This window comes from Ipomoea nil, unplaced genomic scaffold (genome assembly GCF_001879475.1).
Source record: "Ipomoea nil cultivar Tokyo-kokei standard unplaced genomic scaffold, Asagao_1.1 scaffold3192, whole genome shotgun sequence".
NCBI lineage: Eukaryota > Viridiplantae > Streptophyta > Magnoliopsida > Solanales > Convolvulaceae > Ipomoea > Ipomoea nil.
In genome coordinates this window covers 1027418-1171596 of record NW_017619620.1, presented here as the reverse complement: position 1 = coordinate 1171596, position 144179 = coordinate 1027418, and the positions used below count along the sequence as shown (strand labels likewise).

Genomic DNA, 144179 nt, shown 5'->3' with positions numbered 1-144179 from the left:
ATGCTTGGTTTGCAACTTAGCAAATTCTATTCATTCTATAAACAAAATGTACTCCATTTCACCTTGATCAAGTATTCCCAATCTAGTCATGCTTTCATAATAAAACATATTCTCAAATGATCATGCTTCTTTACTCAACAAAAACATCATCAGAACACTTAGTCAGATAACTCATCATACACAGTGAACTAGCAAACATATACTCTGTGTAGCAAATCTCCACTAAAACCTTCATAACATACTCATTTTAGATCCAAATTCAACGAAATCAAAGCCAAAACGTGCATCAAGACGGTCCCGAAGAGCCGAGCCACAAGGGCCTGTAACACTCGGCCCGAAACAACACTTAGCGGAGCCACAAGGGCCCGGCCACTGCACAGATTCTCCTCAGAACCAAAGTCAGGGACCTGGGTCGGGACTCCTCCTGATCCGCCTCTTGCATCCCGTCACTCCATCGGGACTAGGCGGCGGCCCTGCTCTAGGGTTGTGCCCTAGTCTCGTTCCACCACGGCTCCAGCCGGCGGCCCTCCTGATGAGCCGCGGCTAGGGCCGTGACTCTGATCTGGTGCACACTGTGTTGTGCACCAGAAGGTTTTTCATCTGCTAAAAACAATCCAAACAAGTCTAAAACAATCTCAACAACTCACAAACAAATACTAAATCACTTCTAAGCATAAAGACAACAAAATCTCATAGTTGCTACTCATTTCTACTCAAAGCTAAGGCTTCACAGAGCTAAATTTTAAAGAGGAATCCATGGGGTTATACCTCTTGTAGCCTTTCTTCTAGCTTGGATCTCTTCTTCCACTCTATCTAGCTTGGGCCTCCTTCACCACCTATACTTCCCATACATCATACAACCTTAGCATAGAGTCCCAAAGATTAAAAGAAACTAGAAATGAAATGAAAGCTTGGATTGAAGAAGGAGATGAACTTACTGTGATGTTGTTTTCTCCCCCTTTCTTAGCAGACAAAATGTGTGGAGAGGCAAAGAAAGAGATCAGGGAATCAAGATGGAATAATGATGTTTATATAGGGTTCAAAACCCTAGGTTGATCATTAATGATTGGTTGAGGGCAAAGAAGTAATTTCATAAGCTGGAAGATGAATGAGGAAAGGGATTTAGATGTCTAGTGGTCCACCGTGCAACATGAACCATAGGCTAGAAATGCTATTTTAAATACTTCGGGGTTGAAAATGAATTTTCTCAAACAGCTATTTAGATAAACCCTTGTTTAAAAATCTTTTCAAATACTCCCGGTCTCACTCAGATAAATCTCTCGATTAAAATCTTGGTACGCGAAGTACCCGAAATTTAGGAATTCTCGAAATAGAATAAATTTTTGGTGTCGAATAAATTCAAAATGTGACGAAAATATTTTATTCAAGCACCGATTGATCGGGAAATTTTTTTAATGGAGTGAAAAAAACTGTTTTGAAATTTCTTAATACCGAATTATAAAATGAAATTTTGGGTTCTTACAGTACCACGACCAACAGATGTGCTGCTTCACTAAGCATTGGTGGGATTATTCTTTTTTCACTTTTCATTCAAGAAAATATACTAATGAGTTTCTTCCACACTTTCTCGTGCAATAAGTACGCAAATTATCTTATAAGGCATCTCGATATCATGCATATGATGTTTTTTTCCCTGTTATTTTCTCAAAAGATAAATTACTTAGCTTTAATATCCTCGTGTTTAACTGGAAAAAAGAGTAGCTTTAATATCCAATACGTACTTCTGCTTATTGCAGGTTGTCATGCCAAAACTGGGCTGGAGATGGCTACTTGCCTTTTCTTCCGTACCCTCTTCATTGCTTCTTTTGTTCTACGGTTTCACAATTGAATCACCGAGGTTTTTATGCGCAAAGGGGAGACGAGAAGAAGCATTACTTATCCTGGAGAAAAAATATCGAGAATTAATGGAGCAAAACTGCCACCTGGAATGCTTGTTTCTGAATGAGAAGTTGTGGTGGAAGGTAATGGCTCTGCATCAGAAGATAGACATTTGTTGTCACCAAACTTAAACTACGTCGTTTCAAAGGTCTGAGACTGAATTGATATGCTGAAAAGACCCAAATACCCCCTCTGATCTCAAACGGGAAGAGCGACGAAGGATTAAAATATTTTTTGTCACAATAAGAGTGTCTACAAATTGTCTGGTTTTTTTTATGGAGGACTAAAATTGTCCGTGCCACTATAAGTGTAAGACAAAAAATGTTTTTTACTATAAATTAATTAAGCACAGTGTCAAACACTGTTTATTCTTAAACAAAAATCTCAACCCTGTTAATATAGTGCACGTATTAAAGCTAAGGGTGAAATAATTCAATCAAGGGACTTAGTGGTTGTTACAACATGCAAACCAGTCAACACTAAGGATATGATAGAGTTTTATTTTATTATATAATATATAATAATGCAAGCAAACATTAACGGAGTACACATAGTTCCAAAAGCATTTCAGCAAGGCACACTCCTTGCATTTGGATGAATTGGAAACTGAGCATTCTTTAGCATTCGCTATATCTAGACCTTACACAAGACACAACATAGATTTTAAATAAGAAAATTTAGAAAGTGGAGACGTTGACGACTTTTGGCTTTCGGCTTTTGGCTACAAGCTTTGTAAGAAGTTTGGTATTCTCCTTATTTATGTAATGAAAAGAGCGTTCTAACACTAATTCACTTAAATATGTAATCGATAGTTAGGAATAACTATCAAGTGATTCGCACGAGACACCAGAAGACCAAATTGTTCAGTCATGTCCAACTCTTCATATGGCATACTATTTGGAAATTCCCAATCAAAACAGTGTAGTAGTTGTGCCACTACTAATCGAACCAAAGTTATTCCAAGCTGCAAACCTGGACAAATTCTTCTACCCGAGCCAAAAGGAATGAGTTCAAAATGTCGCCCCCGATAATCAATATTGCTCCCTTCAAACCTCTCAGGGATGAATTTTTCAGGATTAGTCCACACATTTGGATCATGTGTAATCGCCCAAACATTTATGATGATTCGTGATTTTTTTGGTATGTGAAAACCCTCAATCATGCAATCTTCCCTTGCCTCATTAGGGATTAATGGTGCCACAGGATGAAGTCTAAGGGATTCTTTTACTACCATTTCTAAATATTTTAAATCCTCCAAATCCGATTCCTCCACCATCCTGTCCAAACCTATCTTACTTTTCAATTCTTCTTGAACTTTCTTCATTATTTCTGGGTGTCTCAAAAGTTCTGACATTATCCACTCGATCAATATTGTTATAGCCTCTGATGCTCCAAACAAATCCTACACATATGCAATTTTTAATAGTTATAGATGAAATAAGATTGTTTACAAATACGTACTGTATTTGAAATGAAATTAAAATAAAAATAAATAACTAATTACCGACAAAGTAGGTTTGATGTGTTCACGATTGAATTGAAATTCAGCTTCTCCGGACTTCATGATGGACAACATAGTATCTACAAAGTCCTTTGTCTGATCACTGCTTCCACTTTGTCCACTTTGTTCATGGTCATCAAGAATCCTCTCAAAGAACTTATCATAAGTTTTGGCAAGAGCCTTCATTCGTCTTGTGAGTCCTTGAAGGTCAAGCGTACTAAGAAAAGGAAAATAATCCCCAAGATTTACTTTACCAAATAGGTCCATTTCTTCTTTCAACACACCCCTGAATCCCCTCTCATCAAGGTCTTTCATCTCGTACTTCTTCCCAAACACCATCCTGCAACTGATGTCAGCAATTAGTTCAGAAACTTTAGAACTCAAATCAACAGCCACACGATCCAAAGCCGCTTGCTTGAGTGATTCAATGAGATAACACAACTCTTCTCTTCTCATGGCTTGAAATGAATTGATCTTAAGATTACTAAGCAACTCTAGTGTGCACAACTTGCGCATGTTGCGCCAATAAGGCCCGTATGGGCAAGAGCTCAAATTCATTTGACCATAAGAGATATACTTAGCTGCTTCTTGAGGTGGTCTGCTTGCAAAAACAAGGTCATGTGTCTTGAGGAAGAGCTCGGCAGCCTGAGGGGATGAAGCAACGATCATGTTAGCCAATCCGAACCGCAAATGCATGATGGGACCGTACTGTTTGGCTAGCTTGTTCAAATCGTGATGGGGATTTTGACCAAGCAAGTGAAGGTGTCCCAAAATGGGAAGCCCTCTTGGACCTGGTGGCCATTTCTTGCCATTCATCTTCTTTACAAGGCCATGAATGAGAGACACAGACACAAGCACAGCAAGCGTTGTCCAAACCCATGCTATATCCATCCTTTTTTGTTTAGTGTTTCAATTTTCAATGCATGTATAATGGGAAGAACATTGCTTAATTATATAGAGGGCTACAAGTAGTCGATCTGCAACAACGCACGATGTACGAGGAAAAAGTTTTAATAATGACTTGCATGTGCGATTTCTCTTAATTAATTAGCCAATGATGTACATTATATATGTTGCACATTTTTTTGAATAATTTGGAATCTTATCTGTTGGTGCCAATAGGATGATCACGGTTCCGACTGAACAGTTGTAAAAATCAAATTAAATAATGGAGAGATCATAGGATAATGGCTCTAACTTAATATTATTTATAACACTCTCCTTGGACATTATCTAACCATATTCATGCCTAGTAGAAAAAATCCCGTGTAAAAATTCTAATCGAGAAAAATAGAACACAAAGTATGTGAAAACATGTGTTACACCGGTTGTACGTCTCTTTAAAAACTTTAGTTTAACAAATTTAGTAGGAAAAAACTAAGCTAAAGAAAAAAAAATACAACCATAACCCCAACATAAACTTCATGATTCATGTAAAAATTAAAATGATACTTTCCCTGAAGATAACATTCTTCAAATCCTATACATTAAATTTCCTAAATGTAGACAGGGATTTTAGTTTGTTAACAAATATGTTCAACGGTAAATGAGGTGAATATACTTTATAATAATTTTTGACTCTTCTAGAGCTCACGTGTGTTGAATCATGCCACTATATATGTGTCTTGTCAAAAATTCATAATATACCCACTTATTATTATTATTATTATTATTATTATTATTATTATTATTATTATTATTTTTGAAAGTTATATCCACTTATTGTTGGTGCAACACAATCTTTAATTTATTGTCCCCTTATAAAATAATGGAGTAATATATAGTACAACCAGTTTTGGACTTGATATCATAGGGATACAATAATAATAGCTATTACCCAAGTAGCCCATTATATATTGACTTGTCTAAGTAGCCAATCAAAATCATATATTGATTAAATAGTGTGTAAATTCCTTTGAAATACTCAATCTTCAAGTCGAGAGAATACTTGCTTTCCCAAGCATTTTTACTTCAAAATCTCTGTCTTTAGACATGAGCTAACATCATCAAACTCTTTATATATTTCATTGATGTTTATATTATCAATACTGATTGATATGATAAACAAATATCGTTATTAGGAACTCTTTATTTAGCACATAATGATACATATTATTCCTTCATCATGAGGATAATAACTCCATCGGCAACTTTTAAAGAGTACATAATGACACATATTATATACATATATTCCTTCTTTAGGGAGAAAAATACTCGGTCAATTATCAATTGTTTTAGGTCATATAAAAACCATAATACTTTTCATGTTGCGATTTTCATAATTTCTTATTTTGAGCACCTTTAAATCCATCACGGATTTTTCAAATATATTGTCCAATGGCCTATCAGTATGCCGTCATGACATCCATCATACACTGTCCAATGACTCATAAATATGTGGCTATGACATTTATCAATTGCATATTATTCACTACCAATGATATTAATCAGCGGAACTTAATGACTTATGTTATGGGAGAATTTATCATATCAATTATGAGTATCTGTGTAAACCCATATGCTCTAAGCATCGCTTTATATCAAAACATATCATTATTCTCTTTCGTACATACCAACACCTATTCAATGGTGTGCACACATAATATAGAGAATACAATAGCGAACTGAGTTATATATGCCTTCATTGCTCCTTTATATACTAAATAATCGTGGTACTTCTCGTGCTTAATTAGCTTTGGATCTAGATTGAACAATTATAAAGGCAATTGTGTTGTCGACAACATTTTCATAAATTTCTTCTATATTCATAATATTTATGGCAACTTCCAAATCAACCAAATTATAGCCATTTCACAAAAATATTCATATTTGGTCGATCATTCAGCATCCTAGTATTATAATTATTTGGTGCACCACAAGGTATTTCGTCTTCTTCATGAAATGTCTTTAAGACATAATTAATCAATAGATATATCAATAACTATATATTTGGCAGATATTAATAATCTACTAAACCTTATTAATAATCTACTGGACCTTTAGTTCAGTCAATCTAATATGTGTATTTTTAAGGATTTCTCGAGATTCAAATTTTAAAATCAAAATAATTTTGGTTCATATTTCCACCTAATGACGTGAAATGATATTCATAAATTATGCAGTCAGCATATCACATGATCCTCATATCATGGGCTCTATATATTTATATAACAGATGGAGGTTTATAAACAACATATATACGTAGTTTTATTTGATAACCTGTAGAGATACGCAATAATTGTGTTATAATAAAATAGACTGCATATTTATAAAACACGAACTTGGGAAATGTTAAATTTTGCACCACGTACTACATGTAAGGGAGAATATTTATAATAAGCAGTATGCCAAATTTTGTTAAAATAGATAATTTGGAAATTTTCATTTACACATAGCTTCATAAAATAGTCATGTGAATAGGGAGACTACTATTTGACATTTATATTACTTCAAATTTGACTCATCATATTTAGCCTAAAATGAACTAATCGCTCATGTCATAATTTAAAATAATTTGTCTTTCTATAGCAACATCTTAATGTACTCAAAAATATATGCAATCAAATAACATATATGTTCAAATTAATTAAGGGAGTATACATATTATAATGCCACTAAAACAGTATGGAGACTAAAATCTATGGCAATCAAAAGTCAGACTGTGATTCCACACAATCTCATAAATTATCGAAATAGTTTTAATTAACATTAAAGCAATTAAAATGGAAGCCACTTCACTTCTAAAAGGTAATAGATGTCATCATTCTTTTTCCAAAAGATTGAATCCTAACCCTAAGGGTCCCCCATCCCGGTCCGACAGAGCATTTGGAAGGAATAACTGTCATCATTCTTACCGTAGTGTTTGGCTAGCTTGTTCAAATCGTGATGGGGATTTTTACCAAGCAAGTGAAGGTGTCCCAAAAGGGGAAGCCCACTTGGACCTGGTGCCAATTTCTTGCCTTTCATCTTCTTTACAAGGCCATGAATGAGAGACAGCCACAAGCACAGCAAGCGTTGTCAAAAGCCGTGCCATATCTATCCTTTTTTGTTTAGTTTTTCAATTTTCAATGCATGTACAATAGTAATTCATTTTATCAACATTGCTTAATTATATAGAGGGCTACAAGTCGATCTGCAAGTCTGCAACAACGCACGATGTACAAGGAAAAAGTTTTAATAATGACTTGCATGTGGGATTTCTATTAATTAATTAGGCAATGATGTACATTATGTTTGACATATTTTGAATAATTTGGAATCTGATCTATTGGTGCCAATAGGATGATCACGGTTCCGACTGAACAGTTGTAAAAATCAAATTAAATAATGGAGAAAGGGGATAGTGGAGCGATGATAGGATAATGGCTATAAGTTAATATTTGTAACACTTTCCTTGGACATTATCTAATCATATCCATGTCTAGTAGAAAAAACTCAGTAGAAAAAAATCTAATCGAGGAAAAAAATATACAAAGTATGTTGAAACTTAGAGCAAAGAGCTCAGATGAGAGAGAAATTAAACTTGTAGGAGGCATTTGGAAGGAAGGAGAAAAACAGAGAACTGAATTCATTGAACCAATCACAAGGTGGTGCTTGGAGTATATATAGTAGAAAGATTAGGCGGCAATAGCCGTTACATCTGTTGCAACTAAACTTAGATGAGAAAAGTCTAATCTACCCCTGACTTGGCTACTGCCTCATGAGCAATATTGTCTAATACCCCCTCGTAAGCTGGCGTATGCAAGTCTTGCGTGCCCAGCTTAGACTTGAAGCTCTAAAATAGCGGAGCAGAGAGAGTTTTAGTATATCCATCGGCTACTTGATTTGAAGATGAGATACACAAAAGTTTGATAAACTTTTGAGATAATTTCTCACGAACGATGTGACAATCAATATCAATGTGCTTGGTGCGTTCCTGGAACATGGGATTTTCGCCTATTGCGATGGCGGATTGATTGCCACAAAATATTGTTGCTAGTTTATCTATCTTGACCTGTAAATCATGGAGAAGGTAAGTGTGACACTGGACTTCGCACAGTGTGGAAGCCAAAGCACAGTATTCTGCTTCTGAAGACGACTTTGAAACCGTAGCTTGCTTCTTGGCTTTCCACGAAATCAATGCTCCTCCTAGAAACACACAGCAGTAACCAGTAATGGATTTCTGAGTTTCATAACATGTAGCCCAATCTGAGTCGCAGAAGACTAGGAGTTGCAGAACTATATTACTGGTATAGAAAAAGCCTTGCCCAGTGGAGGCTTTGATGTATTGTAGAACTCTATGAGGTGCTGCCAAATGTTTGTTCATAGTACAATCGATGAATTGACTTAACTGTTGGATGGCGAAGGTAATGTTTGGTCTCGTGGCTGTAAGGTATAACAGCCTGCCTACCAAACTTGTGTATCTACTGGGATTGTCAATGGCGATTCCATCATCATGAGCTAAAGTTGAACCTTGTGCCATCGGTGTGCATGCAGGCTTGCAGCTAAGGAAGCCGGCCTCATCTAATATTTCCAGCGCATACTTCCGTTGACATATGTTTAATCCTTCAGCTGAATATTTTGCTTCGATGGCCAGAAAATAGCTCAAGCTGCCAAGGTCTTTAATCCTGAAGGTACTATCAAGAAATTTCTTGAGCTCTCGAATCAAGTCTATTTGTGCACTGGATACGATGATATCATCGACATATACTAATAATGCAATGAAATCAATACCAGCTCCTTTGGTGAATAAGGATGGATCAGACTTTGATTGAGTGAAGCCAAGACTTAGTAATGCTGCATTCAGTTTTGAGTTCTATTGCATGCTTGCTTGTTTCAGGCCATACAACGATCTCAACAATCTGCAAGCTTGATTTGGTTTTGCAGTTTGGAAGCCGGGAGGTAACTCCATGTACACTTCTTCATTCAAGTCACCGTGCAAGAAGGCATTGTTGACATCCATTTTGTGGATATTACAGCCTTTAGATGGAGCCACGCTTAAGAAGGTTCGGATTGTGGTTATTCTTGCCACCGGTGAAAATGTTTCAGGATAGTCCACACTGAGTTTTTTTGTATAGCTTTTGGCTATGAGCCTGGCCTTGTACCTCTCCCTCGTACCATCTGCTTTTAGCTTAGTTTTGTACACCCACTTGCAGCCAATAGGTGTCTTTCCCGGGGTAAGGTTGGTTAACTCCCAAGTGTTATTTTCTTGTGAAGCTACAATCTCTGCATTCATTGCCTCTCTCCAACAAGCATGTTTGTTGGCCTGGTTGTAGGTCTTGGGTTCATATATAGCAGTGACAGCCATAGAAAAAGCTTTATGAACAAAGGTAAGACCATTGTAAGATACTACCTTGGATAGAGCATGGGGAGTTGTCCTTGTGACAACCCAAAATTTTCTTTTATAAATTCGTTTTTAACTCTATAAAAAAATTTTGAGATAAATTTGGTGTTTGAATAAATTATTTTGGGTACGTTTTAAATGAATTCAGCACCGGAACTTATTTTAATTCAAAAATCCTAAATTTTTGGGTACATTGCGTGCCAAGTTTTGAACTGAGAATTCTATCGGAGTGAAAACGGAAGAAATCTGAGAAGCTTAAAACAAGTGTTCACACATTTAAAATAAAAGAATTATAGACATCTAATTCTAAATTAATTAAATGCATATTATTATTTTTTGTTGTAGCTACTACTTTATTTAATTTAATAAGAGTATTAAAGTGACGTACATACTTTTCATTAACAATAATGAAATCATTGATTTTTTATTTTTAATTTACATTCGTTGTTGAGACAAATTGTTTTGAGAGTTTGTCAATGACAATTGTTACAATTCCTGTCAATAGAGGATGATAATAAATAATTCAAAATATATAGTTACAGTAGATATTGTTATAATGATATAGTAAAAATTAACTTACAAATTTCTTTAGAAGTTTTTATGCATTAATAAAATTATGATGTGTAAACTTGTTCAATTGAAGCCAGTGGAATCTCAACATTGTCGATTCGTTAGAAAATGATCCTACCGTTTTAGAGTCCAGGTGTAATTGTATTTATGATTAACAACTTTGTAGTTAGGTTGCGCAGGCCTGACAATGATGTAAGAACAATTTTGTCCTATAAAAAAATAATAGTATAATATTTGTAAAGTAATATATAATTGTACCATTATAAAAATACATACAAAAGATATTAATACCATAACGAACTAAATCATACAAATAATGCAAAAGTATAATTGAAATATTAAGTTTTGTTCTGATCTAAGTAATCAAAAGATGATTAATTAAACGAAAAAAAAAAAAACTTAACCTAAATTTGTGTTTTTTAATGCATAAAAATCAAATGATTTTTAAAGTTCTTGATATATAATGGTACCCGGGTTGGACTTCCATTTGGAAGGTTGTGAGTTCGAGCCTCAGTGGAAGCGTTATTGGTGGCTCTTTGTGTTTCAGTAGGTTGAGAAAGTATATGAACAGATACTACATTGTAATAGAGCTAGTAGCATTCAAAAAGAAAATCAAATGATTTTCAAAGTTCTTGATATATAATCTTTGATGCTTAACTTTGAATGTTTTGTGTAATTTTGCATTTCCTCATTTTTAATCGAATTAACCAGATTCAACGACTGATGAAATGGACTGACTGATTCAGCGATTATATCAGTCAGTTAAATAGATTATTGAAACGTTTGTAGAAAGAGACACAAAAACACAAAGTAACACACAAGATGTTTACCCAGTTCGATACGGTGTGTATCTACATCTGGGGGACGATCACAAAGGCGTCTGATCCACTAACTCATAATCCAATGTACAAAGGTAGAGAAACAACAATCTCAACCAAGTGCCCCACACAAGGTACGTACCCAGTCTACACAGGTTTAGTGGATTGTCGAAGTTGGAGAGCCATGCATACAAAAGTCCAATGAAGTCCCTTCACTTGGAGAGCTAAATCTGATCAGTCCACTTCCGTGACGCTGTTCAATGTTGTTTCCACAACTGTGTGATCTTAACGTCCTTTCGTTTAAGCAGTAATATTTCTTCTCATGTTCTTCATCTTAATCACCAAGAACAAGTTGCATTGAGGTGAGGCATGATAATCAAAGATATAATCTCTCTTGCTAGTTCGGAGTGTTTCTTTCTTCTTAAAAGCGTAACCCTAATTCTTGTCGAATAAGAGTTCTTATAGTTCCATAGTAAGAACACTCTCCATAGATATCTCTGATTGTAGATGGTAGGACGATATATGAAGAATGTAATCTTAAAGATTCGGTCCATACCTTTCCAAGACAGATACGCTGATCTTCTTTCCAAATCTGACTTCTTAAACCGCGTACTGCATAAAGGAAACAGCTTCCTAAAATAGATCTTCAGTGTCAGTCCCTCTGTTGTTGTATCTGATCAATCAGTCCTCTGTTGTTGTATCTGATCAATCAGTCCTCTGTAGAACAAACCGACACTAAGCTAATCCTATCTTAGTTTGCCATAATAATATTGCCAATTTGTTAGGAATAAATCGTAATAGATTTTGATATGCCATATTGTAAATCGTAGATCCCCAATTTTGTTTTGTTAGACTAGTCGATTCATAGACCAAGAAAGGGAAAAATAAATTCATTAGTTGAGGAAATGGATGAAGAAGATATAAAGCCTAAAATCAAGAATTTGCCTAGTGAAAATGGAAAACAGAAGAGGAAGATGTATGCGTATGAAGTTATGAAGACTATCATCCTAAGAAGAAATCCCTCAACAAATCCCAAAGAAGAAAGAACGTGACTTGAAGTTTGCATGAAGCTATCTTGAAGATCAAGCATCTATGACTAAAAGGTTATATGGACGAGTTGGTAGAAGCTTGAAATATTATATGCAAGTTCATAGGTTCAAATCTCATATCCCACATATTTTAAAGAAGTTAAATTAAAATCAATCAGATGAAGAATGGGCGATGGTTTGGCCGAAAGGGAGTCAATTTCCAAATTGATGCAATGCAATTTCAATTGAAGGGGTCGTATAAATTGGAGATATAAATAGCAAGGGATGAGATTGCAAGTCCAAATCAATAAGGATGAGATTTCAATTGACAAATCAAGGAAGGGATGAAGGGATGAGATTTCACATCCAAATATAATAAGGGATGAAGTTTCCCAAGTCAATTAAGAAGATGAAGTTAGGGATGAGATTTCACATCCAAATAACTTCCAAATATAGTAAGGGATGAAGTTCCCAAGTCAATTAAGAAGATGAAAAAGGGATGAAGTTCCCAAGTCAATTAAGAAGATGAAGTCTGGAAGTAGTAGACTAACCCAGACACATGAAGTACAGAGGAATTACAAGAAAGAGTTGCAGAAGCAAAAATACTAGTCTAAACTAGTATGGGATTAAATTTAGAATTATATTTTGAAGATAAAAATCCCAAGAGGCGTGATGTACACCAGATGAAGATTTATGGGACGCCATTTTTGCGAAACCTCAAGCTCAACTTGCAGAGAATCTCTGACATATCTTCAACGTTATCTCATCCTCTGAAAAGGCTATACAACTAGATGAAATTCAAAAATGAGAACGTTTCTTTCCAACGGACGGATTCTCATTACCAGCTATAAATAGATGAAGATTGAAGCAGTGGAAAGCAGAAGCAAATAGCAAGAAGCAAGAATACAAAGAGCAAAGAACAGAGCTAAACAGAGCATACAAAATTCAAAGAAAGCTTTCCATCTCAAGAGCTAAAATTGATATATTCTTTGTGAGAAAAATACTCAGAGTGATACAGAGCTTACAAAAGAAATATCCAAGAGTGTTAGAATATTCATCAACTACAAGAGACTCAGTGCACCATTGAAGATCATCTACAGAGTCTCAAAGTTGGAAGCAAGGCAAAACATGTTTTGGAGCAAAACAAGGGAAAATAGGAAAGTAACACGGAGTTGTGAAATCCTGGATTGTCACATGGAGTTGTGAGATCCGAAGCAGCAGTGTCGGAAGACATTGGGCGTGATTAGTGCGGGCTTTGTGATCAAAGCACTAGATCACGGAAGGATACGTTTCTACCGGAGCGTAGAAGACGAGCGGAAAGTAACGCAGAGTCGTGAAATCCTGGGAAAGTAACGCGGCGACGTGAAACCCGAAGTAGCAGTGTTGGTGGCACTGGGCGTGATTAGTGTGGGCTTGGTGATCAAAGCACTAGATCATGGAATTCATAGTATCTTGGAACCAAGAAGTGGTGGATATAGTGAATTGCTCTTGGAAATAAGAGCAAGTGGAGTAGGAGGATTACACCACCTCCGAACCACTATAAATTGCCTTGTGTTCTTTACTGCTTTCTTTACTTACTGCTCTTGCTTGCTTCTCACGAGAATAATCATGACACAATCTACACACACACCGTATCGTTTATTATTTTCACTGTGCACCGGACTCTAACAATCTAGTTAAGAGTCTTGGTTTCTCTGTTGCCTGTGCAATTGTTGTATTGTGCTAAAAGGTTTGAAAGTCTATTCACCCCCCCCCACCCCCCCTCTACACTTTCACCTTTACCTCCTTTGGGACCAACAATTGGTATCAGAGCCTGTAGCCTATTTGAGTCAAATTTGTTTCAAAGTAAGTTGCCTCTTTGGGTCAAACTTGTTTCTGACTGCTAGGCAGATCCATCTTACCCAGTGTGTGTAAATTGGATTATTTATCTCTCGCATCCACCGAGAAGATGAATAAAGATTTAGCTCAAAATCTATTATTCTCGCTTGATAAATTTGATGATTGGAAAGTTCGTATGCAGGTTCATCTATCAGCTTTACATGATGAAATGTGGGAAGTTATCTCTAATTGCCCGATCGAAATATTGAAAGTAAATACGGCTTTTCTTCTATCACCGGATGCTCAACAATTCGTATCAAAGCAGAAACCGGAATGGACGTCGGATGATAGAAAGAGGAACAATCTTGACAATATTGCCAAAGATATTTTGTTCAAAGTCATTGATGATACAATATTTCCAAAAGTTCGAAAATGTACAATTGCAAAAGAAATTTGGGATACTCTCATCAAGATCGGAGAAGGAGATGAACAAGAGAAAGATAATAAGCTCACTATTGTTATGAAGAAGTTCGAGGACTTCAAGATGCTCTCAAACGAGTCCATTGTTGATATGGAAGCTCGAATGATCAAAATCCTTGGAGAAATTAATGACCTTGGCAAAAATATTAGCCAAAAGGAAATTAATCTCAAAATCCTACGAGGCTTACCATCTACATGGGACATGAAGGTTACGGCTATGCGAGATCACTGAGATCTAAGAATATTGTCAACCAACAAACTATTTAGTGATCTTAAAGCATATGAGTTTGAAATGAAGGCCAAAGATGATGAAGTTCATGAAATTCGAAATCTAGCTCTAATGGCCGAACAACCATCAACCTCCAGGTCAATAGATAACATTGATTTTATAACTGACGAACAATTTGCTCTTTTTTTAAGAAATTCAAAAGGTTCATGCGAAAAGGAGACAACAAAAATTCTGCTTGTGGAAAATTCGTCTCTCGCACGACACAAGAAGAAAAAGTTGAAGAAAACAACAATTTATGCTACAATTGCTGCAAACCCGGACATTTCAAAATAAATTGTCCGTATCCGATCGTTAGCAAGTATCAAGGCATAAATGTTGAAACTACACCGAATAAATCCTTAAGCAAAGATCGAAGGTTCAAGCGCGACAAAAGAAAAGCTCTCGTTAGCAACGAACCAAATGAAAATGATGAGTCGAATGGATTGTCATCAAGTGATGAAAGTTCAAGTTCGGAAGATGACACGGCTCTAGTATGTAAGTCAATTGAGTTGAGTTCAAGTGAAGATTGCTTTATGGCTCTTGGAGCAGAGGAAGAAGAGGTAACATCTAATTCTTTCAATTCTGTTAATTCCTCTTTTTCTCGTGAATCTATTGACAACCTAATGCGAGATTGTCAAGAGATTATGCTCACTCATCCTCAACTCAAGGAGCGCAATAATATTCTAATTCTTGAAAAGGGAGAAATGAATAAAAAAATTGCAAGATGTTTTACTTGAAGTGAGTAACTTGAAGAGTGAAAATATTCAACTTCAAGAAGAGTGTAAAGCTAGAGAGGTTAGAGAACATAACCTTCGGGCTACAATTGCTACATTTACTAATTCGTCCAAAATTATGGATAAAATGGTAAACATGCAAAAGCCATCAGGAGATAGAACCGGACTTGGTTATGACTCCACATGTTCTCAAACCCCTCCGAAACTAACTAATCTTACTACTCCTTTAACCAATAAAGTGCAAGTGGTAAAATTTGTTAAAAGTCAGTATAGCACAATGAGACAAGGACTTGGCTATCATGAGAAAGCAAAGTTGAATGTTGATAGGCCGAAACAGCTCAATAATACGGCAAAGCAACAAAAATTCTTCAAGCAAAGATATGCCAAAGAGTCAAGTGCAAAAAGAATTTTTAGAAAAGAGTGAAGCTTTTCTAGAAATAGAGATGGAAGATTTTATTCCACTCAAAAGGATTGGTTGTGTAAATCTTGTTTTAATACTTCTTATAGACCAAAGCAACAATCCTCTTCCCAGGTGCCTAAGTTTAAAAATGTTTTTCAAAACCCGGTGCCAAAAATGTTTTCAAAAGTTAATTATGATTATCGTGTTTTCAATGGTTTCAAACCGCCTTATCTTAATTCAATAGGATCTAGGTGGGTTTGGTTACTAAAAATTACTAACAGCAAAGGACCCAAGCAAGTATGGGTACCTAAAACCAACTAATCTTTTTTGTAGGATGTTTGGTACATTGAGAGTGGTTGCTCATGCCACATGACTTGAAATAAATCATATCTAGTGAATTTCAAGAAAATTGATGGACCAAAAGTTATATTAGGAGGAAATCAAAATTATGGAACTACAAAAGGAGTTGGTACAATTGAAAGAAATTGTTTAAAGATCGAAGATGTTTCATTTGTTGAAGGCCTGATATTCAATTTGTTGAGCACTAGTCAATTTTGTGATAAAGGCTATCTTATGGAATTTTCCAAAGATAATTGTCTAATAAAAAATGAGCTCACAAATGAAGTTGTGCTCACTAGAAAAAGGAGAAAGAATATGTATGTTGTTGATTGGAGCACAAGCAAGGAGTCAATATGTTTAATGGCCAGAAATTCGAATGAAGCAAATTGGGAATGACACAGAAAGCTCAACCATTTAAACATCAAGACTATCAATTAACTTGCAAAGAAAAATCTATTTGAAGGAATACCAAGTATTGTCTTCAAAAAGGACCAAGTGTGTGATGCATGCCAACGCGAAAAGCAAATCAAATCATCATTCAAGTCCAAAACACACGAATCAACATCAAGACCGCTAAGCTTGTAACACCCCCCCCCCCAAACACGACCTAAACAAAAGGCCTTAACACCTGCATATCATACAACAAAACTAGCACAGCGGAAGATAAAACGAAAACTGGATAAAAGAAATCCAAATGGGGTGTTATGCCACGTCTACCAAACACGGTAAACGCTACGGCGATCAATCTGCAAGTGTATAGATCTATCCCAAAAGGTAACAGTCTAACACTACAATGGCACACAGGCCACCAAACAAAGGTAAAGATACTAGACTACCGGCCACTAACATCGCGCTCGTCTAGACATCACCTGAAAGACACAAAGATAAACATTGGGACGACGCCCGGTCAGCGATAATTCTGGTAACTCACCAATACTTGTTAAGTATCATACATAGGTAGGATATATATACAAAAATCATTTCGAAACGGAATACATATATATAAGTGTAAAACCGAGAGTAACACCAACTCAAGACTCAACACTCATCAATAAACACCACGGGAACACATCCCAAGACCACAACGGATAACGACACCACAAGGATAAAGACACGAAAAACGGCAACACATGCCTAGGCATCACATGCCTTTGTGACTACACACGTCACAAGAGAGAATACACAACCACGGCTATACAAGCCCTCGTGACATCACCCGCCACGAGTTGATATGCCTTCCTTATGCCCTGTTCCAACCTTATGGCTACCCCCAACCTTATATCTAGTTCCAACCTTTACCTCCAGGACCCCTATACATACAGTCCAACCTTATTCCCCCGGGAATCGTCATTCCCACTCCAACAGTCCTCCAACAAAACCATTGATTCATAGTACACGAGGTACCGTACACGCACATGGCACGCATGAGCGGATAACACCTGTTATCCCCCAAAAACGTGAACCTTTCACAAAGGCACAGCTCCATAATCACGCCACGGCCACCACGAGGACCGCTGCAATACCTTGGTGACTAGTGTCCCATACCACTAATCGTGCAATCCTGGTAAAGCCACACATGCACCACAACTCAATAAGAGTCAAACAACGGATCACAACGAAGGTATGAAACATACTCAATCAAGGAACGGGTCACAGCCCAACAACATCAACGATGAATAACGCAAGTTATCATGAACCAAACGGAAGGTACAAACAACACACACGCTAGCATTTAGACAACAAACTAGCATGCTTATCAACGGGGAAACTCAAGATAGTTCCGAGGAACACACAGGACACCTCACGGTCCAACGAAACACAATGTTGAACACTTAGCATGAATCAAGACACCAAAGTCCTACATGGATACCTACCATATAGTTCTAGACATACGAAACATAAAGAAGACGCTCAAATAGTTCCACAAAAGAACATCGGGAAGTCAAAAGACCAAATACCGAGTCAAACGAATCACGGGGAACAAATCCCATTCAGACTCCACTGTGTTCCCCGCGGGTGGACCCACGGGTAGGCCCCTACCCGTGGTTCTGCCCGCGGGTACACTACCCACTAGCCTATGTACCTGCGGGTGGGCGGCGGGTAGGGCTCTCCCCGCGATTCCGCCCGCGGGTACATACTCCTGTGCAAAATAATCCCTTCGGGGATTTTCTTCTCCAAACACAAATTCAAGTCCAAAACATGCCAAATCTCACCCAACACAACAAAATGACTTGAATCATGGAAAATGCCATGCAATGGCACAAAGGAAGCCTAAACACAAGCTCTATATATGCAATATCACAAGACAAATGCATAAACCCTCACATTTCATAGCAAAACACAAGTAGAACCCAAGAAATCACATATAGGTAAGCAAAATAAGTTTTAGTAGAGTATGGGTTACCTCTTGTAGACCAAAAGACTTCACTTTACACCTTTACAAGCTCCTTAGAAGGCTTACTTTCCAAACCCACTTCAAGATCAAACCAAAAGATCATAAAGATCCTACCTTTAAGAAAAAGACAACTAAGATGGGACCAAAAACACAAGATAGACTTAGATCTTACCCTCCTAGATGCCCAAATAGGTGAAAGGTTGAATCTTGGAAACAAATCTTGGAATCTTGACAAGGGTCTCAATTGTAAGGAATGAAATGAAGAAGTCTTCTAGGTTAGGTTACAATACTAACTCTCGGTGAAAAGTCAAGAATACCCTTACTAAGCTTTAGAAAGTGTAAGGGATAAGGGAACTCCCCTCAAAGCTCAAGGTACAACACAACTTAAAGATTGACTAGTCAAATACTTGTCCTTGAGTATTAAAAATCAGGATTTTAGGAATTAATTCCTCAAATGAAATAGGATTAATTACTCAATTAATCCATGGATTGAATGTGGATTTTTGGGGTGTCACATCCTCTACCCCTTCAAAGAAGCTTCGTCCCCGAAGCTTGGGTACGACGAATTAGAAACAAACGGTAATAGGAAACAACGTTGTGACAAGAGGTTCAAGAATGAATCCTTTGGTCAAAAATCAAAGGTTCTACAAGGATTTCGAACAAAAGAAAGGCATAACATTTCAAGAGTTGGCAAGAACTTAGCAAGGAGTAGATTGAGCATCACGAACTCTAGTCTTAACACAAACATCAACTTCTAGCCAAACACTAAGAACAAGACCACCAACACAAAACGCCCACTTATAGATACCTAACAAACTAAGCCACAAGCAAAACACAGAGACAAACACGCAAAGAAAACACCCAACGAGGAAAACGAGGTACCTTCTACAAACAACTCTGGGTAACACTCCCGCATAGACGACTCCAGCTCCCAAGTAGCTTCCTCAACCCCATGATGTGTCCACCAAACCTTCACCATCTTAACGGATCTCCTACGTGTGTCCCGAGTCTTGAAGTCCAAAATTCTGAGCGACCTTTCTTCGTAAGACAAATCTTCATCAATCGGTATTACTTCTGGTGGTAAAACATGAGCCGGGTCGTGAACATATCTCTTGAGTTGCGATACGTGGAACACGTTGTGCACTCTTTCTAACTCCATAGGCAACGCCAAACGGTAGGCCAAACTTCTAACCCTCTCCAGGATTTCATACGGGCCTATAAACCTAGGGCTTAACTTCCCTTTCCTTCCAAACCGCATTACTCCCCGGGTGGGAGATACTTTCAACCAAACTTTATCCCCAGCCGAGAACTCCACTTGTCTTCTAGCCAAATCAGCATAGGACTTTTGACGATTTTGAGCCGCTTTCATCCTTTCCTGAATCTGTTTAAATTTCTCGGATGTGTCAAGCAAGTATTGAGGTCCCAACACTATCGGATTGACAAGATCCTCCCAACATAGTGGACTGTGACACTTCTGTCCATAGAGAGCTTCATATGGTGCCATGCGAATGCTCGAATGACAACTGTTGTTGCAAGAAAACTCGATCAAATCCAAATGGTCCTCCCAAGACCCTTGAAAATCTAGCATACAAGCTCTCAACATATCTTCGATAGTCCTTTCTGTTGCCCATCGGTGGCTGGGTGGAAAGCAGTACTGAGACTTAGTTTGGTTCCAAGAGCTGCTTGCAAGGATTTCCAAAATTGAGACAAGAACCTTGGATCCCTATCGGAGACAATATCCCTCGGAACTCCATGATACTTTACCACTTGGTTGACATAAGCCAACTGTGTCATTGTCCAAGTCTCCTTCATTGTGATAAGGCGGGCAGTCTTAGTCAAACGATCAACTATCACCCAGATTTTGTCCTTACCCGAACGGGTTGTCGGTAGTCCTCCCACAAAATCCATAAATATAGAATCCCACGTTCCTTGCGGAACTTCTAATGGTTGCACCAACCCCTTTACCTTACAACGTTCCACTTTCACCTTTTGGCAGTTAAGGCATTTCCCAACAAATTCTGCAACTTCCTTCTTCATGTTAGGCCACCAAAAGAAGCCTTTTACATCCTTGCATAACTTGTCACCTCCAAGGTGGACCGAACCAGTTCCACCAGAACTTGTTCTGCAACCTACTCCACCACTGGTGAATCCTCGCATCCATCCACCTGTGGACTATACAAGGTTCTTCAATGCAACGTACTCGTCCTCAAGCTCAAACATGCACAGCGAAGACTCAGGACCAGGGTACTGCCCATCTCCTCCACACACTGACTCGGACAACAGTGAAGATGAATGTTGCTCCACAAATCGCAGTTGATGTGGTTGTATTGTCAAGAATGTCTATGTGATCCTTTTTGTACTCCTGACTAAAGGAGTAATAAATAAAAATTGTCTGGTTGTCTGTGTTTGGAACAAATTGTGATTCCTACCCCATTAAAAAGGGCCATAAAATGAACAAACTTCCTCATCACGTCTTATGGTCAAAAGTCAAAAATTGGACCCTACAAGGGATGAAGTAAGGGACCAAATTGATGGTGAAATTAGACCATCAATTGGGGGGGGGGGGAATATTTGTATGATGCGCATGTGCATGATAACAACCCTATGATGTCACTTCAAAACACCTCTCTGGAAGCTAATTTAAATACAGAGATTATTTCAAGAACAGAGGTTATTGAAGAAGAATTTGAAAATCATCTTGAAGAAGCCGAATCACCAGAAGAAAATTTGCAACTCTTTGAAAACCCAGTTCTTGGTGATTCACGAAGAAATTTGTTCAAAAGTCTACACTCTCTGAACATGAAAGGTAGCAGAATCCGTGAAGAAGATGAAGATGATTTGTTGATTTCTTTGTTTGCAAAAGTCACAGAATCAAGTGATGTTGTGTGTCAAAAGATTGGAAACACTCTAACTGAGCAAGGACATCTATCTTTACAACACTATGAGGACACACGAACCAATTTGAAGGAGTTATTGGAGCATCAAAACACTTTGCAGACAAAGATAGACAGAGCCGAAAGACATTTGAAGGGAGATCTCACCAAAGGATTATTGGAGATAATCAAACTTATGAAGAAGGAACGAGAAGCTACCGAGAAGATCAACAATAAAAGACACTTGAGACAAATAAAGGCCTTACAAGATCAAGAGACAAGGATAAATCACCTTGAAGTGGAATTATCCTCTATGGCTAATAAAATGTCTGTTTTGCAGGATGTTTCTCTCAAAACACATGATGGTGTTAAACTTGTTAAAGCCAATCAAGAACAAGATTCCAAATCCCTTGGATTTTTGGTTGATAATGCCATAAGGGGGAAGAAATGCTCAATCATCTGGCTTTACAACAACAAGAATTCATCCTTGGAAGTCAATCACAACAGCCAATTTTGACCGCCGCACCAACGAAAGGCCGTGGCCGAGGAAGTGGTCAACAATCCCAAGTTGGTTTCGCTTAGTTTGCAAATCTGAGTCTTGGATCAAGCTCATCGAAAGTTGCTGAAACTCGAGGCTGGTTTGAATGCTCAAAAGGAACAGTAACACCGCAAAAAATCTGGACATCCAAGAATGTGCCGAGTATGGTGAAACGATGGCCCAAAGTTGGTCAAGTTCAATGGATTTCTGACAAGAATAATGAAGAAGAAGCAAAAAGAAAGCGAACCGAGATGTGGTACGAGCTTAGAGATCATACCAACAATAATGGTGAAAATTTTGGACTCCAAAGAAGCTTTGAAGAATGCATAATTTGGTGGGAAGCCGGAGTTCTTCCGGGTATCAACATTAAAGATGGCTTTGGATATTATATGGCTGGAAATGTGACCAAGAGATTTGAATGTGAAAAGTTCAAGAATGATATTTGCAAGATGAGAGAACACATCAAGGATATATTGAAAGCTGACATGGGAGTTAAGAAACCCAGAAGGTAATCAGACATGAACTCCTCAAAAATATGATGTTTTGAATATCTATATTTTGGAATGATTTTGGCTATAATAAAATTTCCTCTATCGACTAATATGAATAAATATTTCCCTTGGTCTGATCTAAGTCTGTTTTGATTTATTGTTGCTATCATGTATTAGTTCGAGAATTAAAGAGACAAGAGTTGTTAAACGCATGCAAAATTGAAAAGATAAAAATTGATTAAAAATTAATCAAGGATGCGTATAGGACTTGTCTGAATTAATTCACAAGTATGTTCCCTAGAATTATTTTTGTCAAACTCATCTTGGCTTTGTCAAAATAAAATTGAGCAAAAAATGAGATTATTTTTCAAAGACTTAAAGCCAATGTTTGAGTATAGGTTATGACATTATCAAAAGGGGGGAAATTGTTGGGAATAAATTGTAATAGATTTTGATATTCCATATTGTAAATCGTAGATTCCCAATTTTATTTTGTTAAACTAGTCGAGTCATAGACCAAGAAAGGGAAAAATAAATTCATTAGTTGAGGAAATGGATGAAGAAGATATAAAGCCTAAAATCAAGAATTTGCCTGGTGAAAATGGCAAACAGAAGAGGAAGATGTATGCGTATGAAGTTATTAAGACTATCATCCTAAGAAGAAATCCCTCAAGAAATCCCAAAGAAGAAAGAACGTGACTTGAAGTTTGCATGAAGCTATCTTGAAGATCAAGCATCTATGAAAAGAAAGGAGTACACCAAGTGAAACAAGATGATGACTAAAAGGTTGTATGGATGAGTTGGTAGAAGCTTGAAATATTATATGTAAGGTCACAGGTTCAAATTTTACATCCTACATATTTTAAAGAAGCCAAATTAAAATCCATCAGATGAAGAATGGGCGATTGTTTGGCCGAAGGGAAGCAACAATTTGCAAAGTCAATGGGATGAGATTTCCAGGGAAGCAATATGCGGCCAGCAAGGGCTGAAGTTCACGTATCTCACCCTTGGGGCAGAAGTTTCAATTTGATAGGATGAGATTTGCAAAAGTCCAAATCAAGTAAGGGATGAGATTGCCCTTGGGGCAGAAGTTTCAATTTGATGGGATGAGATTTGCAAAAGTCCAAATCAAGTAAGGGATGAGATTGCGAGTCCAAGTCAATGGGGCAGAAGTTTCAATTTGATGGGATGAGAAGTAAGGGATGAGGATGGGATGAGATTTGCAAAAGTCCAAATCAAGTAAGGGATGAGATTGCGAGTCCAAGTCAATGGGGCAGAAGTTTCAATTTGATGGGATGAGAAGTAAGGGATGAGATTGCAAGTCCAAGTCGATTTGGGATGAGATTTGCAAAAGTCCAAATCAAGTAAGGGATGAGATTGCAAGTCCAAGTCAATGGGATGAGATTTCCAGGGAAGCAATATGCGGCCAGCAAGGGCTGAAGTTCACGTATCTCACCCTTGGGGCAGAAGTTTCAATTTGATGGGATGAGATTTGCAAAAGTCCAAATCAAGTAAGGGATGAGATTGCAAGTCCAAATCAAGTAAGGGATGAGATTGCAAGTCCAAATCAAGTAAGGGATGAGATTGCAAGTCCAAATCAAGTATGGGATGAGATTTCAATTGACAAATCAAGGAAGGGATTCAATTGGAGATATAAATAGAAGGGATGAGATTGCAAGTCTAAATCAAGTAAGGGATGAGATTTCAATTGACAAATCAAGGAAGGGATGGGATTTCACTTCCTAATATAGTAAGGGATGGAGTTTCTCAAGTCAATTAAGAAGATGAAGTCTGGAAGCAGTAAACTAACCCAGACACGTGATAAAAATCCCAAGAGGCGTGATCTACACCAGATGAAGATTTATGGGACGCCATTTTTGCGAAAACCTCAAGCTCAACTTGCAGAGAATCTCTGACATATCTGCAACGTTATCTTATCCTCTGAAAAGGCTATACAACTAGATGAAATTCAAAAATGAGAATGTTTCTTTTCAACTGATGGATTCTCATTACCAACTATAAATAGATGAAGATTGAAGTAGTAGAAAGCAGAAGCAAATAGCAAGAAGCAAGAACACAAAGAGCAAAGAACAGAGCTAAACAGAGCATACAAAATTCAAAGAAAGCTTTCCATCTCAAGAGCTAAAATGGATATATTCGTTGTGAGAAAAACACTCAGAGTGATACAGAACTTACAAAAGAAATATCCAAGAGTGTTAGAAGCTTAATCAACTACAAGAGACTCAGCGCACCATTGAAGATCATCTACAGAGTCTCAAAGTTGGAAGCAAGGAAAAACTTGTTTTAGAGGAAAACAAGGGAAAGGAGGAAAGTAACACGGAGTTGTGAAATCCTGGATTGTCACATGGAGTTGTGAGATCCGAAGCAGCAGTGTCGGAAGACATTGGGCGTGATTAGTGCAGGCTTTGTGATCAAAGCACTAGATCACGGAAGGATACGTTTCTACAGGAGTGTAGAAGAGATGGGGGAAGTTACGCGGAGTCGTGAAATCCTGGGAAAGTAACATGGCGACGTGAAACCCGAAGCAGCAGTGTTGGTGGCACTGGGCGTGATTAGTGTGGGCTTGGTGATCAAAGCACTAGATCACGGAATTCATTGTATCTTGGAACCAAGAAATGGTGGATATAGTGAATTGCTCTTGGAGATAAGAACAAGTGGAGTAGGAGGATTACACCACCTCCGAACCACTATAAATTGCCTTGTGTTCTTTACTGCTTTCTTTACTTACTGTTCTTGCTTGCTTCTCACGAGAATAATCTTGACACAATCTACACACACACCGTATCATTTATTATTTCCGCTGTGCACCGGACTCTAACAATCTAGTTAAGAGTCTTGGTTTCTCTGTTGCCTGTGCAATTGTTGTATTGTGCTAAAATGTTTGAAAGTCTATTCACCCCCCCCCCCCCACTCTAGACTTTCACCTTTACCTCCTTTGGGACCAACACAATTATATGTTGGGGTTTTTTTTTGAGCAATTAAAACACTAACGTTTTGTATTTAGCCGGACTAATTATTTGAACATAGTTTATGTTAAATATTATATTATATATTTTTTAAAATATATTTTAACATATTCGTAGTATATGTTTAACAATTATGTCGACTCTAATTGGGATGTGGTTTGAACCTAAAACCTTTCTTTTAGAAATTAATGAGTAAGTTAAAAATAATAAATAGTTAACGGAATATTCCGTTACTAAAGTTTATACTAACAGAATTTAGGTTATTTAAGGGGAGAAAATAATATAATAGAAGGTAAATAAGGAAAATCATTAAAAAGTACTAAAATCAAAATAATATGAATCATTCATTTTAAGAAACAATACTACCGACATTTTTTTTTGTTCCAGTTAAGGTCGTAACATTATTCGCTCTTATTAGAATTGTAGATGTAGATATTCCTTCTTTAGCAGGAAAAATACTCAGTCAATCATCAATTGTTTTAGGTCATATAAAAACATTAATACTTTTCATGCTGCGATTTTTACAATTTCTTATTTAGAGAACCTTTAAATCCATGACGGATTTTTCAAATAATATAATTGTCAAATGGCCTATCAGTATGCGTCATGAAATCCATCATATACCCTCCAATGACTCATAAATATGTGTCTATGACATTTATCAACTGCATATTCTTCACAGCTAATGATATTAATCGGCGGAACTTAATAACTTTTGTTATGGGAGAATATATCATATCAATTATGGGTATCTATGTAAACTCATAAGCTCTAAGCCTCGCTTTATATAAAAACATACTCCCTCCGTCCCGAATTGGTTGTCTCATTTGCTTTTTGCACGCTTTTTAAGGAATTAAAGTAAATGTTATGTATTTTTCAATTATGCCCTTCACTTTTTCACTTTTGGAAATAAAAGCAAAAATCATAAGGGTAATTTTGGAAAAAGTACAATGATGGTGATGTTCAATTTTGGAAAGAGGACAACATTTTGGGACAAACTAAAAAGGAAAGTAAGACATGCAAAATGGGACAGAGGGAGTATCATTATTCTCTTTCGTACATATCAAAACCTATTCAATGGTGTGTACACATAATATAGAGTATTACAATAGCGAATTGAGCTATATACGCCTTAATTGCTCATTTATATATCATGTAATCAAGGCACTTCTTGTGCTTAGCTTTGGATCCAGATTGAGCAATTATATATAAAGGCAATTGTGTTGTCGACAACATTTTCATAAATATCTCTCATATTCATAATATTTATGACAATTTCAAAATCAACCAAATTATAGCCATTTCACATAAATATTCAAATTTGGTCGAGCATTCCGCATCCTAGTACTATAATTATTTGGTGCACAACTGGGTATTTCTTCTTCTAGACGAAATGTCTTTAAGACATAATTAATGAATAGATATATCAATAACTATATATTTGGCAGATATTAGTAATATACTTAACCTTATTTATAATCTACTGAACCTTTAGTTCAGTCAATTTAGTATGTGTATTTTTAAAGATCCTTTCATATCATGAAATTTCTCGACATTCAAATTTTCAAATCAAAATAATTTAGTTTCATATCTCCCCCTAATGACGTGAAATGATTTTTATAAATTATGCAGTCAGCAATGTATCAAATAATGATCCTCATATCATGGGCTCTAGGTATTTATATAACCGACGGAGGTTTATAAACAACATGTATATTTGAAATGTAAGGGAGAATATTTATGATATGCAGTATGTAGATTTTGATAAAATAGATAATTTGAAAATTTTCATTTACACATAACTTCATAAAATAGTCATGTGAATAGGGAGACTATTGTTTGATATGCATTTATATTATCTCAAAAATTTGAGTCATCATATTTAGCCTAAAATGACCCAATCGCTCATGTTATAATTTAAAATAATTTGAATCTTTAAATTGCAACATCTTGATGTACTCCAAAATATATACAATCAAATAACATATATGTTTAAATTAATTAATGCAGTATCCATATTATAATGCCACTGAAATAGTATGGAAATTAAAATATATGGCAATCAAAAGTCAGAGATATATGATTCCACATAATCTCACAAATTATCGAAATAGCTTTAATTAATATTAAAGCAATTAAAATGAAAGTCACTTCACTTCTTCCAAAAGGCTGAACCCCAATCTTAAGGACAGTCACTTCACTTCTAAAAGGTAATAGGATGTCATCACTCTCACCGTAGTGATTGGCTACCTTATTCCAATCGTGATGGGAATTTTTACCAAGTAAGTGAAGGTGTCCCAAAATGGGACGCCCTCTTGGACCTGGTGCCAATTTCTTGCCTTTCATCTTCTTTACAAGGCCATGAATGAGAGACACAGCCACAAGCACAGCAAGCGTTGTCCAAACCCATGCCATATCCTTTTATATTATTATTATTATTTAATTTGGTTTTTCGATGCATGTATAATAATGCGTATATAGACATATAGTAATTCATTTTATCAACATTGCTTAATTATATCGAAGGCTACAGGTCTGCAACAACGCACGATGTACAAGGAAAAAGTTTTAATAATGACTTGCATGTGGCATTTCTCTTAATTAATTAGGCAATGATGTACCTTATGTTTGACATTTTTTGAATAATTTGGAATCTACTGTCGGTGCCAATAGGATAATCACGGTTCGGACTGAACAGTTGTAAAAATCAAATTAAATAATAAAGTGGAATAGTGGAGAGATCATAGGATAATGGCCGTAACTTAATATTTATAATACTTCCCATACCCATGCTTATTAGAAAAAACTAATTGAGGAAAAGAATACATAAAGTATATGAAAACATATTTTATACCGGTTGTCTCATTAAAAACCTTAGTCTAACAAAACTTAGTGTGAAAAACTTAGTTAAAGAAAAAGAGTACAACCATAACCCCAACATAAACTTCAGGTATAATATTCATGATTTAAGTAAAATGATACTTCCCGTGAAGATAACATTCTTCAAATTCCCATACATTAAATTTCCAAAATGTGGAGAGGGAGTTTGTGAACAAATATGTTCAACGGTCAATGAGGTGAATATACTTTATAATAATCTCGTGACTCTTCTAGAGCTCACGTTGGTTGAATCATGGCACTATATATGTGTCTTGTCAAAAATTCATAATATACCCACTTATTATTGGTGCAGCACAATCTTTATTGTCCCTTTATAAGACAATAGGGGTAAAATATAGTTCAACCAGTTTTGGACTTGGCATCATAGGGATACAATAATAATAGTTAGTACTCAAGTAGCCCATTATATATTGATTTGTCTAAGTAGCCAATCAAAACCATATATTGGTTAACTTGTGTATAATGTCAGAAATAATTATTTCGTAATATTTATTTATATAATAAAACTTGTAATTCCATAAGGTACTCACTGTGATGATTAGTGATGTGTAATGACGAAATTACTGGGTGAAATTTCAATCCTCTCATGCATTCTGTTCAAATTTAAGTTTATAAGGGTTAAAAGATATATAATGGAAAAGGTTATGGGTTTCCTAAAAGGAGGTCTCACAGTCCTAAAGGGATTTCTATTCCTAAAGAAAGTTTCCCATTCCTCTTGAAAGTGGGTTTCTCATCACATCTATAAATACCTAGGAAAACTCTAGGATCCTCACGTTTTGTAGTCTCTAAGTTGTGTTGTCTCATATCATCAGGAGGTGATTAAGGCATACCGATCAGAGAGGTGAAGCATTCATTATTTAAGTCAATTTAAAGATTACATCTCCAACGGAACAAGTAAGTTATATCTTTATTTCGGTTCAATTAAAAATCCATGATCATAAACATTGTTTACTTGATAAATTTGATTTACATGCGATTCATTATTAATTATGCTTACACATTCAATTTATAGCGCATAAGGATTATTTAACATTTGGTATCAGAGCCTGTTGTAACGTACATGAGAATTGAACAGAGAAATAGAGGAGGGATAGGAGAGAAATGGAGAAATACAGAGAATAGTGAGTTTGGGAGAAGAAAGAGGTAGGGGAAAGCTGAGAAAGACTGTATTAATTTCTGAGTAAAACCAAGCATATCATTCCAGATTTCTAGTACAAGTTATTCCTTATTTATACTATGAAGAAGGAAATATCTAATAAAAAATCTGTAACAAACTAACAGCCCCAAGATGTGAAACGACACTGTTTCCTGCCCTGCTGACGTCACGAAGGTTGCTAACTGTTTGGGGTGTTACAGTACCTTCCCCGGCCCTCTAACAGATCCTTGTCCCCAAGGATCAATCAAGAGAAATAGAGTGCACTACGATACGAGGATAATGGGGAAGACCAGACTTGTTTTGTTGAAATTGCATGCTTCTTGTACAGTTCATTTTCACCACTTATATTTGGACCAATTGTTGGAGCAATTATGTAAGGCTTCTTGACTAGAGTCTCCACCACGGCTTCATTTCATTATCCAGAACTAAGGAAGGCATTTCACTTCCCAGTAGTGTGTCATTTAGCAAGAGTGTTCCTCTATCAAGGATGCTTAATGCTTCAAGATAAGGAATGCCTCCTTCAACTGTCAAATTGCCCAACTTAGCCATAACTATTCTTTCGTTGTCTAAATCTGGAATACATATACATAAAACGAGAACTCCTTGCACGTTGTCCATCCTCCCATAATCACATCTAACAACACCATTTTTCCCTTTTCCCAATTTAGAATAATCAACTCGACAACACTTCATACTAGAAATATGCTTCCTGCGATGATCAGATACTATATTTGATGTTGGTACATTCACCTCACAACCTAGGCTCCCACTCTAATTAGGAAATGAGCTTATACCCCACATTAGCCAAACCCAGTGGATTCTAGACAGAATAAGGGCAACAACTACTGAATTAATCAACTTCAAAAATATCCCTATGAGTTCACTGTATCCAAATAGTACTTGAAAGGCTGAAGCAATTATCAAGGCTCCCTGTAACTCCTTCACAATATGCTTGAAATTGTCTCCATTAACTCTTAATAACTCTGGGAAGTTGATTATTGTAAGGAACGGAGAAAAACACGCAAATGGGGAACCTTGGATTATTGAAAACCTGAAGCCTAAAAATGAATGCATAAGTGTTGACACTCCTGACCCAAAAGGCATAAAGGAAACAACATTTGATGTGTCTTCATAGGTGCAACTCGTTGTTAGAATAATCACAAGTGGAATTTGTAATTTTGCATTTCCTCATTTTTAATCAAATTAACTGGATTAACTAACTGATGAAATGGACTGACTGATTCATTGACAAAATCAGTCAGTAAGGCAGATCGTTGAAAAGATAAGAGAAAGAGATAACAACACAAAGCAACACACAAGAAGTTTACCCAGTTCGATACAGTGTGTATCTACGTCTGGGGGACGATCACATAGGCGTCCAATCCAATAAATCATAATCCAATGTACAAAGGTACAGAAACAACAATCTCACCCAAGTTCCTCATGCAAGGTACGTACCCAGTTTACACAGGTTTAGTGAATTGTTGAAGATGGAGAGCCATGCATTCAGAAGTCCAAAGAAATCCGTTCTCTTCAAACATGGAGGTTCCACTACCTGAAGATTGGAGTGGTGATTGCAATTCCAAACTGAAGAAATTTAACCATAGTTGCACTAGCCACATTTGTGCAACTTCTAGAATCTATTACCATAGCACACACATTCTCTCTAATTGACCCTTTAGTGAATTGTGGAACCTCCATGTTTGGAATTGCAATCACCACTCCAATCTTCTATTTTGGTTTGTAGCCAAACAAAGGGACCACAATCAGTGATACAGTGGAAAGGACCAGCCCAAGGTGTCAAAGTGCAACCTCTCTTGGTAACTACAAAGGATATTAAGCAAGAGAAAAGAAGGGGAGTAACTATTTACTCATTTTTATTTCAAAAGCATGCATTAAAATTCTCTAGATTTGTTTGTCATGTTTCTATTAATGAGCTCCTTGCTAGATGTGTTAGAAATTTGTTTGCGTCCACACATCCGAGATTCCTTAATTTTGATTTTACTAAAACTTTATTTGATAGAGATAAGGAATCACTGGGAAGTTATAAGGCACATTTGAAAACTTCTTATGTGAAATACTACTTGCTCAAGGGGTTTTCGTTCAAAGTCAATGGGATTGGCACTTTTTGCTTGGATTTGAGCAATGATTTAATTATTGATTCACATAAGGGACAATTTGATTTTCCAAAGAGTGATGATGTTTTGCATGGATATTTTCATTGGCCAAAGAAGAAAAAAGATGTAGAATCTTATGTTCATAATTGTGCTACTTACCACCACAATGCATCTAAATCATTACTTGATATTTTCAGGGATTTTGTGTTTGGTTTAGCCTTAAGCTCTAGGCGGAAAGATTTTGTGCTTATTGACAATTCAAACAAGATGCATAAATTTAATATGTCTCATTTTGTTGAATTATTACCATCCAGAATGTTTAAATTCCCTGATGTGTCATTAGACTTAATTGCCTTACTTGTTGATTGTAGGATGATGATTGGAGCGACTCATGTCAAGCATCCCAAGAAAAAGTTCCATGAGCGTGATAAAACAGAAAGTGAGCTTGCTACTTTGTCTTTCACTGAAGATTTGGATTCGAGGACGAATCCTTTTCAAGAATGGGAGAATAATAGGAACCAGTACACATGGAATCCAGAAAGGGTAAATAGTGGGCTCATCACAAGGCCCATAACGACGACCTTAAAACATCATTGGTGGAAGAAACAACAAAGACCAATAATAAGTCCATTCGATAGAGGAAAATATTATAGTGGCCAATTTCAAGTGATATCATGGATCGAAGACAATGCTTACAAGATTCGAGGTCGAATCATTTTCAAGAAGGGGAGGATGATGCGGCCCAACATATGAAGATCCATTAAGAATACTAATTGGGCCAATCACAAGGCCCAAGTCCAAACAATTAAGGCAACTCTTCATTGGTGATGTTCAAAGATGATGGAAATCCAAGTCAAGCCCATTTGCAAAATATGAAGAATAACTCAAGGCTTTTTTATAATTGTTTAAGTAATGATTTTGGTGATTAAATTAGGCCCAAATCAGCCCTATTATTTTTGGTCATCATTAATTTAAATTGTTTGGCATAAAAGAGAAAACACTAGTTGTATTTAGAAAGGATTCCTTAAATCCTATTCTAAATAAAACTCTATTTACTTGTTTTCTAGATTAGGTTTAGGACTCTTTTTCCCATTGTATTTAGATTACAATGCTGCCCTATACCTATAAATAGGGCACATCCATATCAGTTTTAGACAGGCTTTAATTCAATAAAATTCTTAAGTTTTTCTTTACACTTGTGTAAGAAACCTTATGGCTAATTGTGGACTCAATTAGTGGCTAGTCGTGGACTCGACTAGCAAATTGATTCGTGGACTCGAATCAATCTTACTTTCTTCAACCTTAGATTTAGGTTCGTGGACTCTTTCTTGAATCGAAGGAAACTAGATCCGACTCTAGTTGATTGAAGATTGCAACATCGAGGTACTTGAAGCTACATGGGATTCTTCCAAGTCTTTGAGGATTCGAGACAAAGGGTTTCTCGTGAGGTTTAAGGTATTTTGATCCATCTCTATCTTTACTTTGAGAGCATTCTTGGGACAATATTCCATCTTATTTGAACCTTGGACTAGGTTCATATCAATTTGGTATTCAGAGCCTAGGTTTATCTCATTATCATTAGAAATTTGGTTTCTTTGGTTCCCTAGGTTTATCTCGTTCTTATCTTACATACTACTTTTATTCGTGTCTTATTCATTAAAAACCCCCAAAAAATTTTCCTTTGCATTCTTGATTGTGTTCTTGAATCTTGATACATGTTGTCCAGTTTCTTGAAAAACAATCCCGAAAAAGTTTTCCTTTTTTACCATCCAATATCAACGAGACCTCACACCTCCTAAGCACCATATTATCACACATTCTGTCAGGAAAACAACCCCATATCACCCTTACCTATATCCAAAGCTCATTTACGCGCAATCACGTCGCAATCACACCCTGTCCAGATTTCCGCGTTCTGTGACCAGTTTCAAAGAATGACCTATATCTCGAGATCCACCGGTTAGTTTTATCTGAAATTTTGATATGTTTTAGATCTCTTCTGGGGCGTTCTATTGATATATTATTCACTTTCTAATTCCTTACGCCCATTGAGATATTGATCTTCGAAGTAAGGGCAGCGTTTCTGTTTTTCTGGGTGATTCTTGAAATTCTTGGTTCTGTTTTGAAGGGGTTGTGTGGATCCTCTTGGTCCGAAATTTTTTTTGATATTTACAGTAGTTATTTGGAGGTTACTTATCAAAAAAAATCAAAAAAAAAAATCAAGAAAGTTGAAAAAAAAAAGCAAAAAAAAAAAAAGAGAAAGCTATAAAGAAGAAGAATAAGGTTGGGGAAAGAATTTGGCTGGTAGGAGAATTTTGGAGGGACAAGGAAGGGGAAAAGTATAAGGTTGGAAGGAGTTCTTGATAGATTCCTAATTGGTTGTGGTACACGTGAACCTCTTTTATATTCTATTTGTCTCTATCTTTTGATATTGGTCTTGCATATCTTTCTGCCATACTTCCTTCTTTGGTTTCCTTTTTTTCTTTCAAATCTTGCTTAGTTTCTTTGCTTGTATTGTCCTTTTTCTTTGCTTCTTGCTCTCAATTTTATTACCTACCTCGCGATACACCTTACTCTCAAAGGCTTGTGAAGTTTTCCAAGGTACGTTTTCTTGAACTTTGAGGTTGAATCCATACCAACTTGAGTTCCGGACTAGAATTTTCCTTTTTGGAAAAAGGCTTATGAGAGTATCTGCCACCTTGAGCGATACACGAGTGGAGTGTGTATTTGTAAGAGTGTGTAGTGCACCCCCAGAGCCATATAATCCACCTCTTACCTGCGAGCTGAGAATAGTGAGGGAGCGAGCCAACTTTTTGGCTTCACTAACGTGATTACTCACACATCTTCTTGTTTTTTTTTATAGATATTTTGTTTCCTATACAGATGGCTGATCAAGTTCCAAACTTTCCCCAGACATTAGAACAAAAGATAGACAGGTTACTCAAACGAATGAATAATTTGGAGCAACGCTCACAGCAAGTGCAACCACCACACAATGATGAGCGACACCTGCCACCAGTAGGAAGAGTGGATCCTATATGTCAAAGGATCCAGCAGCGTAATGCGGAGTTGGGAAACATTAAACATGAAATTCCTAACTTCACTGGTGAGAAAGGACCCACCGAATACATAGAATGGGAGAATGTTGTTGAAACTCTTTTTTATTTAAAGCAATATTCTGATCTTACAAAAATTAGGATAGTTGCTACATCTTTTAAGGGGTATGCATTATCTTGGTGGCGAAAAAGAAATATAGAAAGAGTTGCTAATTTTATTCCCTATGAATCTTGGGTTCAAGTGAGGGAAGATATGCGCCTAACTTTTCGTCCTAAATCTTTTTTCTATGATCTTGAAAGAAAATTGCAGCGAACGGTGCAAGGAAAAAAGTCAGTTGATGAGTACTACCAAACTACAAATATTTTGCTTAAACAGGGAGACATACATGAAGAAGAGACAAAAACTGTTGCTCGTTTCGTACATGGATTGAACTTAGAAATTCGATGTGGAATGAGTATTCAGAGATATGACACCCTTTATGATGCCTTGTATGCTGCACGTGAATCTGAGGCAAAAATCAAAGAGATGAAATTGTACAAGTCCAACAATGGTGCATCAAGATGGAACAACACAAGTTCCACCCCTAAAAGGCGTGATGAACATCCCCCTCCAAGAGATGATTCACAAGAAAAAGGTAAGGAAAAGGTAAGTGAGGCAGTGAGGCCTCAACATGATAGAGAATTGATTTGTTATAGATGTAATGGGAGAGGCCACATAGCTCGTGATTGCCCTAACAAGAGGGTAGTTAAGATAACAACACAATCTGAAAATTTTACTTCTTGTCTTGAATATAAATCTGAGGATGAGGTTTGTGACCATTTTGAAACCCCCAATGAACATGTTGAGAGAGAACCATCCATACCTTTAGATTCTGATTCTAAATATGTTGATAGTGAGTCTAGTCATATTGTTGTTGTTAAGGAGGTTTTGAATGTTCACCCTTTAAAAGAAGATCAGTCTCAAAGAGAAAATATATTTTGTGCTAAAGGGTCAATTAGAGAGAATGTGTGTGCTATGGTAATAGATTCTAGAAGTTGCACAAATGTGGCTAGTGCAACTATGGTTAAATTTCTTCAGTTACCTTTGCTTAATCATCTAAATCCTTATTGTTTGCAATGGTTAACTGATGTAGGAGAAGCTAAAGTAACCAAACAGGCTCTTATTCCTTTATCTATTAACAGTTACTCTGATGAAATCTTGTGTGATAATATCCCAATGCAGGCTGCTCATATCTTGTTAGGTAGACCATGGCAATTTGACAGAAAAATAAGTTATGATGGAATGAGGAACACTTATGTGTTTCACATGAATGGAGTTACATATGTCTTGCCTCGTTTGTATCTTAAACAAGTAGAAGAAATTCAATTGACATTGATGCAAGCTCTCAAACCAGCATCAAAGGAAGAAATCAAAGAGAGAAAAGTGGAACCTCCATGTTTGGAATTGCAATCACCACTCCAATCTTCTATTTTGGTCTACAAGAGGTAACCCATGCTCTACAAAACCTATTTTGCTTACCTATATGTGATTTCTTGGATTCTCTATGTGTTTTGCTATGAAATGTGAGGGTTTATGCATTTGTCTTGTGATATTGCATATCTAGAGCTTGTGTTTAGGGTTCCTTTATGCCATTGCTTGGCATTTTCCATGGTTCAAGTCATTTTGTTGTGTTGGGTGAGATTTGGCATGTTTTGGACTTGAATTTGTGTTTAGTGAAGAAAATCCCCGAAGGGATTTGTTGTGGAACAGGAATGTTCTCGCGGGCGGAACGGCGGGCGGGGCACCATCCGCCGGCCTACCCGCGGGTACATGGCCCTGTGGGAATATGTTCGCGCGGGCGGAACCACGGGTGGGGCACTACCCGTGGGTCTACCCGCGGGTACATGGTGGTGTTTGTTCGGGATTTGTTCCCCGTGATCCGTTTGACTCGATATTTGGTCTTTTTGACTTCCTGTTGTTCTTTTGTGGAACTATTTGAGCGTCTTCTTGAGGTTTCGTATGTCTAGAACTATATGGTAGGTATCCATGTAGGACTTTGGTGTCTTGAATCATGCTAAGTGTTCAACATTGTGTTTCGTTGGACCAAGATGTAACACCCCGTGTTACGGCCTTCAATCCCGGATTAATTATTTAATTAATCCCGTTAATAATAATTAAATATGATTTAATTATGTTAGGTTTACCTTTAATTAATTAGTAAGGTCCACCATGAACCATGGACCCTTGCCCGAATAAGAATCTTAAGCCTGTTAGGAAAAAAGGAAGTAGGCCTTTTACTATTCAGATTATGATTAGGATCCTCTTTAATTAATATGGTTCACTATGGACCATGGACCCTTATCCCTAAAACAAGCCCTAGCCCTATAAGGAATAGAATTAGTAAACCCATACCATTCAGGCCCTAACTAGGAGTCTTAAATATATAAATAGGGAACTTAGGAGGCACCTAGAATCCCCACCACAATAATCTCTCACCACCCAAAGAGTTCCAAGAATCCCCTTAGGAGAAATCAAGAAATCAAGAAAGCTTAAAGAAAGATCCTTCATAGCCAAGGAATTAATTAAGGCTAAGAGGTAACCCATGTCTCAACAAAACCAATTTTCATAGCTATGATTCCCCCTTAGGGTTTCCCCCATATTATTGTGATTGGCGAGATATGATGATAATTATTGATGTTTGATGTGATGATCCCATGAGGGATCTTGATAATCTTGATATTGGGAGATTCTTGATAATTATGGAGTTCTTGATGATTATATGGAGTTCTTGATGATTATGTGTTGTTCTTGATAATTGTGTGATGCTCTTGATGGTTATGTGTTATTCTTACCGAATCTTGCAATTAGAAGACGAATCGTATCCTTGTTGATATAAAAGTGATTAGAACCCTAGGTTGTATCGTATGTTATGATTCTTGGATTGTGGGGTGGGGAAATCGCATGTTTGGGTGTTGATTATGTCTAGAAAAGCATGATAGGTTATGTGCCGTTCGTTCCTCGTATTTGATCCGTTAATTGTCTACGTGTTGTCGTTAATTGCGTTGTAGGGTGTCTAAGCATGGTTTCGGTTTCCACAACGGTTCCCGGGGCGTATTGTGTGATAAGAGTCAGTGGGGGGTAGGGGACCCGCCACCTACCCACGGCCGAGAACACCTTCCCGGCAGCGGGCAGCCGGCGGGCGGGCAGCTGCCCGCCGGCGACCTGCTGCCCGGAACAGTAAAGTCCGGCGGGCAGCCGGCGGGTGGCCCCCCACCCACCGGCTACCCGCTGGAAATTATCCCACCTTGGGACCCCGGCTTCCCCGTTTGATGTTCCCCCGTTCCCCGTGGTGTCCCAACGGACTCCGTTTATCGTGCCTATGTCTAGTTTGATGTTTTGGGTACCGTTCGTAGGTTTATGAGTCTATTATATTGCATGCTAGTTGAATTGGTATCCCGTTGACCTAGGTGGAAGGAGTATGAACCCCTTAGGACCATTCTTAGTATGTGATGGATCACGCATAGGTTTTGTTATGCGCTTTCTCCCCCTTCCCAATGTGTAATACGGGTTGCATGTGCTTGCTATGTGTTATGTGTGTGTGTTACCCCAATTCGGTTGCGATTGGATTGGTTATCCTGAGCTGCGGTTCAGAAGCTGGCTGCGGTCAGATTGATACTCTTGGGCTGCGGTCCACCGTTTGGTTGCGATCAAACGTTTCTATACGAGCTGCAGTTCGTCCTTTTTCCTGGCTGCGGTCAGATGACATTCTCTTGGGCTGCGGTCCACTGTTTGGTTGCGATCAAACACTATGATGAGCTGCGGTTCATCGGTCGGTTGCGATCGACCCCTCCGTGTTGCGATACGGGGCAGGGTGCTGCGGGGCCGTGTCAGAGCTATATGCGCTGACCCTCATGTATGGGCATGCGATTGGTCCTGTGACGCCAACAAAGTGTGTTATGTGTTGTGACATGGACGAGTTGTGATTACGAGTGTCTTGGGGGATGTGACTATGGGATTTATATTGGGGATTGTTCATGTTGGGTTATGATTATTGTTTATGCTTTGCCTTATCTGCCTTATCTGTTGTGAACTGCATATGCTCGTTATAACTGTTGCTTGTGTCTGGCCTTATCTGTCGAGTCAATCCCGGTTTTAAAGCTAGAGTTCATAGGATATATCTTCATGCTCAAAATGGTTTTCGTATATCTATATATATCTCTATATGTATTGAATTTCAACGCGTTGGAGTGGGTTACCAGCATCTCTCGCTGAACAAATATATTTGGCTTTCAGGCACAGAAGATTAAGTCACTGGAGTGCGCTAGAACTTAGAAGTAGATAGTTTCCCTTTTGGCCTGCGTGCCACGTTTACGTATTTACGCTTTGAGGATATTAGTTAGTTAGCCTGTGCACTTGGGTTCTCTAGCCCAGGTGTGGCATAGCACCCCGAATGCTTGTATTTATATCTTGGGATTTAATAAGATTCTACCTTTATTATAAGTTTTAAATGTCTTGAAAATCTGGGGTGTTACACAAGAGGTGTCTTGTGTGTTCCTCGAAACTATCTTGAGTTTCTCCATTGTTAAGCATGCTAGTTTATTGTCTTAATGCTTGCGTGTGTGTGGTTTGTACCTTCCATTTGGTTGATGATAACTTGTGTTATTCATCGTTGTTGTCGTTGGGTTGTGACCCGTTCCTTGATTGAGTATGTTTCATACATTCGTTGTAATCCGTTGATTGACTCGTGTGAGTGGTGGTGCGTGTGTGGCTTTACCTGGATTGCACGATTAGTGGTATGGGACACTAGTCACCAAGGTATTGCAGCGGTCCTCATGGTGGCCGTGATGTGATTATGGAGATGTGGCCTTCGAGTAAGGTTCACGTGATTGGGGGATAACATGTGTTATTGGGGCATGTGTTGCCGTGTATGGTACCTTGTGTACTATGAATTGGTAGTTTTGTTAGTGGTTTGTTGGTGGGGGACGACGGTCCCAGGAGGGAAAAAGGTTCGACTAAGAAGTACAGGGGTCCTGGAGGTAATGGTTGGCATGAAGGTACAAGGTCGGGGGTAGCCACAAGGTTGGAACAGGGCATAAGGAAGGCATATTAACTCGTGATGGGTGATGTCATGAGGGCTTGTGTAGCCGTTGTTGTGAATTCTCTTTCTTGTGACGTGTGTAGTCACAAGGGCATGTGTTGCCATCGGTCTTGTCTTATTCCTTTGTGTTGTGGTTAACCTTTGCGGTTTGGGATGTGTTCCCGTGTTATCTTTGAGAGTGATGAGTCTTGCGTTGACTGTTGATCTTGGCTTTTGACTTATATACTTATGTATTCCGTTTCGAAAATGGTTTTACAACTTATATCTATCTATGTATGATACTTAACGGTATTGGTGGGTTACCAGCATTATTCGCAGACCGGGCGTCGTCCCAATGTTTATCTTTGTATCTTTCAAGTGATGTTTAGACGAGCGCGATGTCTAGTGCCTGGTAGCTTAGCACCTTTATCCCTATTTTATGGCCTGTGTGCCAATGTAGTTGTAGACTGATGTTTTGGGATAGATGTTTACACCTGCAGATTGTTTGTCGTAGCGTATACCGTGTTTGGTAGACGTGGCGTGACACTCCGTTAGATTTCTTTTATCCAGTTTTCGTTTTATGTTCCGCTGTGCTAGTTTTGTTGTCTAATCTGCATGTGTTAAGGCTTATTCTCTAGCTTGTTTGGGGGGTGTTACAGTTGGTATCAGAGCCTTGGTTTCGAGCCTAGGAAGGGTTAAGTCTAGACTTTCTAAGTGGTTAAGTGTGTTTTGAGACCTCTATGCGACCTTAAGAAGCTAAGTGTTAGGCTTAAGACTCTAGGTTACGCGGTGAGCTGTGTGTTGCTTTCTGTCTTGCTTGTTTGCTCTCTATTGGTAACCTCGCTGTTGTTGTAGAAGTTTGCGATGCCTCCTCGTCCCCGTGCTCGCACCCCGGAGACCCCGACCAACGAGCAGCTCGCTCCGAATCTCCATCAGCTGACGCAGACGATGCAGACGCTCAGTGAAGCCTTGCTGAACAACAATCACGCTGTGCCGCCTCCTCCTCTTGCTGGGCACCGTGACGTAGGACGTTTAGTGTCGGGTCATCGGCCGCCAACCTTCGCTGGTGATGAAGACCCTGTAGTCCTAGAAAAATGGCTACGGGTGTTTGATAAGATCTTCACCGTGGTGGGCTACCCCGAAGAAAGGAGAGTAGAACTGGCAACGTTCTACATCTGCCAAGAAGGGGACTTGTGGTGGGTTCACGAAGGCCCGGCTCTTCTTAAAGAACCAGAGTTCGGTTGGATAGCTCTCAAGGACAGAATGCGCGAAAGGTTCTACCCAGCGCATGTGCGAGCCGCCATGTTTGATGAGTTCCTTCATCTGCAGCAAGGACCCTTATCTGTGATCGAATACCACAAGAAGTTCCTGGAGTTGGTGCGCTTTGCCAGGATGCTTGTGCCTACGGAGCTTGCTAAGTTTGAGCGTTTCGTTGCCGGTTTGAATTATGAGGCACGAAAAGCGTTGACGGTGAGTAGGCCGAGTTCCCTTAAGGATGCGTATCTGAGTGCCGCGGATCTGTATCGCGTGCAGCAGCTTCAGAGGGGTTTGTTTGAGCTAGCCAGGAAGAGGGTTGAGAGCGGAGGTTCTTCCACCTTCAAGAAGCCCCGACCGAGTTTTCCAGCCAGGGCAGTGTCATCTTCTTCTCAAGGACCTATCAGGGTGGAGCATCGGGATCAAGCTAAGTCGGCTGTTTGTCGAAGATGTGGGAAGTTGCACGTAGGCCAAGGTTGTCATGGCCAGGCGTTTAGGTGTTTCTGATGTGGAGTTAGTGGTCACAAGGTCGCGGAGTTCCCCCTGTTAGCTGGTCAGAGAGCGTTGCCGCCACCCCCAGGAGCCGGAGGAGCGTCGGGTGGGAGTTTGGGTCGCGGAGCTGTCGGAGCTAGGCCACCTGGGAGAGTCTTCGTGATGGCGCGTTCGCAGGCTGAGTCAGAGGGCTTGATGGAGGATGAAATGGCAGGTAACCCCTTTCCTCCAGCCTATCCTTGTTTTTCTGAGATCATCGTGTTCGTTGTTGTCTTGAGTGTTACCTTGTGTTTCGTAGTTGTCTTTTGCTTGGCAATCCTTGGCATTCTTTTCTTGGTAGTAATTCGTTGGATGCTTAGTGTAGACTCTCTTCTTGCTAAGTGATTTCTTTAGTTTGGTATATAAGCTTCATTGTGAAGTTAGCAATCCATCCTTGTCATGTTTTGTGATTTGGACCAATTCTACAGTCTTTATACTTGGTTGTTCTTACAACAATTCCTTGTGCACTCCCTAAATTTTTCCAAGTATTCGTTGAATTTGGAAATAGCAAAATTCCTACCAAAAACCTTTCCTTGTGTTGCTTAAAAGCTAAGCCTAATGTTTAATTGTAACCTTTGAGTTTCAAACCCGAGACTAATCTTTGTCAACCCAACTTCTAAACCACTTGAACTAATTGTCTTTCTTAGAACTTATCCAATTTTAATTACATCTAAACCATAAATTTTCACCTTACCCAAAGTCCCCAAATTAAATCATCTCTGTTTCCCCAATTTCTTTCAAATCCCTAAAATCCTCAAACTCTCTTTCTCTTTCATCCCTCCCTACCCGTGTGTAGCCGAACCCCACCCCCACCCGTAGCTTCACCTGCAACCCGCCACCACCACCTGCCCGTCGTCGAGCCACTGCCGAACCGCCACACCGCCGCCGCTGTTCGCCGGAGCCGCCGTGCCGCTTGCTACTGTGTCGCCGGGAAGCCGAGAGAGAGAGAGAGAGAGAGAGAGAGCAGCGAGAGAGAGAGGAGAAAGAGGAGAAACCTTGGGTCCTTTTTGTTGAGCTTTGGGTCATCTTCAATCATGCCTAGAAGATCAAGTTTGGCTAGGAAAGCGGAATGGGTGGATACCCATTACCTCGTTCATGAAGATAAAGCTTTTGATCCGGAATCTTTTCCTAGTTCTTTGTTGGATATGCTTAGGTATCAAGGTTTGTTGGATGGGTTTCTCGCCATAAGGGCCGAGACTCACCCGAGTTTGGTGAAAGAGTTCTATCGTCACATGGTTGTGACAAAGGAGGGTGATAAGTTTGAGATCACCTCTAAAGTAAGAGGTGTGAAGGTTGTGTTATCTAAAAAGAGGTTGGCTCAGTTGTTGAGTTTGTCTGCTACAGGAGTGGCTCAGTACAGTGGTCATTCTTGGATTAGTACGGATACCATGGGGTACCGTGTAACACCCCCCAAACAAGACTTATATAAAAGCCTTAACACATGCAGATTTAGCGACAAAACTAGCACAGCGGAAGATGAAAACGAAACTGGATAAAAAGAAATCCAACGGGGTGTCACGCCACGTCTACCAAACACGGTAAACGCTACGACAAACAATCTGCAAGTGTGTATATCTATCGCAAAACATCAATCTAACTACATCGGCGCACATGCCATAAAAGCAAGGATAAAGGTGCTAAGCTACAAGGCTCTAGACATCGCGCTCGTCTAAACATCACCTGAAAGATACAAAGATAAACATTGGACGACGCCCGGTCAGCGAATAATGCTGGTAACCCACCAATACCGTTAAGTATCATAAGTAGATAGATATACGTCATAAAAACCATTTTCGAAACGGAATACATATATATAAGTCAAAACCAAGATCAATTGTCAACACAAGACTCACCACTCTCAAGGATAACACGGGAACACATTCCAAATCACAAAGGTTAACCACACGCAAGGAATAAGCCTCACCCAACGGCAACACATGCCACAACAACACAAGCCTCCGTGACTACTCACGTCACGAGAGAAGATCACACAATGCCGGCTTTACAAGCCCTCGCAACATCACCCATCACGAGTTGGTATGCCTTCATTATGCCCTGTTCCAACGTTATGCCCCTAACCTTGTACCTTCTATTCCAACCATTACCTCCAGGACCCCTGTACTTCTTAGTCCAACCTTATTTCCCTGGGACCGTCGTCCCCTACCAACAACCACCAACGAACACCACCAATCACGGCAACACATGCCCGGATAACACATGTTATCCCCCAATAAACGTGGACCCATCACTCAGGCCACAACTCCATAATCACGTCACGGCCACCACGAGGACCGCTGCAATACCTTGGTGACTAGTGTCCCATACCACTAATCGTGCAATCCAGGTAGAGCCACACACGCACCACCACTTACACGAAAGTCAAACAACGGATTACAACGAAGGTATGAAACATACTCAATCAAGGAACGAGTCACAGCCCAATGACAACAACGATGAATAACACAAGTTACCATCAACCATACGGAAGGTACAAACCACACACACGCTAGCGTTAAGACAACAAACTAGCATGATTATCAACAGAGAAACTCAAGATAGTTCCGAGGAACACACAAGACACCTCTTGGTCCAACGAAACACAATGTTGAACACTTAGCACGATTCAAGACACCAAAGTCCTACATGGGTACCTACCATATAGTTCTAGACGTACGAAACATGAAGAAGACACTTAAATAGTTCGACAAAAGAACAACGGGAAGCCAAAACACCAAATATCGAGTCAAACAAATCACGGGGAACAAATCCCGAACAAACACCACTCGTGTACCCGCGGGTGGACCCACGGGTAGTGCCCCACCCGTGGTTCCGCCCGCGGGAACACCATCCCACAGGCTATGTACCCGCGGGTAAGCCGGCGGGTGGTGCCCCGCCCGCCGTTCCGCCCGCGGGAACAACCCTGTACCACAACAAATCCCTTCGGGGATTTTCTTCTCCAAACACAAATTCAAGTCCAAAACATGCCAAATCTCACCAAACACAACAAAATGACTTCAACCATGGAAAATGCCAAGCAATGGCACAAAGGAACCCTAAACACAAGCTCTAGATGTGCAATATCACAAGACAAATGCATAAACCCTCACATTTCATAGCAAAACACATGTAGAATTCAAGAAATCACATATAGGTAAGCAAAATAGGTTTTGTAGAGCATGTGTTATCTCTTGAAGACCAAAAGACTTCACTTTACACCACAACAAGCTCTCCACAAGGCTTACTTTCCAAACCCACTTCAAGATTAAACCAAAAGATCATAAAGATCCTTCTTTTAAGAAAAAGACAACTAAGATGGAACCAAAAACACAAGATGAACTTAGATCTTACCCTCCTAGATGCCCAAATAGGTGAAAGGTTGAATCTTGGAAGCAAATCTTGAAATCTTGACAAGGGTCTCAACTTGGCTTAGAGAATAAGCTACACTTCTTTTCTAGAGAGAAGGTAGAACTATTTTCTAGGAATTGTAAGGAATGGAATGAAGAAGTCTTCTAGGTTAGGTTACAATACTAACTCTTGGTGAAAAGACAAGAATACACTTACTAACCCTTAGAAAGTGTAAGGAACAAGGGAACTCCCCTCAAAGCACAAGGTACAACACAACTTAAAGGTTGACTAGTCAAATTCTAGTCCTTGAGTATTAAAAATCAGGATTTTAGGAATTAATTCCTCAAATAAAAATAGGATTAATTACTCAATTAATCCATGGATTGAATGTGGATTTTTGGGGTGTCACATCCTCTCCCCATTCAAAGAATCTTCGTCCCCGAAGCTTGGGTACGACGAATTAAAAGCGAACAGTAAAAAGGAAACGAAATTGTGACAAGAAGTTCAAGAACAACTCTTTTGGTCAATGACTCCAAAAGAACTCACAAGGATTCCAAAGCAAAGAAGAAGGCATTTCAAATTCAAGGATTGGCTAGAGGTCAACAAACGGATAGATTGAGCATCAAGAACTCTAACCTCAACACTACCACCAACTTCTAGACAACAACCAAGAACTAAACTACTAACTCCAAACACCACTTATCAACTAGCTAAACAACATGGCTACAAACAGAACAAGCAAGCACACAAAGCACCCAACAACCTATCACCAAGCTAACAACGGCTAAGAAAGAAACAACAAGGAAAAAGCGAACGGGGTTACCGCAACACAAACTAAAACTCCTCGCTCTCCGACTCCTCGGCCTCTTCGGACTCCTCTTCGTCTTCGTTCCTGTGGCTAGAACTGGCTTCAATCTGGTCCAGCCTCTGATGCACTGCGACGAACTGCGCCTTCACAAACGCAAAGCCCTCGGCGATCATGCTGTTCTGCTGACGAAGCAAGGTGACGACGCCATGCTCCCTCTTTGTGCGAGCTTCCTTCTTTCTCCGGCTTTCCTCACTGTCCGAAACACTTTCTTCAGCTTCGGCGGCCTCCGGTGCTCCTACATCTTCTTCTTGGTCAGCTTCCTCCTCAACTTCTTCATCACCGCCCAAACTCTGGACTGCGAGGCTCAACTTCCCGGCATGGATCCCAAGCTCAGCAGCTAACTCCGCCCTCTCAACAGGTGCTTTCCTTGCAACCTCTTCTAGCGTGATGTACTCACCATCATCCAACCGAAATAGATTACAACTTCGGAGATTGGTGGTATCCAACATCATCTTTCCCACGGCCTTTGGGAGGCAACCGTCTACACTAACAACTTTCTTAACCAAGATCCAACTCAACACCATCCCATACGGCAAGCTCTTCCGATTGTGATCCCGGCAAAACACCATGTCTTGCATCATCAAAGCAGGCATGTTGAACTTAACCATATTCTTCAGACAGAAAGCAAAGGTGCACTCCAACTTACCCAACAAACTGCTCTTGTTGTTATTAGGCAACAAACAATCTGACACCAACATCACCAAGATCCTTTGCTACGCAGACAACCACTTCTTTTCCGGCCTAGAGGCTTGAGTGAAACCACTCGTACGACCCAACAGATAGCTCAAATAGTCACGGTACCCCATGGTATCCGTACTAACCCAAGAATGACCATTGTACTGAGCCACTCCGGTAGCAGACAAACTCAACAACTGAGCCAACCTCTTCTCAGACAACACAACCTTCACACCTCTCACCTTAGAGGTGATCTCCAACTTATCGCCTTCCTTTGTCGCAACCATGTGACGATAAAACTCTTTCACCAAACTCGGGTAAGTCTCGGCCCTTATGGCGAGAAACCCATCCAACAAACCTTGATACCTAAGTATATCCAACAAGGAACTAGGAAAAGATTCCGGATCAAAAGCTTTACCTTCAAGAACGATGTAATGGGTATCCACCCATTCCGCTTTCCTTGTCAAACTTGACCTTCTAGGCATGATTGAAGATGATCCAAAGCTCAACAAAAAGGATCCAAGGCTTCTCCTCTTTCTCTTCTCACTCTCGTTGCTCTCTCTCGGTGACGGCGACGAGGCGGACTCCGACTGCTGCCACGGCAAAAGGCAGCGAGGCGGTGGCTCGACGACGGCGGGGCGACGGGCAGGTGATGGTGGCGGTGAAGCTACGGGGAGGGGTGGGTGCTGGGTGGTCTCACGGGTAGAAAGAAAGGAAGGAGAAAAGAAAGGGAATTTGGGAATTTAGGGATTTGGGTGAAGTTGGGAAAAAAGATGATTTAATTTGGGGATTTTGGGTAAAGTGGGAATTTATGGTTTAAATGGAATTAAAATTGGTTTGATTTCAAGAAAGATAATTGACTCAAGTGGTTTAGAGGTTGGGTTGATAAAAATTAGGCTTGGGTTCAAAACTCAAAGGCTACAATTAAACATTAGTGTAGCTTGGCTTTTAAGCTACACAAGGAAGGGTTCTTGGTAAGAATTTTGACTATTTTCCAATTCAAAGAATACTTGGAAAATTTAAGAACTGCACAAGGAATTGTTGTAAGAACAACCAAGTACAAGGGTTGATTGCTAACTTCACAACGAAGCTCATATACCAACTAAAGAAATTACTTAGCAAGAAGAGTCTATACTAAGCCTCAAAAGAAATGCTATCAAAGAAAGCATACCAAGGATTGCCAAGCAAGAGACAACTATGAAACACAAGGTAACACTCAAGATACAACGAACGCGACGATTCTGGAGAAACAAACAAGGGTAGGCTAGAAGAAAGGGATTACCTGCCACTTCATCCTCTATCAAGCCCTCCGACTCAGCCTGAGAACGCGCCATCACAAAAACTCTTCCGGGTGGCCTAGCTCCGACAGCTCCGCGACCTGAACTCCCTCCTGGTGCTCTTCCGGCTCTCGGGGGTGGCGGCAACGCTCTCTGACCGGCAAGCTGGGGACACTCCGCGACTCTGTGACCACGATCCCCGCATCGGAAGCACCTAAACGCCTGGCCATAACAATCATGGCCCGCGTGCACCTTCCCACACCTTCGACAACCAACCGACTTAGCTTGGTCCTGATGCTCCACTCTGATAGGCCCTTGAGAAGAAGATGACACCGCCTTGACTTTAAAGCTAGGCCGGGGCTTCTTGAAGGTGGAAGAACCTCCACTCTCAACTCTCTTCCTAGCTAACTTAAACGAACCCCTCTGAAGCTGCTGAACACGAAACAGATCCGCAGCACACAGATACGCATCCTTAAGGGAACTGGGCTTACTCACCGTCAACGCTTTTCGTGCCTCAAAATTCAGACCGGCAACGAAACGCTCAACCTTGGCAAGCTCTGTAGGCACAAGCATCCTCACAAAGTGCGCCAGCTCTAAGAACTTCTTGTGGTATTCGACCACAGATAAGGATCCTTGCTGCAGATGAAGGAACTCATCAAACATGGCGGCTCGCACATGCGCTGGGTAGAACCTTTCGCGCATTTTGTCCTTGAGCGCGGTCCATTCAAACCCAGGCTCTTCAAGGAAGGTCGGACCTTCGTGGACCCACCACAGATCAGCTTCTTGGCAGAAGTAGAACGTTGCCAGTTCTACTCTCCTTTCTTCGGGGCAACCCACAACGATTAAGATCTTATCAAACACCCGTAGCCACTCTTCCAGGACTACAGGGTCTTCCTCGCCAGCGAAGGTTGGCGGCCGATGCCCTGACACCAAACGACCTACATCGCGATGCCCAGCAGGGGGAGGATGCGGCACAGCTTGATTGTTGTTCAACAAGGCTTCACTGAGCGTCTGCATCGTCTGTGTCTGCTGATGGAGATTCTGAGCGAGCTGCTCGTTGGTCGGGGGTCTCCGGGGTGCGAGCGCGGGGACGAGGAGGCATCGCAAACTTCTACAACAATAACGAGATTACCAAAAAGAACAACCAAGCAAGACAGGAAGCAACACACATCTCACCGCGCAACCTAGAGTCCTAAGCCTACACTTAGCTTCTTAAGGTCGCTTAGAGGTCTCAAAACACACTTAACCACTTAGAAAGTCTAGACTTAACTCTTCCTAGGCTCAAACCTAGGCTCTGATACCAACTGTAACACCCCCCGAAACAAGACTTATATAAAAGCCTTAACACATGCAGATTAAGCGACAAAACTAGCACAGCGGAAGATAAAAATGAAACTGGATAAAAAGAAATCCAACGGGGTGTCACGCCACGTCTACCAAACACGGTAAACGCTACGGCAAACAATTTGCAAGTGTGTACATCTATCCCAAAACATCAATCTAACTACATCGGCGCACAGGCCACAAAAGCAAGGATAAAGGTGCTAAGCTACCAGGCTCTAGTCATCGCGCTCGTCTAAACATCACCTGGAAGATACAAAGATAAACATGGGACGACGCCCGGTCAGCGAATAATGCTGGTAACCCACCAATACCGTTAAGTATCATAAATAGATAGATATACGTCATAAAAACTATTTTCGAAACGGAATACATATATATAAGTCAAAACCAAGATCAATTGTCAACACAAGACTCATCACTCTCAAGGATAACACGGGAACACATCCCAAATCACAAAGGTTAACCACACGCAAGGAATAAGACTCACCCAACGGCAACACATGCCACAAAAACACAAGCCTCCGTGACTACTCACGTCACGAGAGAAGATCACACAACACCAGCTTTACAAGCCCTCGCAACATCACCCATCACGAGTTGGTATGCCTTCCTTATGCCCTGTTCCAACCTTATGGCTACCCTCAACCTTGTACCTTCTTTTCCAACCATTACCTCCAGAACCCCTGTACTTCTTAGTCCAACCTTATTCCCCCGGGACCATCGTCCCCCACCAACAACCACCAACTAACACCACCAATCACGACAACACATGCCCGGATAACATATGTTATCCCCCAATAAATGTGGACCCATCACTCAGGCCACAACTCCTAATCACGTTACGGCCACCACGAGGACCGCTGCAATACCTTGGTGACTAGTGTCCCATACCACTAATCGTGCAATCCAGGTAGAGCTACCCACGCACCACCACTCACACGAGAGTCAAACAACGGATTACAACGAAGGTGTGATACATACTCAATCAAGGAACGGGTCACAGCCCAATGACAACAACGATGAATAACACAAGTTATCATCAACCAAACGGAAGGTACAAACCACACACACGCTAGCATTAAGACAACAAACTAGCATGTTTATCAATGGGGAAACTGAAGAGAGTTCCGAGGAACACACAAGACACCTCTTGGTCCAACGAAACACAATGTTGAACACTTAGCACGATTCAAGACACCAAAGTCCTACATGGGTACCTACCATATAGTTCTAGACGTACAAAACATGAAGAAGACACTCAAATAGTTCCATAAAAGAACAACGGGACGCCAAAAGACCAAATACCGAGTCAAACAAATCACGGGAAACAAACCCCGATCAAACACCACTCGTGTACCCGCGGGTGGACCCACAGGTAGTGCCCCACCTGTGGTTCCGTCCGCGGGAACACCATCCCACAGGCTATGTACCTGCGGGTAGGCCGGCGGGTGGTGCCCCGCCCGCGGGAACAACCCTGTACCACAACAAATCCCTTCGGAGATTTTCTTCTCCAAACACAAATTCAAGTCAAAACATGCCAAATCTCACCAAACACAACAAATTGACTTGAACCATGGAAAATGCCAAGCAATGGCACAAAGGAACCCTAAACACAAGCTCTAGATATGCAATATCACAAGATAAATGCATAAACCCTCACATTTCATAGCAAAACACATGTAGAATCCAAGAAATCACATATAGGTACGCAAAATAGGTTTAGTATAGCATGGGTTACCTCTTGAAGACCAAAAGACTTCACTTTACACCACAACAAGCTCTCCACAAGGCTTACTTTCCAAACCCACTTCAAGATTAAACCAAAAGATCATAAAGATCCTTCCTTTAAGAAAAAGACAACTAAGATGGAACCAAAAACACAAGATGAACTTAGATCTTACCCTCCTAGATGCCCAAATAGGTGAAAGGTTGAATCTTGGAAGCAAATCTTGAAATCTTGACAAGGGTTTCAACTTGGCTCGGAGAATAAGATACACTTCTTTTCTAAAGAGAAGGTAGAACTATTTTCTAGGAATTGTAAGGAATGAAATGAAGAAGTCTTCTAGGTTAGGTTACAATACTAACTCTTGGTGAAAAGACAAGAATACCCTTACTAACCCTTAGAAAGTGTAAGGAACAAGGGAACTCCCCTCAAAGCACAAGGTACAACACAACTTAAAGGTTGACTAGTCAAATTCTAGTCCTTGAGTATTAAAAATCAGGATTTTAGGAATTAATTCCTCAAATAAAAATAGGATTAATTACTCAATTAATCCATGGATTGAATGTGGATTTTTGGGGTGTCACATTTGGTTTTCTCCCTTTATATAGCTCATATGGCGTCTTGCTATACTGCTTGTGGATCATGCTTCGATTTTGAGTGTATCAGGCAGTGTTGATAGCTTCCGCCCAATATCTTTTCGGGAGACCAGCTACACTAATCATCACTCGTGCGGCTTCTTTGAGCGTCCGATTTCTTCTTTCGGCAACACCGTTTTGTTGTGGTGTTCTTGCGGCAGATAATTGATGTGATATTCCATGTGTATTGCAGAATGATTGTATCACGCTGTTCACGAACTCGGTTCCACGATCGGTTTGATCGTAGTCGGTTTCATCGTAGAGTCCAACTACAACTCCATGTGTAATGCAATTGGTTGTGTCTTTTCGAAGGCGTCTCACGTGTCAAGGTCTTTTACCGAGGTCACCACTTTTAGACAACCCATGATTCCTTACACAAGACTCGCGTTCATCACTCCAGGCACGCAAATAAAATGAGAAGTTAAGAAATCAACACACCGTACCAGTTGGCGCAAGATGGGAGGTCGTCCACCTGCCAAGATCCCGCCGGGGTCCCGCTGGTACAATCTTGCGAAGGGGAAATTCTCTTCGGAAAAATCCCAAGAACACACAGGTTCAAGTCCCAACAATCCCATGCTCAGGTGAACAACAAAAAGGACTTGAATACATAGAATGACTCATCGAACAACGTTATTGAACCCTAAACACGAGTTCTAGATGAGTCAATACTCTCATATGTCCTTCATTGTTGCTTAGTGGGTCTGGTTTCCAATTAGCAACCTCGTAACCTTCACAGGGTAGTCGGTTATAAACCAACTTTGCCTTTTCCTTGCCTTGATTAATGGCAAGACCTCTTGGTTTTTCTTGACGTTTGGCTTGTCGCCCGGTCCTTGTTTAAACCTTTAGTGACCAAATGCTTAGGGATGCCTTTCTCTTCCTTGGAATGCATTTGGTTGACTGCACTCGATGTCGCATGGCGTTTGGCGATTTTGTGTGTCACATGTACTTCATACGGTGCCTTAAAACCATCAAGGTCCTCATTCCAAAGTAAGATCTTTATTGCAGGAAAGCTTAGTGCACGAAACTTTCCACGCGTCTGTCGTCTCTACTTGACACGCCGAGTCCTTTTCAACAACTATCCTAACACTAACCTAATAAGCATCAACGCTCATACCACATAGACAAAGCAAGGGGTTTACACCACTTGTAGGGTTTTAGCAAGCGTTCGAAAGAGAGGGATACAGGTTTAGAGCAATGGCAATGATTCCAAGCTCATAACGATTTAAGGTTTCCAATGATAAATTAGGTACAACAAAGAGTGAGTAAAGGCATAACGGGTGTTTAATTGCTTTCAAGGATAATCAAGTATTCGAGGCAAGGGTTTCAACAATTAGAAATATCGAGAGGCTAGGATTCAAGGGAGAATGAAACTTTAAGCTGGGGCAAAGGGTTCATAAGTCAACATGATATACTTACCTCGCACTAAAGATTAAGAAAAGACGTTGTTCATGCACTACTTCACTTCCTTGCATTTAATTGGCGTTCCAGTTCTCTTTACAGGTGGTCTCCCACTTCCGTTACTCCTTCTTCCGGGTTTGTTCCTGAATTCCCCGTTGTAGAAGTTGGATTCGGTGAAGGTCAGCGGTGCTAGCGTAAGCCTCATTGAGGGTTCTGGTTTTACTTACAGTTAAAGCCTTTCGAGTTTCGAAGTTGAGACCTGCCACAAACTCCTCTACTTTAGTTGCTTCTTTGGGCACCAATTCAGGCGTGAAACGAGCTAGCTCGAAGAATCGTTTGTGTTATTCCACCACTGTAGTTATCCATGTTTCAGGCGGAGGAATTCCGCGTACATGGTTGTCCTTACATGCGCGGGGTAGAAACGTCCCCGTAACCGAGTCTTCAGGGTTTCCCAGTTGAGTCCCGGTTCTTTCCTACAGGTAGGTCCCTCGTGAACCCACCAAAGATTAGCCTTATGTCCGAAGTAGGACGAGGCTAGTTCCACACGGCGTCCTTCCGGGCATTCCACTACTTCAAAGATCTTGTTGAACGTTCGGATCCATTCCTCGAGGGTCGTAGGTTCTTAAGCAGAGCATAAAAATCAAGTGCTTTACTTGATACACTCAAAGAGAGAAAACACTCAGAGCATTCGAGAGAAATCATTCCAGATTGTTTTATCTTCATCAAGGAGACCTGCGCATCATTGAAGATCATCTACAGAGTCTCAGAAGTTGGAAGCAAGGCAACACTTGTTTTGAAGCAAAACAAGAAAAGGGAGGAAAGTAGCACGGAGCTGTGAAATCCTGGATTGTCACACGGAGTTGTGAGATCCGAAGCAGCAGTGTCGGAGGCACTGGGCGTGATTAGTGCGGGATTTGTGATCAAAGCACTAGATCACGGGATACGTTTCTACCGGAGTGTGGAAGACGGGGGGAAAGTAACGCGGAGTCGTGAAATCCTGGGATAGTAGCGTGGCGACGTGAAACCCGAAGCAGCAGTGTGGTGTCACTGGGCGTGATTAGTGCGGGCTTTGTGATCAAAGCTCTAGATCACGGAAATTCATTGTATCTTGGAACCAAGGAGTGGTAGATATAGTGAATTGCTCTTGGAGATAAGAGCAAGTGGAGTAGGAGGATTACACCACCTCGCGAACCACTATAATTATCTTGTGTTCTTTACTGCTTTCTTTACTTACTGCTCTTTACATAATTGCTCTACACGAGATATACTGCTCAAACAATCTCACACACACTTTATGTTTATTTAATTCCGCTGTGTACCATACTCTAACAATCTAGTTAAGAGTTTTGGTTTATCTCTGGCTTAGCAATTGTTGTGCTGTGCGAAAAAGTTTGAAAGTCTAGTCACCCCCCCCCCCCCTCTAGACTTTCACCTTAGCTCTTTTGGGACCAACAATTGGTATCAGAGCGTGTAGCCTATTTGAGTCAGTTTATACCAACCTTTGGTAGTAAAACACGTTGCCTAACTGGGTTAACTGTTTTTGACTGCTAGGCTGATCCATTCTACAAAGTGTGTGAATTGGATTAATCTTTCATATCTCTCATGATGATGATGAAGAAAGATTTAGCTCAAAATCTATTATTCTCACTTGATAAATTTGATGATTGGAAAGTTCGTATGCAGGTACACTTATCGGCTTTACACGATGAAATGTGGGAAGTTATTTCCACTGGCCCTATCGAAATATTAAAAGTCAATACAGCGTTTGTTATATCCCCGGATGCTCCACAGTACGTACAATATCCTAAACCGGAATGGACATCGGATGATAGAACGCGGAATAATCTTGACAATATTGCCAAGGATATTCTATTCAAAGCCGTTGATGATACAATATTTCCAAAGATCCAAAAGTGTGCTACTGCGAAAGAAATATGGGAAACTCTCATCAAGATTGGCGAAGGAGATGAACAAGAAAAAGACAATAGGCTTACAATCGCCATGAAGAAGTTCGAAGATTTCAAAATGCTCTCAAATGAAAGTGTTGCATACATGGAAGCTCGAATGATCAAAGTTCTTGGAGAGATTAGTGATCTTGGCAAAAATATTAACCAAAAAGAAATTAATCTCAAAATCCTACGAGGCTTACCATCTGCATGGGATATGAAGGTTACGGCTTTGCGCGATCACCGAGATCTAAGAATGTTGTCAACAGACAAATTATTTAGTGATCTAAAAGCATATGAGTTCGAAATGAAGGCCAAAGATGATGATGTTCATGAAGCTCGAAATGCTGCTCTAATGGCCGAACAACCGTCAACCTCCAGGTCTGTTAAAAAGTTTAGAAGGTTTATGCGAAAAGGAGACAACAAATATTCTGCTCGTGGAAAATTCATCTCTCGCATATCACAAGAAGAAAAAGTTGAAGAAAACAAAGATTTAAAATAAATTGTCCATATCCGATCTTTAGCAAGTATCAAGGCAAAAATGTTGAATCTACGCCGAACAAATCCGAAAGCAAAAGGTTCAAGCGCGATAAAAGAAAAGCTCTCGTTAGCAACGAACCAAACGAAAATGATGATTCGGAGGATTCATCATCAAGCGATGAAAGTTCATGTTGGGATGATGATACGACGCTAGTATGCAAATCAATTGAGTTGAGTTCTAGTGAAGATTGCTTTATGGCACTCGGAGCATAGGAAGAAGAGGTAACATCTAATTCTTTCAATTCTGTTAATTCTTCTTTTTCTCGTGAATCTATTGACAATCTAATGCGAGAATGTCAAGAGATTATGCCCACTCATCCTCAACTCAAGGAGCGCAATAATATTCTAATTCTTGAAAAAGAAGAAATGAATAAAAAATTGCAAGATGCTTTACTTGAAGTGAGTAAATTGAAGAATGAAAATATTCATCTTCAAGAAGAGTGTAAAGCAAGAGAGGTTAGAGAACATAACCTTCGGACAACCATTGCTACGTTCACTAATTCGTCTAAAATAATAGATAAAATGGTGAGCATGCAAAAGCCATCACGAGATAGAACCGGAATCAGTTATGACTCCACATGTTCTCAAACCCCTCGAAATCTGACTAATTCTACTACTACTTTAAATAATAAAGTTCAAATGGTAAAATTTGTTAAAAGTCAGAATAGCACAATGAGACAAGGACTTGGCTATCAAACAAAAGCAAAGTTGAATGTTGAAAGGCCGAAACAACTCAATTACACGGTAAACCAAAAAAATTCCTCAAGCAAAGATATGCCAAAGAGTCAAGTGCAAAAAGATTTCATAGAAAAGAGGGAAGCTTTTCTAGAAATAGAGTTGGGAGATTTTATCCCACTCAAAAGGATTGGTTGTGCAATAGATGTAATGCTTTTTATAGACCAAAGCAACCATTCTCTTCCCAGGTGCCAAAATATAAAAATGTTTTTCAAAATCCGGCACCAAAAATGTTTTCAAAAGTGAGCTATGATTATCGTGTCTCAAATGGTTACAAATCGCCTCATCTTACCAAAAATCACTAACAGTAAAGGACCCAAGCAAGTATGGGTACCTAAAGTTAACTAATCTTTTTTGCAGGATGTTTGGTACATCGATAGTGGTTGCTCACGCCACATGACTAGAAATAAATCATATATAGTGAATTACAAAGAAATCGATGGACCAAAAGTTATATTGAAGATTGAAGATGTTTCTTTCGTTGAAGGCTTAAAATTTAATTTGTTGAGCACTAGTCAATTTTGTGATAAAGGCTATCTTGTAGAATTTTCTAAAGATAATTGCCTAATCAAAAATGAGCTCACAAATAAGATTGTTCTATCTAGAAAAAGACGAAAGAATATATATGTTGTTGATTGGAGTACAAGCAAATATTCAGTGTGTTTAATGGCCAAAAATTCGAATGAAGCTAATTGGGAATGGCACAGAAAGCTCAACCACTTAAACTTCAAGACTATCAATCAGCTTGCAAAGAAGAATCTAGTTGAAGGCTTGCCAGATATTATCTTCAAGAAGGGCCATGTGTGTGATGCATGTCAACGTGGAAAGCAAATCAAATCATCATTCAAATCAAAGACACACGAGTCAACGTTAAGACCGCTAAGCTTACTACACATGGACTTATTTGGTCCGATTGACCCAATAAGTGTAAGTGGTAAGAAATATACTCTCATTGTTGATGATTTTTCCAGGTACACTTGGACCGTGTTTCTCAAGAAGAATAATGAAGTTGAGCAAGTTCTACCGAAGCTGTTGAAGCAACTACAAAATGAGAAAGAATTGCAAATATCAAAAATACGAACGGATTGCGGAACCGAGTTCGTGAATTGAGTTATACAAGCTTTTTGCAATTCACATGGAATTTATCATCAATTATCTGGTGCAAGAACACCGCAACAAAACGGTGTTGCCGAAAGAAGAAACCGGACGCTCAAAGAAGCCGCACGAGTGATGATTAGTGCTGCCGGTCTCCCGAAACGATATTGGGCGGAACCTATCAACACTGCTGGCTACACACAAAATCGAAGCATGATCCATAAGCAGTACAAGAAGACGCCATACGCGCTTTATAAAGGGAGAAAACCAAATATTGGTTATTTTCATATTTTTGGATGCAAATGTTTTATTCATATTAATGATAAATTGCATCTAAAAGCTTTTGATGAGCGTGCAGATTAAGGAATTTTTCTAGGATATTCAGAGTTTTGAATAAAAGAACAATGGTGGTTGAAGAATCCATACACGTGGTATTTGATGAAAAATCGCAGATCAAAAATGATGCTTTGGGCGAAGAATTCGAACAAAATGGTAACAAGTGTCATATTGATTTTTGTGATACTAATGATACGTGTGAAGATGATGTTTTGCAGGGAATGGATGAGTTGGAAATTAATTCTCTAGAAAATCCCATCCCTCATCTAGAAGAAGTTGGAAATTCTTTTAATAATAATTTTGGAGGTGATGCCGCACGTGAGAATGGAGATGCAGTACGGGTTGAGGTTGGTGATCCAATTAGTAATCAAGTTACTGGTGAAGTTTGTGGTCAATTTCAAAATGAATTAAATGTGGAAATTCGAACCAACACTTCCAGTACACAACAAGTTGATCCACCCAGTACCATGCACCCATTTGAACCAGATTTAAGATGGCTCAAAAATCACCCTCCAGAATTAATTATTGGGAATATTCATGAAGGCATGAAAACAAGATCATCTACAATGGAAGCATTGTTCACGTGTTATCTATCTCAAATTGAACCAAAAGAAGTTGACGAAGCTCTTAATGATCCAAATTGGATAAATGCTATGCAAGAAGAGCTCGATCAATTCAAAAGAAATGATGTTTGGGAACTTGTTCCAAAACCGGCGAACCACAATGTTGTAGGAACCAAATGGGTCTTCCGGAACAAAGCAAACGAAGAAGGCGTGATTGTTAGGAATAAATCAAGGCTCGTTGCAAAGGGATACTCTCAAGAAGAAGGAATAGATTTTGATGAAACTTTTGCACCGGTGGCCCGACTTGAAGCAATCAGAATTTTCCTAGCCTACGCCGTACACAAAGATTTCACCGTTTATCAAATGGACGTGAAAAGCGCATTCTTGAATGGTCTACTCGAAGAAGAAGTTTATGTCGAACAACCCCCAGGTTTTGAGGTAAAAGGCGAAGGTGATAAAGTCTACAAACTTAAAAAGGCATTGTATGGGTTGAAACAAGCACCTCGAGCTTGGTATGATACTTTGTCAATGTTCTTGATAAATTCTGGATTCACCAAAGGCCTTGTTGACAAAACTCTATTTAGAATTCAAGATGGTGATCATATTTTATTAGTGCAAATATATGTTGATGATATTATTTTTGGAAGGACTAACAATTCTTTGTGTGAGAAATTTTCGAAGCTTATGCAGAATAAATTCGAAATGAGCATGATGGGTGAATTGAATTACTTCTTGGGCTTACAAGTCAAACAACTGAAAGAAGGAATATTCATCAATCAAGCAAAGTACACCCGCGACTTGATAAAGAAGTTTGGCCTTGATGGAAAATCATCGATCAAAATTCCAATGAGCACATCAATAAGGTTAGACAAAGATCAAGATGGAATGGATGTCGATCAAACAAAATATAGAGGAATGATTGGTTCTCTTCAATATCTTACTGCAAGCAAGTCGGACATTTCTTATGCTGTGGGAATGTGTGCAAGATTCCAAGCAAATCCAAAAGAAAGCCACCTCACCGCAACAAAGAAGATCATACGATATCTGAAAGGCACAATCAATGTTGGATTGTGGTATCCAAAAGGTTCAGATTTTACTCTAACGGGTTTTACAGATGCGGATTTTGCAGGTTGCAAAATAGATAGAAAAAGCACTTCCGGGACATGCCAGTTCTTGGGGGGAAGGCTTGTTTCTTGGTTCAGCAAAAAGCAAAATTCAATCGCAACTAGTACCGCCGAGGCCGAATACATTGCTGCAGGAAGTTGTTGTGCGCAAATTTTGTGGATGAAGCAACAATTGAAGGATTACGGAGTTAATTGTGATGACGTTAGTATTTATTGCGATAATACTAGTGCAATCGTTATCACTCACAATCCGGTGCTTCACTCAAGAACCAAACATATCGACATTCGACATCATTTTATAAGGGATCACGTTGAAAAGAAAAATCTGAAGATCGAATATATCCCTACGGAAAACCAAGTTGCTGATATTCTCACGAAGCCTTTATGTGAAACGAGATTTTCTACCTTAAGGCACGAGTTGGGAATGATCGAAATGAGCTAAGTATCACTGAACTTAATCTCTCATTTTAATTTGATACTTGTGCTCAAAATAAATTGTTTTACGTGAATAAATTGTTTTACGTGTTTATATGCATGTTTTTATTCGAAATTTTTATATGATAAAATTGTAATATGTGTTATGAATTTAATTGTGTATTTGCATGTGTTATTTAACGTGAGATCATATACCATGCAAATTAATCTGATAAAATGTGCAATTCGTGATTTATTTGACAATCTGTTTAAAATTGCATGTTTTAACGTGTTATTTAGTCTATAAGTATTTGTTCATCTTTGTATAATTTAAATAATTTGTTTGCACGAACAATTTGCCTAAATATGTGAATTACCATGTGTATTTAATAATATATGTGCATAATGTGATTTAGTGTGTTTATTGTATTATATATATGTTACGTGCATAATGTGTTTATGTGTTATAATTTGCAATAAAATGTTTTAGAAATTTGTGCTGAATGTTAATTTATTTGTTAGTTTCTAAAATATTTTGGAATCTGATTTGTATGAAAATTATGTGAAGCTGTTTCTAATTGTTTATTTGGAATATATGTGTTAATTTTGTAAGTTTCCAAAATTTTGTTTGTTTTGATTGGAAATTACCGTGTGTGTGATTAATATATTGGTATGAGTGGTACACGATTTTGAGTGTGATTATATGATTAATTATTTGTGGAGTGATTTATGCTACTAACGAGATGTTTGAGTGTGATTATATTTGTGGTACACGATTTTGAGAAGGAAATCAGGAGATAAAGGAGGAAAATTAGAGTTTAATTGGGCATCAAATAATAGGAACCGGCACACATGGAATCCAATAAGGGTCTATAGTGGGCTTATCACAAGGCCCATAACTAATAGTAACCAGCATACATGGAATCCAATAAGGGTCTATAGTGGGCTCATCACAAGGCCAAAAAGTACATCCTTAAAGCATCATTGGTGGAAAAATCAAGGAATTCCAATAATAATTCCATTCGACAGAGGAAAGTATTATAGATGCCCGTTTCAAGTGATGTCATGGATCGAAGACAATGTTTATAAGATTCGAGGTCGAATCATTTTTTTAAGAAGGGGAGGATGATGCGGCCCAACATAATGAAGATCCATTAAGATTACAAATTGGGCCAATCCCAAGATCCGAGGCCCAAATCAGCTTTATTATTTGTGGTCATCATTATTTTAAATTGTTTATAATTAAAGAGAAAACACTAGTTGTATTTAGAAAGGATTCCTTAAATCCTTTTCTAAATAAAACTCTATTTACTTGTTTTCTAGATTAGGTTTAGGACTCTTTTTTTCCATTGTATTTAGAATTATAATGCTGCCCCTATACCTATAAATAGGGCACATCCATATCAGTTTCGGACAGGCTTCAATTCAATAAAACTCTTAAGTTTTTCTTTACACTTGTGTAAGAAACCTTATGGCTAATTGTGGACTCAATTAGTGGCTAGTCGTGGTCTCGACTAGCAAATTGATTAGTGGACTCGAATCAATCTTACTTTCTTCAACCTTAGATTTAGGTTCGTGGACTCGTTCTTGAATCGAAGGAAACTAGATCCGACTCTAGTTGATTGAAGATTGCAATATCAAGGTACTTGAAGCTACATGGGATTCTTCCAAGTCTTTGAGGATTCGAGACAAAGGGTTTCTCGTGAGGTTTAAGGTATTTTGATCCATCTCTATCTTTACTTTGAGAGCATTCTTGGGACAATATTCCATCTTTATGTGAACCTTGGACTAGGTTCATATCAATTTGGTATTTAGAGCCTAGATTTGTCTCATTATCATTTGAAATTTGGTTTCTTTGGTTCCCTAGGTTTATCTCGTTCTTATCTTACATACTACTTTTTTCGTGTCTTATTCATTAAAAAAAACCCCAAAAAATTTTCTTTTGCATTCTTGATTGTGTTCTTGAATCTTGATACATATTCTCCAGTTTCTTGAAAAACAATCCCGAAAGTGTTTTCCCTTTTTCCCGTCCAATATCAACGAGACCACACACCTCCTAAGCACCATATTACCACATATTCTGTCAAGAAAACAACTCCATCTCACCCTTACCTATATCCAAAGCGCATTTACGCGCAATCACATCTCAATCACATCATGTCCAGATTTTCGCCAGCTGTGACCAGTTTCAAAGAATTACCTATATCTCGAGATCCAATGCTTAGTTTTATCTGAAATTTGGAAATGTTATAGATCTCTTCAGGGGCGTTCTTTTGATATATTATACACTGTCTAATTCCTTCTGGTTAGTGAGATATTTATCTTCAAAGTCAGGGCATTGTTTCTATTTTTCTGGGTGATTCTTGAAATTCTTGATTCTGTTTTGAAGGGGTTGTGTGGATCCTCTTGGTCCGAAATTTTTGTTGATACTTACAGTAGTTATTTGGAGGTTACTTATCAAAAAAATCATAAAAAAAAATTCAAGAAAGTTGAAAAAAAAAAAGAAAAAAAAAAGGAGAAAGCAATAAAGAAGAATAAGGTTGGGGAAAGAATTTGGCTGGTAGGAGAATTTTGGAGGGACAAGGAAGGGGAAAAGTATAAGGATGGAAGGAGTTCTTGATAGATTCCTAATTGGTTGTGGTACACGTGAACCCCTTTTATATTCTATTTGTCTCTATCTTTTGATATTGGTCATGCATATCTTTCTGCCATACTTCCTTCCTTGGTTTCCTTTTTCTTTCAAATCTTGTTTAGTTTCTTTGCTTGTATTGTCCTTTTTCTTTGCTTCTTGCTCTCAATTTTATTACCTACCTCGCGATACACCCTTACTCTCAAAGGCTTGTGAAGTCTTCCAAGGTACGTTTTCTTGAACTTTGAGGTTGAATCCATATCAACTGGAGTACCGGACTAGAATTTTCCTTTTTGGAAAAAGGCTTGTGAGAGTATCTGCCACCTTGAGCGATACACGAGTGGAGTGTGTGTTAGTAAGAGTGTGTAGTGCACCCCCAAAAGCCATATAATCCACCTCTTACTTGCGAGCTGAGAATAGAGAGGGAGCGAGCCAACTTTTTGGTTTCACTAACGTGACTACTCACACATCTTCTTGTTTTTAGATATTTTTTTTCGTTTACAGATGGCTCAACAAGTTCCAAACTTGCGGCAGAAATTAGAACAAAAAATAGACAGGTTACTCAAACGAATGAATAATTTGGAGCAACGCTCACAGCAAGTGCAACCACCACACAATGATGAGCGACACCTGCCACCAGTAGGAAGAGTGGATCCTAGATGTCAAAGAATCCAACAGCGTAATACGGAGTTAGGAAACATTAAACATGAAATTCCTAACTTCACCGGTGAGAAAGGACCTACCGAATACATAGAATGGGAGAATGCTGTTGAAACTCTTTTTTATTTAAAGCAATATTCTGATCTTACAAAAATTAGGCTAGTTTCTACATCTTTTAAGGGGTATGCATTATCTTGGTGGCGAAAAAAAAATAGAGAGAGAGTTGCTAATTTTATTCCCTATGAATCTTGGGTTCAAGTGAGGGAAGATATGCGTCTAACCTTTCGTCCTAAATCTTGTTTCTATGATCTTGAAAGAAAATTGCAAGGAACCGTGCAAGGAACAATGTCAGTTGATGAGTACCACCAAACTATAAATATTTTGCTTGAACAGGGCAACATACATGAAGAAGAGGCAAAAACTATTGCTCGTTTCATACATGGATTGAACTTAGAAATACGATGTGGAATGAGTATTCAGAGATATGACACCCTTTATGATGTCTTGTATGCTGCACGTGAATCTGAGGCAAAAATCAAAGAGATGAAAATGTACAAGGCCAACAATGGTGCATCAAAATGGAACAACAATTGTTCCACCTCTCAAAGGCGTGATGAACGTCCTCTTCCAAGAGATGATTCACGAGACAAAGGTAAAGAAAAGGTAAGTGAGGCAGTGAAGCCTCAACGTGATAGAGAATTGATTTGTTATAGATGTAATGGGAGAGGCCACATAGCTCGTGATTGCCCTAACAAGAGGGTAGTTAAGATAACAACACAATCTGAAAATTTTACTTCTTGTCTTGAATATAAATCTGAGGATGAGGTTTGTGACCATTTTGAAACCCCCAATGAACATGTTGAGAGAGAACCATTCATACCTTTAGATTCTGATTCTAAATATGTTGATAGTGAGTCTTGTCATACTGTTGTTGTTAAGAAGGTTTTGAATGTTCACCCTTTAAAAGAATATGAGTCTCAAAGAGAAAATATATTTTGTGCTAAAGGGTCAATTAAAGAGAATGCTTGTGCTATGGTAATAGATTCTAGAAGTTGCACAAATGTGGCTAGTGCAGCTATGGTTAAATTTCCCCAGTTACCTTTGCTTAATCATCCAAATCCTTATTGTTTGCAATGGTTAACTGATGTAGGAGAAGCTAGAGTAACCAAACAAGATCTTATTCCTTTATCTATTAACAGTTACTCTGATGAAATCTTGTGTGATAATATCCCAATGCAGGCTACTCATATCTTGTTAGGTAGACCATTGCAATTTGACAGAAAAATAAGTTCTGATGGAATGAGGAACACTTATGTGTTTCACATGAATGGAGTTACATATTTCTTGTCTCGTTTGTATCCTAAACAAGTAGAAGAAATTCAATTGACATTGATGCAAGCTCTCAAACCAGCCTCAAAGAAGGAAGAAATCATAGAGAGAAAAGTGGAACCTCCATGTTTGGAATTGCAATCACCACTCCAATCCTCTAACTCAGTTTATAGCCAAACAAAGGGACCACAATCAGTGATACAGTGGAAAGGACCAGCCTAAGGTGTCAAAGTGCAACATCTCTTGGTAACTAAAAAGGATAGTATGCAAGAGAAAGGAAGGGGAGTCACTTTATACTCACTTTTATTCCAAAAACATGCATTATTATTCTCTAGATTTCTTTGCCATGTTTCTATTAATGACGTACTTGCTAGATGTGTTAGAAATTTGTTTGCCTCCATACATCCAAGATTCCTTAATTTTGATTTTACTAAAACTTTGTTTGATAGAGATAAGGAATCACTGGAAAGTTATAAGGCACATTTGAAAACTTCTTATGTGAAACACTACTTGCTCAAGGGGTTTTGGTTCAAAGTCAATGGGATTGGCACTGTTTGCATTGTTTTGGGCAATGGTTTAATTGTTGATTCACATAAAGGACACTTTGGTTTTCCAAAGAGTGATGATGTTTTGCATGGATATTTTCATTGGCCAAAGAAGAAAAAAGATGTAGAATCTTATGTTCATAATTGTGCTACTTACCACCACAATGCATCTAAATCATTACTTGATATTTTCATGGATTTTGTGTTTGGTTTAGCCTTAAGCTCTAGAAGGAAAGATGTTGTGCTTGTTGAAAATTCAAACAAGATGGCTAAATTTAATATGTCTCGTTTTGCGGATCTATTACTATCCATAATGTTTAAATTCCATGATGTGTCATTAGACTTAATTGCCTTACTTGTTGATTGTAGGAGGATGATTGGAGCGACTCGTGTCAAGCACCCCAAGAAAAAGTTCCATGAGCGTGATAAAACAGAAAGTGAGCTTGCTACTTTGTCTTTCATTGAAGATTTGGATTCGAGGACGAATCCTTTTCAGGAATGGGAGAATAATAGGAACCGGCACACATGGAATCCAATAAGGGTCTATAGTGGGCTTATCACAAGGCCCATAACTAATAGTAACCAGCATACATGGAATCCAATAAGGGTCTATAGTGGGCTCATCACAAGGCCAAAAAGTACATCCTTAAAGCATCATTGGTGGAAAAATCAAGGAATTCCAATAATAATTCCATTCGACAGAGGAAAGTATTATAGAGGCCCGTTTCAAGTGATGTCATGGATCGAAGACAATGTTTATAAGATTCGAGGTCGAATCATTTTTTAAGAAGGGGAGGATGATGCGGCCCAACATAATGAAGATCCATTAAGATTACAAATTGGGCCAATCCCAAGATCCGAGGCCCAAATCAGCTTTATTATTTGTGGTCATCATTATTTTAAATTGTTTATAATTAAAGAGAAAACACTAGTTGTATTTAGAAAGGATTCCTTAAATCCTTTTCTAAATAAAACTCTATTTACTTGTTTTCTAGATTAGGTTTAGGACTCTTTTTTTCCATTGTATTTAGAATTATAATGCTGCCCCTATACCTATAAATAGGGCACATCCATATCAGTTTCGGACAGGCTTCAATTCAATAAAACTCTTAAGTTTTTCTTTACACTTGTGTAAGAAACCTTATGGCTAATTGTGGACTCAATTAGTGGCTAGTCGTGGACTCGACTAGCAAATTGATTAGTGGACTCGAATCAATCTTACTTTCTTCAACCTTAGATTTAGGTTCGTGGACTCGTTCTTGAATCGAAGGAAACTAGATCCGACTCTAGTTGATTGAAGATTGCAATATCAAGGTACTTGAAGCTACATGGGATTCTTCCAAGTCTTTGAGGATTCGAGACAAAGGGTTTCTCGTGAGGTTTAAGGTATTTTGATCCATCTCTATCTTTACTTTGAGAGCATTCTTGGGACAATATTCCATCTTTATGTGAACCTTGGACTAGGTTCATATCATCAAACCTCCACCCACAAACTCCTACCCTTTCTAAACCTCCACCCAACCTAAACCTCCCCCCATAATCCTCTCCCAAATCAAAATCCTTCCCAAACAGATTTACCCTCTCTCTCAATCGACACCCGCATCTCGCCTGTCAGAAAAATCACCCTATTAATCGATCCCCATAAACAAATCTCAAGGAGATTAGAATCCAAATCCTTCCTAAGTGTCTCTTCAAATCTCTACCCTCTACCCCTTACGTGCATTGGGTATTTCTAAAGAGGTGTGAGCATTAAGTGCTCTTGTCAGCTAATGATGACATTTTCTCTTTCCTCGTAACACCCTCTATCAGATGACTCATCTACCCTAAACTCACCCAATCGACACACCTCAACCAAAGGGAACAATTGAGAAATCTCTTCTCTCTCTTAAATCCGAAAAACCCCTTCGAGTCATCCTCCTCATATAAACCCTTCACTTATATCTCAAAAACTCTCTCAAGACCTTCAGAATATCATAAAACTCTCTCTCAAAAATTATCTCTCCTCTATCAATCAATCTGATCATCATGGCTCCATCAGGAAGAAAGCAAATCGATCCTATTCTCGCCCTCTCGCAACAAGTGACGAATGGGGTGGTACTCAACCCTGAGTTTTCCAAACTAGGTTCTACCAACAAGGACACGGCCCAGAAAATTCTTTAAGCTCTAAAAGACTGCGGACTTTTTGATTTTTTCACCTACAACTACTTTGGAACCTTTGAAGAAGATGTAGACGAATTTTATTTACATGCAGTCGTTGAAAAGGACTCGATTAAATCTAGAGTTGGAGGATCAGAAGTTTCGATCACTGAAGATGACATACACAAGTGCTTCAGTTTTCCTGAATCTCAGATAATGCCAGATTCTCCCAGCTATGTTGTTCAAAATTTTTGGAACGAGATTCGTGGTCCTACGGCTCCAATTTTCTCTGATGTATCTGCTCATAAGAATGTATTGAAATTTGAATATGAGATGTTGGTGGACATGATTTACAAGATTCTTGAACACAAACTAGGAAGTACTGAAGATCTGACTGCATCAATAGTGTGCCTGATGGACGGAATTATGAAAGGAATAAAATTCAAATGGGCAAAATTTATCTACAGGAAGATGGTTATTTTTGTTCATGCTGCCAAACCAATGAAGAAACCTGCTTTGGTGGACTGGTTCTATAAAAATGTTGGATATGGTCTCATCATTGGAGAACTGTTAAGGAAGAAGACAATTCCAATGAGAAAACACAAAAATATTGGAATCTACAGAGCACGCTTCAGAAAATTCAGCCCGAATTTTGGAAAAAGGTCAATGATATGAATCTAGTCCAAGATTCAAATAAGATGAGTATTGTCCCAAGAACTGCTCTCAATGTAAAGATAGAGATGGATCGAAATACCTTAAACCTCACGAGAACCCCTTTGTCTCGAATCCTCAAAGACTTGGAAGAATCCCATTGTAGCTTCAAGTACCTCGATGTTGCAATCTTCAATCAACTAGAGTCGGATCTAGTTTCCTTCGATTCAAGAACGAGTCCACGAACCTAAATCTAGGGCTGAAGAAAGTAAGATTGATTCGAGTCCACGAATCAATTTGCTAGTCGAGTCCACGACTAATGATATGAATCTAGTCCAAGATTCAAATAAGATGAGTATTGTCCCAAGAATTGCTCTCAATGTAAAGATAGAGATGGATCGAAATACCTTAAACCTCACGAGAACCCCTTTGTCTCGAATCCTCAAAGACTTGGAAGAATCCCATTGTAGCTTCAAGTACCTCGATGTTGCAATCTTCAATCAACTAGAGTCGAATCTAGTTTCCTTCGATTCAAGAACGAGTCCACGAACCTAAATCTAGGGCTGAATAAAGTAAGATTGATTCGAGTCCACGAATCAATTTGCTAGTCGAGTCCACGACTAACCACTAATTGTGTCCACAATTAGCCATAAGGTTTCTTACACAAGTGTAAAGAAAAACATAAGAATTTTATTGAATTAAAGCCTGTTTAAAACTGATATGGATGTGCCCTATTTATAGGTATAGGGCAGCATTGTAATCTAAATACAATGGGAAAAAGAGTCCTAAACCTAATATAGAAAACAAGTAAATAGAGTTTTATTTAGAAAAGGATTTAAGGAATCCTTTCTAAATACAACTAGTGTTTTCTCTTTTATGCCAAACAATTTAAATTAATGATGACCAAAAATAATAGGGCTGATTTGGGCCTAATTTAATCACCAAAATCAGCACTTAAACAATTATAAAAAAGCCTTGAGTTCTTCTTCATATTTTGCAAATGGGATTGACTTGGATTTCCACCATCTTTGAACATCACCAATGAAGAGTTGCCTTAATTGTTTGGACTTGGGCCTTGTGATTGGCCCAATTAGTACTCTTAATGGATCTTCATATGTTGGGCCGCATCATCCTCCCCTTCTTGAAAATGATTCGACCTCGAATCTTGTAAGCATTGTCTTCGATCCATGATATCACTTGAAATTGGCCACTATAATATTTTCCTCTATCGAATGGACTTATTATTGGTCTTTGTTGTTTGTTCCACCAATGATGTTTTAAGGTCGTAGTTATGGGCCTTGTGATGAGCCCACTATTTACCCATACTGGATTCCATGTGTACTGGTTCCTATTAACTAACCACTAATTGTGTCCACAATTAGCCATAAGGTTTCTTACACAAGTGTAAAGAAAAACTTAAGAATTTTATTGAATTAAAGCCTGTTTAAAACTGATATGGATGTGCCCTATTTATAGGTATAGGGCAGCATTGTAATCTAAATACAATGGGAAAAAGAGTCCTAAACCTAATCTAGAAAACAAGTAAATAGAGTTTTATTTAGAAAAGGATTTAAGGAATCCTTTCTAAATACAACTAGTGTTTTCTCTTTTATGCCAAACAATTTAAATTAATGATGACCAAAAATAATAGGGCTGATTTGGGCCTAATTTAATCACCAAAATCAGCACTTAAACAATTATAAAAAAGCCTTGAGTTCTTCTTCATATTTTGCAAATGGGATTGACTTGGATTTCCACCATCTTTGAACATCACCAATGAAGAGTTGCCTTAATTGTTTGGACTTGGGCCTTGTGATTGGCCCAATTAGTACTCTTAATGGATCTTCATATGTTGGGCCGCATCATCCTCCCCTTCTTGAAAATGATTCGACCTCGAATCTTGTAAGCATTGTCTTCGATCCATGATATCACTTGAAATTGGCCACTATAATATTTTCCTCTATCGGATGGACTTATTATTGGTCTTTGTTGTTTGTTCCACCAATGATGTTTTAAGGTCGTAGTTATGGGCCTTGTGATGAGCCCACTATTTACCCATACTGGATTCCATGTGTACTGGTTCCTATTAACTAACCACTAATTGTCTCCACAATTAGCCATAAGGTTTCTTACACAAGTGTAAAGAAAAACTTAAGAATTTTATTGAAATAAAGCCTATTTAAAACTGATATGGATGTGCCCTATTTATAGGTATAGGGCAGCATTGTAATCTAAATACAATGGGAAAAAGAGTCCTAAACCTAATCTAGAAAACAAGTAAATAGAGTTTTATTTAGAAAAGGATTTAAGGAATCCTTTCTAAATACAACTAGTGTTTTCTCTTTTATGCCAAACAATTTAAATTAATGATGACAAAAAATAATAGGGCTGATTTGGGCCTAATTTAATCACCAAAATCAGCACTTAAACAATTATAAAAAAGCCTTGAGTTCTTCTTCATATTTTGCAAATGGGCTTGACTTGGATTTCCACCATCTTTGAACATCACCAATGAAGAGTTGCCTTTATTGTTTGGACTTGGGCCTTGTGATTGGCCCAATTAGTACTCTTAATGGATCTTCATATGTTGGGCCGCATCATCCTCCCCTTCTTGAAAATGATTCGACCTCGAATCTTGTAAGCATTGTCTTCGATCCATGATATCACTTGAAATTGGCCACTATAATATTTTCCTCTATCGAATGGACTTATTATTGGTCTTTGTTGTTTGTTCCACCAATGATGTTTTAAGGTCGTAGTTATGGGCCTTGTGATGAGCCCACTATTTACCCATACTGGATTCCATGTGTACTAGTTCCTATTAACTAACCACTAATTGTGTCCACAATTAGCCATAAGGTTTCTTACACAAGTGTAAAGAAAAACTTAAGAATTTTATTGAATTAAAGCCTGTTTAAAACTGATATGGATGTGCCCTATTTATAGGTATAGGGCAGCATTGTAATCTTAATACAATGGGAAAAAGAGTCCTAAACCTAATCTAGAAAACAAGTAAATATAGTTTTATTTAGAAAAGGATTTAAGGAATCCTTTCTAAATACAACTAGTGTTTTCTCTTTTATGCCAAACAATTTAAATTAATGATGACCAAAAATAATAGGGCTGATTTGGGCCTAATTTAATCACCAAAATCAGCACTTAAACAATTATAAAAAAGCCTTGAGTTCTTCTTCATATTTTGCAAATGGGCTTGACTTGGATTTCCACCATCTTTGAACATCACCAATGAAGAGTTGCCTTAATTGTTTGGACTTGGGCCTTGTGATTGGCCCAATTAGTACTCTTAATGGATCTTCATATGTTGGGCCGCATCATCCTCCCCTTCTTGAAAATGATTCGACCTCGAATCTTGTAAGCATTGTCTTCGATCCATGATATCACTTGAAATTGGCCACTATAATATTTTCCTCTATCGAATGGACTTATTATTGGTCTATGTTGTTTGTTCCACCAATGATGTTTTAAGGTCGTAGTTATGGGCCTTGTGATGAGCCCACAATTTACCCATACTGGATTCCATGTGTACTGGTTCCTATTAACTAACCACTAATTGTGTCCACAATTAGCCATAAGGTTTCTTACACAAGTGTAAAGAAAAACTTAAGAATTTTATTGAATTAAAGCCTGTTTAAAACTGATATGGATGTGCCCTATTTATAGGTATAGGGCAGCATTGTAATCTAAATACAATGGGAAAAAGAGTCCTAAACCTAATCTAGAAAACAAGTAAATAGAGTTTTATTTAGAAAAGGATTTAAGGAATCCTTTCTAAATACAACTAGTGTTTTCTCTTTTATGCCAAACAATTTAAATTAATGATGACCAAAAATAATAGGGCTGATTTGGGCCTAATTTAATCACCAAAATCAGCACTTAAACAATTATAAAAAAGCCTTGAGTTCTTCTTCATATTTTGCAAATGGGCTTGACTTGGATTTCCACCATCTTTGAACATCACCAATGAAGAGTTGCCTTAATTGTTTGGACTTGGGCCTTGTGATTGGCCCAATTAGTACTCTTAATGGATCTTCATATGTTGGGCCGCATCATCCTCCCCTTCCTGAAAATGATTCGACCTCGAATCTTGTAAGCATTGTCTTCGATCCATGATATCACTTGAAATTGGCCACTATAATATTTTCCTCTATCGAATGGACTTATTATTGGTCTATGTTGTTTGTTCCACCAATGATGTTTTAAGGTCGTAGTTATGGGCCTTGTGATGAGCCCACAATTTACCCATACTGGATTCCATGTGTACTGGTTCCTATTAACTAACCACTAATTGTGTCCACAATTAGCCATAAGGTTTCTTACACAAGTGTAAAGAAAAACTTAAGAATTTTATTGAATTAAAGCCTGTTTAAAACTGATATGGATGTGCCCTATTTATAGGTATAGGGCAGCATTGTAATCTAAATACAATGGGAAAAAGAGTCCTAAACCTAATCTAGAAAACAAGTAAATAGAGTTTTATTTAGAAAAGGATTTAAGGAATCCTTTCTAAATACAACTAGTGTTTTCTCTTTTATGCCAAACAATTTAAATTAATGATGACCAAAAATAATAGGGCTGATTTGGGCCTAATTTAATCACCAAAATCAGCACTTAAACAATTATAAAAAAGCCTTGAGTTCTTCTTCATATTTTGCAAATGGGCTTGACTTGGATTTCCACCATCTTTGAACATCACCAATGAAGAGTTGCCTTAATTGTTTGGACTTGGGCCTTGTGATTGGCCCAATTAGTACTCTTAATGGATCTTCATATGTTGGGCCGCATCATCCTCCCCTTCTTGAAAATGATTCGACCTCGAATCTTGTAAGCATTGTCTTCGATCCATGATATCACTTGAAATTGGCCACTATAATATTTTCCTCTATCGAATGGACTTATTATTGGTCTATGTTGTTTGTTCCACCAATGATGTTTTAAGGTCGTAGTTATGGGCCTTGTGATGAGCCCACAATTTACCCATACTGGATTCCATGTGTACTGGTTCCTATTAACTAACCACTAATTGTGTCCACAATTAGCCATAAGGTTTCTTACACAAGTGTAAAGAAAAACTTAAGAATTTTATTGAATTAAAGCCTGTTTAAAACTGATATGGATGTGCCCTATTTATAGGTATAGGGCAGCATTGTAATCTAAATACAATGGGAAAAAGAGTCCTAAACCTAATCTAGAAAACAAGTAAATAGAGTTTTATTTAGAAAAGGATTTAAGGAATCCTTTCTAAATACAACTAGTGTTTTCTCTTTTATGCCAAACAATTTAAATTAATGATGACCAAAAATAATAGGGCTGATTTGGGCCTAATTTAATCACCAAAATCAGCACTTAAACAATTATAAAAAAGCCTTGAGTTCTTCTTCATATTTTGCAAATGGGCTTGACTTGGATTTCCACCATCTTTGAACATCACCAATGAAGAGTTGCCTTAATTGTTTGGACTTGGGCCTTGTGATTGGCCCAATTAGTACTCTTAATGGATCTTCATATGTTGGGCCGCATCATCCTCCCCTTCTTGAAAATGATTCGACCTCGAATCTTGTAAGCATTGTCTTCGATCCATGATATCACTTGAAATTGGCCACTATAATATTTTCCTCTATCGAATGGACTTATTATTGGTCTATGTTGTTTGTTCCACCAATGATGTTTTAAGGTCGTAGTTATGGGCCTTGTGATGAGCCCACTATTTACCCATACTGGATTCCATGTGTACTGGTTCCTATTAACTAACCACTAATTGTGTCCACAATTAGCCATAAGGTTTCTTACACAAGTGTAAAGAAAAACTTAAGAATTTTATTGAATTAAAGCCTGTTTAAAACTGATATGGATGTGCCCTATTTATAGGTATAGGGCAGCATTGTAATCTAAATACAATGGGAAAAAGAGTCCTAAACCTAATCTAGAAAACAAGTAAATAGAGTTTTATTTAGAAAAGGATTTAAGGAATCCTTTCTAAATACAACTAGTGTTTTCTCTTTTATGCCAAACAATTTAAATTAATGATGACCAAAAATAATAGGGCTGATTTGGGCCTAATTTAATCACCAAAATCAGCACTTAAACAATTATAAAAAAGCCTTGAGTTCTTCTTCATATTTTGCAAATGGGCTTGACTTGGATTTCCACCATCTTTGAACATCACCAATGAAGAGTTGCCTTAATTGTTTGGACTTGGGCCTTGTGATTGGCCCAATTAGTACTCTTAATGGATCTTCATATGTTGGGCCGCATCATCCTCCCCTTCTTGAAAATGATTCGACCTCGAATCTTGTAAGCATTGTCTTCGATCCATGATATCACTTGAAATTGGCCACTATAATATTTTCCTCTATCGAATGGACTTATTATTGGTCAATGTTGTTTGTTCCACCAATGATGTTTTAAGGTCGTAGTTATGGGCCTTGTGATGAGCCCACAATTTACCCATACTGGATTCCATGTGTACTGGTTCCTATTAACTAACCACTAATTGTGTCCACAATTAGCCATAAGGTTTCTTACACAAGTGTAAAGAAAAACTTAAGAATTTTATTGAATTAAAGCCTGTTTAAAACTGATATGGATGTGCCCTATTTATAGGTATAGGGCAGCATTGTAATCTAAATACAATGGGAAAAAGAGTCCTAAACCTAATCTAGAAAACAAGTAAATAGAGTTTTATTTAGAAAAGGATTTAAGGAATCCTTTCTAAATACAACTAGTGTTTTCTCTTTTATGCCAAACAATTTAAATTAATGATGACCAAAAATAATAGGGCTGATTTGGGCCTAATTTAATCACCAAAATCAGCACTTAAACAATTATAAAAAAGCCTTGAGTTCTTCTTCATATTTTGCAAATGGGCTTGACTTGGATTTCCACCATCTTTGAACATCACCAATGAAGAGTTGCCTTAATTGTTTGGACTTGGGCCTTGTGATTGGCCCAATTAGTACTCTTAATGGATCTTCATATGTTGGGCCGCATCATCCTCCCCTTCTTGAAAATGATTCGACCTCGAATCTTGTAAGCATTGTCTTCGATCCATGATATCACTTGAAATTGGCCACTATAATATTTTCCTCTATCGAATGGACTTATTATTGGTCTATGTTGTTTGTTCCACCAATGATGTTTTAAGGTCGTAGTTATGGGCCTTGTGATGAGCCCACTATTTACCCATACTGGATTCCATGTGTACTGGTTCCTATTAACTAACCACTAATTGTGTCCACAATTAGCCATAAGGTTTCTTACACAAGTGTAAAGAAAAACTTAAGAATTTTATTGAATTAAAGCCTGTTTAAAACTGATATGGATGTGCCCTATTTATAGGTATAGGGCAGCATTGTAATCTAAATACAATGGGAAAAAGAGTCCTAAACCTAATCTAGAAAACAAGTAAATAGAGTTTTATTTAGAAAAGGATTTAAGGAATCCTTTCTAAATACAACTAGTGTTTTCTCTTTTATGCCAAACAATTTAAATTAATGATGACCAAAAATAATAGGGCTGATTTGGGCCTAATTTAATCACCAAAATCAGCACTTAAACAATTATAAAAAAGCCTTGAGTTCTTCTTCATATTTTGCAAAGGGGCTTGACTTGGATTTCCACCATCTTTGAACATCACCAATGAAGAGTTGCCTTAATTGTTTGGACTTGGGCCTTGTGATTGGCCCAATTAGTACTCTTAATGGATCTTCATATGTTGGGCCGCATCATCCTCCCCTTCTTGAAAATGATTCGACCTCGAATCTTGTAAGCATTGTCTTCGATCCATGATATCACTTGAAATTGGCCACTATAATATTTTCCTCTATCGAATGGACTTATTATTGGTCTTTGTTGTTTGTTCCACCAATGATGTTTTAAGGTCGTAGTTATGGGCCTTGTGATGAGCCCACTATTTACCCATACTGGATTCCATGTGTACTGGTTCCTATTAACTAACCACTAATTGTGTCCACAATTAGCCATAAGGTTTCTTACACAAGTCTAAAGAAAAACTTATGAATTTTATTGAATTAAAGCCTGTTTAAAACTGATATGGATGTGCCCTATTTATAGGTATAGGGCAGCATTGTAATCTAAATACAATGGGAAAAAGAGTCCTAAACCTAATCTAGAAAACAAGTAAATATAGTTTTATTTAGAAAAGGATTTAAGGAATCCTTTCTAAATACAACTAGTGTTTTCTCTTTTATGCCAAACAATTTAAATTAATGATGACCAAAAATAATAGGGCTGATTTGGGCCTAATTTAATCACCAAAATCAGCACTTAAACAATTATAAAAAAGCCTTGAGTTCTTCTTCATATTTTGCAAATGGGCTTGACTTGGATTTCCACCATCTTTGAACATCACCAATGAAGAGTTGCCTTAATTGTTTGGACTTGGGCCTTGTGATTGGCCCAATTAGTACTCTTAATGGATCTTCATATGTTGGGCCGCATCATCCTCCCCTTCTTGAAAATGATTCGACCTCGAATCTTGTAAGCATTGTCTTCGATCCATGATATCACTTGAAATTGGCCACTATAATATTTTCCTCTATCGAATGGACTTATTATTGGTCTTTGTTGTTTGTTCCACCAATGATGTTTTAAGGTCGTAGTTATGGGCCTTGTGATGAGCCCACTATTTACCCATACTGGATTCCATGTGTACTGGTTCCTATTAACTAACCACTAATTGTGTCCACAATTAGCCATAAGGTTTCTTACACAAGTGTAAAGAAAAACTTAAGAATTTTATTGAATTAAAGCCTGTTTAAAACTGATATGGATGTGCCCTATTTATAGGTATAGGGCAGCATTGTAATCTAAATACAATGGGAAAAAGAGTCCTAAACCTAATCTAGAAAACAAGTAAATAGAGTTTTATTTAGAAAAGGATTTAAGGAATCCTTTCTAAATACAACTAGTGTTTTCTCTTTTATGCCAAACAGTTTAAATTAATGATGACAAAAAATAATAGGGCTGATTTGGGCCTAATTTAATCACCAAAATCAGCACTTAAACAATTATAAAAAAGCCTTGAGTTCTTCTTCATATTTTGCAAATGGGCTTGACTTGGATTTCCACCATCTTTGAACATCACCAATGAAGAGTTGCCTTAATTGTTTGGACTTGGGCCTTGTGATTGGCCCAATTAGTACTCTTAATGGATCTTCATATGTTGGGCCGCATCATCCTCCCCTTCTTGAAAATGATTCGACCTCGAATCTTGTAAGCATTGTCTTCGATCCATGATATCACTTGAAATTGGCCACTATAATATTTTCCTCTATCGAATGGACTTATTATTGGTCTATGTTGTTTGTTCCACCAATGATGTTTTAAGGTCGTAGTTATGGGCCTTGTGATGAGCCCACAATTTACCCATACTGGATTCCATGTGTACTGGTTCCTATTAACTAACCACTAATTGTGTCCACAATTAGCCATAAGGTTTCTTACACAAGTGTAAAGAAAAACTTAAGAATTTTATTGAATTAAAGCCTGTTTAAAACTGATATGGATGTGCCCTATTTATAGGTATAGGGCAGCATTGTAATCTAAATACAATGGGAAAAAGAGTCCTAAACCTAATCTAGAAAACAAGTAAATAGAGTTTTATTTAGAAAAGGATTTAAGGAATCCTTTCTAAATACAACTAGTGTTTTCTCTTTTATGCCAAACAATTTAAATTAATGATGACCAAAAATAATAGGGCTGATTTGGGCCTAATTTAATCACCAAAATCAGCACTTAAACAATTATAAAAAAGCCTTGAGTTCTTCTTCATATTTTGCAAATGGGCTTGACTTGGATTTCCACCATCTTTGAACATCACCAATGAAGAGTTGCCTTAATTGTTTGGACTTGGGCCTTGTGATTGGCCCAATTAGTACTCTTAATGGATCTTCATATGTTGGGCCGCATCATCCTCCCCTTCTTGAAAATGATTCGACCTCGAATCTTGTAAGCATTGTCTTCGATCCATGATATCACTTGAAATTGGCCACTATAATATTTTCCTCTATCGAATGGACTTATTATTGGTCTTTGTTGTTTGTTCCACCAATGATGTTTTAAGGTCGTAGTTATGGGCCTTGTGATGAGCCCACTATTTACCCATACTGGATTCCATGTGTACTGGTTCCTATTAACTAACCACTAATTGTGTCCACAATTAGCCATAAGGTTTCTTACACAAGTGTAAAGAAAAACTTAAGAATTTTATTGAATTAAAGCCTGTTTAAAACTGATATGGATGTGCCCTATTTATAGGTATAGGGCAGCATTGTAATCTAAATACAATGGGAAAAAGAGTCCTAAACCTAATCTAGAAAACAAGTAAATAGAGTTTTATTTAGAAAAGGATTTAAGGAATCCTTTCTAAATACAACTAGTGTTTTCTCTTTTATGCCAAACAGTTTAAATTAATGATGACAAAAAATAATAGGGCTGATTTGGGCCTAATTTAATCACCAAAATCAGCACTTAAACAATTATAAAAAAGCCTTGAGTTCTTCTTCATATTTTGCAAATGGGCTTGACTTGGATTTCCACCATCTTTGAACATCACCAATGAAGAGTTGCCTTAATTGTTTGGACTTGGGCCTTGTGATTGGCCCAATTAGTACTCTTAATGGATCTTCATATGTTGGGCCGCATCATCCTCCCCTTCTTGAAAATGATTCGACCTCGAATCTTGTAAGCATTGTCTTCGATCCATGATATCACTTGAAATTGGCCACTATAATATTTTCCTCTATCGAATGGACTTATTATTGGTCTTTGTTGTTTGTTCCACCAATGATGTTTTAAGGTCGTAGTTATGGGCCTTGTGATGAGCCCACTATTTACCCATACTGGATTCCATGTGTACTGGTTCCTATTATTCTCCCATTCTTGAAAAGGATTCGTCCTCGAATCCAAATCTTCAGTGAAAGACAAGGTAGCAAGCTCACTTTCTGTTTTATCACGCTCATGGAACTTTTTCTTGGGATGCTTGACACGAGTCGCTCCAATCATCATCCTACAATCAACAAGTAAGCCAATTAAGTCTAATGACACATCAGGGAATATAAACATTCTGGATGGTAATAATTCAACAAAATGAGACATATTAAATTTATGCATCTTATTTGAATTGTCAACAAGCACAAAATCTTTCCTCCTAGAGCTTAAGGTAAAATCAAACAGAAAATTCATGGAAATATCAAGTAATGATTTAGATGTATTATGGTGGTAAGTAGCACAATTCTGAACATAAGATTCTACATCTTTTTTCTTCTTTGGCCAATGAAAATATTCATGCAAAAGATCATTACTCTTTAGAAAATCAAAATGTCCCGTATGTGAATCAACAATTAAATCATTGCCCAAAACAAAGCAAAAAGTGTCAATCCCATTGACTTTGAACCAAAACCCCTTGTGCAAGTGGTATTTGCCATAAGAAGTTTTCAAATGTGCCTTATAACTTCCAAGTGATTCCTTATCTCTATCAAATAAAGTTTTAGTAAAATCAAAATTAAGGAATCTTGGATGTATTGATGCAAACAAATTTCTAGCACATCTGGCAAGTAGGTCATTAATAGAAACATGGCAAACAAATCTAGAAAATTTTAATGCATGCTTTTGAAATAAAAGTGAGTAAATAGTTACTCCCCTTCTTTTCTCTTGCTTATTATCTTTTTTTTGTTATCAAGCGAGGCTGCACTTTGATAGCTCTGGCTGGTTCTTTCCACTGTACCACTGATAGCGGTTCCTTTGTTTGGCTACAATCTAAGTTAGAGGACTGGAGTGGTGACTCCAATTCTAAACGTGGAGGTTCCAGTTTGCTCTCTTTGATTTCTTCTTTCTTCAAGGCTGGTTTGAGAACTTGCTTCGATCTCAATTGAATTTCTTCTACTTGTTTTGGAAGTAGAGGCTTAAGCACATGTATAAATCTATTATAGGTGACATTGCATGTGTTGTTGAGTGCATTATAATAAAAATGTCTATCATGTTGCCATGACCTTCCAAGTGAAACATGTGCAGTACGCATTGGCACAATATCGCATAGAACCTCATCATAATACTTGCCAATACAAAAAGAAATAAAAACTTGTTTAGTCACTCTCACATCCCCAGAATCAATAAGATTGTATGGTTGGGGGTGATTGATAAGAGGTAACTTAAGGTAGTCCACCATGGCTGCACTAGCTAAATTCATACAACGATCCGAATTGATAACGATAATGCATCCCTTTCCATGAATGTTTCCCCTAGTATAGAGTGGCAGTTGCACTCGCTTAGGGTGTTGCTCTAGATTAGTCATTCGAGTGCTTAAACCTTCCATGGCAAAGGCTAGAGCATCTATTTTATGCTCTAATCTCTTACGTGTGTTTGGAACCTCTTCAGCCATCTGTAGATGAGAAACAAAATCTAAAAACAAGAAGATATGTGAGTATTCATGTTAGTGAAACCAAAAAGTTGGCTCGCTCCCTCTCTATTCTCAGCTCACAGGTAAGAGGTGGATTATATGGCTTGGAGGTGCACTACACACTCTTACAAACACACACTCCACTCGTGTATCGCTCAAGGTGGCAGATACTCTCACAAGCCTTTTTCCAAAAAGGAAAATTCTAGTCCGGAACTCAAGTTGATATGGATTCAACCTCAAAGTTCAAGAAAACGTACCTTGGAAAACTTCACAAGCCTTTGAGAGTAAGGGTGTATCGTGAGATAGATAATAAAATTGAGAGCAAGAAGCAAAGAAAAAGGACAATACGAGCAAAGAAACTAAATAAGATTTGAAAGAAAAAGGAAACTAAAGAAGGAAGTATGGAAGAAAGATATGCAAGACCAATATCAAAAGATAGAGACAAATAGAATATAAAATGGGTTCACGTGTACCACAACCAATTAGGAATCATTAAAAAACTCCTTCCAACCTTATACTTTTCCCCTTCCTTGTCCCTCCAAAATTCTCCTACCAGCCAAATTCTTTCCCCAACCTTATTCTTCTTCTTTATTGCTTTCTCTTTTTTGCTTTTTTTTTCAACTTTTTTGATTTTTTTTTATTTTTTTGATAAATAACCTCCAAATAATTACTGTAAATATCACCAAAAATTTCAGACCAAGTGGTTCCACACAAGCACTTCAAAACAGAATCAAGAATTTCAAGAATCACCCAAAAAAAAAACAGAAACGCTGCCCTTAATTCGAAGATCAATATCTCAATGACCGTAAGGAATTAGCAAGTGTATGATATATCAATAGAAAGCCCCAGAAGATATCTAAAAAATATAAAAATTTCAGATAAAAATAACCAGTGGATCTCGAGATATAGGTCATTCTTTGAAACTGGTCACAGAACGCGGAAATCTGGACAGGGTGTGATTGCGACGTGATTGCGCGTACATGCGCATTGGATATAGGTATGGGTAAGATGGGGTTGTTTTCCTGACCGAATTTATGGTAATATTTTGCTTAGGAGGTGTGAGGTCTCATTGATATTGGACGGGAAAAATGGAAAACTATTTCGGAATTGTTTTCAAGAAACTAAAGAACATGTATCATGATTCAAGAAAATAATCAAGAATGCAAAGGAAAAATTTTTTTTGGGGGTTTTAATGAATAAGACACGAATAAAAGTAGTATGTAAGATAGGAACGAGATAAACCTAGGAAACCAAAGAAACCAAATTTCTAATGATAAAGAGATAAACCTAGGCTCTGAATACCAAATTGATATAAATCTAGTCCAAGATTCAAATAAGATGAGTATTGTCCCAAGAATTGCTCTCAATGTAAAGATAGAGATGGATCGAAACACCTTAAACCTCACGAGAACCCCTTTGTCTCGAATCCTCAAAGACTTGGAAGAATCCCATTGTAGCTTCAAGTACCTCGATGTTGCAATCTTCAATCAACTAGAGTCGGATCTAGTTTCCTTCGACTCAAGAACGAGTCCACGAACCTAAATCTAGGACTGAAGAAAGTAAGATTGATTCGAGTCCACGAATCAATTTGCTAGTCGAGTCCACGACTAACCACTAATTGTGTCCACAATTAGCCATAAGGTTTCTTACACAAGTGTAAAGAAAAACTTAAGAATTTTATTGAATTAAAGCCTGTTTAAAACTGATATGGATGTGCCCTATTTATAGGTATAGGGCAGCACTGTAATCTAAATACAATGGGAAAAAGAGTCCTAAACCTAATCTAGAAAACAAGTAAATAGAGTTTTATTTAGAAAAGGATTTAAGGAATCCTTTCTAAATACAACTAGTGTTTTCTCTTTTATGCCAAACAATTTAAATTAATGATGACCAAAAATAATAGGGCTGATTTGGGCCTAATTTAATCACCAAAATCAGCACTTAAACAATTATAAAAAAGCCTTGAGTTCTTCTTCATATTTTGCAAATGGGCTTGACTTGGATTTCCACCATCTTTGAACATCACCAATGAAGAGTTGCCTTAATTGTTTGGACTTGGGCCTTGTGATTGGCCCAATTAGTACTCTTAATGGATCTTCATATGTTGGGCCGCATCAGTCAAGCCAGAGAAGAGGACAAGAAGGTGGGAGTTCTACAAGTTCAAAGACACCACAAAGCTCAAGAATGAGAAGCAGCAAAGCTATCTCAGCCTCAAGTAATCAAGTTGGATCAAGTAATCGGTCCGGAAGGGATCAAGAAGCCATCAGTACGGCCATGACTGTTGCTCCACTCAAATATGCCAAACCGAACATGTTGGCCGAAGGAGTTGACGATACAACAAGAATGGAATTTGCAGGAGTTGATGTGCAAGTTTCCAATGATCTACAACGAAGACTCTCGAGTCAATCTGCAGCCGATGGAAGTGCAGGACCTATAGTTTTTGACTCAGCTCTCATTCAAGATGATCCGGAGCTGCTAAGAGAATTAATAATGGTGCAAACTTGGAGAGAATGGGAACTTGAAAGATATCACTCTTTCATGTCAAAAATCACCTCAGATTTGATACGGAGTGAAAATTTTTCCTTGGAATGGTGCGGAACGAACGTGATGCTAGATGCACTCAACATGGATTTAAATCAAGTGATACATGAAGCTACACGAAAAGGCAGCCAGACAAAAAGGAAAAGCACCAATAAAAGGAGGTAGTACGGCTCAAGACCGTATAGCGGAACAAGAAAGGCAGAATGAAGTTTCTCTTCAGTTAGCTCTACAAAGGTCAGTCTGTGACACACATCATTATCCTGCTAATACATCTCTTGTGGATAATGAAATTTTTGATGAAAGAACTGAAGGGACGGCACTCATTGATGTACCAATCATGAGCACTGAAAATCATATGGACATACATGTGAAAGTCCATGATGCTTCTTTATTGATATCTGATATGACCCCCACAACAATTAATGTGAATCTGGAGTGCAATGAACAACTTGTGGGATATAATGAAGTTGAAGTGACAGTACGAGAAGAAGTAAGAGAACAAGTGTCAGAAGAAATAAGAAGAGATGTACTAGTGGAAGTTGCAGTAGAAGTTGCTACTGAGAGTAGACAACAAATCACAGGGAATTTATCCAGTGTATTGCCAGTACACCATACCGAGTCTACCATGCCTATCGTGGACCCTGTTCTAGAAAATGAAGATTTATTTGCAGACAACTACAGAGAACAGAAGTCTTAGAAGAAGAAATTGGTGATCTCAATCAAGAAGCCGAATCACCTGAAGAAGAAGGGATGCAACTTATTGATACAGTTGTTCTCACAGATCCGAATAGAAGTCCATTCGGATCCCCTCAAAACTTTGTGCAGATGAATGATCAAGATGATGGCATATTTTCATCTCTATTTGCAAAAGTGGCCGAATCCAGTGATGTTGTTTGTCAAACAATTGGAGAAAAATTGGTTGAACAAAACCAAATGCTAGAACAACAACACACGGATATACGGGTCAATCTGAAGGAGTTAATGGAGCATCAAAATGTTTTGAAGACTCAGATTGACAAAGCAGAAAGAATCTTGAAAGGAGAATTGACAAAAGGCTTACTTGAAGTGATTCAGCTCATGAAGAAGGAACGTGAAGCAGCTGAAAAGATTAACAACGAACGTCACTTGCGACAAGTCAAGGCGATTCAAGATCAAGAAAGCCAAATCAACAAACTTGAAGGTGAGCTCACAGTTGCAACAAAAAAGCTGGAAAATGTAAAAGCTGTTTCCATTGAAACACACAATAGTGTTGAAGCTGTGAAGGCAAACCAAGACCGAGATTGTAAAACCCTTGCATTTTTGGTTGATAACGCCAAAAGGGGGGAAGAAATTCTGAGTCACTTGGCTTTGCAGCAACAAGAATTTATTCTTGGAAGTCAACAATAACCAGTAATATCTACTCAAGGTAGAGGCCGAAGTCGCGGACAATCCTCACAAGGACCATCTCAGATTGGTTTTGCTCAGTTCGCGAATCCTAGTCTTGGTACGAGTACATCGAAGGTTGCTGAAACTCGTGGCTGGTTTGAATGCTCTAAAGGTACCGCCACTCAGACAACAATATGGACTAAGGAAAATCTACCAAGCATGATCAAGAAATGGCCTGCAGCCGATCAAGCCCAATGGATCTCGGAGAAGAATAAAGAAGAAGAAGGCAAAAGGAAAAGAACCGAGATGTGGTATGAACTAAGAGATTTCACTGGAAATATGGGCATGAATCTTGGAGAAGAAAGAAGCTTCGAAGAATGTGTCTTATAGTGGGAAGCTGGAGTTCTTCCGGGCAACAATATCAAAGAAGCTTTTGGATATTACATGGCCGGGCAACTTACAACGAAATTTCAGAATGCAAAGTTCAAAGATGATTTCTTCAAGCTCAGAGAACATGTCAAGGAAATTTTGAAGAAAGACTCTGGTGTGAAGAAACCCAGAAGGTAATCTGAAAAATCTCTTAAACTGATGTTTTCGCTATTTTCGAACCTTTGTTGCGTTTTTCTCTATAAATTCGAAATACCTCAATAATAATTTCCTATGGTCTATTTTGAGTTTATTAATTTATTTGTCTTTTGTAATTAGTCCTTCGTGAATTAAAAAGACAAGGAATGTCAAACGCACATAAAAATCAAAAAATGATGATGATCAAAAATAAAATATTTCAAGATGCGTTTAGGAGCTTGTCTAAAAATTAATTCACAAGTTTCTTTTGATTGTGTCTAGAAAACCATTTGTTAAACTCATCTTGGCTTTGTCAAATAAAATTGAGCAAAATGATTATTTTTCAAAGACTTAAAGCCAATGACTGAGTATAGGTTTTGGCATTATCAAAAGGGGGAAATTGTTAGGAATAAAGTGTAATGGTTTTGATATGCCAAATATGTATTTGTAGATCCCCCAATTTTATTTGTAGGTCTAGTAGAGTCTAAGACCATGATCGGGAAATTATTTATATTGCAAAAGAGAAAAACAGAGGAAGATGCATGAAAATAGAAGAAGAAGATATCAAGCCGAAAATCAAGAATTTGTCTGGAGAAAATGACAAATTGAAGAAGAAGATGAATGACATAATATTCACGTCAATGCTACAATAAGATATCCAGAAGAATTTTTGTGAAAGAAAATTAAGTTTGGAAGATTGCATGAATTTGACTTGGAGATCAAGCATCTATGGAAAGAAAGGAGTACATCAAATATGATTGGAGATTTAATCAATAAGCCAAAATTAATTAAGTCTGATGGAGTTGGGCGCTAGTTTGGCTCAATTTCACTTGGGTGGCAATTGAGAATCAATTGCACTATTGGGAAGCAATTTCACTTGGGTGGCAATTGAGAAGCAATTGCACGGATCAATTTCACTTGGATGGCAATTGAGAATCAATTGCACTATTGGGAAGCAATTTCACTTGGGTGGCAATTGAGAAGCAATTGCATGGGAGCCGATTTCATAGGAATTGTGAAATTGGGAGCTAGTTCAAAGGAATTGAAATTGGGAGCTAGTTTGAAGCAATTGAAATTGGGAGCTAGTTTCAGAGAAGTTGAATTCAATTGAAATTGGGAGCAAGTTTCACATGGGAATCAAGATGGGAGCCAATGTAGAATTGAAATTTGAAATTAGGAGCCAATGTAGAATTGAAATTTGAAATTAGGAGCCAATTAAGGTTGTAGTATGGGATGCAAGAGCCAATTAAGGTTGTAGTATGGGATGCTATTTCAAATTTGGGACCAATTCAAAGACTCCCCAATTCAAAGAAGGGGACCAATTCAAAGACTCCCCAATTCAAAGAAGACATGGAGATCAAATTGAATTGGGAGCTAGTTCGAAGCAATTGAAATTGGGAGCTAGTTTCAGAGAAATTGAAATCAATTGAAATTGGGAGCAAGTTTCACATGGGAATCAAGATGGGAGCCAATGTAGAATTGAAATTAGGAGCCAATTAAGGTTGTAGTATGGGATGCAATTTCAAATTGGGGACCAATTCAAAGAAACATGGAGATCAAATTGAATTGAGATGAAATTCAATACAGGAGAAGTCTGGGAGCCAATTTCGAAGTCAAAGTCAAATTCAAATTGGGAAGCAATTGAAAGCACATGGAGTAGAATAGGGAGCCAATTACAAAGGAGAAATCCAAATTGCGTGCCAATTACAAGTCAATTACAATTGGATGTCAATTACAAAGGATAAAATCCAAATTGGGTGCCAATTACAAGTCAATTGCAATTAGGCGTCAATTACAAAAGGAGAAATTCAAATTGGGAAGAAGTTCAAAGCCAGTTTGAAGTCTGAGAACACCCAAACGTGAAAATGAAGAAGATGAAGATGAACTTACAGTAAAGAATTTCTCACAAGGAAAAATACTAGTTTAACTAGTATGGGATTAAATTGAAGAATATTTTTAAATCCCAAAGATACAATGACCACTTCAGAGCTAATCAGAGAAGCCGTTCTACACCCAGATATTTCCACTCAACGTAAAACTAGAGGAATATCAGATGAAGTTTGGGAAACCATTCGCATGGAGTTCAAGCTCTCAAACGGCTAGCTTATCCTTTCTGACATCTTTGCAGAAGATAAGATAAGATCTCTGACAAAAAGATACAAGATTTCAAAAATAAGATCGTCTCTTTCCAACGGACAGATTCTCATTACCAGCTATAAAATGATGAAGATATGAAGACTTGAAGAAAGAGAGAAAAAACGAACTAGAAAGCAGAAAATACGAACTCATCAAGGGGAACGAATAGAGCAATAAAGCTTAAAAGAGCATAGAGCAAAAATCCCATTTGGTACAGAGCATACCAAAAATCTTCAAGTGAGAAGTGAGAAAAGAAAAATAACTCAGAGAGCTTCAAGAGAAAAATATTCTAAGAGTTCGTAAACAAAGCAAAGCAGAGCATAAAAATCAAGTGCTTTACTTGATATACTCAAAGTGAGAAAACACTCAGAGCATTCAAGAGAAATCATTCCAGAGTGTTTTATCTTCATCAAGGAGACCTGCGCATCATTGAAGATCATCTACAGAGTCTCAGAAGTTGGAAGCTAGATAACACTTGTTTTGAAGCAAAACAAGAAAAGGGAGGAAAGTAGCACGGAGCTGTGAAATCCTGGATTGTCACACGGAGCTGTGAGATCCGAAGCAGCAGTGTCGGAGGCACTGGGCGTGATTAGTGCGAGATTTGTGATCAAAGCACTATATCACGGGATACGTTTCTACCGGAGTGTGGAAGATGGGGGGAAAGTAACGCGGAGTCGTGAAATCCTGGGATAGTAGCGCGGCGACGTGAAACCCGAAACAGCAGTGTGGTGTCACTGGGTGTGATTAGTGCGGGCTTTGTGATCAAAGCTCTAGATCACAGAAATTCATTGTATCTTGGAACCAAGGAGTGGTAGATATAGTGAATTGCTCTTGGAGATAAGAGCAAGTGGAGTAGGAGGATTACACCACCTCGCGAACCACTATAATTGTCTTGTGTTCTTTACTGCTTTCTTTACTTACTGCTCTTTACATAATTGCTCTACACGAGATATACTGCTCACACAATCTCACACACATTTTATGTTTATTTAATTCCGCTGTGCACCATACTCTAACAATCTAGTTAAGAGTTTTGGTTTATCTCTGGCTTAACAATTGTTGTGTTGTGCGAAAAAGTTTGAATGTCTATTCACCCCCCCCCCCCCCTCTAGACTTTCACCTTAGCTCTTTTGGGACCAACATATATATATATATATATATATATATATATATATATATATATATATATATATATATATATATATATATATGTATATGTATATATGTATATGTATATATATATATGTATATATATATATGTATATATATATATATGTATATATATATATGTATATATATATATATGTATATATATATATATGTATATATATATATATATATATATATATATATATATATATATATATATATATATGTATATATGTATATATATATATATATATACCAGATCAGGTGAGGACCTATCCTTAGGTGAGGACGTGAGGACTAATCCAGATCATCCATTTTGAGTGATCTAAAGACTACGACAAAACAAAAACGCGTTGCCCCAAAAAGTAGGATGGATGCACAACAATCACACCATGAATGCAAAACAAACTGGGACAAAATGCACAACAAACAAACATAGAATGCACAAAAAACTGAGTATGAATGCATAACAAACTGAGTACGAAAAATTAAATTCATTGCATATAATTAAATCACAGCCGTTTGCTTAATTAAATGAAAGGATCAGATTAGTCCTCACGTCCTTACCTGATCTGGAATATATATATATATATATATATATATATATATATATATATATATATATATATATATTTAACACCCGATTATTCTCAACCAATCTAACGGCATGTATAGTCGACCGATCGCAACCGGTCGCGTTAATACCTGGTTGTTCTCAACCAACCAGATAGTCATTATAGCCAATTGATCGCAACCAATTGGGTTATCATGCACAACAACATAGAAGCCAAACAACATGCAACCCCCACATTAACACATAACGAGGGGGATTCATCGGGGAACACTTAACGCAACATAACTCATACGTAACAATCTACATTAACCCATCCATGACACTCCTACGGGATCATACACCTTCAAATAGCATGCAATACACAATACTCTTTCCTAAGAATGGTACCCGATACATCAGACTAGACTCACACACGACAAACGGGGTACAACGGGACACGGGGAAACATCAAACGGGGAAAAAAACCACGAACCACGCCGGGATTCCAGCGGGTAGGTGGAAGGTGGAAGACCACCCGCCGGCGGCGAGTACCATTCCAGCGGGTGGCCAGCAGGAAGTCCACCGCCCGCCGGCTGCCCGCTTGAACTGTAGAGGTGGGCAGCGGGTAGGTGGCGGGTGGTCAGTGTGACACCCCAAAATCCAAATTCAATTCATGGATTAATTGAGTAATTAATCCTATTTCAATTGGGGAATCAATTCCTAAAATCCTGAAAATTCAATACTTGGGGACTAGTAATTCGCTAGTCAACCCCAAAGTCAAAGTTGTACCTTGAGCTTTGAAGGGAGTTCCCTTGTTCCTTACACTTTCTAATGTTAGTAAGGGCATTCTTGACCTTTCACATGGTGTTAGTATTGTAACCTAACCTAGTAGACATCTTTATTCTATCCCTTACACTTTCTAAAAATTTAGCTCTACCTTCTCTCTAAAAAGGTGAGTAGCTTTTCTTCCAAGCTAAGTTGAGACCTTGCCAAGACTTCAAGAGTTGCTTCCAACATTCAACCTTTCACCTATTTGGGCATCTAGGAGGGTAAGATCTAAGTTCATCTTGTGTTTTTGATTTCATCTTAGGTGTTTTTTTCTTAAAGGTAGAATCTTTATGATATTTTGGTTTGTTCTTGAAGTAGGTTTGGAAGGTGAGGCTTGAGGAGAGCTTGTTAAGGTGTAAAGTGAAGTCTTTTAGTCTACAAGAGGTAACCCATGCTCTACAAAATCTATTTTGCTTACCGATATGTGATTTCTTGGATTCTACTTGTGTTTTGCTATAAAATGTGAGTGTTTATGCATTGTATTGTGAAAATGCATAGCTAGAGCTTGTGTTTAGGGTTCAGTTGTGCCATTGCTTGGCAGTTCCTTTGATTCAAGTCATTTTGTTGTATTGGGTGAGATTTGGCATGTTTTGGACTTGAATTTGTGTTTGGAGATGAAAAGTCGCGAAGTGTGTGATTGTGGTACAGGGTGTACCCGCGGGCGGAACGGCGGGTAGGGGTCCAACCCGCCGCCCACCCGCGGGGAACACGAGTTGGGGAGCCTGTACCCACTGGTGGAACCGCGGGTAGATGCCTACCCGTGGGCCTACCCGCGGGTACATGATATGGTGTTGTTGGGGATTTGTTCCCCGTGATTCTTTTGACTCGATATTTGATCTTTTCACTTCCCGATGATCTTTTGTGGAACTATTTGAGTGTGTTCTTGATGTTTTGTATGTCTAGAACTATATGGTACGATTCCATGTAGGATTTGGTGTCTTGAATCGTGCTAAGTGTTCAACATTGTGTTTCGCTGAACCGTGGTGAGTCTTGTGTGTTCCTCGGCACTACCTTTGGTTTTCCCGTTTGATAAGCATGCTAGTTTGGTGTTTAAATGCTAGCGTGTGTGTTGTTTGTACCTTCCGATTGGTTGATGATAACTTGTATTATTTATCGTTGTTGTTGTTGGGCCGTGACCCATTCCTTGATTGATTATGTTTCATACCTTCCTTGAGATCCGTTGATTGATTCCTGTTGAGGTGTGATGTGTGTGTGGCTGTATCTGGATTGCACGATTTCGGTTTATGGGGCCTTAATCACCAAGGTACGGGAGCGGTCCTCGTGGTGCCCGTGACGTGATTATGGAGTTGTGACCTTTGTGTAAGGTTCACGTGATTCTTGGGTGGCATGTGTTGCAGTGTGTGTGATGAGTACCCTCGTGTACTATGAAATCGGAGGTTCTGTTGGAGATCTGTTGGAGAGGGGACGACGGTCCTTGGCGGAATAAGGTTGGACTTGGTGTACAAGGGTCCTGGATGTAAAGGTTGGAACTAGATATAAGGTTGGGGGTAGCCATAAGGTTGGAACTGGGCATAACGAAGGCATATCAACTCGTGATGAGTGATGTCAAGAGGGCTTGTGTAGCCGTGGTTGTGTTCTCTTCTTGTGACGTGTGTAGTCACAAAGGCATGTGTTGCCATCGGTCTTGTCTTTATCCTTGAATTGTTGTTGTTCCTTGTGGTCTAGGGATGTATTCCCGTTTCGTTGAATTGAGGGTGTTGAGTCTTATGTTGGCTGTTACTCTTGGTTTTACACTTATATATATGTATTCCATTTAGAAAATGATTTTACAACTTATATCGTACTTATGTATGTTATTTCACATTTATTGGTGGTTTACTAGCATTATTCGCTGACCGGGCGTCGTCCCATATTTTATTGTGTTCTTTCAGGTGATGTCTAGGCGAGAGCGCTATCTAGTGCCTGTTAGCTTAGCTTTCCCCGTTGGTTTTATGGCCTGTGTGCCGAACTAGTGTAGACTTGTGAAACTTGGGATAGTGTAAACAATGCAGATTTTGCCGTAGCGTTCATCTTGGCGGGTGAACATGGCATAACACCCCATGAAGTGGATTTATGTTTATCCAGTTATCTTTTAATCTTCCGTTGTGCTAGTTATTTAGTTGTGTTTATCTGCATGTGTTAAGGCTTTTTATAGCATGTGTTTTTAGGGGCTGTTACAGTTGGTATCAGAGCCTAGGTTTGAGCCTAGGGAGAGTTAAGTCTAGACATTCTAAGTGGCTAAGCATGGTTTGAGACCCTTAAGCGACCTTAAGAAGCTAAGCGTTAGGCTTAGGACTCTAGGTTGCGCGGTGAGCTGAGTGTTGCTTTCTGTTCTTTGCTCGTTTGCTATCTTCTGGTAACCGTGTTGTTGTAGCAGAAGTTTGTGATGCCAACCAATCAGCATGCCGCAACGTTTGAAGACATGAGTGAAGTGGTTAAGAAATATCGTTTGGCCGAATCTAGTAACGCTTCTGGGGTGATTGAGCGGTGGATCCGGAGTGGCACGTCCACAAGAGTAAGTCCTAGTACAGCTACCTTGCCGGCATCCCGGGATTTAAGAGGGAATGGGAGAATAGAGGTTCATCAACCGACGGAAGGATCACCCCAGGAGAGAATGCTTACCTTAAGTGAAGTTCGAACAAGTGACAGTGATGTAGTGGTCGGAACCTTTCTCATGCAATCCGTCCCGGTAACGATCTTGTTCGATTCGGGAGCATCTAACTCGTTCGTGTCACCCGGACTCGTGAAGAAGTTGGGTTTATCTGGGGGCATTGGAGTGAAGTTTAACATGAAGGTAGCATCGGGAGAAGTTAGGATGTGTGACCATCTCTTCGAAGGCATCAAGATGAACATTAAGGGAGAAGAGTTTCCTAGCGTTCTAATCCAGTACGACTTGGACGGGATAGACGTGGTCTTAGGTATGGATTGGCTGGGACGGTTTTGAGCCCAAATCCTGTGCAAGGATCAGAAGGTGGTGTTACGAGGACCCAGTGGGAAAAGGGTATCGTATCGGGGAACGACGGAAGAACCCGGGATTAAGCTAGTGTCAATGATGAAGATGAAGAGGTACATGGATAAAGGCAATGAATTGTTCTTATGCTCGGTCGAGAACATGAAGGCGAAAGGGGATGTAGCTCAGACCATCCCTGTTGTCCGTGAATTCCTTGATGTTTTTCCCAAGGAAATACCGAGTATGCCCCCTACGAGAGAAGTGGAATTCTCGGTGGATCTTATGCTGGGCACTGCACCCATTTCTAAGGCCCCATACCGGTTGGCAACGAAGGAAATGCAAGAGCTGAAAACCCAACTACAAGAGCTTCTAGATAAAGGTTACATCCGACCGAGTACGTTGCCGTGGGGAGCTCCGGTGTTGTTTGTAAAGAAGAAGGATGGTAGCATGAGGTTGTGCATTGACTACCGGGAGCTGAATCAAGTCACCATCAAGAACAAGTACCTTCTTCCAAGAATCAACAACTTGTTTGATCAACTCCGTGGCGCAGGAGTGTTTTCCAAGGTTGACTTGAGGTCAGGGTATCATCAGATAAAGGTAGCGGACAAGGATATTCCTAAGACCGCGTTTCGGACTCGATACGATCACTACGAGTTTACGGTTATGCCATTCGGTTTGACTAACGTCCCTGCAGTATTTATGGACTTGATGAATAGGGTGTTCAAACCTCACCTCGATGATTTCGTGATCGTATTCATCGACGACATCTTGGTGTATTCAAAGGATAAGGAGGAGCATGTTGGACACCTTCGGACGGTACTTCAGATCTTGAGGAAAAAGCAGTTGTACGCCAAGTTTTCAAAGTGCGAGTTTTGGAAGGACAGTGTAGCGTTTCTAGGCCACGTGATTGATAGTAGGGGAATTTCTGTGGATCCAGACAAGGTACGGGCAGTGAAGGATTGGACTGTACCTACATCGGTGACGGAAGTAAGAAGCTTTCTTGGTTTAGCGGGTTATTATAGAAAGTTTGTTTTGGATTTCGCCAAGGTGGCTCAACCTTTGACTAAGTTATTAAGGAAAGAAGTGCCTTTCGTTTGGGATCAATCTTGTGAACTAGCATTTCGGGATTTGAAGGAGAGACTCACGACTGCACCAATTTTAATTTTGCCATCAGGAACGGAAGGGTTTGAGGTATACAGTGATGCGTCCAAGAAGGGACTAGGTTGGGTATTGATGCAAAATGGGAGAGTAATTGCTTACGCCTCGCGCCAGCTTAAGGTTCACGAATCGAATTACCCTACACATGATTTGGAATTGGCCGCCGTGGTGTTTGCTTTGAAGATTTGGAGACATTACTTGTATGGGGTGCGTTGCAAGATCTTCACGGATCACAAGAGTCTCAAATATATCTTCACCCAAAAGGACCTCAACATGCGACAACGAAGGTGGTTGGAACTCATCAAGGACTATGAATTGGATATCCAGTATCACGAAGGAAAAGCTAATGTAGTGGCGGACGCCTTAAGCCGGAAATCGAAGCATACCGCTAATTCCATTTGGGTAGTAGCTGATGAACTTTGCAAAGAGTTCCAACGGATGAACTTGGAAGTGGTTGAACAGGGTAATGGTGAGGCAGAAGTCTGTTTCTGCAACTTAAGGATTGTACCTACGTTCCTAGAAGAGATTAAGAAAGAACAACTAAGGGATGCAAGCTTGTTGAAAATAAGGAACGATTTGGCCGAGGGGAAAGTGGGACCGTTTGAGTTGTCCTTGGACGGTGAGTTGAGATACGAAGGCCGTTTGTGTATACCCGCATCATGCGATCTTTTAAAGCGTCAGATTTTGGAAGAAGGTCATAACACACCCTGCTCGGTTCATCCCGGAGGCGACAAGCTATACAAGGATGTAAAGAGACTCTTTTGGTGGCCTAACATGAAGAAGGAAATTGCAGAATTTGTTGGGAAATGCCTCAATTACCAAAAGGTTAAAGCGGAGCGTTGTAAGGTCAAGGGGCTGGTGCAACCATTGGAAGTTCCACAAGGAAAGTGGGACTCTATATCTATGGATTTTGTGGGAGGATTGCCGACAACCCATTTGGGTAAGGACAAAATCTGGGTGATAGTTGATCGTTTGACTAACACTGCTCGCGTTATCGCAATGAAGGAGTCTTGGACAATGACACAATTGGCTCAAGCTTATGTTAACCAAGTGGTAAAGTATCATGGAGTTCCGAGGGATATTGTCTCCGATAGGGATCCAAGGTTCTTGTCTCAATTTTGGAAATTCTTGCAAGCGGCTCTTGGAACCAAACTAAGTCTCAGTACTGCTTTCCACCCAGCCACCGATGGGCAAACAGAGAGAACCATACAGACTATCGAGGATATGTTAATAAGAACCAGTACACATGAAATCCAATAAGGGTCTATAGTGGGCTCATCACAAGGCCCATAACTACATCCTTAAAGAATCATTGGTGGAAGAAACAAGAAGGCCCAATAATAATTCCATTCGATAGAGGAAAGTATTATAGTGGCCCATTTCAAGTGATATCATGGATCGAAGACAATGCTTACAAGATTCGAGGTCGAATCATTTTCAAGAAGGTGAGGATGATGCGGCCCAACATAATGAAGATCCATCAAGAGTACCAATTGGGCCAATCACAAGGCCCAAGTCCAAATGATTAAGACAACTTGATGCGGCCCAACATAATGAAGATCCATCAAGAGTACCAATTGGGCCAATCACAAGGCCCAAGTTCAAACGATTAAGACAACTCTTCATTGGTGATATTCAAAGATGGTGAAAATCCAAGTCAAGCCCATTTGCAAAAGATGAAGAAGATTTCAAGGCTTTTTATAATTGTTTAAGTGCTGATTTTGGTGATTAAATTAGGCTCAAATCAGCCCTATTATTTTTGGTCATCATTAATTTAAATTGTTTGGCATAAAAGAGAAAACACTAGTTGTATTTAGAAAGGATTCCTTAAATCCTTTTCTAAATAAAACTCTATTTACTTGTTTTCTAGATTAGGTTTAGGACTCTTTTTCCTATTGTATTTAGATTACAATGCTGCCCTATACCTATAAATAGGGCACATCCGTATCAGTTTGGAAGAGGCTTTAATTCAATAAAATTCTTAAGTTTTTCTTTACACTTGTGTAAGAAACCTTATGGCTAATTGTGGACTCAATTAGTGGCTAGTCGTGGACTCAACTAGCAAATTGATTCGTGGACTCGAATCAATCTTACTTTCTTCAACCTTAGATTTAGGTTCGTGGACTCGTTCTTGAATCGAAGGAAACTAGATCCGACTCTAGTTGATTGAAGATTGCAACATCGAGGTACTTGAAGCTACATGTGATTCTTCCAAGTCTTTGAGGATTCGAGACAAAGGGTTTCTCGTGAGGTTTAAGGTATTTTGATCCATCTCTATCTTTACATTGAGAGTAATCTTGGGACAATACTCCATCTTATTTGAATCTTGGATTAGATTCATATCATATGTTGAGGGCTTGTATGCTAGATTTTGAAGGGACATGGGAGGACCATTTGGATTTGATCGAGTTCTCTTACAACAACAGCTATCATTCTAGAATACGCATGGCGCCATATGAAGCCCTCTATGGTCAGAAGTGTCGCAGTCCGCTATGTTGGGAGGATCTTGTCAGTCCGATAGTGTTGGGACCGCAATATTTGCTTGACACATCCGAGAAGATTAAACAGATACGAGAAAGGATGAAAGCGGCTCAAGATCGTCAAAAATCCTACGCCAATTTGTCTAGAAGACAAGTGGAATTCTCGGTTGGGGATAAAGATTGGTTGAAGGTGTCTCCCACCCGGGGAGTAATGCGGTTTGGAAGAAAAGAGAAGTTGAGCCCTAGGTTTATAGGCCCGTATGAAATCCTTGAGAGGATTGGAGGTTTAGCCTACCGTTTGGCGTTGCCCATGGAATTAGAAAGAGTGCACAACGTGTTCCATGTATCACATCTCAAGAGATATGTTTACGACCCAGCTCATGTGTTACCACCGGAAGTAATACCGTTAGATGAGGATTTGTCTTATGAGGAGAGGCCGCTAAGAATTTTGGACTTCAAGATTCGGGACACACGTAGGAAATCTGTAAAGATGGTGAAGGTTTGGTGGACACATCATGGGGTTGAGGAAGCTACTTGGGAGCTGGAATCAACCATGCGGGGGCGATACCCAGAGTTGTTCGTAGCAGGTATCTCGTCTTCATCGTTTGTTGCTTGCTTTGCGTGCTTGCCCTTGCTTGATGCTTTGTTATTTAGTTAGCCTAGTGGTAGTAGTGAGTGTTTTGGGTTGGTTGTCTTGTCGTTGGTAGTTGGTTAGAAGTTGGTGTTGGTGCTAAGACTAGAGTTCGTGATGCTCAATTCATCCCCTTGTTAAACTATTGCCAATCCTTGACTTGTTATGCCATCTTTCTTGTTTGAAACTTTTGTGAAATCTTTTGAGTTTGACCAAAAGAATTCGTTCTTGAACCTCTTGTCACAACGTTGTTCCCTTTCACCATTTGTTTTCCATTCGTCGTACACAAGCTTCGGGGACGAAGCTTCTTTGAAGGGGGAGAAGATGTGACACCCCAAAATCCAAATTCAATTCACGGATTAATTGAGTAATTAATCCTATTTCAATTGGGGAATTAATTCCTAAAATCCTGAAAATTCAATACTTGGGGACTAGTAATTGGCTAGTCAACCCCAAAGTCAAAGTTGTACCTTGAGCTTTGAAGGGAGTTCCCTTGTTCCTTACACTTTCCAATGTTAGTAAGGGCATTCTTGACCTTTCACATGGTGTTAGTATTGTAACCTAACCTAGTAGACATCTTCATTCTATCCCTTACACTTTCTAAAAATTTAGCTCTACCTTATCTCTAAAAAGGTGAGCAGCTTTTCTTCCAAGCCAAGTTGAGACCTTGCCAAGACTTCAAGAGTTGCTTCCAAGATTCAACCTTTCACCTATTTTGGCATCTAGGAGGGTAAGATCTAAGTCCATCTTGTGTTTTTGGTTTCATCTTAGGTGTTTTTTTTTTTTTCTTAAAGATAGAATCTTTATGATCTTTTGGTTTTGTTCTTGAAGTGGGTTTGGAAGGTGAGCCTTGAGGAGAGCTTGTTAAGGTGTAAAGTGAAGTCTTTTAGTCTACAAGAGGTAACCCATGCTCTACAAAATCTATTTTGCTTACCTATATGTGATTTGTTGGAAGAACATCACAAATTGTCTTGTGAAAATGCATATCTAGAGCTTGTGTTTAGGGTTCAATTGTGCCATTGCTTGGCATTTCCTTTGATTCAAGTCATTTTGTTTTATTGGGTGAGATTTGGCATGTTTTGGACTTGAATTTGTGTTTGGAGATGAAAATTCGCGAAGTGTGTAATTGTGGTACAGGGTGTACCCGTGGGTGGAACGGCGGGTAGGGGTCCAACCCACTGCCCACCCGCGGGGTACACGAGTTGGGAAGCCTGTACCCACGGGTGGAACCGTGGGTAGAGGCCTACCCGCGGGTACATGATATGGTGTTGTTGGGGATTTGTTCCCCGTGATTCTTTTGACTCGATATTGGATCTTTTGACTTCCCGATGTTCTTTTGTGGAACTATTTGAGTGTCTTCTTGATGTTTCGTATGTCTAGAACTATATGGTACGATTCCATGTAGGATTTGGTGTCTTGAATCGTGCTAAGTGTTCAACATTGTGTTTCGTTGAACCGTGGTGAGTCTTGTTGTTCCTCGGAACTACCTTTGGTTTACCCGTTTGATAAGCATGCTAGTTTGGTGTTTAAATGCTAGTGTGTGTGTTGTTTGTACCTTCCGATTGGTTGATGATAACTTGTGTTATTCATCGTTGTTGTTGTTGGGCTGTGACCCATTCCTTGATTGAGTATGTTTCATAACTTCCTTGAGAACCGTTGATTGATTCCTATTGAGGTGTGATGTGTGTGTGGTTGTACCTGGATTGCACGATTTCGGTTTATGGGGCCATAATCACCAAGGTACGGCAGCGGTCCTCGTGGTGGCCATGACGTGATTATGGAGTTGTGACCTTTGTGTAACGTTCACGTGATTCTTGGGTGGCATGTGTTGCCGTGTGTGTGATCGGTACCCTCTTGTACTATGAAATCGGTGGTTCTGTTGAAGATCTGTTGGAGAGGGGACGACGGTCCTCGGAGGAATAAGATTGGACTTGGTGTACAGGAGTCCTGGAGGTAAAGGTTGGAACTAGATATAAGGTTGGGGGTAGCCATAAGGTTGGAACTGGGCATAACGAAGGCATATCAACTCGTGATGAGTGATGTCACGAGGACTTGTGTAGCCGTGGTTGTGTTTTCTTCTTGTGACGTGTGTAGTCACAAAGGCATGTGTTGCCATCGGTCTTGTCTTTATCCTTGAATTGTTGTTGTTCCTTGTGGTCTTGGGATGTGTTCCCGTTTCGTTGAATTGAGGGTGTTGAGTCTTATGTTGGCTGTTACTCTTGGTTTTACACTTATATATATGTATTCCATTTCGAAAATGATTTTACAACTTATATCGTACTTATGTATGTTATTTCACATGTATTGGTGGGTTACTAGCATTATTCGCTGACCGGGCGTCGTCCCATGTTTTATTGTGTTCTTTCAGGTGATGTCTAGGCGAGAACGCTGTCTAGTGCCTGTTAGCTTAGCTTTCCCCGTTGGTTTTATGGCCTGTGTGCCGAACTAGTGCAGACTTGTGAAACTTGGGATAGTGTAAACAATGCAGATTTTGCCGTAGCGTTCATCTTGGTGGGTGAACATGGCATAACACCCCATGAAGTGGATTTATGTTTATCTAGTTATCTTTTAATCTTCCGCTGTGCTAGTTGTTTAGTTGTGTTTATCTGCATGTGTTAAGGCTTTTTATAGCATGTGTTTTTAGGGGGTGTTACAGTCAGTCCCCCACCTACCCCCCACTGATACACAGGCAACTTTATGGCCCCGGGATCCCTTGTGGAACCCGAAACCATGTCCAAACACATTCAAACACATAATGACCACACCACGTATTCAATTAGCGCCATTAAACCAAGAACCACACAAAATACTTCCTAACATGATTCCTGAACATGCCAAGACTCAACACCCGATCACGCAAAAACCCACCAAAACATACCAAGAATAACATAATACGAATTCCACGTTACTACCCTAGGGCTGTAGACATAATCAAAATACAAGATCATTCATATAACTTATTATGGTAACAAGAACACCAAGATTATCACATAAGCATCAAGATTAACACATAAACATCGGGATTATCATAAACACAATATAAACCCTAGGCAAAGCTCTATCAAGACTCAAGCACAGAATCATATATCAAAGGAGCCAATGATTAAGATATAGCAAGGAAAATAGGTTTTGTTGAGACATGGGTTACCTCTTAGCCTTAATTAATCCTCCCTTGGCTATTAAGGTTCTTCCCTAAGATTTCCATCCGATTGATCTCCCTAGGCTTGGTGGTGGGGAATCCCTTGGGAATAATTTTGTGTAATATAACTATGGGTGGTAAGGGCTATAATTTCTTTCTAACCCCCTATTTATTGAATCAAGAATCCTAATCAGAATCTGAATAGTAAATGCCTACTTTTTGTTATCCCTAACAGATATATAGGTCTAGGATTCCTAATTAGAATCTGACTAGAAAAAGGTATACTCTCTTTATTCCTAATTGGCTTAAGACTCTAGTTTAGGCAAGGGTCCATGGTTCATGGTGAACCACATTAATTAATTAGAGGAAATCTTAACTAAATTAAATCCTTTTTAATTATTATTAACGAAATTAATTAAATAATTAATTCGGGATTAAAGTCCGTAACACGGAGTGTTACACGACTGCTGTTTGTGTAGACGATGACATATCTCACACATGAACCTCCCAATCATGCTCTATTCTCATGAGTGTGCCCGTTTTGGTCGTGGGTCACCTTCCTGGTTCTGCAAGAGTTTGTTAAGAATTGTGCCCATCAATTCTCCTTTGAAGCGACCATCACTTCTCTCTCACATAGGTGATTATTTTCCGAGTATCCCGCATACTCACACATGTCAATCGACATTCGAATCATTAAAGCATCAACGTCTAACCTCGTGCGGGAGTCAGTGTTCTAACGAGGAGTGGTAGGGAGTCCGAGACCCCCACAATGACACGCTCTGTTCTATAATTTAGTTGTCCCATTGAACCTAGGTGCCAGCTAGGTTGGGTATCCACTATAGAACTTTTAGTCCAAGGGCTTTAGATCCATTCCTCGTTCTAACTTCTCCACAACCATTTGCATACCCTCGGGTTAGCGAGTTAGCGGCCGCTACGTTATCTTTTGACATCACGTAGTCAATAGAGATAACCCCTGTTGTGAGAGATTGTTTAATAGTATTATGTCTACGACTTATAAGTCTAGACTTACCATTCCACATCTAACTCTGTACTTAACCAATTTTGGCTTGACTATTGCAACGCACACAAATTGGAGGTACAAGTTTATATCTAAGAACATTCCCGAAAAAATGGCATAGCCATTCGGCCTACTCGTTCGCGACACAAGTCTAAGGCTCTCAGCTTAGATCTCGTCATGGATCTTAGCTACCACAAGTTGTTTCAAGAATTTCCATACAACCAACTGCACTGGCCTACGGAAACACGTAGCTTTTAATGGACTTAGCGTCCTTTGATATCCGTGCTATACTATCCAAGTACAACTAGATAGCCCACGTAGTGCAGTCCAAAGTCACGAGCATACCTTAAGTATCTCATAACTCTCACTATTGACTTCTAGTGCGCATACTAGGGTTACTCAGATGTCTACCGAGTTCGTTAACCGCAAAGGCAATATCTGACCTAGTACAACCCATTGGATACATTTAAACAACCAATAATCTGAATGTATTCTCCATGAGAAGTACAATATCCGTAATTATTGGCTAGCTGTACGTTAGTATCTAACGGTGTCCAAACCACTTAATTATCATCCTTGCAATGATTCAATCAACTCGGTGAGATTGGCTAACCACGAGACCATACAGTTTTCTCATCAATTTTAATCTCGAAGATTAAATTTGCCAATACTCACACCTCTCATGTCAAATCTCAAATTTAACATGTTCAAGGTAGAATTGATAATTCGATCGTTACTACCCACGTTGAGTTTATCGTGTATAAACAAATAGTGATATCATTGTCTATCGTACGCAATACGTAGACACACTTTCATTTTCGTTTATACTAAACTCATTGGTCATCACTCCATGATTGAAACCTCACATGCCAAACACTAAGGCAATTGTTTCGAACAATACAATGATCTACACCAATTACACACTTTCTTTCCATAGCGCGGAACCACAAAACTCTCAGGTTGTTCCATGTCTATTAAGAAAGCGATACATCCATTTCGATGAACTTCCAAGTCTCGTTAGACGGCTATGGCAAGTGTCATACTAATGGATTTCATTCTCATCACCAGAGAATACATATTGAAGTAATCGTGGCACTCGCGTTGCATGTAACCTAGAATTACAAGCCCGACCATTTTACTTCAATATAATCAACTGGTTTTTATCTTACGACAAGTGATCCACTTAGGATCTAGAGGTTTTACAATCAGTTCCAAGTATGATTCTTTAAGATAGAATCTTCAACACCTCGGTAGCCTCTCTCGGGTTGGTCCATTTGTAAAAGTCACCACTTCTACATACGTTCGAGGCTCATTTTCTAACAACCATGTCAGAAAAACCGGTTCATTTTCTAGTAAACAAGTGAGAATATGCGTATCACATTCTAGTGTGTTTGTTAGAAATCTGGACAAAAGGATTGTTCCAATCCTAGCTCTCTTGCTACGCCTAGCTTTGAGCTCGGGTTCTCTTTCATACCCTTCAACCATAGCTACGCCGAAAGTTCCTTTCAACGTGCTAGGTCCTTTATTGAACCTTCACAAAAATACATCTTCAAAGAACGATGAATTTCTTGATTCAATTTATTGTGTTCTCATGTACATCCAAACTATAGGACTCGTGTACTAAGAACCCAATATACGCCTTTGGCAAGACACCCCACATTTCAGGTATTAGTAGGAAAACTTCGTACGTGCCTATAATTCGTAAGAATTCTATGCGGGTAACCTTGTTTAAAAGGTACTTACTTGTCCAAAGTATTGCCTCACCCCACATACCTTGAGGTAGACCCGGACTTATCAACGTCTTGATATTTATGTTCGGCAACAACGTTCGATTGAGGTGAATACCGTATCGTACGCTCGAGTACGATACTAACGCTTGCGCCGAAATCACCAATAGGTGTTTCATGTTCAGCACATCGATCGTTCATAACCGCATTAATTTGGTTTTCTCTTATATTCTTATAAAGAACAAACATGTGTTACATGTTAACACATCTCGTGGGTGCTAACAGATTAGCCCTCATGAATCTATTCGGGATTTTACCGAAAGGCCACAAACCCGAACCAGTGCTTTCGAAATTGAAGCACGAAACATTGCTGCAACTTAAAGCGCTGATCTCAAAGCAATCTTCCATTGCTTTAAATTATAAACACACAACAACCTTTCGTTGCTTAATTTATAATTACAGTGCTACTTAACACTAGGATTATTAGTTAATTACACAATTAACCAAACCTCCTTTCGTGCTAATCACATAACACTTTTTACAATGCTAAATTTAATTAGCCTTTTTCATAGTGCTAATTCGACATTTTGGACGTCCAGTGCTGTTAAGCACTTCAATTAACACTTCAACAATGCTAAATTTAATTAGTATTTTTCGTTAAGCACAAGCTTAATTTGACGTCCCAACAATTTGTCTCAAATTATATTTCATACTAGTATAATTTGGATTTTTGATCAAGTTAATTATAACACAATTAACAGGAACACATCAATCAAATTTCCGACTAGTTGAATCAAGCTTATATAATCGTATTCAGAATATTATTTAAAATATTCAACGATTAAACTGCGACGCTCACGATTATATAGCTATCCCAATTTTTGACAAATTGACCCTTGAAATCCTCATCGTTCTACATGAACTAGAACCGAAGTCCTTTTACGGGATTTCAAACATGTAACACGCTTGTTACATTTCGTTCCAGCCGTTAAGCCATTTTAGCATTTTCCACATAATGCTACGTGATGCACTACGCACCCATATTGAATCATTTCATACATTTGACACTAACAAATAATTCTATGTACCAAAATTCAACTCAATGGAACAATTATATTTTTATTCAAATAAAAATATTACAAGGATACTACAATATTTATTCCACAAATAAATAAATAGGAAAAATACCTTGGAAACAAATTTCCTTATTCCTATCTCGTAGTAATCCTTCAAACCCGTGTGCCTTGTTCCATTTTCCAATCGTCCACTCCACGAAGGGTGGTCCATAGCGCACATCGGGAGTACCTCGGTTGTGACCTCACTCGTCCAACCATCTACATATTTTAAACATAGCGAAATTGTCCTCAACCTTTTCACCAGGATGATGGTTCGCTTCATAGTGGCATTTCTCCTTCTTCTCATAATCTTCTTGAAAGTTAAGCTTCCGCTTGCCTTTCCTTTGATTACAGTTGAAGTCATTGGTCACACTACCATAGTCCTCAGACCATGTAGTGGTCACATAAACACTGGATCCTTCGTGACTTTTAGCCGATCCATTAGATATCACAATAGGTACCACTTGTGTGCCATTAGCCACTAGTCTACCGGATCGTGAACCAAAGTTCTCCGGAGCACCATCGTGTGTTTTTGCAACTCCCATGGAAATATCATTTCCAACGTTGCTGCCATCAACTAGCTTCTCAGAATGTGTAACATCGTTGCCGTTCCTACCATTAGAATGTGCACCACGAGCAACATTCACGGATCCAACACTTTTAGAATCCATCGACGTGTTCATTATCAAAATAATAAGGTTTTAAGATTGTTGGTGATAATGAACCAAAATCGATTTAATATCCCAAAAATAATATTTATATATACACACAAAAATATATATAAAATATTATTGGATATAATATCCGAAATATATATACACACACAAATATATATAAAACGGATCCAAAGGTTATATATACATATATATCTATGAAAAGATATACCAATATATATCAACCAAAAATGGAACTTATAATCCTCAGATTATAACTCCAATCAACAAGAAAGTAGAAAGGATTTTTGCTTAGAGCATAATCCAAAACATGAAAGAAGGAGAAGGAAGAAAGAAGAAAGTACGAGTTAGGCGAGGTGTCTTTCTTTCCTTAAAACTTTATTTGTCACCTCCCAAAATTGCTAGGAGCGTTGTGGCCTAGGTTTCCCATCATAAAACGTACAACGGTTAAGTACCCAAACGAACGAACCCGGCGAACAAGAGCACGGACAGAACACAGCTTCAAGAATGGAGTAGGAGCAGAGTTTTGAGAGGAAAACTAGAATTTCTTTGTGTGTGTTCTTGTGTTGCTTCTCACTTTCTCTCTATGTACAAAAGGTTGCTCCCACAACATGTTTATATAGGAGATTGGTACTTAATAGTATCATCATTACACATTAACCAACATAAATTCAATTTAATAATTGAATTATAACGTTTGAAACGGTCATACTTATTGTCAAAATAGTATCAACGGTCACGAACTTAATATCCGATTAATTCGTACTGACCATAACGACCCGTTTCAAAATATCTGAGTGACCGAGAAGTCCGTACAAATCCGAAAGTTTAACAAATTGGGACCGAAAACCACACCCAAGTGGTCGTCCACATGCACCGAAACGGTGCAGCACGAATCAAAGCTTATAGCATTGACTCGTGCTCACCGAATCCACAGCACGAAAAGAGCACGAACTTAAGCCAAAGATTATTAAAAATCAAGGCACCAAAACCAAAGCTTAAAATTAAGCTTTCAAGTTTCGTGCATGCATCATTGAGCCACGAAACTCGTGCTAAAAACATGAATTTGTGCTTTCAAACCCAAATTAAGCTTTCTAATTAAAGCTTACAATTCTTAAGCTTAATTAAGCTTATCCATGCACATTTGTCCCAAATTCTAATTAAACTTTCCAAAGCTTAATCACACTTGAGCTTTTAACACAAACTTTCGTGCAGGCAACGAAAGTTGTTAAAATGCTAATTTTTAATTAGCATCTAAACTTAAGTTTTTGACATCTCTCAAATAGGTTTATTATTTTTTTTTTATTTTTTTTTAACAAAGCTGTACATTTATTTCATCCAAAACCAATCGTCTACAATCAAACACCATAGCCCCAAAAGTGGGTTATGGCTCAAATGAGTCTAAGGCCATTCGGCCGAACTAAATATATACACAAGGGGTGACCCAAAAGTGGTCAGCCCTCCAAATGAAATTCTAGAGCTCCCAGCTCCTAAACTAAGACATGTAAAAAGGCCAAGGCCTACAACTAAAAGAGACCCACTAAGTGAGTTTCCCCCTTAAAGACTCACTATTCTCCAAACATCCACATACCATAGTCATTGATAGGCTCCCCGTCCCACACAAGTGATGGGAACGATGCCTAGGCTCTATGAATCCAATCTACCCCTGCTACCCTCAAGCCAAAGTCCAATCCCCTCTGGCACGGCGCACCGTGTTTTTATCCGGGGGGACTTTGAAGGTCCCGACTTGAGCAATAGCACTCACCTCATCCACCCTCATGCCCAAGACCAACTCCCCACGGCATAGCGTACTATGTCTTATCCGAGGGAGCTTTTGAGGTCCCGACATGAGCAATGGCTCCCTCCCCAGCCACCCTTAGGCCCAAGGTCAGCTCCCGCGGCACGGCGTACTGTGTTTTGCCTGGGGAGCCTTTACAACCCCGACCTAAGAAATGGCTTATCTCCATCACTCCCTTCCCTCTTTTAACTTTTCATTTTTCCTTTCTCATATTCATCAATTCCTTGCTCTTTTTTCATCAATATTCATCCTTATTTCTCCCTCACTCCCGCTTAACTTTTTCACTTGTCTCATTCAATTTTTATTTTTTTTTCTAAGGATTCATTCAAGCCGAAAGCACTCCCAACCCCAGGTGTGTGCTATACGTGGAGCCTATCAAGACCCCACATTTCATAACACCAACCCGAATGAGCCATTAAGGAAGAAAACCACCCTAGAATCCCTTCTTGTTGTGATCCTTATCCTTCATGTCCATATAAAGAGCCGGGAGATCCACTCTTCCAATCTTCAACTTTCCTCTACCTGCAAAATTTAATGGCTTCATTCCTACCAAAGTAGGTCCACCAAACAATCATCTGCCCAGCAATGTTGCTGTCAGCACCCTCAGCATGCTGTTTCACCCTCAGCACTGCCCAGCAAGCAGCCATCATTGGGTCATTATCTTTCTGGGGAACAGGCTTCAGCCCATAGGCCTCATCAATCTGCTCCCCAGGCCTGCGCACCCTCTGACCTGCCCAGGCTAGCAAGACCTTCATTGGGGAAAATTTGGGAGCAGCCAAAAAACTCAGCAACAGCTTCATAGCTCTTCATCCATCTCCCATTTCCTTCATTCCAAGCCTGAGCATAACTGGTCTCAGCAACTAGCTTCATGGACCATTTCCTTCAGGGCTCTTTATTACTCAATGAAACTAGCAGGACCAGCCTCAGCATACTGCCTCACTGGATGGTCCCCTAGGTCTGCAAGTTCCCTCAAGACTGCCCAGACCAGCATGTCTATCCTTGGGGTGATACAAGTCACTCATATTGTAGATCAGCTTGTCCAAGCTTCATTTCTGCATCAAATAGGTTTAATTTGAGAATCAATTTCTCATTCACCTATTACCCATTTTGAGCGTACATTATATCAAATTCTTCGTCTCACTACAAAGAACCCGAATCCACATTGACCCGACCCAAATCGGAAATGGATCCCACATATATTTGTACCACAAAAATCATTCAAAATGTCATTTTAAAGCTATTTTTCCAACAGTACTGCCCGTCAACGTGCAGGGATTCTATGAAGAGGATTAGGGTTGTCTTATTGTCTAAACCCTCGACTACCTGCACCTTTTTTGCCAACGCACAATGTAGATGTGCAGGCTCTCACCTTCCTTCTACCATACCTAGGCCAAATATGAGAAATACTTCATGGGTTTTAAACTCCCAGCAAAGTGCGCCAAAAATCGGTCAGCCATGGCTTCGGAACTCATGGCTAACTTCGGGGGTAGGGATAAGAACTATTGCTGCGCGGAGCTGGACAACGTATGGAAGAACGCTAGGTAAAACATAGGGTCTTCAGTGTAACACCCCTAATTTTTCAAACATTTAAGGCTTATGAAATAAAGTTAAATATATTATTAATCATCCAAACAAAGCATAAACTAATCATGAGAGTCGGGGTGCTATGCCACACCTAGGTTTGAGAACCTAGATGCACATGCTATAACTGACTAATCCAAGCATAATCCACCATTAATATTAAAATACAATTCTAGGCACACAGGCCATAGCAACTATGACTATAACTAACTAATGCTAAATCTGCGGGTCCGTCTAGCGCACTCCGAAGCTACTAGTCAGTGCCTGAAAAACATGCGGTGTAACAACTGTCGGCAAATAATGCTGGTAACCCACTCCAACGCGTTAAGTACAATATAGGTAGATATAAAAAATCATTTTGAAACGGTAATACATAAATACTTACGAGACACTAATTTAAATCCAAGATCAAGACTCAAGACACGTCAACAAACTCAACAGTATAAAATAATCATAAAGACTACCATGCATCGTAAAAATACGATAGACAGATAGGCACATAAATAACAAATAGAGACAACAAGAGAATTCAACACAATCAGTTATGTAACACCCCCTAAATTCCATGCTATTTAAAGCCTTAAACATGCAGATATCTAAACCAAAACATCAATCCATTCCATGCTGAAGGATATCTATCAAGAAGAGCTTACACTTAACTCCAAAAGAATCATTTATCAAGGAAAACATGACAAGGATAGCCAAGTAACTCAAGTAGATAACGAAGAAACACAAGACAACACACAAGGCAACAAAGAACAAGGTGCGTATGAAGACAAGGGTAGGCTAGGAGAGATTACCTGCTAGCTCCTCATCCACTAAACCCTCAGACTCTGCTTGCGAACGCCCCATCACAAAGACTCTCCCTGATGGTCTGGCTCCAACTGGTCCGCGGCCCGAACTACCTCCAGTGTAACACCCCCATTTTCCGAAACCAGAATCTGAGAAATTTTTTTTTCCTTTTATTTAATTACAACACATTGTTTAAATTGCGGAAGCTAAAACAAAACGAGAGAATAGGGGATGCTACCGCCACGTTCAGGTATTCCTCTTATACCCAATCGCTAAGGCTAAAAACAATTAATTAACTAAAACAACTCAAAATTATGAACTAGTACATCAACAACTAACAATTCAACTTTCTAACTAATAAATGATATCGCTACGTGGTTCGCTCATTCTCATGCCCAATGCTCATGCAAGAGTTCCTGCAAAAACAATTAAAGAATAGAAAACAAAGAAACACACAAATTCAGCATAAAGCTTGTAAGATCTACTTCACCCAGTCAAACATTTTGCACATAGCATGTAACATATAAGAGAAGATAGTTTGCTTCTAGAATGACCCCTTAAACATTTTTATTTTCATCAACAAACCAATAATCTTTAACTTTAACCATTTATAATATATATTGAGGAAATCACACATCCAAATACAAAAATATCCATAACAACTTCTAACAAAACGACTAAGGCATTGCCTATCCATAATCCAAAATCATTCAACCATTATTCTTTCCTCAAGATTCCCATATAACCTTTATCAACATTTCTATACACCCACAACCTCAAAATATTTCATTGCATCCTCATTACTCAATTCCTTAAATCATAATAATAATATATTCACCAAAATAATTTCCAATAATAACCAAATAGAGTTTCCAAACTCTCAAAATAATAACCAAAGAGATCATTTCAATCTCTCAACATAACCTCAAAATAGTATTACCAAAGAGAGAATTCCAATCTCTCAATTTATCTCTTTCCAAGACAACATCTTCCAATAATACATTTAAATTTCTCAAAATCATCAATCACACTTGATATATATAAATTGCCAAGAAGAAACGGGTACCAAATGGAGGATTTTCAAATTCTCAAAAAAATAGATTTTCATAAACAGGGAGTTTTCACGGCTCCCTAGTGAGTCAGCTTTTACATCACTGCTCACTCCTCAAAACAACAGGGAAGTTAATATAAAACCCCCTAGTGAGTCAGTATATCTCAACTGCTCACTCCACAAAACAGAGAGTTTATAGGCTCCCTAGTGAGTCGGTATATTCCAACCGCTCACTTCACAAAAACACCAGATGGCATCACTTTCCATTGACAAAATATATATATCTAAAACCTCAAAAGTTCACCACTTAAAGCAAAATATTTCCACCCAAATAATACTTTCAACTTTACACCTGAATCTATAACCTTTGTACCAATATCTCAAATAAGAAACTGACAAAAATTTTCAGAAACTATGACCTGAATTGCAGAATTTACTGAGAAAAATCGGTAACGTATTCTCATATGAAATTTTCCAGATAAGTAGTAAAAAGAGTCTAGATTACACACAAAAAGTTTCAAGCCAATCCAAGGCCTAGAAGTATTTTTCCCGGAATATTTCCCAACACAGCGCCAGACTGTAATTTAACTGGCAGAACACTGCCTCAACTTTACGAAATTATTCTGGAAAAACCTAAACATATTTTTAATCAAAACTTTTTACAAACATCAATTATATCAAGTCTAGATTCTCCATAAAAATTGTCAAGCAAAAATAAGTTTAGTAAGCATTTTTCACGAATTTTTCTTTCCAGATGCGCCAGTCAGAATTTTCTCAGGCAATGATCAAATTGTGTAAAATTTATCCTTCTTAATCACCACAAAATCACCATATCACATATGTAGGGTTTTCAAAACATCTAAACACATATATCTATTCGCATAATATAATCAAATAACTTTTCACGTTAAGTATCACATATTCATTAAAATCATGAATCACATAAACACAGGAAAAATGATTTTTGATTTGGGGCAAAAGAAATTTTAGTGAACATAAATCTTACCTCTAATAATGCCCAAAAGCAATCACCTAAGCTTGATGATCTTGACATCTAATTCTAGAAATTAATTGATAAGAAGAAACTGCTAGGGTTTTATTTTTGTTTGGGAGAGAGGAGGGATTGTTGACAGAGAGAGAGAGAGAAAAACATATTGAATTAGGTTATCTAGAACAATATGACTACTACTTAAACACTTAACTAATAACTTGTATTATAAATAATAATTCTAGTTGTAGGAGACTACAATACTTAAAAACTTAATATAATATTAATATACATATTAGCCTACTAGTACTTAACATATATACATACGTAACACATATATAAATAAATAAATATTAGCCATAATACACCGTTTAGAAATAAAAGAGTGGCAGTAGTAGACTAGTTTAAATAGTTTTGGGTCACATAAAATAATATAATTACAGACCGTATAGTAAAAATGTTTTATTTAACATAATATCTATTTTATAAAATTTTATTTAGAATAATAATATTTATAACAAAATACTCAAATAACCGGGGTATCACAATCTTTCACTTACAAGGAATTTAATAAAATTAACTCCATACACACATACGATCCTCGTATAGTGCCCAAAAAATATGGGGTATCACACTCTACCCCCCTTAAAAGATGCTTCGTCCCCGAAGCATAACCACAGGAAAATACCTGGTATTACATCCAGCTACTCCTCCGGCTCCTGGGGGTGGCGGCAACGCCCTCTGATTGGCCTGATGAGGGCACTCGGCAACTTTGTGTCCCCTATCACCGCAACGAAAGCATCGCAACGCGAAGCCGCTGCAGTTCTGACCGGCATGCACCTTTCCACATCGATGACAAGGAGATGTCTTGGCTTGATTTCCTTGCTCCATCCGGTTGGGCACTTGGGTGGAAGATGACACATTCTTAGCTTGGAAACTTGGTCGTGGATTCTTGAAGGTGGAAGAACCTCCACTCTCGGTCCTCTTCCTCGCTAGCTCATAAGACCCTCGCTGAAGCTGCTGAACGCGGTATAGATCCGCGACACTCACATAAGCATCCTTAAGAGAACTTGGCCTACTCACAGTCAAAACCTTTCGTGCCTCATAATTCAAGCCGGCAACGAATTTCGCGACCTTAGTGAGCTCCGTGGGCACGAGCATCCAAGCGAAGCGCGCCAACTCCAAAAACTTCTTGTGGTACCCAACCACAGACAGAGATCCTTGCTGCAGATGGAGAAACTCCTCGTACATCGCGGCTCGCACGTGTGCCGGGTAAAACCTCTCGCGCATCCTATCCATAAGAGCAGACCCAATCGAACTCAGGCTCGTCAAGGTAGGCCAGACCCTCATGAATCCACCACAGATCAGCCTCATGACAGAAGTAGAACTTTGCCAGTTCTACCATTCTCTCCTCGGGACGACCCACAACTGCGAAGATCTTGTCGAACACTCTCATCCATTCTTCCAAAGCCACCGGGTCTTCTTCACCCGCGAAGGTCGGTGGCCTGTGACCCGACACCAAACGACCCATGCCCCTGTGCCCAGCAGGTTGAGGAGGTGGCACGGGGTGGTTGTTGTTCAGCAAAGCTGTAACACCCCCCAAAACATGCTATATAAAAAACCTTAACACATGCAGATATCACAACAAAACATTAGCACAACAGAAGATAAAAGGTAACTGGATAAACGAAAATTCAAAACATGGGGTGTTATGCCACGTTTACCAACAACAATAAACGCTACGGCTAAATCTGCATGGCTACCCCTAACCTTGTATCTTCTTTCCAACCATTACCTCCAGGACCCCTGTACTTCTTAGTCTAACCTTTTCCCTCCTGGGACCGTCGTCCCCCACCAACAAACCACCAACAAAGCCACCAATTTCATAGTACACGAGGGTACCGTACACACACACGGCGACACACACCTTCCCAAGAAAATACGTGAACCTAACACACAGGTCACAACTCCATATTCGCATCACGGCCACCACGAGGACCGCTGCCGTACCTTGGTGATTAAGGCCCCATAAACCGAAATCGTGCAATCCAGGTACAACCACACACGCATCACACCTCAACAGGAATCAATCAACGGATCACAAGGAAGATGTGAAACATACTCAATCATGGAATGGGTCACAGCCCAACAACAGCAACGATGAATAACACATGTTATCATCAACCAATCGGAAGGTACAAACAACCCACACGCTAGCATTTAGACACCGAACTAGCATGCTTATCAAACGGATAAACCAAAGGTAGTTCCAAGGAACACACAAGACACATCACGGTTCAACGAAACACAATGTTGAACACTTAACACGATTCAAGACAACAAAGACCTACATGGATACCCACCACATAGTTCTAGACATACGAAACATCAAGAAGACACTCAAATAGTTCCACAAAAGAACATCGGGAAGTCAAAAGACCAAATACCGAGTCAAAAGAATCACGGGGAACAAATCCCCACCAACACCATATTACGTACCCGCGGGTAGGACCACGGGTAGGCCCCTACCCGCGGTTTCGCCTGCGGGTACAGGTCTCCCACATTGTGTACCCCGCGGGTGGGCCTCCTACTCGCCGTTCCGCCCGCGGGTACAACATGTACCACAACACCACACTTCGCGAAATTCATCTCCAAACACAAATTCAAGTCCAAAACATGTCAAATCTCACCCAATACAACAAAATGACTTGAATCATGGGAAATGCCAAGCAATGGCACAAAAGAACCCTAAACACAAGCTCTAGATATGCATTTTCACAAGACAAATGCATAAACACTCACATTTCATAGCAAAACACAAGTAGAATCCAAGAAATCACATATAGGTAAGCAAAATAGATTTTGTAGAGCATGGGTTACCTCTTCTAGACTAAAAGACTTCACTTAACACCTTAACAAGCTCTCCTCAAGGCTCACCTTCCAAACCCACTTCAAGAACAAACCAAAAGATCATAAAGATCCTACCTTTAAGAAAAAAACACCTAAGATGAAACCAAAAACACAAGATGGACTTAGATCTTACCCTCCTAGAGGCCCAAATAGCTGAAAGGTTGAATCTTGGAAGCAACTCTTGAAGTCTTGGTAAGGTCTCAACTTGGCTTGGAGGAAAAACTACTCAACTTTTTAGAGAGAAGGTAGAGCTAATATTTTAGAAAGTGTAAGGGATAGAATGAAGATGTCTACTAGGTTAGGTTACAATACTAACACTAGGTGAAAGGTCAAGAATGCCCTTACTAACATTAGGAAATGTAAGGAACAAGGGAACTCCCTTCAAAGCTCAAGGTACAACTTTGACTTTGGATTTGAGTAGTCAAATACTAGTCCTCAAGTATTGAATTTTAGGATTTTAGGAATTACTTCCCCAATTGAAATAGGATTAATTACTCAATTAACCCATTAATTGAATTTGGATTTTGGGGTGTCACATCCTCTCCCCCTTCAAAGAAGATTCGTCCCCGAAGCTTGGGTACGACGAATTAGAACAAACGGTAATAGGAAACAACATTATGACAAGAGGTTCAAGAATGAATTCTTTTGGTCAAAATTCAAAAGATTTCACTAGAATTCCAAACCAGAAAGAAGGCATATCAAATAAAGAATTGGCAAGAGTTTAACAAAGGGTTGGATTGAGCATCACGAACTCTAGTCTTAACACCAACATCAACTTCTAGCCAAACGCTAAGAACAAGACAACCAACACAAAACACCCACTACTACTACTAAGCTAACTAAACAACAAAGCAACAAGCAAAACGAGCACAAAAGCGAACAACAAACAACCAACAAACGGCAACAACAGCTAAGATGATACAACTACTAAGAAAAATGAGAACAAGGTAGCCATAGCTTCATCCTAGAAGGACTCGCTCTCCGACTCCTCGGTGCTTTCCTTGGATCCTTCATCAGACTCTTCGTCGGCTCATCCTCGGCTAGAACTTGCCTTAAGCTGGTCCAACCTCTGGTGCACTGCGACGAACTGCGTCTTCATGAAAGCAAAGTAACAAAACCAACTACCCAAACTACAAGCTAACAACCACGGAAAACAAGAGAGAACGACTAAACGCACAACTGAGGAAACAACTACCAACAAAAGACAAAGCTTAAGAGATGGGTTGCAAGCGAGGTTTTAAGCAACAAAGGTGATCGCCACGAACCAAAGTTAGAGAAATCAAGGGTTCAAAGCAAGGTAGTAAGATTGATAGGCTTGGTCACAACGAAGTTCAACACCAAAACCATCTGTTAACAAAACGAGAGACAAGACTTAGAGATAGGTTGAGGGTTCACAAAGGTAAGACAAGAAAGAAAGATAAGGTGATAGATAAAATATTTACCGGAAAGGAAAGCTAACTTCACACCGAGCCTAACTCCTGCTCAAAACTAGCCAACGATCTACTCAAAACGAGACGGCTCAGCTAAGGAACAAGCCACAAACAGAAACTGACACCACAAGAACTCTAAACTAGATCACTCGGGATCACAGAACCAGGGTTGCATCTTAAACTGATCTCTGCTGACTCTTGGGCTAACTTAATGAAGGCTACCGACTTAACACTTGCATTAACACACCACCTCCAACTCTCTACAAAGCAACGCTTGAAACTTCAAAACTCCAGTCCGGATGAAAGGTTCAAACAGGAAGGATAACAAAGGAGAAAGGTAACTCAGGGGAAAGAAGGCTTACAATAAGAGATTCGGTTCAACGGAAAAGATTAGTTTGAAGGGTTTTAAGGTTCAGAAACTCAAGGACCACGTTACTTAGGAGTAGGATCAAAGTCATCAAAGTTGCAACTTAGGAAATAAGGTTGCCACCTTGTACAGAATCGTTAGAAACGGGGAATACAAGAACGAGGTTCGATTCAAAGGGACGATCAAGGTAAGAATTTAGGTTCAACAATTCGAGGACCATGTTGATTAAGAAGAAGAGAATTGTAAACAAGGCTACAACTCAAGGAGTAAGGAAACAAAATGGGGTTTTAGTGATTGAAAGAATTTCCCCACGGAGGTATCCGGTTTGAGTTCAAGGATAGCAATAATTAGGAAGGGGATCAAGATTTTCAAAGTCACAACTTAGGAAAGATGAGGTCGTAACCTTGAACAGAGTCAAATCAAGAGAGGAACAAGAACGAGGTTTGAAAGAATTGAAAGGATTTCCTAATGAAGGGTACTAGATTGAGGCTCAAGAATAACGTAGGTTAAGAAGGGCATCAAGATTTTCAAGATTACAACGTAGGAAAACGAGGTTGTCATCTTGTATAGAATACAATTAAGAAGGAAATGAGAACGACGCTCGAAGAGATAGGAAAGATTTCTCGGAAAGAGACAATTGGTTTGAGAAGAAGATGATAGAAAGACGGCTTAAAGAGGGTTAAGGATTCTCGATTTCAGGCTACTTCTTCGACTTGACGCTTCGATCACTGCACTAATGACGAACTCAAGGCTCTTTACTTTGACTCGGACGCGGCTTAACTCTTAGACCTTACTGGATTCCTTCATAAGCTGATGTCACCGCCGCCATGCACAAGATGGTTTGGAAAGAACACAAGAACAAGGTTTGGAAGAAAAGGATCACTTGGCAAAAAGGGTGATTGGGTTTGTCTAAAGGGAAGAAGAGATTTACGAGGGTCAAGGCAACACTCAAACAAGCTAACGCCCGGAGCTAACACGCAGGAAAGGCACAAAGACGAAGGAAGGTGCAACAAAAGGGTACAAAACTTACTTCCACGGTTCGCACTTGCATATGTCTCACAACTGTTGATCTTGCCTTGCCGAGGTTGTTGTTGAGTCCGTTGAAGTCTTCCTCTTAAACTTACACTCGAAGGACCAGTGACCTTTCTTGCCAAGAGCAAAACACTCTATGGATTTCCCAAGACAGTCCACGCCGGGGTGGTCAGTTCCACACTTCTTCCAAATGGAGCGCCTTCCCTTAGCCTTGATCTTCCGGATTGGCTGGGGAGCCTTACCTCTCTTAGAGCCATCTCTTTGCTGGCTTCTTGTTGATCCAACACTAAAAACCATCAAACCCCTAACCACAGGTGAAACACTTTCATCAAGCTTCTTCTTACGGTTCTCCCGGATTCCTTTTTAAACTTGCCGAACTTGGTAGAGGTCGGTTGCACAAAGGTAGGTCTCCTTGACTTGAGCAGGATAGAACCGTTCACGGAACTTAACCTTCAGGTCCTCCCAACTGAACTCCGAATCTTGTCTACAAACTGGCCCTTCAAGCATCCACCACGAGTCCGCTTCTTGCCGAAGGTAGAACGTAGCTAACTCCACCTTGCGATCCTCTGGGCAAACCACCGCTTCGATGATCTTGTCAAACATCCGGATCCACTCGTCCAGCACTGCGGAAACTTCTTCACCGGCAAAGATCGGGGGATGGAGACTTTGAGCTAACTGTTCACTGGTGACTGCTTCTGAAGACCTTGCATGACGTCTCGATGATGCCATCCTCAACTTCTACAGCAACAGCGCGATAACGGAAGGAAACTTAGGACCCGCACCCTTACTTGGTGTAACACCCCCCCCCCAAAACAAGCTATAGGAAAGCCTTAACGCATGCAGATAACAAAACAAAACACTAGCACAGCGGAAGAAAAGATAACTGGATAACAAAGAATCCAACAGGGGTGTTATGCCACGCTTATCAACACGATAAACGCTACGGCCAAAAATCTGCATGGTCAACATCTATCCAAGAGTACACAAGTCTAAAAACAACCAAACCGACTCGCAGGCCGTACAACAAGGGAAAGGTACTACTCTATCGGCACTAGACATCACGCTCGACTAGACATCACCTGTAGAAACACAAAGATAAACATGGGACGACGCCCGATCAGCGAATAATGCTGGTAACCCACCAATACCGTTAAGTATCATACATAGATATGGTATATACAAAAACCATTTGTGAAACGAAATACATATATATATATATATATATATATATATATATATATATATATATATATATATATATATATAAGCTCAAAACCGAGAGAAGTAGTCAGCACAAGACTCAACACTCTCAATGAACAACATGGGAACACATCCCAAGACCACAAGCACAACACGACTTACGAAAGAGTCAAGGCACGATCTATCATCACTCAATAGACCGCAACCCGACAAGTACAACGCGAAAGAACAAGACACACTCAACCGGCGACACATGCCAAGGCCACACCTGCCTTTGTGACTACACACGTCACAAGATAAGATCACACAAGACTGGCGACAATAGCCCTCACGACATCACCCATCACGAGTTGGTATGCCTGCCTTATGCCCTGTTCCAACCTTGTATCTTCTTTCCAACTATTACCTCCAGGACCCCTGTACTTCTTACTCCAACCTTTTACCTCCGGGACCGTCGTCCCCCACCAACGACCACCAACGAGACCACCAATTTCATAGTACACAAGGTACCGTACACACACACGGCGACACACGCCTTCCCAAGAAAATACGTGAACCTGACACACGGGTCACAACTCCATAATCACGTCACGGCCACCACGAGGACCGCTGCAATACCTTGGTGACTAGTGTCCCATACCACTAATCGTGCAATCCAGGTAAAGCCATACACGCATCACACCTCAATAAGAGTCAATCAATGGATCACAACGAAGGTATGAAACATACTCAATCAAGGAATGGGTCACAGCCCAACAACAACAACGATGAATAACACAAGTTATCATCAACCAACGGAAGGTAAAAACAACACACACGCTAGCATTTAGATACCGAACTAGCATGCTTATCAACGGAGAAACTCAAAGATAGTTCCGAGGAACACACAAGACACTTCACGGTCCAACGAAACACAATGTTGAACACTTAGCACGATTCAAGACACCAAATACCTACATGGCTTCCTACCATATAGTTCTAGACATACGAAACATCAAGAAGACACTCAAATAGTTCCACAAAAGAACAACGGGAAGTCAAAAGACCAAATACCGAGTCAAAAGAATCACGGGGAACAAATCCCTTCACAACGCCACTGTGTTCCCCGCGGGTAGGCTCCCACCCGTGGTTCTGCCCGCGGGTACACACCCACCGGCTTACGTTCCTGCGGGTGGGCAACGAGTGGAGCTCGACCGGTCGTTCGCCTGCGGGTACTTGCACCTGTGCAAAATAATCCCCTCGGGGATTTTTATCTCCAAACTCAAATTCAAGTCCAAAACATGCCAAATCTCACCCAATACAACAAAATGACTTGAATCAAAGGAAATGCCAAGCAATGGCACAAAGGAACCCTAAACACAAGCTCTAGATATGCATTTTCACAAGATCATGCATCAACACTCACATTTCATAGCAAAACACATGTAGAATCCAATAAATCACATATAGGTAAGCAAAATAGGTTTTGTAGAGCATGGGTTACCTCTTGTAGACCAAAAGACTTCACTTTACACCACCACAAGCTCCCCACAAGGCTTACTTTCCAAACCCACTTCAAGATCAAACCAAAAGATCATAAAGATCCTACCTTTAAGAAAAAGACAACTAAGATGGAACACAAAAGACAAGATGGACTTAGATCTTACCCTCCTAGATGCCCAAATAAGCTACACTTATTTCTAGAGAGAAGGTAGAGCTAATTTCTAGGAAATGTAAGGAATGAAATGAAGAAGTCTTCTAGGTTAGGTTACAATACTAACTCTTGGTGAAAAGTCAAGAATGCCCTTACTAACCTTTAGAAAGTGTAAGGAACAAGGGAACTCCCCTCAAAGCTCAAGGTACAACACAACTTTAAGATTGACTAGTCAAATACTAGTCCTTGAGTATTAAAAATCAGGATTTTAGGAATTAATTCCTCAAATGAAATAGGATTAATTACTCAATTAATCCATTGATTAAATGTGGATTTTCGGGGTGTCACACCTGGTGCCTTAACTAAAGAGAACCAAAGCTAAAAAGAAAACAAGCACATAAAGCACAGCAGAAAAAAAAACGCAAGAACTCAGAACCTCACCGCGCGTCCTAAATCCTAAGCCTAACACTTAGATTCTTAAGGTCACCTTAAGGTCTCAAACCACACTTAGCCACTTAGAAGTTTAGACTTTAACAACCTAGGCTCTGATACCAACTATAACATCCCCCAAAACATGCTATATAAAAAGCCTTAACACATGCAGATATCACAGCAAAACACTAGCACAGCGGAAGATAAAAGGTAACTGGATAAACGAAAATCCAAAACATGGGGTGTTATGCCACGTTTACCAACAACAATAAACGGTACGGCCAAATCTGCATGGTATACAACTATCCCAAACTCACAAGTCTAAAACTAAATCGGCTCACAGGCCGTAAGACAAACGAAGGGAGCTACACTATCGGGTACTAGACATTGCACTCGTCTAGACATCACCTGAAAGAACACAAATAAACATGCGACGACGCCCGGTCAGCGGATAATGCTGGTAACCCACCAATACATGTGAAATACGTACATAAGTAAGGTATACGTTGTAAAACCATTTTCGAAACGGAATACATATATATAAGTGTAAAACCAAGAGTAAAAGCCAACATAAGACTCAACACTCTCACAAATGACTCGGGAACACATCCCAAGACCACAGGAATAACACAACTCACAAAAGAGTCAAGGCATGATCTATCCTCACTCAATAGATCAAAACCCGACAAGTACAACGCAAAAGAATAAGACATACACAACCGGCAACACATGCCTTTGTGACTACACACATCACAAGAGAAGAACTCACAACACCGGCTACAATAGCCCTCGTGACATCACCCATCACGAGTTGATATGCCTGCCTTATGCCCGGTTCCCACCTTATGGCTACCCCCAACCTTGTATCTTCTTTCCAACCATTACCTCCAAGACCCCTGTACTTCTTAGTCCAACCTTTTCACTCCTGGGACCGTCGTCCCCCACCAACAAACCACCAACAAAGCCACCAATTTCATAGTACACGAGGGTACCGTACACACACACACGGCGACACACGCCTTCCCAAGAAAATACGTGAACCTGACACACAGGTCACAACTCCATAATCGTATCACGGCCACCACGAGGACCGCTGCCGTACCTTGGTGATTAAGGCCCCATAAACCGAAATCGTGCAATCCAGGTACAGCCACACACGCATCACACCTCAACAGGAATCAATCAACGGATCACAACGAAGGTGTGAAATATACTCAATCAAGGAATGGGTCACAGCCCAACAACAGCAACGATGAATAACACAAGTTATCATCAACCAATCGGAAGGTACAAACAACACACACGCTAGCATTTAGACACCGAACTAGAATGCTTATCAAACGGATAAACCAAAGGTAGTTCCGAGCAACACACAAGACACATCACGGTTCAACGAAACAAAATGTTGAACACTTAGCACGATTCAAGACACCAAAGGCCTACATGGATACCTACCACATAGTTCTAGACATACGAAACACCAAGAAGACACTCAAATAGTTCCACAAAAGAACATCGGGAAGTCAAAAGACCAAATACCGAGTCAAAAGAATCACGGGGAACAAATCCCCACCAACAACATATTACGTACCCGCGGGTAGGCCCACGGGTTGGCCCCTACCCGCGGTTCGGCCCGCGGGTATAGGTCTCCCACATTGTGTACCCCGCGGATGGGCCTCCTACTCGCCGTTCTAGCCGTGGGTACAACATGTACCACAACACCACACTTCGCGAAATTCATCTCCAAACACAAATTCAAGTCCAAAACATGTCAAATCTCACCCAATACAACAAAATGACTTGAATCATGGGAAATGCCAAGCAATGGCACAAAAGAACCCTAAACACAAGCTCTAGATATGCATTTTCACAAGACAAATGCATAAACACTCACATTTCATAGCAAAACACAAGTAGAATCCAAGAAATCACATATAGGTAAGCAAAATAGATTTTGTAGAGCATGGGTTACCTCTTCTAGACTAAAAGACTTCACTTAACACCTTAACAAGCTCTCCTCAAGGCTCACCTTCCAAACCCACTTCAAGAACAAACCAAAAGATCATAAAGATCCTACCTTTAAGAAAAAGACACCAAAGATGAAACCAAAAACACAAGATGGACTTAGATCTTACCATCCTAGATGCCCAAATAGGTGAAAGGTTGAATCTTGGAAGCAACTTGTGAAGTCTTGGTAAGGTCTCAACTTGGTTTGGAGGAAAAGCTACTCACCTTTTTAGAGAGAAGGTAGAGCTAACATTTTAGAAAGTGTAAGGGATAGAATGAAGATGTCTACTAGGTTAGGTTACAATACTAACACTAGGTGAAAGGTCAAGAATGCCCTTACTAACATTAGGAAATGTAAGGAACAAGGGAACTCCCTTCAAAGCTCAAGGTACAACTTTGACTTTGAAATTGAGTAGTCATATACTAGTCATCAAGTATTGAATTTCAGGATTTTAGGAATTAATTCCCCAATTGAAATAGGATTAATTACTCAATTAACCCATTAATTGAATTTGGATTTTGGGGTGTCACAAAAGCCTCGCTAAGCGTCTGTATCGTCTGCGTCAACTGTTGGAGGTTCTGAGCAAGCTGCTCGTTCGTCGGGGTATCCGGGGTGCGCGCTCGCGGACGAGGAGGCATCACAAACTTCTACAACAACAACACGGTTACCAAAAAGACAACAAGCAAGCAAATAACTGAAAGCAACACTCAGCTCACCGCGCAACCTAGAGTCCTAAGCCTAATACTTAGATTCTTAAGGTCGCTTTAAGGTCTCAAACCACACTTAGCCACTTAAAAGTCTAGACTTTACCCACCTAGGCTCTTATACAAACTGTAACACCCCCTAAATTCCATGCTATTTAAATCCTTAAACGTGCAGATATCTAAACCAAAACGTCAAACACAGCAGAAGACTGAAAGAGGAATATATATAAACTGGAAGTAAAAGGGGTGTTATGCCACTCTCACCCAGGGGTGAACGCACAGGCTAACATCTGCATTGTTCAACATCTAAATCCAACATAAACAAGTACTAAGTCTATACTGGCTCACAGGCCATAACACATAAGAAAGGAGCTACACTAGCTGGCACTGAACCGGGCACTCGTCTATACATCACCTGAAAGAAACACATAAAAGATGAGACGACGCCCGGTCAGCGAATAACGCTGGTAACCCACCAATACATGTGAAATATCATACATAGATAAGATATATGTTTGTAAAATCATTTGCGAAACGGAATACATATATATAAGTTCAAAACCAAGAGCAAAGGTCAACACAAGACTCAAAGCACTCATAACGAAGTAAGGGAACACATCCCAAGACCACAAAGGACAACAACAACTCACCAGAACGGCTCAAGGTATAATCTATCATCACATAATAGATTAACACCCGACATGCACAACTCAACAAAATAAGAACACGACCAACGGCAACACATGCCTTTGTGACTACACACGTCACAAGAAGGGAACTTACAACAACGGCTACACAAGCCCTCGTGACATCACCCATCACGAGTTGATATGTCTTCCTTATGCCCGGTTCCAACCTTATGGCTACCCTCAACCTTATGTCTAGTTCCAAGCTTTACCTCCAGGACCCCTATACGCCAAATCCAACCTTTTCCCTCCGATGACCGTCGTCCCCTCTCCAACAGATCTCCAATAGAACCACCAATTTCATAGTACACGACGGTACCGATCACACACACGGCACCACATGCCTCCCAAGAAAATACGTGAACCTTACACAATGGCCACAAACTCCATAATCACGGCATGGCCACCACGAGGACCACTGTCGTACCATGGTGATTAAGGCCCCATAAACCAAAATCGTGCAATCCAGGTACAGCCACACACGCATCACACCTCAACAAGAATCAATCAATGGATCACAACGAAGATATGAAACCATACTCAATAAAGGAATGGATCACAATCCAACAACAACGATGAATAACACAAGTTATCATCAACAATAGGAAGGTACAAACAACACACACGCTAGCATTTAAACACCGAACTAGCATGCTTATCAAACGGGTAAACCAAACGTAGTTCCGAAGAACACACAAGACTCATCACGGTTCAATGAATCACAAGGTTGAACACTTAGCACGATTCCAGACACCAAAACCTACATGGAATCCTACCATATAGTTCTAGACATACGAAACATCAAGAAGACACTCAAATAGTTCCACAAAAGAACATCGGGAAGTCAAAAGACCAAATACCGAGTCAAAAGAATCACGGGGAACAAATCCCGAACATACACCAAAGTGTACCCCGCGGGTAGGCACCCGCGGTTCCGCCCACGGGTACATACCCACGAGTCACTTTTACCCCGCGGGTAGTACGGCGGGTGGACCCCTACCCGTCGTTCCGCCCGCGGGTACGTAAACTTGTACCAAATAATCCCTTCGGGGATTTTCAACACCAAGCTCAAATTCAAGTCCAAAACATGCCAAATTTCACCAAATACAAAAAAATGACTTGAATCAAAGGAATAGCCAAGCAATGGCATAAAAGAACCCTAAACACGAGCTCTAGATATGCATGTTCACAAGACAATGCATAAACACTCACATTTCATAGCAAAACACATATAGAATCCAACAAATCATCATATAGGTAAGCAAAATAGGTTTTGTAGAGCATGGGTTACCTCTTGTAGACAAAAACCTTCACTTAACATCTTACCAAGCTCCTAACAACGCTCACCTTCCAAACCCGCTTCAAGAACACACCAAAAGATCATAAAGATTTTATCTTGAAGAAAAGACACCTTAGAAAACACTAAAAACACAAGATGAACATAGATTTTACCCTCCTAGATGCCCAAATGTATGAAAGGTAGAATCTTGGAGACAACTCTTGAAGATTTGACAAAGCTTCAACTTGGCTTGGAAGAAAAGTTATCTACCTTTTTAGAGAGAAGGTAGAGCTAAAGTTTGGAAAGTGTAAGGAGAGAAATGAGGAGTGTCTACTAGGTTAGCTTACAATACTAACACAAGGTGAAAAGTCATGAATACCTTACTAAAATGAAGAGGTGTAAGGGAACAAGGGAACTCATTACAAAGCTTAAGGTACAACCTTGACTTTGGGGTTGACTAGTCAATTACTAGTCCCCGACTATTGAATTTTCAGGATTTTTGGAATTAAATTACCAATTGAAATAGGGTTAATTACTTAATTAATCCCTTAATCGAATTTGGATTTCGGGGTGTCACAAGTTAGCAAGTAATCATCAAAGCACACAATCCATCTTCCAACCTTATACCAAGTTCCAACCTTGTAACTCCCTCCCGTCCTTATATCACTTCCAACCTATACCGCCAGGCCACCCTTATATCACCTCCCTTAATCCTCCGGGCAACTACATGCCCCCACCGACAAACCACCTTTCAACCACCAACATATCAAGATAGCGTCGCAGTGCCATTCACATGATCCGCACCCCTAGTGCCAATATCAAGGGCTCAGCGCATATAGTGTGACACCCCATAATCCAAATTCAATTAAGGGATTAATTAAGTAATTAATCTTAATCCAATTGGTCATTTAATTCCGTAAATTCCTGAAAATTCTATAGTCAGGGATGAGTAATTGACTAGTCAACCCATAGTCAAGTGTTGTACCTAAAGCTTTGTGAACAGTTCCCTTGTTCCCTTACACTTTTCATCTTATTAAGGGTAGTGAAAACATTTTCCTTGTAATGGTATTCCAAGCTAACCTAAGAGACACATTTCATTTCTTCCCAAACACTCTCCAAAATCATAAGCTCTTCCTTCTCTCTAAAAATCTAGTTAGCTTTCTCTCCAAGCTAAATCTAGGGCTATCAAGATCTTCCAAGTTTGTCTCCAAAATTCCACATTTCCTACTCTTGAGCATCTAGGAGGTAAAGATCTAAGCTCCTTTTGTGTTTTTAGTGTTTTTTAAGGTATCTTTTTCTAAAGGTGAAATCTTTATGATCTTTTGATGAGTTCTTTAAGTGGGTGTGGAAAGGGAACCTTGTTAGGAGCTTGTGGAGTGTTTTAAGTGAAGGTTAAGTCTTCAAGAGGTAACCCATGCTCTACAAAATCTATTTTGCTTACCTATATGATGATTTATTGGATTCTACATGTGATTTTGCTATGAAATGTGAGTGTTGATGCATTGTCTTGTCAAAATGCATATCTAGAGCTTGTTATTAGGGTTCATGTATGCCATTGCTTGGCTATTCATTTGATTCAAGTCATTTTGTTGTATTTGGTGATATTTAGCATGTTTTGGACTTGAATTTTAGCTTGTAGTTGAAAATCCCCGAAGGGATATTTTTGTACAGTGTATGGTACCCGCGCCCCGCCGCCCGCGGGGAACGTTGATGGTGGGTGTGGTACCCGCGGGCAGTACCATGGGTGGGGGTCCACCCGTGGCCCCACCCGCGGGGTACATGATGTGGTTTGGTGGAGATTTGTTCCCCATGATTCTTTTGACTCGGTATTTGGTCTTTTGACGTCCCGATGTCCTTTTTTGGAACTATTTTTGAGTGTCTTCTTGATGTTTCGTATGTCTAGAACTATATAGTAGGAATCTATGTAGGTTTTGGTGTCTTTAATCGTGCTAAGTGTTCAACATTGTTATTCGTTGAACCATGGTGAGTCTTGTGTGTTCTTCGGAACTACTTTCGGTTTACCCGTTTGATAAGCATGCTAGTTCGGTGTTTAACTGCTAGCGTGTGTGTTGTTTGTCATTTCCTATTGTTGATGATGACTTGTGTTAAACATCGTTGTTGTTGGATTGTGATCCATTCCTTGATTAAGTATGGTTTCATATCCTCCATGTGATCCGTTGTTTGATTCCTATGATGGTGTGGTGTGTGTGGCTGTACCTATATTGCACGATTAATGGTATGTGACATTAGTCACCAAGGTACGGAAGTTGTCCTCGTGGTGGCCATAACGCGATTATGGAGTTTGTGACCTGAGTGATGGGTTCACGTATTTCTTGGGAGGCAAGTGTTGCCATGTGTGTAATCGGTACCCTCGTGTACTATGAGTCGATGGTCTTGTTGGTGGGGGACGACGGTCCCAGGAGGGAAAAGGTTGGACTAGGTTGTACAGGGTCCTGGAGTTGTGTGTGTCGTTGTACTTCTTATTGTACTACGAATCGGTGGTCTTGTTGGTGGATTAGTACGGATGCAATGGGGTACCGGGACTATCTGAGTTATTTGTTGGGTCGCACGAGTGGTTTCACTCAAGCTTCAAGACCGGAGAAGAAGTGGTTGTCCGCCGAGCAAAGGATTTTGGTTATGCTTGTGTCGGATTGTTTGTTGCCCAATAACAACATAAGTCGGTTGTTGGGAAAGTTGGAGTGCACCATTGCTTTTTGTCTTAAGAACATGGTAAAGTTCAATCTGCCGGCTTTGATGTTGCAACATATGGTCTTCTGCCGTGACCACAACCGTAAGAGTTTACCGTATGGTATGGTGTTGAGCTGGATTCTTGTCAAGAAGGGTGTGAGCATTGATGGTTGTATGCCGAAGCCCGTAGGAAAAATGGTGTTGGATGCCATTAATCTTCGGAATTGCAACTTGTTCCAATTGGATGACGGTGATTATATCACTCTTGAAGAAGTTGCTAGGAAGACCCCCGAGGGAAGAGATGAGTTGGCGGTTGAGCTCGAGATTCCTGCTGGAAAGTTGAACCTTGCGGTCCAGAGCTTGGGAAGTGATGTAGGGAACGATGTTGAAGCAGGCCATGAAGAGGAAGTGGAAGCGCAAGAAGCTGCCGAAGCGGAGGAGAGTGAATCCGAGAGTGAAGAAAACTGAAGGAGAAGAGAAGCCCGAACCAAAAGGGAGCACGATTCTATGACGCACGAGGAGCGTGTGGTCACCTTGCAACGTCAACAGAACTGGATGATTGAAGAAGGCTTCGCTTTTATGAAGACGCAGTTTGTTGCCGTCCATCAGAGGTTAGATCAGATTGAGGCCAGCTCAAGTCGTAGAGGAGGAGATGACGAGGAGTCCGAGGAGAGCACCGATGAATCAGAGAGTGAGTCGTTTTAGCGCGGTGTCGTTGTAACACCCCAGATTTTCAAGACTTTTAAAACTTATATAATAAAGATAGAATCCCATTAAATCCCAAAATACGATACAAAGAGTACGGGGTGCTATGCCACACCCGAGCTAGCGAACTCGGGTGCACAGGCTAAATTCTAAAACCTCAATCAGTATCAATACCAAATCATGGCACGCAGGCCGAAAGGGAAGACTATCTAAGCTACGCCCCAAGCTTCTAGCGCGCTCCAGTGGTCTACTCGTCTGTGCCTGAAAGCCAAATATATCTGTTCAGCGAGAGGTGCTGGTAACCCACTCCAACGCGTTGAAATACAATACATATATAAATATACATAGATATACGAAAAGTCATTTCGAAGCATGAAGATATATCCTACGAGAGTCTAGCTTTGAAATCAGGGAACCGACTCGACAAATAGGGGTACACACAGTCTACAGTCATAACCAAGCATATACAATTCTCACATAGGAAACAGTCATAGATAAGCACAACCAATAATCACAATTAAGCATTTCTAGCAAGAGCCTTATAACAGTCACCACATCAATCCTTCTTATCTCATCATATAGCACACTTTGTTGGCGCCACAGGACCAATCGCATGCCCATACATGAGGGTCAGTGCATATAGCTCAGACACAGCCCCGCAGCACCCTGCCCCGTCTCACACTACGGAGGGGTCGATCGCAACCGACCGATGAGCCGCAGCTCTATATAATATTTATATACCTGACCGGTCTTTACCAGCCTGGTTAACAGTTGGGATGGTTCTCAACCCATTCAACTGCCCGTATAGTGGACCTTTGTCTTATATAATATTTATATACCTGACCGGTCTCTACCAGCCTGGTTAACAGTTGGGATGGTTCTCAACCCATTCAACTGCCCGTATAGAGGACCTTAGTCCTATATAATATTTATATACCTGACCGGTCTCTACCAGCCTGGTTAACAGTTGGGATGGTTCTCAACCCATTCAGCTGCCCGTATAGTAGACCTTAGTCCTATATAATATTTATATACCTGACCGGTCTCTACCAGCCTGGTTAACAGCCGGTATGGTTCTCAGCCCACCCGACTGCCCGTATAGCCCGATTGATCTCAACCAAATCGGGGTAACATGCACACATAACACATAGCAAGCACATGCAACCCACATTAACACATTGGGAAGGGGGAGAAATCGTATAACAAAACCTATGCGTGATCCTTCACATACGAAGAATAGTCCTAAAGGGTTCATACTTCTTTCACCTAGACATAGGCACGATAGACGGAGTCCGTTGGGACACCACGGGGATCGGGGGAACATCAAACGGGGAAGCCAAAATCCCCAATTGGGGTGCAAACAAGCGGGTAGCCGGTGGGTGAGGGTTCACCCGCCGGCTGCCCGCCGCGCGGCATCTATTCCGGGCAGCGGGTACCCGGTGGGCAGCTGCCCGCCCGCCGGCTGCCCGCTGCCGGCGTTCCCCAAGAAGGCCGCGGGTAGGTGGCGGGTCCCCTACCCCCACCTACCCCCCACTGACTCTTTATCATCAAAAATGCCCCGGGAACCTTTGTGGAACCCGAAACCATGCTTAGACACTTTCAAACGCAATTGATAACACACGTAGACAATTAACGGGTCCAAATCAAGAAACAAACGGCACATAACCTATCATGCTTTTCTAAACATAATAAGCACCCAATCATGTGAATTCCCACCCAATATACCAAGAATAATACCATACGGATTCCACGATATAACCTAGGGTTCTAATTATTTTTAAATCAATAAGAACACAATTCATCTTCCAAAATCAAGATTCGGTAGGAATATCATATAACTATCAAGAACCTCATATAATCATTAAGAACATCAAGAACACCAGGTAATTATCAAGAACGTCATATAATCATCAAGAACACCATAATTATCAAGAACCTTTCATCATCAAGATCACCCATGGAATCATCCCGCCAATCATCAATAACAATATCACAAATCATCAATACACAATAATATGGGGAAATCCTAAGAGGGGAATCATAGCTATGAAAATAGGTTTTGTTGAGACATGAGTTACCTCTTAGCCTTAATTAATTCCTTGGCTATGAAGGGTCTTTCTTTAAGCTTTCTTGCTTTCTTGATTTCTTCTAAGGGAATTCTTGGAGCTCTTTGGGTGGTGAGACGTTATTGTGGTGGTGGGGGGGGGGGTTCTAGGTGCCTCTTAAGTCCCCTATTTATATATTTAGAGTCCTAATTACGAACTAATATTATAGGCTTGCTAATGCTATTCCTTTTGGGACTAAGAATTGGGTTTATGGATAAGGGCCCATGGACTATGGTGGGCCTTTCCTAATTAATTATTGTGATTTAATTCTTTCTTTTGGGTAATTGGTTAAATGATTAATTTGTTTTAGGGATCGTAACATGGGGTGTTACACTCTCCCCCCCTTACGAGGGGCTTCGTCCCCGAAGCCCGGTGTGTTAATCCATTCTTTCACCCATAGGCATCCCGCTTCTTAGCCTCCCGGTTGGGAATGTGGCCCCACGTTTTGCCTTAGCTGGGGTAGACTAGATTTCTGGTGGTGGTGATGTGATAAAAGGGTTTTGGGTCTACCTCGGTCTCCTGCTCCTGAGCTGGACGCCCCGCGAGTGCCCAAGGTGGCCTCGATTGCTGCCACCCTCTGATCTAGTGCGCGTGTCGTACGGATCAAGGATGAGAACCCTTCCTCCATGATTTGGTTTTGCCGGTTGAGCTGTGCGAGTATGCGTTCATTGATTAAGCCCTCGTTTTGCTCCCTTGGGTTTTCTCCTGATCGTGGTTGCACCGACGGGTTGGGTTCGTCATCCTCCTCCTGGTCCTCATTTCCCTCCAGGATTCCGCAATCTTGCATTGCCCGTTTGAGCTTCTTGTTGGAGATGTCTAATTGGTCGACCAATTCTCTTCGTTCATCCTCGGGTTTTTGACAAATTTCTTCGAGGGTGAGGTAATGTCCTCCCTCGGTGTAGTAGATATCATTGCGGCGTAGGTTCTGGGCGTTAAAAACCATGCCAATTGTGGTCTTGACCTTGATGTGGCTTAGGTCCACCCCCTTTTTCTCCATGATCCAACTTAGGATCATCCCGTAGGGTAGGCTAAGTCGGTTGCTTGATTTGCAAAACTCCATGTGTTTTAGCATGAGGGCCGGCAGGTTGAACTTGATTTTGTGTTTGAAGAAGTAGGCAAAGGTGCACTCTAAACTTCCTACGTCCTTGCTCTTATTATTGGTGGGCAAGAGGCTATCGGTTACAATCATAACCAATATCTTTTGCTCCGCCGATAGCCACTTCCGGTTGGGTCGCGTGGCCGAGGTGAACCCGTCCTCTTTCCCGAGTAGGTACCCGAGATAGTCCTTGTACGTCGTGTTTTGGGTATCGATCCACCCCTTTCGGTCGTAGTTTGACACACCCGTGGTGGTCAATTTCAAGAGCTTGGCCAAACGGCCTTCGGAAAGCACGATTTCCTTGTCGCGGACCTTGGTGGTGATTTCTAATTTGTCACCCCGTTTGATGGCTACAAGATGTTGATAGAATTCTTTCACCAATTCGGGGTACGTATCCCCTTTGATGGTGAGATATGTATCTAAAAGCCCTTGGTGTTTAAGCATATCAACCAATTCCGGAGAGAATTGGTCGGGTTCAAGGGCTTTACCTCCGATCACGGTGTAATCGGCGTTGCTCCAGTCCGGGGTGCGGGTCCCGAGGGGTTTCTTCGGCATTTCGACTGGCGACGCTTTTCCGGCAGCCTTTTTCCGGTGGGTCTCCGGCGAGCCTTTTTCCGGCGAGGGCGGCGACGGTGGGGCGGAGTCCAGGCGACGGCTTGGTGAGGTGGGTGATGGTCTCCGATGGCGTGGGGCATCGGTGGCAGCGGGTGGAGCTTGGGCAGGTGGCGGGCGGCGTGTTGCAGGCGATCTCCGGGCGAGGTGGTTGGACGGTGGCGCGGCGGTGCAGGGCTGTCGGGAGGTGGTCGGACGGCGGCGGCGTTCTGCTGGCGGTGGTGCGGGTGGCCGATGGGATTTCTATGGTGGGGGGTGGTGAGTTGCGTGAGAGAGGGAAGGGAAGGAAGTGGGGAAGAATAATGAGAGGAAGAAGAAGAAGAAGGGTTTTTGATTTGGGGATTTTGTGGGTTTTAGGGATTTGTGGAGTTTTAAGAAGAAAGTGTCCCTTAAGGTTTTAAGAAACACTTATGGGCTAGTGGTTAAAGCCTTGGTCACTTAAGTGAGGGGTCCAAGGTTCCATTCCTAGTGGTAACTTTAGTCTTTTTGATGGTATGGTCTTTGTCTTTTTCCTTCTTTTGTCTTCTAGTGGTGAGGGCTTGGCTGGTTTGAGTTTTAGTTTTACCCCTGTAAGTAGGACCGAATTTCGAACTAATCTTTATTGATAATATTTCCGAAGTAATTAAGCTAAGTAAGTAGTTCTACTACGAAGGTGATTACAAAGGAATTGCCATCTTATCCTAAACAGAATTCGTCTTCTTGGTTTTCTCCCACGGGGTTTGCGTGGTCCTCGTCTTCTGGGGTTAGGTTTCCTTCCTCGAGATTGCTCTCGTTCCCGAGGTCGGCTTGAGTGCGGCTCATGACGAATATTTTTCCGGGAGCGCCGTAGTTTCCTCGATGAGCGGTGCCCCCATGTTGTCCCATGGTGGTAGTGCGTGGTCTTTGGTGTTGGGTGCAAAGGAAGGCCTTGTGTCCTTCCTCTCCGCAGTTGAAGCATCGCAAGGGATTGCCCATGCAATCCTTGCCTCTATGGTTCTTGTTGTATTTCGGGCAAGGAAAGCTTCTGGCGCTAGCGTCGTTGTTCCCCAGAGGTGGCCTTTGGTTGGTCAGGTTACTTGGTCTTGTGTTGGCGTTGTTTCTTGTCCTCTTTACTGGTGGTGCTCCCCCTCCGGTGTTCCTTTTTCGTATCTGTTCCTGAACCCCGCGCTGGAGTAGTTGGATTCGATAGAGATTGGCGGCACTGGAGTAAGCCTCGTTGAGGGTCCGAGGTCGGCTCACCACTAGTGCTTTTCGGGCTTCGAAGTTGAGGCCCGAGACGAATCTTTCTATTTTGGTTACTTCGGTGGGGACTAGCTCTTGTGCGAAGCGCGCCAGTTCGAGGAATCGCTTGTGGTATTCCATGACGGTGGTTGTCCCTTGTTTCAGATGGAGGAACTCTTCGTACATGGATGCTTTCAAGTGTGTTGGGTAGAATCGTTCTCGTAGTCGTGTTTTGAGGTTTTCCCAGTTGAACCCCGGTTCTTGTTGGTAAGCGGGACCCTAGTGGATTCACCAAAGATCGGCCTCGTGTCCGAAGTAGAACGAGGCTATCTCTACGCGACGTTCTTCTGGGCATTCTACTAACCCGAGAATCTTGTCGAGGGTCCAGATCCATTCTTCCAGGATCACGGGGTCCTCTTCTCCTGAGAACGTGGGCGGTCGATGGTTTGAAACTTGTCGGGCGACGTCTGAGTTCGTGTTTGATGGAGGAGGCGGGGGCCTGTTGTTGCGAAGAGCTACGTCGCTTAGTGCCTGGGCGACTTGCGTTAGTTGTTGTAGTGTTCGGGTCAGGGGGTCGTGTGTGGCGGGTTCTGGAGTTTGATTGTCTTCTGTTTGGCGCCATGTTGTCGTCTTTCTGGGTCAATGTTTATAAGAATGTTAAGTTAGAGCTTGGTGCTCTTCTTTCGATGCGATAAGCGGGGGATAAAGTTCTCTTTAGATAGGAGAGGGATAAAGTGAGGGGAGGTTATGTGTAGGTTTCACAATCTCACCGCGCGTCCTAGGATTCCCGAATCCTATGTCCCTAAAGTTCAAGTCTATGTCCTAAGGTCTGTCTTAATAGTCTTATCCTAGGGTCAAACTTAGGCTCTGGTACCAACTGTAACACCCCAGATTTTCAAGACTTTTAAAACTTATATAATAAAGATAGAATCCCATTAAATCCCAAAATACGATACAAAGAGTATGGGGTGCTATGCCACACCCGAGCTAGCGAACTCGGGTGCACAGGCTAAATTCTAAAACCTCAATCAGTATCAATACCAAATCATGGCACGAAGGCCGAAAGGGAAGACTATCTAAGCTACGCCCCAAGCTTCTAGCGTGCTCCAGTGGTCTACTCGTCTGTGCCTGAAAGCCAAATATATCTGTTCAGCGAGAGGTGCTGGTAACCCAGTCCAACGCGTTGAAATACAATACACACACACACACACACACACACACACACACACACACACACACACACACACACACACACACACACACACACACACACATATATATATATATATATATATATATATATATATATATATATATATATATATATATATATATATATATATATATATATATACATAAATATACGAAAAGTCATTTCGAAGCATGAAGATATATCCTACGAGAGTCTAGCTTTGAAATCAGGGAACCGACTCGACAAATAGGGGTACACACAGTCTACAGTCATAACCAAGCATATACAATTCTCACATAGGAAACAGTCATAGATAAGCACAACCAATAATCACAATTAAGCATTTCTAGCAAGAGCCCTATAACAGTCACCACATCAATCCTTCTTATCCCATCATATAGCACACTTTGTTGGCGCCACAGGACCAATCGCATGCCCATACATGAGGGTCAGCGCATATAGCTCTGACACGGCCCCGCAGCACACTGCCCCGTCTCACACTACGGAGGGGTCGATCGCAACCGACCGATGAGCCGCAGCTCTATATAATATTTATATACCTGACCGGTCTTTACCAGCCTGGTTAACAGTTGGGATGGTTCTCAACCCATTCAACTGCCCGTATAGTGGACCTTTGTCCTATATAATATTTATATACCTGACCGGTCTCTACCAGCCTGGTTAACAGTTGGGATGGTTCTCAACCCATTCAACTGCCCGTATAGTGGACCTTAGTCCTATATAATATTTATATACCTGACCGGTCTCTACCAGCCTAGTTAACAGTTGGGATGGTTCTCAACCCATTCAGCTGCCCGTATAGTGGACCTTAGTCCTATATAATATTTATATACTTGACCGGTCTCTACCAGCCTGGTTAACAGCCGGTATGGTTCTCAGCCCACCCGACTGCCCGTATAGCCCGATTGATCTCAACCGAATCGGGGTAATATGCACACATAACACATAGCAAGCACATGCAACCCACATTAACACATTTGGAAGGGGGAGAAATCGTATAAGAAAACCTATGCGTGATCCTTCACATACTAAGAATAGTCCTAAGGGGTTCATACTTCTTTCACCTAGGTCAACGGGATACCAATTCAACTAGCATGCAATATATAAGACTCATACGACCTACGAACGGTACCCGAAAATCAAACTAGACATAGGCACGATAGACGGAGTCCGTTGGGACACCACGGGGATCGGGGGAACATCAAACGGGGAAGCCAAAATCCCCAATTGGGGTGCAAACCAGCGGGTAGCCGGTGGGTGAGGGTTCACCCGCCGGCTGCCCGCCGGCGGCAGCTATTCCGGGCAGCGGGTGCCCGGCGGGCAGCTGGCTGCCGGAGTTGCCCAAGAAGGCCGCGGGTAGGTGGTGGGTCCCCTACCCCCCACTGACTCTTTATCATCAAAAATGGCCCGGGAACCTTTGTGGAACCCGAAACCATGCTTAGACACTTTCAAACGCAATTGATAACACACGTAGACAATTAACGGGTACAAATCAAGAAACAAACGGCACATAACCTATCATGCTTTTCTAAACATAATAAGCACCCAATCATGTGAATTCTCACCCAATATACCAAGAATAATACCATACGGATTCCACGATATAACCTAGGCTTCTAATTATTTTTAAATCAATAAGAACACAATTCATCTTCCAAAATCAAGATTCGGTAGAAATATCATATAACTATCAAGAACCTCATATAATCATTAAGAACATCAAGAACACCAGGTAATTATCAAGAACGCCATATAATCATCAAGAACACCATAATTATCAAGAACCTTTCATCATCAAGATCACCCATGGAATCATCCCACCAATCATCAATAACAATATCACAAATCATCAATACACAATAATATGGGGAAATCCTAAGAGGGGAATCATAGCTATGAAAATAGGTTTTGTTGAGACATGGGTTACCTCTTAGCCTTAATTAATTCCTTGGCTATGAAGGGTCTTTCTTTAAGCTTTCTTGCTTTCTTGATTTCTTCTAAGGGAATTCTTGGAGCTCTTTGGGTGGTGAGACGTTATTGTGGTGGTGGGGGGGGGGGGGGTTCTAGGTGCCTCTTAAGTCCCCTATTTATATATTTATGAGTCCTAATTACGAACTAATATTATAGGCTTGCTAATGCTATTCCTTTTGGGACTAAGAATTGGGTTTATGGATAAGGGCTCATGGACTATGGTGGGCCTTTCCTAATTAATTATTGTGATTTAATTCTTTCTTTTGGGTAATTGATTAAATGATTAATTGGTTTTAGGGATCGTAACACGGGGTGTTATAGTCGTGGTAATCCCGTTCACCTTTCCTTAGTTTGTTGTTATCTTTTAGTTGTTGTTACCGCTCGTGAGTTGCTTGTTGTTTGCCTTGTGTGTTTGTTCTTGCTTGTTTGTTGAGTTGAGTTGTTAGTTTTGTGGCTTGTGCTTTGAGCTAGTTGTTTAGATCTTAGGTGTTGGTTAGAAGTTGGTGGTTGTGTTTGGTTTAGAGTTTGATATGCTCAATATCTCCGTTGGTTAAATTCTTTCAATCCTTGTATCGATATAATTTCTTGCTTATTTTTTATATCTTTTGAATCCCTTGAGTTTTGACCAAAAGGGGATGTTCTTGACACTCTTGTCACATTGTTGTTCTATTTCACCGTTTGTTTTAATTAGTCGTACCCAAGCTTCGGGGACGAAGCTTCTTTGAAGGGGGAGAGGATGTGACACCCCGTAATCCAAATTCAATTAAGTGATTAATTAAGTAATTAATCCTAATCCAATTGGTAATTTAATTCCTTAAATTCCTGAAAATTGAATAGTCGGGGAGTAGTAATTGACCAGTCAACCCATAGTCAAGTGTTGTACATAAAGCTTTATGAATAGTTCTCTAGTTCCCTTACACTTTTCATCTTAGTAAGGGTAAAGAAGACATTTTCCTTGTAATGGTATTTTTTTTTTTCAAAGGAGATCTTTATTAATAATAAAAACTAGGCCCCACATGGCCTACATCCTACTTAACTAATCTAAATAAAATAAGAAAATAAAACGAGATTACATAAAGAAGGCCCCCGGGGCTCTAGCATATGCGTCCCAAGTCCCATACTAGCTATCTCTAACTAGAATGCGTAATAGAGCTTAAACCATCCAAATATAAATCCGAGCTAAGTAAACTGCGAAGCTGCTCCAAAATAATAAACGTGCAGCCCAACTGCTTCACGGTCCACCATATAAACATGAAGCTCAAATAGTAAGGCCCAGACACCTTGCATGTCACAACCATAGCCCTCCCTGCCAGTTGCACCACAGCGACTCTGCACTATAATGCAACCTAACCGGGCTGCAACCACGACCGTGACATCTCCTGAGATGCTATTGACTGCCTTGTTAAAAACATGGTAAAGGCGTAACAACAGTCAGAAATACGGCACGCAGGCCTAAGTCAATAGATACATAACTCATACATTGTAGCTCACAGGCCAAAAAATCAAACAACATAGCACAAGGCAGCCAATAACAGGAACTTCCGATCAGCACCAGCACGAACCAGAACCAACCCTAATGGGATTAGCTACTATGGGCCAGCAGCAAGCCTGGACTACCGCCAACGGATTTGAAAAACCCCTACCTGGCCACCGTTCAGCCCGGGTTAGGATGCAATTTCTTACCGCTTGCACCAACGTTGAGGCCTGGTCTATCTCAAAAAATGCCCGCAAAGGCGAAACCAAAAAACCTATAGACCAGCACACGCCTCGGAGGCCAAAGAAACAGCACCTGCAAAAATAGAAACAAAATAGAACAAACAAGTATCCTGTTCCCATGACCCAACTATTTCAAATTTCTACCTCGGGTGAGTGTTTAAGGTTTTAACAGGCTGACGCGAACAAAAAGCAACCCACCCAAATAAAAGCCCGTCCCCCCCAGAGTCCAGAAGGAACTCAGCTACTATTGGCCAGCAGCAAGCCTGACCAGGTCAACGGATTTGACTAGTCCTGCCCGGTGCACCGTTCAGCCCGAACTAGGGTGCCATGTTGCACCGCCAACACGTTACGTTGAGGCTCAATCCTGCAAGCAGGACTTCATGGCCTCCAAACCTCACACACTCTCTGTTTAAAGCTCACTTCAACTCTTCCTTTTGTCTTTCCAACTCTCATTTTCACTCCAATTCTTTTGCACTCTATTTCTTTCCCACCCCAATTCTTTTCACTCCATTTCCTTATCACTCCCTTTTTCCATTCTTCTTTTTTTTTTTGTTTTCTTTTTTCTTTTTCTCCTTTTCTATTTTTCTTTTCTTTTTCTTTTTCTTTTCCTTTTTTCTTTTTCATTTCATCTTTTTCTTTTCTTTTTTCTCTTTCAAGAACATACAGCAGGAAGTACTAGCACAATCACGGGGGATCATCAATCTCAAAAAACACGTGACGCACATCATCATGTATCATTAACGAGCGGACCCTACGCGGCAGATCACTGAGATTCCGAAAGATGGCCTCCCTCGACTTATCCACCACCCAATCAGCTAACGCCTGTGCAGGTAGATTAGCCCTAGACGGGCACACAGCAGCAGTAACTACCCCACAGGAACATAGGAATCGGAGCCTAGAAACCACATTATCTAGAATCCACGGCGGGCGAACAGATACATCAACATAACTCGCCAACTCCGCCCAAGTGGACTCTATATCAATCACTGTATTTCCCCCGGTCAAGCACCATTCCAGGCAGGAGAACAAGACCCGGAACATACCCCGAGCGTGCTCCCCCTGCACAGACCACGCAACCCCATAACAAAAGCCACCATCCTGGTTGCGCACCACGGCTGCAGCCCCCCTACTGCCAAAGACAAAGATAGATTAATCTTTAACGCACCGGCAGCAAGAGGAGACCACCTGACCGTCCTAACAACACGCCTCGGCACATGTGCCTCCAACTATGCCACAATAGTCCTCCAATTAGAAGGCAGGATATGCTGCATAGGCCACCGCCTAAACAGACATTCCGCCACCCCCTTTGCCACCCCATGCATTACCCGGGCAATGCTGGGAGTATCTCGGCCATGCATGCACCCATTACGGTGCTTCCACAGCTCCCACAATACCAGATACGACAACCTGCTAACAACAAAAGACAAAAGAGGGTTATGCGCCCCCCTCTGACCCCATCCCACAATCAAAGTCCTAAGACTCCGGTGTCGCGAATAGAGGTCGAGGGACGCCAAAACATATCTCCGGACAGCTTCTGCTGTTTCCCCAGAATAAAAAATGTGATCAATAGACTTAGGAACCGGGGCCGGACAACACCAGCATCTCGAAACAATCACATGACCGAAACGAGCCAAGATGTCGTCCGTGGGAAGCCGCCCTCGGAACACTCTCCAAGCCAGAAAGGACACCTTAAAAGGGAGGTGCTTGCGCCAACACTTAGCTAAGAGAGGGTCCGGTGCAGTGGGCAGAGCAGGCCTAAGAAAGGCCTTAGCAGAGGAATAAGAAAACATACCATCGGACGCCACGGTCCAGAGCGGGATATCACGCGGACCCTGCCCCATTCAGGGCAAGTCCGCATTAATCCCTGCATAAGCCAAGTCATCATGGCTAACCAGATCAAGCCCACCATCCCGCACATAGTCGAGAAGCAAATCCAGGGAGTAGGAAACCCCCCGGTGTGGATAAAGTCCGCCGAGCGTGCCCAGACCTGACCAATTGCCCCACCAGAAATTAACCCGGCCTTGGAACAACCGCCAAGTCAGAACCCTCTCAACCTCATCACGTACTGTCAACATCCGCCTCCAGGTGTGCGAATCAGTAGTCCGGACAAACTTAGCAACCGGGTGAACCCGGCTGCAGTATTTAGCCCTCATAAAATCTGACCAAAGCGTGTGTTCTGTCCGGAAATTCCACCACAATTTGGCACTGGCCGCCCTTACCATCAAATCCAGGTCTAAGAACCCCACACCCCCCTCCTTTTTAGGACAAGAAAGAGTTTTCCACGAACTCCAATGATACCGGCCGCCGCCTGACTGTTTCCAGAAGAAGCTAGCATAACATCTTTCCAAGTCCCGTATGACCTGCTTAGGCGGCGCACAGGCCGAGAATAAGTGCAATGGTATGGCCTGCAAGACTGAGGAAATCAAAATTGCCTTCCCGCCCTTTGGAAGCAGTCGGCGTTGCCAAGTCAAACATCTAGCCTTCACTTTATCAACCACCGAGGCAAAATATATACATTTCTTGCGGCCAATATACACAGGGCAACCCAAGTAAGTAAATAGAAACTGTTTATGTACACAACCTGTTGCCCTGCGAATCTCATCAATCTCACGAGCTGGAGTACGAGGGTGCATTTAAAAAGCACTCTTCTGAAAGCTCACCAACTGTCCCGATATCTCCTCGTACTCCTTCAAAGCATTAATTACCTCCTGGATTGCTCCCAACCTGGCTGTGCTAAAAATAATTACATCATCCGCATAGGCCAGGTGATGTATATGTGGTGTCCGTGACAGCTGTGTAAACCGAGGCACCGTAGTGCCATCATACACCCGAGCAAGGTAAACGGACAGGACTTCAGCTGCAATCACAAACAAAGTCGGGGACAATGGATCCCCCTGTCTGAGTCCCCGCGTGGATGTAAAGAAGCCTTCCTTGACTCCATTTACTATCACTGAATACCAAAACATTAGACACAGCCCGGAACACCATATCAATCCAGACCTCACTGAAACCCAAGCGGCGCATCACCGAAGTCAGAAAAAACCACGATACCTGGTCATATGCCTTAGCCATGTCCAGCTTAAGCACTATGTCCCGGTTCTGCAAACTCAATCCATGGCACATCTCGGACGCCAAAAGCACATTATCTGTAATAGACCGACCAGTTAAAAACCCATTCTGCTGCGGTGACAACACCCGGGGCAAAACTGTAGCCATCCGAACTACCATGAGCTTCGTGATCAGCTTACTACTAAAGTTACAGTTTTACACAAACTGATAGGCCTGTAATCTGCAAAGGTTTCTGGACTCGGCTTCTTCGGCAGAAGGACAATGGATGTGTGCGTGATAGCCCTGGTGAATTCCCGTCCTGCAAAGTAACTCCGAACCATACTGACTACATCATCCTGAATAATATCCCAACAGGCCTTATAAAAGGCCCCCGAGAAACCATCCGGCCCTGCTGCGCTCGTAGAGTTCATCTGCATTACCACCGCCCTCACCTCCTCCATCTCTGGCACGGCCGTCAAAAACTCATTATCTTCTTCTGTAACCAGTCATGGGACACACTCCAATCTAGCCAAATCAAAACCCCCAATCTCCGCGTGAACATATGCTCAAAGAAAGAGACTGCCTGATTAGCAATCCCCTGTATATCTTCCAACCACACACCGCCACTATCTTTAACCCTGTGTATATATAGCTTACGCCTGCGTTCCTTAACAACAGAGTGAAAGAACCGGGAGTTTCTGTCCCCATCCTGGACCTTGGTGATACGCGCCTTTTGCTGCAAAAATTCTTCCTCAATTGCAATCTATTTTTGTAACAAAGCAACACCCGTTTTATATTCAATCAAAGTATTTTCATCATCAGGGTGTTGCTGTAAGGCAGCTTCTAGGGTCTGAACACTATCCTCATACTCACTGAGCTTCACAAAATATCCCCAAACACAGTCTTGCTCCACCTGCTCAGGACCTTACTCAGCCTGTTCAACTTGGTGGCAGTCACAAACATAGGGGCCCCCTCACACAGGAACCTGCCAGCTATCACGCACCACCCTAAAAAAATCTTCGTGTTTAATCCACACGTTCAAAAATACAAAGTGCTTCGGTACCACCTGCGTACTCAACAAATCACATGATATTAAAAGCGGACTGTGGTCAGACGTGGACTTTGACAGATGCCGTACAGATGTTTTGAACACCGATTCCCACACCGACGTATAAAGGAACCGGTCCAAACGCATCCATATAGCCGCCTCCTTACGTCGCCCATTCCACCAGGTGAAACAGGAACCGTAATAGGTCGCATCACTCAAGTCACACGCACTGACACATTCCTGAAAATCAGTAGTCTTCCGATGTGAGTATGGAAGCCCACCTTTTTTCTCGTCCACACTTAACAAGCAATTAAAATCTCCTGCAACTGACCAAGGAACCCCCCCCGGGAATCATAGAAAATACAGCTTTCAGCTCAACCCATAATGGGTCCCGGAGGCATTCCTTGGTTTTGGCATAAACAAATGAGAGCCAAAAAGGTGTGAGAACCGTAGAATGCACACAAGAAATCGTGACGCACTGCTCAGTCTGACTCTCAAATGTTACTGCCAAATCACTATTCCAAAAAAGCCAAATTTTATTATTATCAGAAACAAAAACATTATCAAAATTAAAACGAATCCTGAAAAACTCAAGCCAGTCAGGCGAACTGAAGGGCTCGAGCAGACATAATATAACAGGTGCATGCATTCTCAACAGTACACGGATTCTGTGAGCAGAACCCCGGGAGGACACTCCCCTCACATTCCAGACGAGTAGTCTCATACAGACGACAAAACTCCCGGACCCGGACGAGAGGGATCTCCCTCTTTTCTGGTGTGACTAAGCCGACGTCTTACCGGGCCAATGCCTTTAACTAGGCCTAGGTCTTCGGATTCTGATTCAGATCCCGAGGCCCATTCCCCCGGCTCATGATCTGCAACCGGGACGTCGGTATCTGACCACGCCTTCCCCCCCCCCCCCTCCTAGGCCCCCAAGGAGCCTTAGGGGTAGGATGCGGAGTAGGAGTAAAAGAGAGAGATACCTGGTGCAGGCTCTGCAGGTCCGCCCGCTTTCCTGGAGAGCTAAAATCCTCATCAACCTCCGGGATAGTGGATAGGTAACCAAGTGATTGGCCACTCCCTACCCCGGGTGATGCCATATCAACAGATATCCTGCTATCTATCGGGGTGGCTGGCAAATCACCACCACCCGAAACCCCCACAACAGCCTCCTCAGAGGCTAGACTCTCATCCTGAAGCGCGGCAAACCCATTACTAACCGGCACCGGGGTGCTGGTCCGACTAGTAGGTAGGGCCCGCCACACTTTGTTACCTGTTCCTGCACTTAGCCCCTGACTATTGTCCGCCATCGGGGCCTTTCCGTTTACCTGTCTTTCTTTATTACTTTTCTTTTTTCTTTGGCTAGCAGTCATATCCCGGTGATCCAGCACAGTAGCTGAGCCCCGGTCCTGACCGCCCCCCTGCGGTTCCACCCGAGGGCCATTAGCCATAGGGAGAGGGCCAGCATAGATGCTGTAGTGCCTGGAGCACGTGCTCCACCACCAAAGACACGACAACTACTAGCCATATGACCTTGTTTTCTGCAATTTAAACAATACGGGGGAACACGCTCATACTTAATCGTTTGACAAAACCCCACCGCCTCCTGATCCGGACGCGCAGTCCCTAATCGAATAAACATTTTGCGGCATAGGGGTTTTAGCAAATCAATCTCAACTTTCACCCTAGCCACATTAGGCCGAGTAAGCTTAGCCATAGGCGTGTCCACCTGTAGAAACTTTCCAATAGGTTTGACAATTTGCTTGAGACAAGGTTCTGAGAAGCAATTGGCCTTAAGGTTAGGCAATAACATCCATACCGGGGCCAACGACGTCTTAAACCTTGTGTCAAAGTCCATGGTCCACCTAAAGAGCCGCATTGGGCACTTTCCGTTAAAGTGAATTTGACCCTTGACTAACGTGTTAATGCAATCTTCCGAATTAGAAAATGCAAGAGACACGTGGCGTGGGTCCACTAAGCCAATACTCGCAGTTCCTTTCAACTTCAAGTGATTGGCAAAGTGTTCTCTTATAACGGAAAGCACGAGCCTGCCATAAGAGAATTTTCCATAAGCAGGGTCTCCCCTATTTTATTCATTTGTTGCACCTCTTTATCCTCAAAGGTAATGCAGGCCTCCCCTTTATAGATTTCAACCATTTTATCCGAGATACAAAGTCCCGGGGCATGGCCTGCATTAACCCTTTGAGACACATTGCATTTCTTCCCAAACACTCTCAAAAATCATAAGCTCTTCCTTCTCTCTAAAAATATAGTTAGCTTTCTCTCCAAGCTAAATGTAGGGCTATCAAGATCTTCCAAGTTTGTCTGCAAGATTCCACATTTCCTACTCTTGAGCATCTAGAAGGGTAAGATCTAAGCTCCTTTTGTGTTTTTAGTGTTTTCTAAGGTATCTTTTTCTAAAGGTGAAATCTTTATGATCTTTTGGTGTGTTCTTTAAGTGGGCGTGGAAAGGGAACCTTGTTAGGAGCTTGTGGAGTGTTTTAAGAGATGGTTAAGTCTTCAAGAAGTAATCCATGCTCTACAAAATCTATTTTACTTACCTATATGATGATTTATTGGATTCTACATGTGATTTTGCTATGAAATGTGAGTGTTGATGCATTGTCTTGTGAAAAATGCATATCTAGAGCTTGTTATTAGGTTTCATGTATGCCATTGCTTGGCTATTCCTTTGATTCAAGTTATTTTGTTGTATTTGGTGAGATTTGGCATGTTTTGGACTTGAATTTGCGCTTGGAGTTGAAAATCCCCGAAGGGATATTTTTGTACAGTGTATGGTACCCGCGGGCGGAACGGCGTGCAGTGGCCTACCCGCCGCCCCACCCGCGGGGAACGTTGATGGTGGGTGTTGTACCCGTGGGCGGTACCACGGGTGGGGGTCCACCCGTGGCCCCACCCGC

At 40.2% G+C, this 144179-nt stretch overlaps 1 protein-coding gene across 1 annotated transcript; it reads right to left on the bottom strand.

The window, feature by feature from the left end:
• Positions 1-2429: 2429 nt before the first annotated feature.
• LOC109168180 (cytochrome P450 CYP736A12-like) lies at positions 2430-4293 on the bottom strand. Its single transcript, XM_019317222.1, has 2 exons — positions 3404-4293; positions 2430-3301 (listed from the first exon to the last, which is right to left on the bottom strand). Exons 1-2 carry the CDS (start codon positions 4289-4291, stop codon positions 2693-2695), a joined length of 1497 nt encoding a protein of 498 aa, XP_019172767.1. The 5' UTR covers positions 4292-4293; the 3' UTR covers positions 2430-2692.
• Between the last annotated feature and the right edge of the window lie 139886 nt (positions 4294-144179).

Bases quoted from the DNA above. Each gene is read 5' to 3' on its own strand.
- LOC109168180 (XM_019317222.1), bottom strand. From the start codon at position 4,291: ATGGATATAGCATGGGTTTGGACAACGCTTGCTGTGCTTGTGTCTGTG. The intron at 3,302-3,403 runs GTAATTAGTTAT...GCATATGTGTAG, and splicing joins ACATCAAACCTACTTTGTCG to GATTTGTTTGGAGCATCAGA.